The sequence below is a fragment of the Pseudopodoces humilis genome, chromosome 11 (genome assembly GCF_049639895.1).
Source record: "Pseudopodoces humilis isolate 2021_Gansu_Grassland_sample_001 chromosome 11, ASM4963989v1, whole genome shotgun sequence".
NCBI lineage: Eukaryota > Metazoa > Chordata > Aves > Passeriformes > Paridae > Pseudopodoces > Pseudopodoces humilis.
The window spans coordinates 14,272,931-14,412,842 of record NC_142210.1 but is presented as its reverse complement, the minus strand read 5'-3'; the positions used below and the strand labels follow the sequence as shown (position 1 = coordinate 14,412,842).

Sequence of the window (139,912 nt, the reverse complement as noted above, 5' to 3'; positions counted from 1 at the left end):
TACAGTATCCCTAAGAGCACCTAGTCTCCTCTTCTGTACTTCCTTCCTCTCTTTGAGACATGATATATCTCATTTCTTTTCTTGGATGATTTTCTGCTCTGCTTCAATGGGCAAAATAAAACCTCTTTTTACTGCATAATCACTGTCTTTCTTCCTCTGCCTGAAGTTCTTTTGGTTTTCCTTTTTTTTTTCCTATTGGAAGTACCAAAGAGTTTTCACTCTATTTTCACCTAGTTTTTATACCTGACTTTGGGAAATACCATTCCTTCAGATCATCCATCTCAGCTGAAAGACCTGGGTTTATCCAAGATGTTGCAATCTCCTCTGTATTCTTGAGGCTAAAGGTACTCCCAAGTGACAGTCCTTAGCGACTGGCCTGCTCTTAGGTAAACATGAGAGTTGAATTTTTTTGTCCTTTACAATAGCATGACCAAGCGAGAAGAGGCGTGTGTACAGACAGTCCCTGAAATCAAACTGGCATGTTTCTGTCTGCAGAGGTAGAGATACTCCTCTAATTGTTCACAGGGATTGCCCTTGTGTGCCACAGCCCTGGCTGCACAGGCCAAATGCTCAACACCTTGGTCGCTCCCCTGGGGGATGTGAGTCAGAGAGCAGCCTCAGCACTGTACTCAGCAGAGATCCCAGCTCTGTGGGTAGTAAATGATACCTGTTTCCTTTTCTGGCAAAAACAAGCTTTAACACTTGCCAGGACTTGCAGCTGAGCAGCCTGGTTTCCTCTCTCAGACATTTCTTGGGGAAGGTCTCACCATGCATGCCTGTGTTTGGGAAGCTCACTCTGTCCTTGTGTACACTAAAGCTTGCCCCCAGACTCCCCTGAATTCATCCTTGAGCTAAAACTCATGTATCAGGGTCAGCATCTGATTATAAGTTATTATAAGTTTGGGCAGGTGCGCAGAGCAGCAGGTGCGCAGAGCAGGCAGAGCTGCATTGTTCCGGTTTCAGAGTGAAGGCACAAGCTTCACAACTGGGCCAGAAAATGGGAATGGCTGGACAACAGCACTCCAGCCCATGTTTCTGGTGGCAGCTGGTTGTGGAGCCAGGAAATATTGCAAGAACAGCGACCCTTCTCCACAAAGTGTTACAGCCCGCCCTGATCCATGTCTGAATATATCTTGAGCCCATGCCAGTACTTTTAACTTTAATTTTGCTCACTCGATTTTCCCTCCATAAATTCAGTTGTTTGTTTTTTTAAACTTCTTAAACTTCTGGCACTTGCAGCATTATGCAGGAAGGAGTTCTGCAGATTTACTCTGTGCTTCACAGTAAAGTGCAACAACTTGTTTCTTTTGAACCCTGTGACTTGGTGTTTCATTTGAAGTCCCCAAGGTTCTGGAGGAAAAGGGCAGACTGGTAGGACCATGTGTGTTTAGCTCAGGTTTACATTGTCTAGAAAAACCTTAAAAAGACTTTGTTGTTTATCTGCAGGCTGCTTTTTCTTCTCCCTGTCTCCCACTTCTCCATCTGTCCAGGAGAAACGCCCCTGCTGAACCCTAGCTGCAAGCACTGTTTTGCAGGCAGCGCCCACATGTCTTTGCCCAGATGTCAGGAGGATCTAAGACCTCCACAAATCTTCCCTGGGATTAGTCAGGATTGTGTCCAGCCTGGTCTGCAGTGAGGGCAGACCGTGTTTGACCATGTTAGCAGCTGAAGCAGCCAAAGATCACAGCTTGCAGTGCTGGAGAGGACAGCAGCACAAGGAAAGCTTAACCCTTCATCTGCTGTTCACTCCTGCAGGGCTGTCATTCACTACAAAGTTTTACAGAAAAGTTGTTGGAGAAGACTTCCTTCAAATGACTCCCATTGCCCATAAACCACAGGGCAGTGAGCAGCACCAAAACCAGAGCTTTTACCTACACAGATGAATTGAAACCATCATTTCCAGGAGCAAAGCTCAGATTTCCTCTTTGGTATTGAAATTTGGGGTTGATGGAGGCAGCATCTGTTGGAGGGACTGATGTGACTTATTTGATATTGATTACACACAGAGAATATATTCTGAAAATACAATTTTATTATATTGGCTATATAATTATTGGCTGTAATAATTATTCATACTCAAATATTGGGGACAGAAACATCATAAACCTATCTATGTTTTGTCAGCAGACATGACCTGGAATTCCTTATCAGCTGGAGATAAACCAAGTTAATAATCAACACTCTTCTTACAGTCATTAAACATTCATATTTTCCCACCAGTTGTAATAAGGTTACAGTTTTGGGAGTAGTTTAATTCTACCCTTCACATGATGGATTTCACCTGGCTGTAGCTAAAATTTGCTTATATGCAACACACTGAAGTTGTGTGAGGCTGGCTGAACTCCTGACTTCTTCTCCAAACCTCTCTAACGAGAGCTCTGAAAGGAATCGTGTCTACTCCCCAGCTTCTCAGTTTTCACCTGTTACCTTTGTTTTTTGTTTTCTTCTGAATCAGCCAACAGCAAATGACTAAAGGGCCTGAGACTGTGCCTCAGAATGCCCCAAAAACACTGGAATCTTTCTCGTCCGTAAGTAAGTGGTTTTGGCATGTGTAAAGCTGTACTTTGTGTGTCATTACCCACAGCTCTCAGACCTCAGGGCTTGCCCCTGCAAGGCAGTGAGCTGATGAGGAATAAAGGTGGTCCTGCACTTGGCTGCTCATGTGTTGTTTCTCAAAGCTATACTGGAAGCTCTGATAGAGATTCCATGGCATGCAACCCAGCCCTTGGAGGCCAAGAGATTTGACCTGTATGCTAGGATTTATTTTGTTTTCAGTTTTTCTATTTTAGTATTGTTCTTTCACTGGACATTCTGTACCAGAGGCCAGATAGAAAACAAAAGTCAGACACAATCAAATTCCTGGAAACAATGAGTTTCATAGTACTAGAGAGGTAATGGTGGGAAAAGCAGGGAGTTAAATGTTGTAGATAGAGGGTAGCTTTATGTCATATCAACAACAAATTTCATTTTCAAAATGTATGAAACTAATTGTGGTGTCATGATGCCACAGGTGTGATGAGGCATCTGGGGCAGAGGTTCAGCAGTGACGTGGCAGATGGAAAGTGTGCCCTGTCAGAAGGATCAGCCACAAAGTGTGGCCACTTTCCCCACCATGTGCCACTAGGAGCACGTGGAGCACAGCAGTTCCTGGTGTCACAGTCCCAGGGCAGGAGAGGGGAAGCAAGGAGAATAACTGAGACCTGGGCTGGGCTGAGAGGGAGGCAGATGTGTGTGTGTGTGTGTGTGTGTGTGTCATGCCCAGTGCACGAGCCATGAGAGATGTGCACCAAGGTCCTGACAAGATAAAAATCATCCCTGGTACCATCCATGGAAGTTTTCTAAGTGCATTTCCAGCAGATGGGCTCTGTAAAGACCTAGTCCTTGCCATCCACCCATCCTGCGTGCTCTCATCATGTTCCTGATGCCTCCAAGGTCTTGGTCATGATCCTCCAAGACCAGTTATAGCAAGAATCACTTTTCTACCCAAATCTCACCAAGTGTCCACCAGGAACTCAGTGATGGATGGTGCCCATGCTAATTTATGAACTTGATGCCCTAGTTATGAAATGAACTTCTGAGACTGGCAGGAATCTGATCGCCTTCAGAATCACCAAGGAAAAAATTTCCTCTTTGGAATAACCTCAGGTTGTTCTTCCTGAAATCAGATGAAGGGAGGAAGGGGGCATTGGAATGGTATTACAAAGAGATAGGGAGGAGAGAAGATGCCTAATGACTGTATCTGAAGTCCTTCACAGGAACTGCTGTTCAGACAGTCCTGAAGACAGAGTTATCACCATTTACATTGCCCAACCACTGACCAAGTGAGCCATCAAGACCAAGTACCTGTGAGTCTGGTTTTGGGGGCAACCTTCATGCCAAGGAAAAGCCCAAGCTGTAATCAGCACTTTAGAAATTACTCAGAGATTCTCATCTCAGGGTATGGCTATGTCTCACCTTTTTGTGCCTGGACCACAACATCTGCCTTTTTCCTAAATCCTTATGACATGTCAGATAATCGGTGCTGGGAAGATAAAGTGATCCAGTGTCCTTCCTAGAAAGGCTCTGCTGTAAATTCTTGCCAGATTTCTAGATCAAACTGTTAGGGGCAATGCAAAGATTAGGAAATGAAGTCTCACATCTTTTTCAGGTTGCTGAAGTTAGCCCCTATCACACATATCTAGGAATTCTTCTGGGGATCAATAAGACCAAACCTATTTGTGCTGCCCTCAGACAGTGGAAAAATTAAAGATACACAGATTACTGTGCTGTAGGAGATAATGCCAGAAAAAGTTAACACCTGCTCAGCATCCTCAGAGGTATGCTGGCCCTGTACAACCATCTTCCAAAAAGCAGCTCTCTCTGAAACTGAGAGGAGCAGAAGGACGAGATTTTTAAGTATTGACATTCAATGTGATGAGTCCTCTTTAAGACACTCAAATCAGAGCTGGGTGTTTCTGAAGCACTCAGTGGCCACACGTGGCTGGATTTTTCAATGGGCAGCAGGGTTAAACACTTAAAGAGTGTTTAAATGTGGCCAGTTATTCTAATGCCTGCAAGGAAATGGAGCTCTTGAAAAGCCTTGGCTAAGTGCAAGACACATCTGCACTGAAAGCAGATCTGTGTGTTGGCAGAGGAGGAGGGAAGGAGTTTCTTCCCTGGACTTTCCAACACACCCTTTATCGCTAGGACTGGGAGAGCACATTGGAAACCCAAGGTCGTATTTCAGTGCCTGGAGGGAGTTTAAAACCCCAGTTATTTGGCTGGAGGTCAGAGGCCGGGGGTGTTTCTCTCACAGCTGTGTCTCTGCCCGTGAAACTCTCCCTTAAGCCCGATGTACACAGAGGCTTTGCCGACGGGTGTTTCGGGAGAGCTCCGTGAGCCCACGCCCTGTGCTGTTGACAAAGAAGGTGCAAATGAAGCTTTAAGCCTGAAAAAGGGGGAGGGATGATCTCCTTTGGGAGAGCGTGGGTGAGGAACAACAACACATCTTCGTAAAGAACAGAAACGGGGCGCTACATGAACCAGGACCACCAGGGCAGAATAGGGGCAGGGTAAAAGAAAGAGGGAAGGCACATGTTGTGCTTTCTTTTCTTAGTGCACAGAGAGACTCCGACGTGGAGGAGAGGACAGGACAGTGTGTCAGTAGGGACACATGCCAGGCAGGTGGGCACACACTGATTTTACGGGAGTCACAGCCCCAGATCCCTGCAGGAAAACTCCTTCCAGATCCTGTACCCAAACCTGGCCCCTGCTCATCTATCCAGATCTCAAAACCCTCCTGTGTTCACAGTCTGTGAATCACAACAGCAACTGTTCTCTCCGAGCCTCAGCTCTTGTCCTGCCGGGCTTTTTATAGCAGACCAACCATCCTGTTACCAAACTGTGCATTTCTAACCCCGCAGTTACTTTCATCCCTTTCTCGATGAGTCTCCCAGAGGGTCTTTCGTCACTCTGATAAGCAGGTTGGTGAGTATCAGCGAGAGGCACAGAGGTCAGAGCGGATGTTTCTTGCGAAGTGAGTCACAGGAGGGGCTGGATTCCAGCCAGGAGAGCCCTGCAGGGGGAAGCGCACCCACGGCCCCTCGCACAATGTGTCCCTGAGCCACCCGAGCTCAAACACCGCACAAACCCCTTCCACCGCGGCACCTTTCTCCCTGTGCTTTTCTCTGGTACTCTGGAGAGTGCTAAATGCTCTCTCTGCTCTCCCTTCCCTTCCGGCACGATTGCTAGTAGTGGCACAGAGCTTGCGCTTCAGTTGCATTTAATCGCCCCGGTACCAGCGCACGGCAGAGTTCAGGCTGATGCTGGGAAAGGCACGCTTGGATGAGGATGACGCCGCAGGGACGTGGCAGGGCACCAACAGCCCCCGAGGTGCCTGGGGACGAGGGCAGTGGGCTGGAACTTGTGACTTGCCGAGAAAAGGTGTGTCTGATCCACTAGGCAGCTCCTCTGGCAGCGCACGCCTGCGGAGCGGGGCTGGTATGCGGAGACGGCAGCGCGCTCTCCCCGGCGGCTTTCAGGAAAGCTCACACACGTTTTCACCGATACGGATCTCACCACGCCCAGGCACAGAGTCCTGCCCCGGTGCTAAAGAGGAGCGGGGCTGGGACTCCTGGCTCTCCACCTAAAGGCACTTAGTCAGGGCCTCGTTTTCCCCAGCTCTAAAATGGGGTTAGTAATACATCATTGAGATTATGCGTTTTTTAGGTGTGGGATTTCATAGGCAGCCATAAAACTAAATTTACTGTACTGAGGAGAACGTGGTACTTTGAGAACCTGAAAAGACTGTAATGAAATGGTTGTTTTAGCATTTATTGTTTTGGAGCGACTAAAAAGGCTGTTTTAAAGGAGTGTGTGCAAACATCACACCTGTGTGTATAATATACACGGACACACACGCACACATGTACAAAGACAGTTTTTACTTACCAATCCTTTAAGCTCTCATCTACCAGAACATGCCTTTGCTTTCCTGTTTTCCTTTAATCTTATGTATTGCCTGCTAGAAAAATCATAGGCTGCTCAGAAGTCTTACTATTTTCCTTGGGGTTACTGAGCTAAAGCCAAGCTAAATCCCGAGGTTTTGTGACCAAATGAGCATGGCTGAAGGGTTACACTTCTCTGTACGCTGCTCTGTAATTTATTTGTGCACACATCTCACATCCAAGGATGTGCTCTTGTGGTGAACACCTTTAGAGGCCATGGACGGTGGTGTGTGAAGCAGGAAAACGGAGGGGGTACAACCAGGAGGGAGGAATGGGAAGGGTTGGGCAGACAAGCCCAAGGAGCAGAAGAGCTCTTAGGGAAACCCCTCCCAAAGCTCTCCATCACCTCTGACTCCCGAGCCCTTCCTGCTGAACAAGCCCATGGCCCTGAACACCTCATGCTTGCCTGTTTGCAGAGAGGTCTGTATTTCATGCATGAAGGCACAGCATCAGCACTTCCTTCTTGCTCCAGGCCCTGTGTTACACTGTATGTCAGACACTGAGGAAATAAAGGCAGGACACCACCCTTCTGTGCTCATGGGACTGCAGCCTCAGTGGGGTGCTGCTGCAAAAATGGTTTTGTCACTAGACTGGTGACCACTTCCCAAAACTGGCAGTAGTTTCTCTCTCTCTGACATAAATAGCTTGGCTTTAACAGAGAGCACAGACCCACCTTGTGTTAATGAGTAATAAAAGCAATCGACCCATGGTGCATGTGTCCCTGAGCTGGGACTGCGTGTTGTCAAGGTGGTAAAACTCTAACATTAGCAAAGTTCTGCTGCATTGATACCTCACAGAGTAAGAGCCCGACAAGGCCAAGCTCTGGCAATCAAATATTAGGATACCCTAATGCTTTTGTTAGTGTCAAAGCACAGTTAGCATATGTAGTACAGCCTACAAATTCACTGGAAAGCTACTCTGAGTCGAGTCAGCCAGGTTTTGGGTTATACAAAGACATCTTGGGAGGCTATTTTGGGAGAGCTGTTTTCTGAAGCTGAGGGGACATCTGTCATGTAAGTTAGGAAAGCAGACCATGATGAGAAACTGCTACAGACTTTGCTTCAAGAAGATGCTGACTTGTTTTAAATAAAGAGTATTAAACATGTATCTTGTCATTTTTCTACTAAAGAAAGAATACTGTATTTTTTCCAGTAACTACAGCAGATTCCATGGGAATGTTTGGAGACACAGACCTAAAGAGGGACTGGATACTGGATTGGTCTCTCTTTTCACCAGGTGAAAAGTCACAAACCATCTTCATTGTGCTGCACACTCTGGAACAGTCTTACACTAAGGAAAGCTGGAGGATCCTGACCTACTCTGCTGTCCTGGCCAGGATGCTCCAGAGCCCCGAGCTAGATGCAAATGGCTGGAGCCACTTCCTGTGCCCAGTGACTCATGGCCAGGGAAGCACTGGCATCCTGCTCTAGGAAGGGTCAGTCACCTGCCCTGCCCTGCAGGGAAGGTGAACACTGGGAGGTGGAAGGAGTTGGGATAGCAACACATTGCTGGGCATGCGGAAAATAAACAGACATCAATAACAGCTGTGGAGAGATGGAGTGAAGCACAGGCAGCACTGGTGCCTCACATGCTGCCTCCACCCCTTAGTGGAGTTTGCCTCTTGGTCTGATATCCATGGATATTTGGTGGCTTGGGCTGGAAGAACAGAGTATGTTGTGCCCATCACAAAAGCTTAGAAACACCTCTCTGGCTACTACCATGGGAGATTTCCACCTTCCACCTCTGTCATGCTTGTATTGAGACACTTTCACCGTGCACCAAAGAAGAGAAAATGTCCTCTTTCTTTCCACTGTGCTCATCCTCTCTGAAAGCAGCTTGAATTGGGTACAGGACAGAAGGAGAAGGCAAGGACATTCATATGGCTGTAATACATTTCCTGCTTAATCCAGGCTCTGTTGCTGTTAAACCCTGGTCTTGACACTGCTAAGGACTTCATCCTGACTGTGGGAAGGCTGTCTCAGATTTTTTCAGGCCCTTTCTAGCTCACCACACCACATTTTCTGAGTTGCCACTAATAGCAACTGACTAGGATGCTCTTTAAAAATGGATGCAGACAGAGGTTAATGAACACAGTACAAGACAAGTACAGGAAGATGATGTGTATTTTCAGTACCTGTCTCACACAAATGCAATCTATATATATATTTATGTGCTAATGGAAGTCATTATCCTTTTTGGGCCTTGTGTGGCCACTGCCATGTCCCCATGGGTCAGAACTGCTGAAAACACAAAGCTACCCTTGTCACAGAAAGCCATGAAGTGAAAATCATGAAGGTTTCTTTGATATATTCAGCCATTTAGGTACCAGAAAACTCAGCAGAAAGCATCATGTCCACATAACCACATCAAGACCTGTATGTGGGAAAGACGAAAATAACTTATCAGGTTCTACAAATGGAATTAGGAAACAGAAAGCAGAAAGCTGAAGCAGCAGAGCCTCCTGCATACCCTGGCTTTATGACCTGGGACTATTGCTCTCCACTTAAGGCTCCCAAAGCATGTGCTGAGGATCTATTCCAGAGAGCGCCCTCTGAGGAGTGGAGTGAGCCTGGCAGGGAGGGTAAAAGTTGTGATCTCTGTCAGCAAAGCCGCCTCACGAGGTTATGACTTGAATTATAGGGGTTATCCATTGTACGAACAAGCTCCTCTTTGCTGCGGTGTTCGAGGGGAATCCCGGAACAGGGAGCTTTGAGCGGCGCGGTAAAGGCGCCGCCTGGCTCCATCTGGAGGTGACAGCTGAGATGACAGACACCGCCAGCTTGGACAAGCCGCTGGAAGCAAAGCTGAACGCAGGGCAAGAGTCTGCTCCTCTGCTCTGTGCTGAATATTTGCCTGTTCAAGGCAGGTCTTCAGCCTGTTCCTGCTTCTTTGTATATTCAAAAATAAAGATCATTGAGAATGCGATGGTTTCTGTACATCTGTACCTTTGGGGTGGGAGGAATTTCTAGTTCCACTCCCCTTTGGTTTTCCTGAAAGGTGCTCTGGAGCCCTGATGTCTTTCTCAGCACTGCAGGAGAGAAGACATTGAGAAGCCTCTTACAGAGGCTCCAGCCTTCTGCCCCTGGCAGCCTGTGTAACCCCTGGTCACCTGCAGAGTCCTGCAGGAAAACAGAAGTTTGCAATCAGAGTAAGCAAACAGGGAAATTCCAACCAACTGAAATCCTCCAGACTGACACTAGTCCAAAAACTTCAAGATTTCCACGTGGGAGTTGTACTCATGCCATGAACAAAATGAGGCCCAGGGCATGAGAGGTATTGAGGTTTGACTTAAAGTCAGAATATAAAGTTCGGTATCTGGGATGGGGTGGATATTGGCTCTGAAGGCCCGTGACTGCTACCATTTCCTTTTCCTTTTCCTTTTCCTTTTCCTTTTCCTTTTCCTTTTCCTTTTCCTTTTCCTTTTCCTTTTCCTTTTCCTTTTCCTTTTCCTTTTCCTTTTCCTTTTCCTTTTCCTTTTCCTTTTCCTTTTCCTTTTCCTTTTCCTTTCCCTTTCCCTTTCCCTTTCCCTTTCCCTTTCCCTTTCCCTTTCCCTTTCCCTTTCCCTTTCCCTTTCCCTTTCCCTTTCCCTTTCCCTTTTCCTTTTCCTTTCCCTTTCCCTTTCCCTTTTCCTTTTCCTTTTCCTTTTCCTTTTCCTTTTCCTCCCTGGTGACATTTCTGCATTGAACTAGATCATCACTGCATCAGAGACCAAGAGGGCAACAACCAAGGAGCGTGGGATCTATACCAAAACATTTCATATTTGCTCCCTGCTAAGGCATAAACCATTGAACAGGAATAAATGTGTGTGTGCACATGAGAGCTCCTCTCTGTGCTCCTCAGCAGTGCTCAAAACTTCTGCCCCAGAGAACAAGTTTTGAGCCTTTTTTCTAATCCCAATTTTGGCACAACCTGCCACGATCCCTGCCTCCCCTGGCAGTCCAGGGCTCCAGTTACCTGCGTGTCACTGCTGCACAGCCCCGTTTCTCTTCAGTCAGGCATGACAAGAGCTGTAGCGGTGCGGGGCGGATTGGCTGCAGCAGCTCCCGTGGGCGCTCTCACCCTCCTCCTGACCCCTGGCAGGTGAGCACTGCTCCTGCAGCCATCACTACCTGATGGCATCTGCACAAGTGAGGAGGTCCTGCTCTTCGTGGTCACTGCAGGAAGGTGCTGGTCATCTGGGACACTGAGACTCCGTCTCTACCCCGGCTTTAGCAACAAGGCTGGGCACTGCTCTTCACACTCCCCTGCATGTGCTGAGCATGAAGTTTTTCTTCCAATATGTGGGCTGCTTTTTTGCTTTTTTCTCCGTTGGGCTTTTGATAATATCTACCTGGACAGACTGCTGGATGGTGAATGCTGATGACTCCCTGGAGGTAAGGGATAGCCTGATCACCAAAATCAATGTGTCTTAGAGAGAGTTTGCTCCTGGTATCATTGCTCCACTCCACTCTCATGTTCTTTCTCCCTGTTGTGCTGGATGACAGTGGATGAGTATGAAAATAATTACTGTGGCAAGAGTAGGAGAAAAGTGGTACTTTGTGTAATTCTCTTTGCCAGACTTTTTTATCCAGGCCGTGCTCTTACTTAGTAAGTTGAGGAAAGATCTACAGGCTCTAGATTTAGATGTGCAGGAACTTGAGAGGAATGATTCTGACCTCCAGCCTGCATGGATATTTTGGAGACGTTTCTAGCTCTGTGGTTCTGACTTCTTGGTGGAGACATCCAGCGTGTACAACTGTGCTCTTCAAGTCTTTTTCTGAACAGCCATTGAGCTACAGGGCTACCAGAAATTTAAGGGGAGCATGGGGACTCAATATCTCCTGGAACTCATGTGGACAGTAGCACTCTCATATCAGAGAAAGGTATTGGTAAAAGTTAATTGCAAACAAGGAAGCAGATTGCTGCTTACAGGCAAGGTGTGCCCCAAAGACTCCAGGCCCCAGATCATCACTGTTTCTTCAGCACTCAATACAGTAAATTTGTGATTTTCTTCCCAACACGGCCATTCATTTCTGTACATTTAAGCTGCAAGTCCACAGTGTAGGAGCTGGTCTCTGGCAAATTGGGTTGTTTAGGCAGTGAAGGTGAAACACCTTCCAGGACAGAAAGTTTGGCTGAATGTATCAGGAGGACAAGTTCTATCTGCTATCCAGCATATGAAACCTCGAGCTCCTCTGCCCTCAGTGACTGCAATGCAGAATTTAGCTGCAGCACATGAAGGGGTGAATTATCCAAAGGAAGAAGGACAAAACTAATTACAAGAAAAACTATTTTTTTCCTCTGTGCTACAAGAAATCCTGACAATCTGACTGTCAGAAACCCTGGGAGGTGGATGTAAGTGCTGAGGTGATGGTCCAATACAGTGCAGTTCCTGAAGGTCAGTGTGTCTGCCCAGTGAGCCTCTTTACAAATAGAGTGCACCCGGTGATGCTGGATGGGTTCTTTCATTTTAAGAAGTACTCAGATGAAGTTATCAATGTACTCAGAAGAGCCAAGGCAATCCAGCTGGGAGGAAAATCAGATGAGAGAAGCCCAGCTCTTGAGCAAAGTGAGTCCAGTAAAGGTCCATTGCCCTGAGGCTGTGTAACCTTGTCTTCCTGGCACAAAGGCACCTGGATGGGCTGTCCGAAGTGCTCCATTAACACCCAGTTTGGTTACTAGCAACCACTATTCTCACATTCCGGATCTGAGTGTGAATACTAAATAATGAAGCAAAACGCCCCCAGCCTTAATACCTGACCACTGATCTCCTTAATGACCCTAATGACTCACTGCCTCTCTAAACAGGGGAATGTCCACTGCCAGAAAGGCATAGAGTCCTCAGTGACTCCTGTTTTCAGCTGGAAAAAGGGTAAATTAGGCAACTTTGACTCCAGGAGAAGGGACCTCCATCCTTCAGCAGCTGCTGGCTCTTGGCTGGTTGCTTGCCTTTGACCCTGGCCCCCAGCAGCTGGGGAGGATGAAGCCCTCTCTGTGGTCCCACTGGAGAGGAACATCCCAAGAAGAAGAGGCCAGGGAGTGCCAGGAGGAGCCACCTCCAGCGAGGCTGCGGGGGCCCTGATTCAGCTTCCACAGCCCTCACCTCCCTTCAGAAACAACACGTTACAGCTATCCAGAAAGTTGTTTAAGTTGGTGACTCCCTGCGAAGCATCAAGACAGGGCCGGGTCAATTTTTGCGGTAGTTTGTAGTGGAAAAAGCCCATAATATGCTTTTCAACGAGTGCTGTATTGTGTAGACAGTCCCTCCCTGTTGCGGGTGGATTATAAATACCACCACTACTGTTAAACGCTGCCTGTTTTACTCTCAAGCTGGGCTTGTAATCATTGTCTGCTGGCACCTTCTCAGAGTGTGGTGAAACACTGTGACTAACATCTCTTACGTGTTTGTCTTCTCCGCTTTCCCCAGAAGTGTGTGTGCTTGTTCTGTAATTTTCCTTTTTTTTCTGTATGAGAATTATTTTAATATTAATTATACATTATGGATAGGATATAATTATATGTATTACAGTCATTATGCAGTTCATGTTTTACATGCATACTTGTGTTAGGGAAAGCAGGTCGTGGCAACGTGTTTTGTAATCGGAGCAGGGGATGAGGAGCTGTGATGTTTGGCTGCTCAGGGAGTCCTCGTTTGGGGCCAGGGAAGCTGGAGCAGATCTGCTATAGGGGGAGAGAGGTGATGGGGAATTTGTGCTACCAACATGGTGCAGGGGTCCAGCCATGGGATGGGGAAATCCATGTCCCCGCAGGATGCCCCATGCCCCGACCCCTGTGCCCTTTACAGCAGCGAGTTCCTGTGTGCCTGAAGGTCTGTGCTGTCAGCACAAGGGAAGGTGCCCAAGGGTGGATGGGGAGCAGATTAACTCTGGGGAGCAGATTAAGAAAGCCAGAAGGATCAGCAGTGCACAAAGCAGAGGGGAGCAAGTGCTGGCCCGCAGCAGCAGAAAGCAGAATAGCTCAGCAGCGGCTCAGGGCAGCCACAGGTCCCCACACCTGCACCAGGCAATAGGACATTTGTCCCTGGCTGCACACAGGCTGTGTGGAGATGGGCTGGCTCCTGCTTTGCCCCTGCTGGCTCTAGCAGGAGTACAGACAACTGAAACATCTAAAGAAACAAAAAAACTTAACCAAATTTTTGTTAGTCTGGGAAGGGGGTTATTTCACAAGCTAGACCATAACTGTTGTGCTTAAGACCTCTGTTTTGCTTGGAGGGTGACAAACCCTGGAATCCTGTTAGTCTCTTTACAAATAATGTAGATGTAGGTGCTGCTTGTAGGGTTTAAAAAACTAATAATATCAGCAAGTGAGGAAGTAAGTGACATTAGCTGAATATAGAGTAGTATATAAGAATAAGAGCTGAATAAGAGTAGTATAAATAAGCCTATGGTGGTTTGGGAAGAAAGAAAAATTATATAAATGCAAGTGGAACAAAATGTAATTTAATAAAAGTATGCTAATTTCAATTTCATTGTTCAGCCTGAACAATGGTGAGTTAAGACAGGAAAGGATTGGCAACTGCATTAAGAGGGCCATGGTAAAAATACATTGAATGAAAACATGGCAAATTGTTTTCCAAGACTATGCTCTCTTGAAAAGTAGAGAATCAATGAAATTATTTTTTTCCATCGCTGCTTCTCATTTTTCATCATATTTTTCATTAAATATGCCCTGAAATTCTCAGAAATGTTAAGCACTTTTCATCTTCATGAAACAAAACATGTAGATTATTTTTGTTCAAATGTAAATAGTATCTCTTCCGCCAGTTTGAAGCAGAGAGTCATTTATCCTCACCTTTGATCCAGAGAGCAGTATCACAGAGGAGGTGCACAGCTTGGCTCAGACATTGTGATGTGGAGAAAATATTGAGGTTGGCTACAGACTTCAGTACATCCTGAATAAGACTTTATTATGTGTCTGAGATATATTATTATCTGCTTTGTGATTTACACAGTGCAAGAAAAATGAATTTATTGCATCATCCAAGCAAGCCTGGTCCCCTTCCCCTGCGTGAAACTCATTTGCTGGAAGAGTTTCTCTTTCCATTAACTGCAGCGGCTGTCGCTGGCAGCAGTGGGCGGGCTGGAGTCCAAAGCTGCACCGACATTAACTCTGCTTCTTGTATGAGCAATTCCAGGAATATTTTAGAGGTGCTTGTTGCCATATTTGCATTGGTAATGAAAACGCCTCCCATATGAAAGTGATTTATGGAAGGCTGGGCTGGAAATGGTATCTACGGCTTGAGGAGAGCGGAGACCATTAACCACGATGCTACTGCATCGTCTGCCCCAGTCTGGATGTCTCAGTGATGACTGTGGCTTGGCCACACGTGGTCCCATGGCTGGCAGCACACCGGGAGCCCCAGGGCCAGGATCAGCACCGGCTGCCTCTCATTTTCCAGCCAGTGTTTACAGCTGAGTCATTTGGGGGCTGCCCTCCCCAGGTGTCTGCACAGGGGCTCACATCCAGACTCCTCTGCACTCCTCTCCCACTCTCTGAGCTGCTGCTCCTCCGTCACGAGGATGGTGTAAGGAAGGGGAGCACATGCAGCAAAGTCTCAGGTTGTCTGGTCCATGGCCCTGCCCAGCTCAGCCTGAACAAGTGTTTGGCAATGAGTGAGCAAACCTACTCTTATATCCTTCTGGTCAGCTACTCCCCAGCTCCTTCCAGAAATTTCCTTCAAAATTTTTATCCTCACAAGTAGGCAAGGTTTTTTTTTCCTAATGCTTAGTCCAAATTCTTTTGCTGTAATGTAAAAACATTAGTAGGGATGCAGAAAATATTGTCCTTTTCATCCATCCTTCTGCTTTTTCTCTTCAAGCTAAACATTCTGGTTTACCATCATTGTAACTGGACCAGGATTTCTGTTGAAGAGCTAAGATGACCACCTTCTGTGTTGGTGGATATTTTAACCTACTGTCTTTTTTTGTCTTCTCAATCCACAGGTGAGTACAAAATGCCGTGGCCTGTGGTGGGAATGTGTCACAAACGTTTTTGATGGCATCCAAACTTGTGATGAGTACGACTCTATCTACGCCGAGCATTCTGGTATGTAAAAGTCAGAGAGGTTTCTACGAGTGGTGGGGACACTTGAGTGTAGACAAAGAGTATCTCTTCTACTCAGATAATTAGAGGCATGTTTCTTTTCTCAGTCAGGTGTTACTCCCAGGGGAAGCTGAAAAAAGTGAACACTAAAAAAAAAATGTTCTTATGGGATCTGACCCCATTACCTGCCCACATTGCCATTCCTTGTGCACTAGAATGATTTACTTTTGTCCTGCAGTGAAGCTGGTGCTGACCCGAGCCATGATGATAACAGCAGACATCCTGTCAGGATTTGGATTTCTCTTCCTGGTCCTGGGACTGGACTGTGTGAAATTCCTTCCCGATGAGCCACTCATCAAGCTGCGCATCTGCCTGGCGTCTGGGGTTATGTTGCTCCTTGCAGGTATTTCCCCACTGCGTCCCCATTCTGTAGGACACCCTTTGGCAAAGTGGGGAAGCTTTAAAAGCTTTATTTTCTTTTGGTTGGTGATTTTCTGCAGGAGGAAGGATCTTTATTTGATTTATTTGTGTAATGCAGCTTCTTCTGTTCACCAACTGCCTCGAACAGCACTCAGTTAAGTTTATCTGCTTTCAGCTCAGCTTGACCAGGTGACTTGGCTTTGAGTTGACTGCCATTTATTGCTGTTTCACTGTGGAGCAGTCAAGGCTGTGGGTATGGCAGACACCTTGCTGCAGTTCTCTAGACCAATTGCTGAAGGCCTAGAAAGTCCTGGCATCCTGGTTTGGATCCTGGCTCTGCCACAGATTGTGTGACCTTGGGCAAGTTACTTAGCCCAAAATCTCTGCAGTGGATCTCTAATAAAAGGATAACACGTCTGTCCCTTCTAGGTGATAAATATCCAAGTAGCTGAGGTGCTTTGCTGTTACAGCCAGTGGGAGAATTTTAAATACAAAAATAAATAGCCAACTAGGTATCAAATAATATCATTTGACTTAATGCAAATATCAAAGAGCTATCTCTTCTTCAGTCTAAACAGATTTAATAGCTCACCCCAGCCACTGGGAGCATGTGTAAAACATGTGAAGAGGCTCTTTTAAACATCTTCCATTCACTTCTCAAAGTTTGTCTGAAAAACATCATCAAAGTTCTGAAAATCAAAACAGATCAGAATATTAAATTCTGGAGACAGCTTCACAAGCAGCTGAGAGGGGAGGAGCTTTCTGCCTTTTGCTGCAGAAACCTGAGTGCTGCCAGTGTGCTGGAGGTGTGTGTGAGTGCCAAGCCGTGAGGTGCAGCCTCTGCCTGGCAGCACAGGATACCAGCAGGGGCCAGGGTGAATCCACCAAAGGCTGAGCATGGATGTACAGGGGTCAAAACCTGCCATCCCAGGAAGGGCTTCCCACACTGAAGTCAGACAGCAGCTATAGCTTTAGATTTGATCCCTCATGGTTGTGTGTGTGGGACCTCTCTCCTGCCCTGCAGGTCTCCCTGGCATCACGGGCTCCGTGTGGTACGCCGTGGATGTCTACGTGGAGCGCTCCTCTCTGCTTCTCCACAACGTGTTCCTGGGCATCCAGTACAAGTTTGGTTGGTCCTGCTGGCTCGGCATGGCAGGGTCACTTGGCTGCTTCTTGTCTGGGTCCCTGCTGACCTGCTGCATGTATCTCTTCAGAGGTGAGGAGGCACGGCTGAAGCACAGCTCAGGGATAGAGCCACTGCTCAGGGTGTGCTACAGGTGCACAGGGTGGGGAAAGGCCTTTGGCATGGTTGCTCATCTCCAGTGGTGATATTTTCACCTGTAAAATGGGAATAGTCTTAGGCAGCTCTAGAAAGCACATCAAGGTCTTCATGAAGGAGCTGAGGTGTAAGTATGACATAAAGTGTGTTGTTACTACGTCGCATCTTGGAGTGACGCTTTCCCTGAATAACGAAACTTTGCAGCTGAAAGTCACCAAACACTCATTAGCAGTTCCTATTTCTCTCCCTGTGCCTCACAGAGACCAGTTCTGGAAGACTCCATTCTGCCTACTCCTTGAGGAAAGGCTATTCCTCAGCTGCCACCGTCGTAACAAACGCGCATTTGCCATCCTCGCCAACAGCCACCTCCAAAATGTACGCGGTGGACACAAGGGTGTGAGGAGGAGGTAGGTGCTCCAGAAACAGCTCTGCTTTTATTTGTAGTGGATTGCACAGAGACTCAAGCTCTTGTGGTTGTGATACAGATGCAGTTGAATTTGAAGGATCTGCTGTATGCTACATTTGCATTATGAGAGCTTCAAAATACCTTTAATTCAAGAAAGTAAACTCAGAAGATCCTGCTTTCTGGAATCCTCTTGTCTTGAGTGATGATGGGCCACTTGCATAAGCACAGACTGAAATAACCAACATAAACTCTTTTCAGCATTTGTCTCAACACTATTGTAGAAGTGAGATAAATCAGCCATTTGTGAATCAGACTGCAGTGTTCTGCATGAAGATCCCCAAACTGCAAGATGGATCTGTTCCATGTCTGGCAATGTGTCAACCGTGTACAGAGGAGAAAATCCTGGCAAAGGGGGAGACTGACTGTCTGACCAACATCTGGACCCCATGCACTCAGTATGGGGGTCTGCCCCACTTGGAAGCACCTGGGGAGCTTTTCAGGAGATAAGAGCTGTGTTAAATGTCTGACCCTCTCTTTGGTCCATGACCCTCCGCACTGAGAAAAGATTGTAAATACAGGTGCATTCTTCCCTGAAAAATACAGTCCTTCTCAGTCAGTGTTAAAAGGCACACTACAAATGCTCTAAACTCGCTGAAATCTGGAAATTGCCAGCTTCATTCTGCTTTAATAAAAACATTGCTTGGACAAAGTGAGTGAAGATCCAAAATCTGAACTTGTGCATTACAATATGCCTACATCAGCTAGAAACTAGGATAAGTGATACTAAAATCTATTGTCCCTTTCCATCGAAAAGTATTTAAACCTAGTTCAGGACTGCTGCCCCTGCTGCAATCCAGGCTGGATGCAGTTGGAGCATCAGCCAGGTCTTCACTAGGGTAAGGGAGGAAAAACCTGTTTAGCTTAGTATGTTCCCTAAGGATGGCTGTGAACATTCTTTCATGCCTTTAATAGAGGGAGAAACTGGGACAGAGTTTTCTTAGGGTTGGTAGGAACTGTCCAAATTCAGTCCTTTCTGACCATGGGCATCACACCATATCATGGACACTGAGGGTTGAGAAAAGTCTCCCAGCACAGAGATTTATCTGCTTAGGGGCAGTGGAGAAACAAAGGTGGAGCCTCAGCTGGGTGTGCCCAGCTGTGGGTGCTGAAGCACTACCAGAGGTAGGCTTTCTCCACGGGCTCCATGGGGAGGCTGGATTTCCTTCTCCCAGACAGTGTGAAGTGAAACCTTATGTTATGTGGGCCAGAGGCAGATGGGCTGGCTGAGGATGGAGCGAGCTGTATCCCAAGCAGCACTTCTGATAACTGCCGTGATGGAAAATGAAGGGCTGAGTCCTCTGATGGGTTATCCTGGAAGCAGCACCTTGTACTGCAGCACAGAACTGACCAGCAAGGCCAAAACATAACCCAGCCCTGACCTGGCTCCAAGTCAAGAAGCACCCAGGGCCAGGAACAAACAGAAAACAGCAGGCCTGTATGGCTCTGCTGCAGGCCCAGGCACCTCCACAGGGCTCAGAGCACAGCACAACCATCTCAGCAAGAGCCCTGGTGGCAGCTCTGCTCTCCCCAAGCAAGGGAGGCTTGTGCCTGCAGAGTTCGTGCTGCTTGGGCTGGCAGACGTTTATGTCAGCCAAACTGAGAGCAGGTTACTGCCAACAGATGAGCTATATCAAACAGATGTAAACACAGTAGGAGAGGTGATGGAGGCTTTTTTACAAGGTCCTGAGAGACAACGAGTACAAGAGTTATGAGCGATGTGATGAATTCATGGATTATACCAGGAATGCACAAAGAGATCTGGAGGTGACAAGAATTTTTGTCTGGTGTTGCAGGAACTGCATTCAGAGAGAGTTTGGTGGTTGTTTTTATTTTTTTAAACTTTTTTACAACCACATCAGAAATGTATTTTCTGTGGGTCTTTGAGGGAGGGGAGCTGACACTGCTGATACTCTCTGCCAGGGGAGGGAAACTCCGGGAACATTTTTGGATCTGCTTCCTGGGCTGTGTCCCTGCTCCCCTGCTCCTTCAGAGACACACAGGGAAGGAGATGGAGGGTGAACACAGCCCAGAGGCAGAGCTGTGTTCAGTGACTGCTCCACTGCCCACATCCCCACTCTGCCCAGAAAGGCAAATGCTGCCTGAGTGTCCCCGAGGGAGGAGAGATGCTGCAGGCAGCCTCAGCCTGGCTCACCCAGCTCAGAGATGCTCCTGGGGAGGAGGTTCCCAGCAAAGACATCATCAACTCTGAATCAAAAACTCCCCAGCCTGTGCAGCCAGCACATTATGCCACCCCACAAACACCCAGGGATGCCTGCCAGCCTCTTGATCCTGTTTTCTATAACTTTATCTGAGCACAAAGGTTATTTCTTGCCAGGAAGATTTATTTCTTGTTTAGCAGAGAAGAAATGCAGGTGTAATTACAAATCTCAGACCACTGATTTCTCCTGTTCAGTGCTTGACACTGGGCCTTTGTTGTAATGGTCTTCAGTTCGTTTTAAGGTGGTGGGAGCTGTTTTGTGATTTGCAACACGTGGGTCACACCAAGCAGTAGCTCAGTGGGCACTGAATGTCTATGCCCTGATCAGAGGTGAATATTAAGGATTAGTTTCTTTATTCCCTCCAGTCCTGTGCTCCTCCTTGGGGTACACAAATAGAGCACACACATACCCCAAATACCACCTTAACTCATCCTCCTCAAATACACTTCACATGCAAAGAATTTATGTACAGATATTCTTTGCATATCAGAAAGAATATTCCATCAACACTTGTGAGCCTCTCTTCTTCAGTATCTGTATAGAATAAGAGTTAATTTCTTAATCATACTTCTATTCTAGCCAAACTCTATGGTAGGTTTTGAACATCTATCTCCTGCACAAGAGGATCAGGAAAAGATCACAGCAACTCTTAGTTTTGCTAGGCTAATGTTTTGTAACCAGTGCATTGTTTCATTATTCAAATTCTGCTGACAGTCTATCTGATGTTTTGATCAACTGTTAATATTTAATTGTTAATCCCTGTTAGATTTAATACTGACACTGGTTTCGTGACTGCAGGATGCACTCCTCATTAGCTCATTATCAGGTAACAATGGAGATCTATTCTAGTTTAATTGTATATTTGTTAGCAAGAAACCTCCCAGAAAGTAAACAGGATTTATTTTTTTCTTTCAAAATCACAACCAGTCCCTAAGGCTAAAGATATATCAGGTGAGCTCAGTTATTAAAGTATTTCCTTAATACATACCTGCATTCCATTCAGCAGCAGCTCACTAGGAATGACAATAGACTGATTTTTCCCTCCTGATGGCTATTGATGGTCTACCAAGGCTTTTTGCTCAACTGCAATTACCAGCTGAGCTGAGGCCCAACATTTAATCCATCAATTCCAACAGCTTTTTAGGTTTCTCCATATTTTTACTAGCTTACAAGGGGTATTTTTCTATGTTTGGCCACCTCAGCCTTCGTTTCCTGGGGCATAGGGAGAGTCAGGGATTTAGCTGAGAGCTGGGAGTAGCACCTTTCCTCCCTGTGTGCCTGCCCCAGGGTGCTTCCTTGAACTGGGGCTCCCCATTGTCCTCTCCCCTGACAGCTCTGTGCACTCTGCCAGGGATCCAGCTGTGTGCAGGTTATGGAAAGCAGTAAAGTGTTCAGGTAAGATCTTTGCTAAGTTGATTCCACACCTTACAGATAGCTATTGATTTCCCATTTTGATACAGGCAAGTGAGAGAGAAAAAAATGACATCTGCAATGGCTGTCCTTTTCTGCCTGCAGCATCTCTCCCTGCCTCCATCAGCCTCACTCATGAGGGTTTTTAACATCTCCAGCTGTAATTAGTGTTAACTCTTACTGTGACCTTGTGAACTAGGCTATCTCCTACTGCAGCCGCACCAATGTTTCCCAAGATACGGATTTCCTGCCTTTTCACTGACATTGCCATGTGATTTTGGTGCAAATTCAGTAGAACTGGACAATTATTTCCAGTAGACAGGAGCAGCAGTGCAGAACTGTGTTTTTCTTACACAGTGTAACATCAGTGGGATATAATAAACACAATTGCCTTTGAGTGCTGCAGCTCTCTAACCCACAGCCAGGTTTTGTTCAGAAGGTGTTTTGCCAAGTGACCTGCTTTGACTCCTGTGAGGGGAACCACTGCTGTCCTGCAAGGACACACAAAAGGCAGCAGCACAAATAGGACCAGCCCTTGGGCATGGGGGAGTGATTTTGGAGGCTGCCTAGACCTTTTCTGGTAGCTACAAAGCTCAGACCCCAGTGTACACCTGCAGCAATGCATCTTCAGCAGCTGAAGACTTTGTCCCAGCTTAGACACATCTACTTAGAGTAATTTCATAAACTTTCCAAGAGAAAAAAGTAAAATTCCACCAAGAATGCAAGGTTTTCTCTCTCAGCTGGGGCTGGACTCCCACAGCTTGCTCTTCTGCATCTGTTAAATATTGTGGGCAAGTGATTAATGACTGAAATACTCTGTCCAACCGCCGTTACGGCAGCGAGAACTATTTTCTCCCTGTAGCTCCTGGGTTCCTGCTGTAAAATGCCTTTGAGCGAGGAAAAGAGCCAGAATTGTGCCATCTAGTGACCCAAAGAGAGCGGGCATCTGTCCCCAGCCCCGTCTGCACAGAAGTCTTCAGCCCATAGTGCAGAATTTTGGATGACAATTTAAGACAAATAATTAATGAGCATATAAATTATTTTCCCATCTTTCTTGTCCAAGCCTCCTGGCATTCCAAACTGATGCCCTATTGTGGCTCAGCTACCTCTGGTTTTGTTCTATTTTGCTGGGGAGCCACTTTATGACTTTATTATTCAGCTCTTAATCTGCAGAGGTGAAAGTCCAGCCACGTTCCCTTTGTCTTTGGTTCCAGATGGTCATCAAGCAATTGGCTCCTCTGCACTGCTCCCATTTCCCCCCACAGGTCTTGCTGATGACAAGTTTCCACAAACACATCTGCCTTCTAGTGTTTTCTGCCTTTCTCTAGAGCTGTTTGCCATTTCTTCTCAAAGTCAGCAGGAAGTGTAAGTCAGAGGACAAGTGGCAGTCAGAGAGTCATAGCAGGACAAGTGCTTTTCCAAGGTGAATCCTATTCCTAAGGTGAAGAATTATAAGGAAATGGTTCTTCTTTCCTTGCAATTCTGGAAACATCAGCCAAACTGCATTAACTGCGCTCATTAAGAGCTGAGTTCTTATAAAAATATCAATTATCCAGCAAAATATCTGCTTGTGTAAGAATGGGAACACAGACCTGGAGAAACCTTGTTCATTCTGCTGGAGAACACAGGAGTGAAGTGGCAAACTGGGAGAAGCAGCTTCCACAGGGAATACTAGGTTGGTGGGGTCACCCAAAATGCTTTTGTAGAAGGAAGAAATCCACTCTCTTCTCCATCCCAGTGATCAGGAACGGGCCCTGAGCCCCTTCTCAGGGTACTTCCCTTCCCTACCCCAAGCCAGCAGCAATATTAGTTTATGTCCTCCCTGCAGCAGCCCTACACAAGCTCTTTTTTGCAGATACCTCCTGACTTTCAGCAGTTTTTGGAAGCTCCTGTGGCTCCTGTCATGTTGCACAGGTACGGCAGCACACAGGTTCTCACAGATGGAGCCTGGTTTTGTGACAGCCACTAGCTTACTTTACTCTGAGCCACTAATCTCAGTTCTGATGGAATAATTTGATTCCTTTTGTGCATAATTAAAGCACCTCAAACATGGAACTGAACGCACTTGAATGCACACAAGTAGCAGGGGAACAGACCCTTCCCTCGCGTGTTTCTGTGTGCTGAAAGTCTTGCTTGCCCTCTGTTGGGTGGCTGGGGAAGGATTTACCACCTCGGGAACCCTTGAGAGAGAGGGCAGAGGGATTGGAGGCATCGGAACCTGAGCAATCTTTGCTTGTTAGCCTCTCCAGCCATCTGATTAGAAGGTGACATTCAGTGAAATTAAAGGCAGCGATTTATTTAGAGCCGAGCCATTAATAAGCAGGAGGCAGTAATGTTTTATGCAGCACATAATGCAGACAACCTGTGGAGTTCTGTGCCATGAAGGGGTCACTGAAGCAAACAGTGTGTAGGTGGGAATCAAGTGACAGCTGATTTAATGCCCACTAACAGGCTATGCAAGCTGCAGTGACAAACATAATCAAATCTCATGCTTCAGGGCATAAATTGAAGGGGTTGAGTGGTGGAAGCAGTTATGTACATGAAAGATCTGATCCTGAGAGGTGCTGATTACCTGCAATTCTTACTAAGTTCAGCCAGCAAAAGGACACTCAGAAGTTGCTTGATTTCTCCCCTGGCTGAGTCTGTACTTGCAAATTTTTCCTATTAATCAATCCAGTAATATTTTAGCCTGCTGGCACAAGCATTCATTTGGCTACAAGTAACATTTATTTCCTTTCACACAAGAGTCAAACATTAAAGCTGCTTCTAAAATAAGATTTTAGGGAGATAATTTGCAGTGGTGCTGGCAAATAATTTTTTCTCAAAATATGCTTCAATTCTTCTACATCTAGAAAATGTACTTACATAGAATCATTATGAGAATATGATAAACTTTAGTGCATCTATCTTCCCAGTTTCCTTCCTGAGCATGGGAACTGGTGCTAACCTCACTCTACAGGTGGGGAGGTACTCCATGAGGCAGGCTCTGGGCTTCCATTAATCTTAGGGATTCTAACCCAAAATTCCAAAATTCTGCCCAAATTGAGCTCATGGCTCCATGGGAGTACAGAGCATGGGACCAGGGGTGACATTTCTGCAGCAAGAGAGGTCTGACTGCACCCCCAGCCCTTGCCACTGAGAGAGCAGAGACAGAGAGGTCAGGCAGGCTGAAATCAGCCTTCAGGGACCTGCCCACCACAAACAAAGGGGAATATTTTCTTTCGTCTGGATCCAGCTACAGGGGAAATTCAGCATCTTTCTTCAGTAATTTGAGAACTAGTTAGGCTAATACCTCCTCCAAGGAATTAATTTGGTTGAGCTGATCCCGCTTGGAAGCAAGGCAGTCTGGATGGCTTCTTAAAGTATTTCTCCATACTGTCTGCAGTGATCACCTCAAAGAAAATGTCATTCTTTATCCTAATAGATTTCTGTAGCTTAGTACTAAGTACCTAAGTCCCTAATTCATGTCTGTGGGGAACTTCCATGTAGGTCCTGGGCCATTCAAAGCCTTCTGGTCTGCAATGCTAGGGCTAGAGTACTGAGGACAGTCACCATGAAATTAAGAACAACTCAAATGAGCAAACTCACTTTTTTTTAGTGCTCTGCAACCAGCTCCTGCCACTGCTACTCCTCCATAATCCCTGTCTCTTGCTTTCTCTTCCCTGGCCATAAATTTGCTGCCTTTTGCACTAGACAAATCTGATATGCTGTGCTAAATATTTTAAATGTGGCAAACGATCCTCCATCACAGAGTGGCATGATTGCATTGCAATGTATTAGAACAACATGACTTTGCCAGAGGGTGTTTCTTGGCACAGTGCCGAGTGAAGGAGGCAGCCCAAGCTTGAGAAGCAGCTATCAAGTCATTTATCAACATTTGGTCCTAAAATACATGGGGTTGCACCAGCTCAAGCAGCCTTAGAGAGATAAATCTAGAGGCTGAGCCAGAAACCCCAAATACAGACAGGTCTTTGAGGAAGCTTCCTGAAATCCAGAGATATTAAAATGTCAAGCTGAACTCCTGTGACAGATTCAACACATACTTTTGGCATTTATTCTGTTGCATTTAGTCCTGTCTTTCAGGTTCAGATGAAATATGTGCTGCTTTTCAGTCTCTCGGCCAACCTGTGGAAAAGGCTGATTTGATCTCACACTCCTTCAGCATGATGGAAGATCTCTGATAGACCAAGCAGGATCAATGAAAACCAACATGTGGTGTCTAGAGCTTGTTTTCCTTCATAACATCCTCATAGGATGGAGGCAATTCAGTTCCCGCAAGGCTGAAGCATGGGGCAGGAGAAGAGGAAATCTCTGCAGTCATGCAGGGGCTCAGGGATCCGGAGAATGGGCATGGAGCTGCTTCAGTAGCTGGGGAAAAAGCAAAGTCACAACTGTACAGCAGACAGGTGTGAAGGGCAAGTGTGGGAGTGAGAGGGGTGAGCCCAGGAGGAGCTGCCAAACCACTTGGAAACAAGAAGGGCATGGATGTAATTTTTGAAGTATGGCATCACAAAGTCTTTCACCACGAACTCCAGATACAAGAAGTTGGGACAGAGGAATTTGGGTGGGTTTGGGGTGGGTCCTCCCTGTGGAGACACTGTCTATGACCACACAGAAAGCAGGTAATATGTCCTCTGGGAAGGGCTTAGCCTAATGACAGGATTGGCTTTATTTTTCTTGGAGGGATGTTGTTTGGCTCAGCCTGCTGATGCTGCTGGCCATACTCCAGGTCAGTTCTGGATGCTACACAGTCATCACAGCCCAGTCCCCAAATCCTGGGTGCTCCTGGGGGAATATTGAGCGTGGCTGCCACGATGAACAGCACCCACCAGCACAATCTTTTGACAGACCCCAGGGTGTGTTAGCCAGTCAGGCTGTCTACTGAGGTGGCTTGAGTTAGACCAGTACAGTTTTGCCTGAGTGAGAAATGAAGGACATGTACTGGAAAGGGCTGCCTGACCCCAAAGCCTGTGGCTGCATGTATTGGGCTGCTGAGCGGCCTGACACTGAGGAGAAAATCCCACACACCTCCAGTGTTTGCCCGGCCAAGCCTCACTAGGCACCTTTAGGACACATGGACAACAGGGACAGCACCAAGACATGGCTCAGGGAAAAGCAGATGTGGCTTCAGCTCCCCAGTCCATGGTCTGGACATGTCCCCAAGAGGCCAGAGCTGGACACCCCACTGCTCACCAGCAGTGCAGCCCCTGCCTGCACCCCAGCACCCACTCAAGCCTGGCTGCTTTTTCCTGGGTTATGGATGGACCACAGTAAGGCCACCAGGGTCAGCAGGACCTTGCAGCAGGGGCAGGACTAACCACAAAAGGCATCCGAGCTGCTGAGGGCAAAGACAGCCACGGCGCGTCGGGGGAGGCAGCTCCGCCGCTTCAGCCAGCACTGCAGGCAGCAGCAGATCCCGCAGGACAGGAGCACGGCCAGGAAAAACAACAGCAGGAACCTAAGGCAGAGGCAGCAGGGGAGGAACAGAGCCGTCACCATCTGCGGGCAGCACCGACAGATGGCTGCACGTCCGCAAATTAACATATCCATTAACATCTTTTGCGAACAGCCCTTAAATGCTGCGGTTTCCCCACCAGCACACTGGACATGATCAAAGTCCCCAGAAACCAATGTCTCACTCCTGAGTGCTCAGCAGCCAGTGCTGGCTGGAAATTCAAACATTTCTCCCTGAAATCATCCACCGTTTTTTCCCAGCTCAGTTGTCAGCGTACAGTGAGGAGGATATGGATAAATGATTTCCATTAGTTTGTAAAGACAGAACACAGGGACAGCCCAGGAGCAATGCTCTCTAGCTATCAGTCTCTCTTAATGCCTTTCTCTCCATATATCCATCAAAGAATATTATTTGCCAGTTTTTTCCCTTCAAGCAGATCTGAAACTTACCACACATACCAGCTGCTAAAGTTTTCATCGCTCTGTCCAATGCACCTAAAAAGGGAAGAATTAAAAGGACTTTCAGTCCAGTGTGAGGAGGCTGTTGTACCCACCCCAGCACATCTACCAACACAAAGACAAGCACCACCAGTAAGCAGAAGATTGAGAAGTCTACTTCCATGAAGGGACGCCATTAAAAATTAAATTAAAAGTTTCTCTGTGTGGATGGGAGCAATGCAGATGATGCCAGAAGCAGAGTGCCACTTGTTTGCCTTTCAACACTGGCACTTGCCACCAGCATTTTTGCTGAAAACCCAAAGGGTTGCCAGCCTCCATTTCCTCTTTTGAAAAAAAACCCCAACCCTAAATGGCCTTTTCCTGGAAAAGGAAAATTCCTCTCTCATTCCTCTGCTGTGCTGGTGTGCCAGGAGCACAGCACCCCTGAAAGAGCCTGGGGAGGGGCAGCCGCGGTGGGAGAATGAAGCCACACTCACCTCTCGTCAAGCTCACAGTCCGACCCAGAGTCTGCTGACTGAAAACACACATGTAAATCACAGAGGGCAGGTATGTTTGTTTTTTACAATTTACCAATATAATTACTGCTCTTAGAGTGGGGAGTTGGAGAGGAAGAGCCATATGAGTGCTGGTCCTGCAGGGTTGAACCCAGATGTCTCCTTAGGGATCTGCCTCTCTGGGTCTCTGCTTTGAATCCAGCCAAGAGAACCTCACCAAGAGCTCAAAATATTCAATAGCTTGCAGATGAAAGCTAGGCCAAGGAGAAAGCATTCCTTTTGATGTGAAAAAGGGAAAGACAAGAGCAGGGAAATGCCAGTTGGAGTCTGAGACCTGCTCACTGCACTGGGCTTTGCTATTCAGAAATACCTGCTGAAAATGCCCCATTATCAAATTCTTGTTCTGTGGCTCATTTTTGGGGGGAGCTAATTGTGAAGACAGCAGAAAATTGGAACTGTTTTGACCAGAAGTGTGCTCTACCCAGCATTGTCCTGTTTTCAGTAGTGGTGCATCATTCCCAGAGTCAGGTTTCAGGTATTGCAAATATGTGAACCTGAAACTTGTTTTTCAGGTATATTTTCTACTCTCAGCTCAAGCCAGTTTATTTTTGTAAGCCTTGTAGATATTAGCCTCAGTTTCATACTATCTGTGCAAAAAGTAACCAGAGCAGTTCATCAGTATAATTGAATCCAATTCAATAGATTTTTTGGCTGACTCGTGTAAGGTGTGTTATTACACTTGCCCAATGTTGCTACAAGAAATTCAGATCAGGTACAGAATTGTGATAACACTGGAAAGCAGAATGAACAAGATAGAGGAATTTAGATTTATTTCTTGGAAAAAACTATTAGAATGTAATTTGTAAGTAATTACTTTGGATTTCCCTCTGCATATATCCAAAACACTTAGAGATTTTTGACTTTGAGTCAAAGCGGAAGGCTCTGTTCTGAATTAGAAATTTGAATCAAATATGCATAACTGAAAGATCACACTTTAAATATCTAATTAACAAGTTCTTTTTGTTATGCTAAGCTCAAGCCACTGTAAACAGAAAGAAATGCCCCCCCGAAATCTCTATAATGTGTCTGATCCTGTGCACACACTGCCTTTCAATCTCTAGCTTCGTCAGAGGTCCTTGGGTATAGTAAGTCTTTCATATAAAGCATTATCTGAAATTTCACAAGTGGCTGAAACCCAAATGAGGAATAGAGAAAAAGACAGAAGCTTCAACTCTTCCAGACATATCCTTTTAAAACTGAGCTAATTTGCCATGTCACACATGCACCCTGGTGCAGGATATTTTAATTATTTTGGGGTTTTTTGCACTTCAACTGATTAATAAATAACAGGTCAAAAGCAGATAGCTGATTGCTGTGATTACATGTATCCTGAGTATTCTTCATGGCTGAATGACAGTCTCTGGACTCTCTTTTATCATCCTTCAAACCAGCCCAGCAGAGCCACCTCAGTGTAGTTAAACTGCAGCAAAGTGCATCTGCTCTGAGGCAGGAATCTGTCAGAGCAGCCAAACACCCACCCACGCTGCTGAAGCCCCAAACTCTTACATTTCAATAGCCACAGACAGAATAAAGGACAAAAGTTTTCTCTTCATTAATTGGAATTTTTGTGAGCATTAAATCTCCCCCAAATTCATTAGGTCCTGAAAAAAGTCCTTCACAAAATAATAATAATAATAATAATAATAATAATAAAAAAAAGAGCTGATGACTAAATTCTATAAAAGTTGGAATCTTCCCCCCACAAAATCCCTAAAATCAGCCTGGTCCCAGTGAAGGGTTTGGTTACCTGGAAGAAGGTTAAAGACAGAACTCCAGTTCCTGCTGTGATCCATGATGTTAAACACAAAGCTCCAGGTCTCCACATTATTAATGTGAGAAACATTGGAAGAGCTTTGTTTGCAGCAGTGTTTTACCCTCTGTAATTTGGTGCTTTTAAAACTCCTCTGCACATTGTGCCTGCAGCCAAAGAACACGTTACCCAATGGCTTCCTGCGCCTCAGAAATTACCGCTAGCCAGGGAGCACATTTGGGTTTGCAGGGACACAAACAGGTGACAGAAGTTAAAGGAACACTGGTTTAAGGTCAGCACCTTGCAGTTGTTTCGGTATTTTCATAGCTGCTCACAAATTCCTGCTGCTGAGGCTTAGTTCCATATTAACCCACGGCTGCATTTAACAGGACCTGCTACAAATAAAGAGTCACTGGTGTCTGTGCAGTGGGCCACACTTCCATGGCATGCTGCCTTCAGATGGAATACTGGCCTTACAGAAAAAGCAGAGGTAGCTCTAACCATGTCCTGTGCACTGTGCCTACCACCTTAAACCTGCACCAAGGATGAAAGAAACCCTTCCCAGCCCGAGACAACCACCACCAGCACCAGTGCTGCTGTAATGCAGCTGTCAGGGTTTGCCAGGAAAATGCACCTGAAAAAAACCCCAATGCTTTTTACAAGGGACACATTTTACTGCACATTCAATTCCTATAGAGCCAGCCAGGAGATGTGGTTAAACAGGGGTAGAAGATGGTTTGCACCGTAGCTCTGATCCCCTCGGAAGGGACAATCCCAGTTTGTTCAGCAGTCAGTAATAGGTTGTCACTGGAGTTTACAGCCTGTGGCTGAAATGCACCATTAACTGTGGTTCTTCCAGATTTTAACACAGAGGGTGTTGCCATGAATATGTTTAGAGTTAAGCATTATGCTGGGATGCCATTACTTCTGTAATGATTGACAAAGCCGAGCTGCTCTTGAGATGTACCTCTGTGGCTTTGCTTCAGCTGAAAGGTCAAGAAGTCTAACCAGCTGTGATATACATGCACAACACAGGTTTGTTATTTAATGTTCAAGTTTTGCATAAACCCAGGCCAAGCCCTGGTGTTCTCTCATATTTACTTTCAGCTCAGCACTAATGAAAGACGAGCCCCTGAAATGATGCCCACTGAGAAACATCTCTCATGATGGTGCTAAGTGCATGTGCTACACAATATAAATGGTTTGAACATGCTGTCCTGCTTCAGACCAATTCTTTCCATTGTTGCTCAACAGTAAATTGCTAAACCAATTTCTTAGCTGTTTTCTTAAAGAAAAGGCTCCTGCAGTATAAAAATGTGCACAGCCTTGCTGGGAACTGTGTGACTCTTACAATTTCAGGCTTCAATGAGGTCATCCATCATTGAATTAATTTCAGTTTTCTTCCTCTCACAATTACTTCCCTCATGTCAGCACCCAGGGTACTTTCAATTTAGAGCCACCGAATGGATCAGCCCCGGTATTTCAGGGGGCAGGTACCTCAATGAGCTCCTGGTACTGAAAAATAACATGTGGCATGTGTTCTGGATCTATTTCCAGAAGAAAGGATTGAATTCTATCACTGCTCAGCTCCCGGCCTTGAGGCAAACTTTGATGTTTTCTGCTGGTTGGACCCGTACAGGGTTTGCAAGGGATGATGGCAATTTGTGAAGCCTGTCCTGCACTTCCTGTAATGATGTCAAGAGGAGAGAGAGCTGGCTTAAAGGGGATCCATGAATAGCCCTGTCTTTTGCTTCAGGAGTGATTCCAATACTGAAAAGAACTACTGCTTCATCAGGAAAACTCTCCCTGTCTATGATCAGCTGAGCAGCTTGAATACATGAATGTCATAAAGAACCTCAGCACTTGTTCTAAGACAGTCAGGACTGGACACCAAAAACCCAGAGGAGTTTTGCACTGAAATTCACGGTGGGCTGGGACCCTCCTGCTGCCCCCTGCCTGCTGTGGTACTGCTGCCTTCAGGTTTTGATAAAATGAGACCCATCTTCTGGACAGCTCTGTGTCTGAGCTCCAGCCTGAGGGATTCCTCCAGGCTTTTTGTCATCCCCTCCATGAGGAGGCATATGCACACAGACTTGCACACACACATGAAGATAACCTCTGCTCACTCCTCCCATACTTACTGCATGAAAAGTTTGGTATCTCTTTCCTCCTCAATTATATTCACCTCATTGTTGGGCTTGGGAGGCTGCTCCCTGATAGATGTTAACTCATGGCCATTAGATTAACATGCTGTTGTTTCCTCATCACCTTATGTCGTTGCTAGGTGACAAATGCATCTCTCTGGCAGCAACGGCAACTACCAAAACATACAGCGATTTATGACTGCCCATTATCGCTTTCCTTGAAGTGCCTGGTCCTTTCAGTGGGAAGAGCTGCAGTTCTAGGATCACCCAAAGGGTGACTTTTAGAGTTGCCACAGAAACCACTTCCACTGGGGGCTGGCTCTTGCTGGGTTTCATGAAAGGCATGAAAGGGAATGCAAGATGGGGAGACAGGAGGAATTTGAGAGGAGCTGATTTGATCTCAAGTCTGAGAGGACCAGGGGCATCAGGGGTCTAAATTTCAGGAAATGGGCTCTAAATTGTATTTGTGTGCTCTGGAAGTGATGGCCTATGCTTCATACAATTAATTTCAGACATGCTTTTAGATTGGGCCAAGATTTCACGGAACTTCCTTGGACTTCTGGGTTTTGGTAAGAATGGGAGGCAATTCACTGGCAAACAGATGCTCACATAAAACACCTGTAAGCACAGCTAGCAGCTTAAATTTATTTCAGGCTCTTCCTGGGCTGCCTTCAGAGCATTTAGTGGTTGCCGGGGATGACTTTTGTGAAAGCAATCACCTTGCTAGGTTCTGACCAGCCTCCCAGAACAGTCCAGAATAAGACTGTCAAAGACTCAGAAAGAGCAGAAGGAGAGTGGCAGCAGGAGAGGTGGGACATGGGACAGAATGGAGAACACACTGAGAGATGGAAGGGAGACAAGGAACATCAGGGCAGTCCCACTCTCTGCATTAAGGTCAGCTGACAAGAGTTAAGCATGTGCTCACTTTTTCTGCTGCAGTGTTTTCACGTCACCACCACAATCAATTCTTGCTCCAGTTCAAGGCCCCTGGGACCTCTCCTCGCCCTACTTGACCACACCACCATGACCATCTCAGTCTTTGCTTTTGCAGCTACACCCTTGGCATCAAGGCTCAGTCAGGGTGCCACCACCCCTCTTGGCCTGGGCTGGGATGACTCAGCAGGAGAATTCAGTTTAGCCCAAGAGATGAGCAGAGCACTGGGGAGGACTGAGCATTTCCTCTCTGCAGTGGGAGAACTAAAGCAGCTTCGGTCTCATCCTCTGCAAATGAAAGCCAAAAGGAGCTGCTCTTGTTCCTTATTCACACACTGAAATGGCTAAATCCAGCACTGGGGAGAGCTTTTTAAGCTAATGGCCAGTGCTGGCACAGGAACAAATGAGAGCAAACCAACCATGAATAAATTGAGGTTGGAAATGCAAAGAAGGTTCACCCCATCCAGAGCACCAAGGCTGAGCAGCAGCTTGTCCGTGGGAGGAGTGTGGGCATGAAACCAAACAGCTCCTGGGACACAAGTCAGCGAGCTCCCACACGACATGTAAGCACTTCAACAGGACTTGCTGACCCTGGGAGCCCTTTCCCCACCCCATGCAACCACCCCGGTGGGTCCCTAGACCCTCAAACACCTCCACGTGCACAGGAGTCAGCTGAGGTAGCCTTGGGCTTGAGGAAGCGAGGAAGGATGAACATTTTAAACCAAGCCTTGGTAGTGCTGGCACGGCCTGTTGTCTTTCAAAGGGATTATAACCAGTTGCTGGTCTCTGATGAATGCAGCCCTTTGTGAGCCTGTGTGGGGGATGTGCTGCTCAGGAGGAAGGAGAGACTTTAAATGAATGCAACAAGGATGACATTGTTCTGCTGCATCCTCCCCAGGAACGAGGCTTCGGAGGTCACCCCTCACATCTGAGGCAACTGCAGCTACCTCGTCGTGTTGGATGGCTCAGCCAGACTTTTGGCTTGCCTTGGTGTATCAGCAGGGAAAATCCAGCAGGGAAAATTCAGCAGGGGTTCAGTGAAGGCTTCTGCCCTGAAGGAGGATAAAGGAATCTCCTCTAGGTTATGCACAGGAGATTTCTCCTGTATGTGCCCGCATATCCCATGCTGAGAGCTACAGAAAACTGAATTCAATACACAGGTGTTCATATATTCATGGAAGTCAAAACTTTAAAACTACCCAAAGTCCCAACATTGAAGTTATGTGAGAAATTGCTGTGATTTGTTCAAACACTGCTGTTCCAACCTTATAATGAACACCTGAAACAAATACTGTAACAACTGAAATATTAACCTTATCTGAAAGGACTGAGGTAGCAGCTTTCTTGCTCTGGAATTCTTGCACTTTGAGAATGTATATTTCCAGCAAACATTTTGTGTGTGCTGCTGACTTTGGTGCTGACACTGCTCTCACCATTAAATACAGAAATCCATGTGCAGTGATTTACTGAGACCTGTTTTGTGGTAGGACAGGGTGAAGCTGAAAGAGTTTAGAGAAGTGGCTATTTCCTTTCCTCTTCCAAGCTGAGTTTTGTCTTTAAAACTTAAGCTGGATCCTAAGGAAAAAAAAAAAAAGGTGGAAAAGTAACAGGATTTGGGTAAGCCTAGAAGTCTTTTTGTTGTATGAGAATTCAGAGCTCAGAATTACATTTTAAGATCTACTGCACCTGAGCTGGGCTTCTCTGATTTCTGGATTGGACATTAGGACATGAGATAATTCTGAGCTTTATCACTGATTTCCCAAATACCCATGAACTTCTGTTACAGCCCCCCTGGAAAAAGAGTTTAAGAGATCTTTCGGTCTCTCCAGATGCCACTGTACCTCACACAGAACATGTCAGAAATCAGTTTAAAGGGCTGGATAACCCTCAAGAGTTAAGAACCAGAAAAGCAGAATTAAGGTTAAAGCTGATAAAATTAAAAACAGCTTGAAAAAAGAGAAAGATGAAATACACCAGAAATACAAAGTTATTGCCAGCAGAAATTTTTCTCTTTTCATTTTCTAATGTGAAATTGAAGCTGATTACAGCTACTTGAATCTGAAGCCTTTCTTTGTACTCCAACAGGTCCTCTTACTTTTAATCAGTAAAATCTGTATGTGGATTTAATAATTAAAAATTATAGTTAGGCATTAGTACTTTTTCATAATATCTCTTTTTTTGTTGTTGTTACTCGGTTCCCAGGGGCTAAGAAATTACAGTGAAAAAATTAAAAGCTTTCAGTATTTCCATCCCTGTAATTTACTTTGCTGCTGGATGTAAAAAGACAAAAGGAGAATAAATTGCTTGAAAGCAAATAGAGGCTTCATTTTCCCCTGCCTTTGAGTTACTGATATCACATTGGACACCACATGGGAGGTTTTGGCTGAGAAATTAGCATGAGACTATCTGGCACATCCTGAAACACATTTTCAAGGCAATTTTCCAGGCAGAACCGTTTAGCAGTGAATGCTGAAGTGAATCGTGATGCTGGTCATTATCAGCTGGCACGTGTGCTTCTTCAGCAGGAAACCCCACGGCCCAGGGGTTCTCTCTGCAAGAGGGGTCACACAGGGACAGGAACATCTCTCCTGTGCCCCCTGCAACACCCAGGCTCCAGGCACCACAGGAGCACCCTGTGCTGTGTCCTTGAGTGTAGGCCTAGGACTTCCTCAGATGATCCAAGTACCTACTTTTGCCACACTTGATTGCTTACCAGCTTCCCATGCATCTTGAATTCCTTCCAGGTGCCGTTTCTGGGTTTATTTTGAATTGTTGGGGGCCTCAGGTGCAGCCTGTCCCCTGCCAAGCATGCCCAGCCCACCTGGGCTGCGTGCAGGGAAGGGCAGTGATTTCAGACCCTCATTCCTCAGTTCAGAACAGGCTATAGCCACGCTCCTGTGTGCCCAGAGTTAGTGAGGGCTGATGCCAGCACTTATGGATTCAAGAAACGTGGCATCAGCAGGCTGCTCTCCAGCCTTCCTCTTGTGATGGATAAAATGCCGAATGCTCTGCCTGGGAGCACGGTGAGCTGATACTTGGGGTGAGACACTGTGTACATACCCACCTTGTGCTCCCCAAGGCTGTTGCAGCAACATGTCTGAGATCAGGGATGAAACAATGAGGTTCCTCTGGGTTTGCTTCCCCTCCCCATGAGCCTCCAAAGCCCTGTACCATGGCCAGGCTACCCTCTGGCCACCCAATTCAGAGCTCACCTCCTCTCCAGGCTGGTGCCAGGATGAGAAACAACGTCTGGAAGACCAGATGGAGAGCTTGCATCTTCCTCCCCGCTCTGCAGGAGTTTTCTGCATGTATAAACAGAGAGAGATATGGGGGATGCTTCCAGGGCAGACAGGGATTGCAAATAAGACCACGCAATAGGAAGGCTTAGCTTAGCCCTTTCTCCCCCTCAACAGCTTTACTGTTTTACTTAATCTCCCACTTTTACATCTTCCCCAAGAATATATCTGAAAAACACACTCCTGTTTATAATTTCAACACAAACAACCAGGCTCTTCACACTCCTTTATTTTAACTCACCCTTTGATTTCCCCACCGACTCCTGCTTCTGCTGTCTCGATTTCCCTCTGGCTGAGCAAAACTGTCCTAGCAACATGAATTTTCCCAAACTCATTTCCCCTTCTTAGAGACCCGCTCAAATACATCAAAACCCCTTATCTTACTCTAAAGCAGATTTTTATAGCCTCTCCATCTTCGACAGGTCTTTGCAGCTCTGAAAGCAGAAGGTGCCAACAGTCAGAGCTGCCCCTGGAACAGGTGAGGTTACTCCTGCAGGACCTGTTCAATGGGATTGGAAAATGAATTCTCCCTCCTCACTTGCTGTAATGATAATCTCCATCTTCTAGAGCAAACAAACTCCAACTGGCCAAAACTCCTTCCTTGTATTTGTGGGGGTCCTGTTTGTGCTGCAACAGCACTAAGATGTGCAGGTGCCATGGGCTGTATAAATGAAGGGCTCCTGGTATATATGAGAATCCAGATGTCAGAGAAGGGACACTTTCCATTTCCACCTGGATGTCAATCAGAATTAGATGCAGACCGATTTTTTAAATCTCCCTATTCCTACAAGGTGTTACTCCTGCATCACCTCTCTACTGTGCTACAGATATCAATGAGCTTTAATCTTATGAGAAAGGAAGAAAATATCTTCATTCCCAGCTGTGGTCTATGGACACATGATTTGAGTGACAGAACAGTCTTCCAGGGTCTCACTGGAATTGCTGGGGCTGGAACCCAGCAGTGCTGAGGTTCAACTGTGTTGTGTGAAGCTTCTACTTGTAAAAGGTATCCCTGAGGAATATCCCTCAGGAAAACCTGAGGAAGGTTTTCTAGAGGAACTTCCTTACAGCAATGCCGGTACAAACACTGAAAATCACAGCTCAGACACTCACCTCATCTCCTGTGCACAGACCTCTTCCTTGATGTTCCCATGTTCTCCTTATTCTTGCAAGCCCTGATACCAGGGGCAGAGAGAATGAGCCTAATCCCATGAGATGCAGAGTTCCCAGAGCCTGGAGGCAGGGTGGATGGTGCTGGGTCATCCTTGGGGTGATACCTGGGCAGTCTGGTCCTGCCAGGCAGAATGTTGCACCAAGGGCCTGACACTGGTGCACAGTGGGCCCTGAGTGGAGCATGACCATCTGTGAATTTACTATTCCTTCTCAAATGCTAATTAGTTATTTACATAAAACTTTGGAACATTTTAATTAGTTGTGTTAATTTAGAATTCACAGAAGAGAGCTATAAAAGTCTATTATATGGGACGCTTATTCAAATGAAGCTTGAAATGGCACATGGTGATGTACTCACAAATCTCCTGCCAACACAGTGAGAAAAACGAGAGGGTGGCCAGGCTTTGAGTGAGACAGCAGGAGATTGGCATTTCTGATGCACTGGGTAAAGCTGAGAAGCTGGTCCTGGTTAGGGAGATTGTCCTTTCCCACTTGAGGTTTCAGTCTGACAGTTCCAGATTCATATTGTCCCAATGTTGTTGCATTTGATGCGTCCTCCTCCTCAGGGGAGGATTAACAGTTCTCTCTTTTCTATCTTTTCTATCTGTCAACTATTTTCTTCTTTAACTTGTAGGAAGTCATGACTAGGTTTGATTTGGTTTGAGATGATTCAAACCATCTAAAATGGCTGACAGTTTATGGAGCCAGAGGAGCCAGAGAGATTGGCATCAGTTCATCAGTTGTGTGTCCAAAACACCCTGCTCCTCTAGGAGATTAGGTGATGCAAACAAATACGCTTCAAACACAGAGCTGACAGGTCTAGAAGCACCCCTTGCTGTGTTTCAAACTCTAGAACAGGCACCACAAGGCAGCAAACCTCTGTCCTGCTCTGCACAGGCTGTGGCAGCACCCCCAGACAGCATCGCTCTGCCATCCCACCTGTGGGCACAGCACTGGCAAGGAAGGCACTGTGCTGGTCCTGCCTCAGCTGGGCCTTTATTCTCAAGTCAGGTAGAAAAGGCTTCCTTTCATCAAGTTCATCTTTTTCACAGCACTAAACTCAATTAAAGCAAAGATGCCTGTAAGTGGCTGGACTGATAACCCTGTAAATCCAGCTATCTCTGGTTGCTACAGAATCTAAATTACCCCATCACCATTAATCCCAAGATAGAGAAATGTCCAAGCAGCTATATAAAATGAGACACTCTGCCCTAAGATTTCATCTGGCAGGGAAAACCATTTTCTGTATAAAATACGGCCCACTTTACCTCTTGAGGTTTAAGTCTTGATTCAATAAATCTATCTGGAATTACGCTATGGAAAATCATCTTCCTTGATGCAAGGCAAGTGCTAGCATCACATCCAATTGTGACAGACCTGCTGTCTGCCTGAAGAGCTTGAGGACAGCATGGAGCAAGGGAAACACAGTGGTCTATCAAAAAACTTTATAAACAGAATTCATGGGTGGTGAGATTAAAAGTGAGAGGAAACAACAAGTTCTTATGTGGTTCATGACAAAACACCTGTTTTCTTGGTGCTCACAAGATGTCTAGGAATATTTTTATGTCATTGTCTGAAAAACAACAGAACAGTAGAATCAGTGCACTAAAACAGATCCACTCCACTAAAATCAGTGGGTTAGCTGGGCTTCCTGTACTCCACTGAGGGCCCATAGTCTTGTGTTTTGCAGACTGTTGGGCACATAATGCTAGAAAGGCCATGTTTTCAGAACAGAAAGAAGGTTTGGGCTCCATAGATTCCATGGATATCTAATATCTGCTCAAACATTGCAAAATGTGATTGTACATAGCAGGGAGAGATCACAGAGGGTGGCCGGGAGAGGCAAGAGGAGACTGCCAGGAGCAAGTGACCTCTTTGTTGGTCTGCAGGTTATGCTGATAGAATAAGAAGCAGAGATAAATCCTGCTGTAAGAGCTACTCAGAAGGGGAATGGGGAATATATTGTGAAGTTCAGCTTTATGTTGTCTGGAAAAGCAGATGGACCAACCTAAGGATGGAGTACTCCGCCTGGGGATGAAATAACTAACCTGGAGGTGTCTGCTTCCATCTCTGACAGCTTCAGGGGAATGGATCAGGACACACCTCAAGAATGTGTAATCCCATGAGAATAATTTCTTGATTTGATGGAGGCCAGCCTGAGATTGTTCAGTCTTTATCAAGGAACACACTTTGAGAATCATTGCTATCATCAAGGCAAATCAGAAATATTCTCTGGGCAAGAATTTGCTTGATAACAGCAACAGAAGGGAGTGAAGCTGGAAGGCACTGTCAGCCAACTGGCAGGTAGTTCATGGGTGTCAAATCCTTTAATCCAACCTTTTAAAGCTCATCAGAAGATTTTACAGCAAGTGTATAAATGCCCTGTTAAATCCAAGGCTGCTGGAAATTATTTAGGACAAGAGCCAAACATAATCCAGAAAAAAAATTTGATATCACTTTGGAAAATTTGCAGAACCATATTTTTTGGAAAGCTTTTCTGTTATGATGCATAAACTAGATTCACACTAACAGAGGTGCAGAAGAAACATAACTCATAATTACAGTCTTACTTTCCTCTGGCTGTAGTGGGAGCCAGGGCACCAGAATTGTGCTCAGCAAAGCAATCCCTCTTTCCAGTTTTGAGCTCTTACTGTTTATTCAGAGCTTGCCCATTGACCCATCTTCCTGTCATAAACTGATTAAGTGCACATGTCAGAAGGATTGCCAGCAATCAACAGCAATCACTGGAAAAGAAAAAGGAGCTGGAGGGTATAAAACAAGCAACTTTTCACTAGTGACTTCACTGTGAAGGAGCTAGAAGTCATGGCAGGCCAGTGGCACATGTCAGGACAGTCCAGAGGAAAGATGGAAATGGCTGAGGAGCTCAGCCCAGAAGAAGTGCCCACAGCCCTGCCTCAACCTGAGTGTCAGTCCTTTTCTCCAGGTTCCTAAAGGCAGGCTCCCAGCGCGGGCTTGGGATCGTAGCACAGCATCCCCTCGCTGTGCATGAAATGCACCCCAAACCTCACTCCTACTGCCTCCTCCCCTCAGAAGTCTATCTCACACTGCCCAGGGTGAAGCCTGCATGGAGGAGCAGCTTGCAGGAGGCAGGACATGCTGCCTCTCCCTCTGAGTGGATGGAGCAGGCTCTGTCTCATCACCAAGAAATGAATTGGCTTAGTCTCAGAGTCTTCCATTGCTGGATTAAAACTTGGTTTTAATTAAACAAGGAGGAAAAGACAGAGGAGGAAGGGTAAGTCAGAGCTTGGGGTGTGGAGGCTGTGCTTCTCTTTTGTTTGTAAGTTCAGTACTTTGTGCATGAGAAGTGGTCCAGCATGGTAGAAACAGGTTCTGGAGTGAGATTATCCATAGAATCAGGGCTGGGACATCATCTCATGATGGCCAGGACTTCTTGGGACTGCAGGCAGGGTGAAAAAAGCCCAAAAACTTTCACAAAGGGGTAGATCTTTGCTCATCACCTGGGAGGGGTGAGTGGATCTACTCCATACTTCATCAGAAAACAGTTTTGCAAAGCTTGTGTACCCAGCTGATGAAGAACTGCACTTGGCAGATAGAAAATGCACAGCACATCCTGTAAACCTTTCCTGAAAGGGCATCACAAATTTATCACTCTGATTAAGTTATTTTTTTTTTTTTAGAGCATCATTTATCAGTTTAATTTAACGTTACTTCAGTTGCTAAGGAGCCATGATTGCAAACCTCCACCAAACAGGAATTTTGAACACTAATGTCTGGTCATCTAATTGGAAAATATTACAAAACTCAAGCTGAGGCCTACCCTCTTCAGCCACACTGCACAGTGAGACATGGAAATGTTCTGTATTATATATAATAACACTGTTTATTAGTCAAGACTTGTAACTGTTGGAGAGAACAGCAAAATCACAAAAGGCTCAGTAGAAGAGACTTGCAAATTAGTCTCATTACTCTTGAAATTGAACTGCTTTCCATGCTCCTGGCAGAGATACCTCAAGGATACCGAGATTGCCTGTGTATTGCATTTCAGATCATGATCATTCTGCTTTACACAGTAATGTACTAAGTCTCCATCAGGCCAGTGATGGGAAGGGGGATGTTTACTTAGTGATGTGTGAAATGATGAATAAATCTTCAGGAATTATTTTGAGGGAGAGGGTAGTGAGGGAAGAGTTTTATTACATTCCTGGATCATCACCAGAAATCTGCAGAAAACTGCAGAAATCCAGAAATTTTGCACATCTTTCAAATAATGAGCATCAAATGGGAAAAAAAAAAAAAAAAAAGAAGGTTCAATGCTGGTTCAAATTTCTGCACTACCAAAAATGTTCCTTCATTTCAATTAAATCTTGACCTATTTTTAATCAAAAGAGCCTGCTGTGTTTTTCTGCCTCAGAAGACTGACACTGCCAGCAGGATGCTGCAGTCTCAGGTCCCAGCTCCCTGGGGAGTGGTGGAGGCTTTCCTCAGGGCCACAGGGTGTGTGGGGACCACTCCACGGGGCCATGGACTGCATCCCACCTTGTCCAGAGGCTCTGTCCCCACTGCCACCCCTGCAGGACACTTACCTGGTGTCACACAGGAGGTCTCAGATGAACCAGCACTGGAACCCTAAGAATGAATCAGGCCCTTCAGCTCCCAGCCCAGGCTGGGTCACTGCACTGGACCCACTGTGGGATCACAAAAAGGGACCTGAGCTGGCACTGAGAGGGACAAGGCAGAGAGACAGGTCAGTAATTTTTCTAGATGAATATTTTTCAAAGAAAAAAAGATAGAGCAATGTTTTGAATAAGCTCCTGTGACATAAATAATAAATAAGCAATATAAGCTGTATATACAGACATATACACATACATGCATGCATTATGGAGAGCTCTTCTTTACTCATTAATTCCCTCAGGAGTTAGAAAATCACAGCTAAAAACAATCATTTGTATGCAGAGATAGACTGCACAGAGAGACAGAATTTTCTGTTCTTACCAAGACAATGCTTTTTGGAAAAACCCCAACAAATTAATGTGAGCCATACTCAATAATTTTGTTTAAACAAACAGCAGAAGAGATATTTTCAAAAAGTAAGGAAATAAAAAAACTGATTGATTTTTGTATTTGTAATTTCATAAGCTTTGATTTTATAACACTGTTCTCAACACCTAAGCAATTCAACCCTTGTATACTTCTAAAAAACTGAGAGTTTATTGCACTAGCATGAAACGGGCTGGTAGTCACCAGAAAAAAAAGGTAGAACTCCACATATTTAATTTTAAGAGTATTTAGAACAATCTTTCCACTTTTTTGATTCATTACCAAAGCCAAAGGGTTCCCAGCTCTCCCAGGTAAACTCGTGTGTCTGACAAGTGGGCAGGTGAGCCCTGAGCCAGCAGCTCTCCTTGTCCCTGCCACTCCCTGCTCTCCCCACCAGCCATGGTGGGCACAGGCAGCCCCACTGCTGTCCCAGCACTTCCACTTCAGGTCACAGCTTTAAACCACAAGGCACGAATCCTTGAGCAATAATGTTCCATCTGTTATTGCATAATTTGCTGAGCATATAAAAATTGTGAAGATTAGGATAGTGTTGACCACCAGAATGAGTTTGATGATACTGACTGATTTAAAAAAAAATAAATGTTTTCTCTGGACATTGGGAGGATGAGATGCTCCCTTAACACGTGATGGGACTTTCAATCAGTATTTCCATCCATGATTTTTCCTAGGTTTTTGCAGCATCCCCCTGACTTTATTTCTGATCTTGAACACTGAAGGTTTAATCAATCATTGTTCCTCCTGCTTCTGGAATCTAAGTGGTTCAAAGCACTTGTATTTACTGAATGTCATTAGGCCATGGTGATGAAGTAGCTCTGCATGGATCTTTAATCCACTCCTTGTTATAAAAAAACCCCATAAGATAGAGCTGTCTCTACCTGGAAGCATTTTATCAGTTGAAACCCTGGACACTGCTTGGAGGGGAAAAGGACTGATCTTCCACATTTTTCTTGGCTAATCTTAAGGTTAATAGGAAGAGGACAACAGATGCTTTGTGAATTATTGCTTTGCAAATAAACTTTCTTTTTTTGTTGAAGGCAGGGCTGGAATGTTCCTTGTTTTGTTACATAAACCAGCAGTAGTTGATTTGATCCATAGTACCACCAAATTTTATCTACTGCACGCCTGGAGAGTTGTTTCAGGGGGAGATGACAGATGCTACCAGCAATAACAAAAGCACAAGCCCTTTGGATATGTAACTGAAATGCAAAAGACTTGCTTAGCTACTTCCAGAGGTACAGGCACACCTGGCTGCAGCAGGAGAGGGAAATTGGAGAGCTGCTCCCTGGGGACTTGAACAGCTCCCTCTCCTGCAGGCAGCAGTGCAGGGAGCCTGTGGGATTCACAAGCTCTGCTGCTGGGTGTCCATGCTCTGCTTTAGGCAAGTCTCTAGCAATCCCCTCAGCTTGGTTTTTCACTGTATTGAACAAACCCCAGCGAGGACTTGTGCCATGGGTTTTCAGAATCCCAGATCCACAGAGCCACAAAATTTCACGGTGCCAAACACTCCCATGATAGGGCTCATCAGAAGTTAACTAATGATAATATCTGTCATAAATACTTTTGGGAATGGCAAAACATCAGCCTGCATTGCAGTTGTGTCTCATTCTTTGCAAATACATGCTGAATATTTTTAACAAATAATTATTACTCTTCAGACTCTCCCCTTCAAGATATTCCCCAGTGACAATTTTTGCTTCACATCGAAAGAAATTGGTTCTTCATTCAACAGATTAAATGTTTGCCAGAATGGCATATTAAGAATCATAGAATGGTTTGGGTTGGAAAAGACCTTAAAGATGATCCAGTTCCAACACTTCTGCTGTGGGCAGGGACACCCTTCACTACACCAGGTTGCTCAGAGCCCTGTCCAACCTGGCCTTGAGCACTTCCAGGTATGGGGCATCCAAAACTTCTCTGGGCAGCCTGTGCCAGCTTCTCACCACCTTCATGGTAAAGAATTTCTTCCTAACATTTAATGTAAAAGAAACTGAACTCTCTGCCTCTCTACTGCCAGGCAGGGTGTGGCTTTAGCTGGGGGAAGGGACCCAAGAGTTCATCAGGCAGGAACTGCCCTGAGCCTTCCCTGAATCCCCAACAAATAATCCCACAGTGGTTTTGCCCTGAACATCTGGAACACTTACGTTGTTTGGGCAAATCATCAGTAAGCACTACCTTCCCTATATGTAAAAAAGCACTTAAACTTTTCCTTAATTTGCAGATTCCTATTTAAGGTTAAATTCATGTTTAGACAACAAGCAACTCTTCTTCTTTTAATTAAGATTTATACAGGTTCCCATGTGTAGATGAAGCAATGGAGTCCTAATGAGCAGAGAGTCTAATTATGATCATTCTGTAATTGTGGTGTGCCTCAGAATAAAACAGTTATGTTGCCAGATAATGGACTAAGGAGCACCAAAGAAGTAGTAAAAAATGTCTGTAAAAAACTCCTGCAGTTCTTATGAGGACAGGCCTGCACGTGAACACCTCCATGTAGTATTCAAACATGTATAATGGAATATAGAATGCAATATGTCCAAAGATTTATATCAAGGTGTTGGAAGCGGCTGAAGGTCAAGGGCATACCAAAAGCAATGGAATTAATTATTAATGTGAAACAGAAGAAAATAAGCCAGAGACAGCTGCATGAAGTGATTTAGGAGACAGATTAAAAATATAAAAAGGGAAGTCAGTGGGAGGCAACATTGGGAAAATGATCAACATCCACCACAATATAGGTCCCATCGGCTGAAACCAGCTCCCTCCACGTTCTGATTGATGAAATACACCAGAGTCCGATATTTTTTCTTGCCTAAATGACCAGCTCTAATCATGAGCTCTACACATTGCTGCTTTCTTCATCATTCAGCTGGTCAGGAAAGAAAAGATAATTACAGAATGTTTGTTTAGTAATTGTCTGCTTCTATTTTGGAGTTTGTTTCTGGTGCTAACGAATGCGACTCCATTATGTCATTTATCATGTGAACAGTCAGGTTGAGGAACATTTTAAATCAGGAACTATTTTGGTTTGCATGAGAAATAACCCCACAGAACAACTGACAGCATGTGTGAGCAGAAAAATTCCATGCCTGAAAAGGATAGGTTAGGTGATTTCACCAGATAAAAAGCTTAAGGAAATATCTTTTCACCAGCAGAATGTTCATGGAAAAGGGGAGAGTTGTAGCCCCATATTTTTCCTCACAAGGAAGTCCAGATTTGAAGTTATTTACCTGGCTTGCTAGATAACATTTGTTTTTCTATTACCTTTTCTGCTATCATCCTTTGAAAAGGAGAACTTCCATTTCATTGGATGTGATAAAAATTGTACTTTAAACCTGACTTATGTACAGGTAGCACAGGTTGTAAATACATCTCAGGTGTGGCAAGAGCAGAAAAGTCGAGCTAAATGAAAGAATCAACCAGATGTTACCCACAGATATATCTGGAAAGTGATTGGGAGTCTCAGCTTATTTATAAACAGCTCCCTCCCCATGAGCCTGTGTTGATACCCAAAACACTAAATTTCCTGTGTTATACTGTAGCAGCAGGTATATGATGTTTTCCTGACTTAATTCAGCCCAATCCAATGCACTTGTCCATTAGGGTGGGCCCTCACGTATTCCCCATCCTATGGACAGGTGTAATTCTTGGTGAGCCTGAACAAGGTGGCTGGGGCTCAGTCAAAAGGCTACTGGGAGCACACAGCCATGTGAGAACAAGCTGGAAATTTCCTCCAAGGGTATTTTTCAACCTCAGTTTGCTAGCTGATTTCACAACTGTGGTTGAGAAACCTGTCTGTTTGTGACTGGCCAAAGAAAAAACCCCATCCATTTAATAGGGTGTCCTCCCAGTAATAGTGGAACAGAAGCTGTTTGACAATACTTTGGGTAATGTCTTGAGGACTGTAGATGACTAATAATAGCAGCGCCTTTTTTCCAGAAATATGAAAGTCATAAAAAATGATGGTTTAGAGGGACCAAAACTATTTATAAACTGAAGAAGAATTCAGTGAAGAGTTTTGACTAAAAAGGAGTGGAGGGGAGAATTTTAATGTGCTTGAAATAGAAGTCAAAATCTTAAAGAAAAAAATGCAAATCTGAAGTATTTTAAGTGGTTTTAAAAAAAGTTAAGTGGCTCAAACATGAAAGGACACCTTTTGTTTCAGATCAGATGAAGATTTTATGTTTACCAGGATGAAAAACCTTGATTTGAAATGTCCTCTAAGTTCAGCCTTCTCAGGATGGGTAGAGGACTCCAGTTCACCCAGGATCTTTCATCCATGCTACATACAGAGAAACAGTAATACAGGGAATGTTAACTGAAAAAATTTAAAAGTTCTCAGGAGCATTGACTTCCATCATAGGGTTTATTGTTCATTTCCTTTTGGCCAATTACTCTCTTCAGAAATGTCTCCGGCATATTATGAAGATGAAGTGTTAAACCTGGGAGGTCGTTTCACTTGCAGCCTGTCGAGAACATCTTTCCATTGCTGGTTAACGACTTGTGAACTTCATTGTCAGATGCTGCTCTGAGACTTTGCATCTCCCAGCTGATGGCTCTGTGCCATGAGCCGAGCAACTGCCGGGCTTTGAGGGTGCCTCTCGCCCTTGTGAAATTCGAGTTCATTCTTTTTCTGCTCCCCGCGCTTTCTCCCTGCAAATTTATGACTTGCTAACAAATGCGTTGCTCTTGATTCCCTCCTCTTCAGTGATCTTTAAGATCTCTCATTTCATAAGGAAGAGGCAGGTGGGAGATCTGATCCAAAAAAGAGAAGTTTCCATAAGCATGACTTGTGGAGTAAGGCTGCCTGTATATCCATCCAATTTCCATTGACTTAATTCAGTCTTTTTTTGTCAAGTTGCACAGCAGTAGTTAACTGCCCTAACCGAAGTGTTTTCCTCAAGATGCCCACATTCCTGTGAGAGATGGAGGTTTTATCCACACATGCAGGCAGCAGCCTTTCATCATTCTCCATATAAATGGAATACTTCCTCTGCTTGCCTTTACAGCTGTTCTCTGAACACCATCCAAAAAACTAATGAAATGTTCCTGTGGCTCACCCATTCCTCCAAAAACCTTTGTCCAGACTTGTTTTATCCTGGGAGGCCAACAATATTTTTTACACCTTTGCTTGGCACAGGGCTACTTTGTGCTGATCTGGCACCTGGGAATCAATAGCAGTCAGGGTGGGGGGAATTACAGCACGTTCATAGCAATTGTGTAAATGCAAATTTATTACTCCAAAATCCTCTCTAATGTAAATCCAGTGAGGTCAATAGAGGTAGAGCAAAACTGGCCATTCTGCTTCATCTATTATCCTCATTTTTATAAGGATGGATAGCAGCTATTAAGAGAAAGGAACTTTCAAATGCCTGGAAATACACTGACCTGGGAAAAGAGCTGCAAGGATGCCAGAAATCACTCTCTGTGCAGATGGGTATTCTGCCTAACCAGAGCAATCAGCATTGCCAAAAACCTCCACTAGCATGAACTGCTACATCTCCATTAGCAGTGCTGATTAACAGGAGCAGAGGGTCCCGCCCTTTGGTTAGAACATGCCACCCTGTTCCAGAGGAATTCCTGATTTTGGCAAGCAACAGCATCTCCCTACATCACTGCCCTTTCCAGTGATTGTGTAAGGTTTTCTGCAGTTTCTCGAGTTTGCTCCTAAAATCTTCTGTTGCTTGGGTAATTTTTTTATGAGCTACACAAAAGAATTGTTTTCCTTAAGAAATCCTTAACATATGCACAGATAAACTCAGAGTCTAAAGGTTAATGTGCTTCATCACTGCTGAAGTGAAATCATAGATTTTAAAAGTCATTCTGCAGAACGATCTTGCATTTTTAGGGGAAAATAAACTGTTATTTACTATAATAATAAGATTTTGGAATATGCTAATGGAATTTTTTTCATTTACCACACTTGATGCTCTCTTTTTTTTCCATAACCATTGCAGTTTACTATCAGACAGTTCTCCAGAGAAGCTGGGTTTTGTTCAGAAAAAGTCTGTTGAAAAACTATTAAAGCATCGAAACACCTGTACAAACCTATGTCAAGACAGGAGGAACTCTTACAAATAGGTAGGATAAAAACACTGTATTAAGACACTGTATTAAGCCTTTCCTTGCTTTTACAAGAACTTTTAATTGGCTCCATTTACCCAGGAAAGACAGTGTGTTAATTCAGTGCCTTTTCCTTCCTGCAATGGTGTCAGCAAACCATCAGCCAGAGAAGCCAGGAGTTTGAAATCATTTCTAGAGACCACTCCCTGTTGAAATACCCATCAGTAGGGAATTGCCTCGATGCCAAGGCTGTGTTCAGCCTATCTAGCTTTATTAATCTGCTGACAGCCTGCCACTTCTCACTGGCACCACTGAGCAAGCGAGGTAAACTGCAGCCTAATTAATGGCCAGGCTAGAGGCTTTCTTCAAAGTCTGACTGAGACAGGTGCTGGTCTTGCCCAACAGAAATGCCAACCCAGTTTAAGTGTTCCTGCAACCTCCACAGAATTATACAAATTCGGTGTGTTTGAATACACTGTGCAAAAGAATGTTCAGGCATCCTAAACACAAACGGTGTCCAATGCGTGTGCACCTGTGGGTCAGATACCTGCCAAAAGCCAAAGCCTTTAGCAGGATGAGAAGATATTCCTCTTCATCACTGCTTTGAAACAGCTTCAGTTTGTATGAAACACAGACTCATAGGACTGGAAATATCTCCAGCCTTAGGCTGTATCAAAACATGTGTGACAGAGATTTAAATGGACTTGGATGCAAGTCATGTAAGGTCAAGTTTCCATTTAAGAGCCATTTGTATTAGCAGTCCTACCACTGTGGTAACACAGGGGAAGAGACACTAATGATATTTAGCACATTAACATGGACAAAAGCTATTTGCTACATCCTCAGGAATAAACATAGATGAACTCATAACGAAGCTGTGCTCCCAATCCCTCCTCACTGTGCAGGGCTCTTACAGAGAGGTTCACACAAAATGCCTCACTGGGCAGTGAGATCCAAGATCTGGTTTGAACATAGTCAATACAGCAGAGGATACACAATCTCTGTCAGTCAGGCTCACCTGACACATACAATTGTGGCTCCTTGTGCATTCTGGTGAACAAGCAGCTCATACCTGTCTGAAAGCCATGCCTGCCTGCTCAGCCAGGCACAAGTTCCTTGCTGCAAAATGGTCTCAGCAGAAAATGTTCAGCTCCATGTGTGGGTAACATCAGCTCCCTTGACAGAAGCAGATGGGAGGTTCATGTGCTGCTATGTCAGAAATATCTGTCATTCTCCTGTTTTCCCTCTGTCCTGTGTCTTAGGTTATCAGGCGTGCTCCTCTCAATGCCAGTTAAAAGGTAGGTGTCAAACACAGAAGGCACGTTCATTTATAACTACACAGACTATAATTATATGTAGTCTAGGGCTTATTTCCTGAACTAGGAAGGAGGAAAAATGGGTTAGGTGGGTGTGAGTAACAAGCAAGAGCATGTCTTTTAGAGGTTATGAAACTACCTTGATCTCCCAGTATCATAAATGCTGGCTAAGAACAAACAGAAAACTCTGTGCAGGCTGAGAGCTGGGACAAAAACAAGGGAATTGGGAACTGACAAGGGAATAGTAACAAGTTTCTGATTGAGCCTGGGAACTCAGTATTGCAAGCCAAAATGGAGGAGAAATATGAGGTCACCACTACATCTTATTTGCAGAAAGATAAGTGCAATCTTGGGATTACCAGGTGAGATATTACAGAGAGAAATGGGGACTTTAATGTCAGTGTATGAAGCATCAGCGAGACCTTCTCCCATTTCATACTCGAACTACTTTTGGTAATCCATATGAACTTTGAGATTAATTGAAACCACAGCTGGTGGAGGGAAGAGGTCTGAGGTGAACTGAGAGTCATTTAGGAAAGAAGATTGAAAAGCCAGTCTGGTGTAGCTCAGCGAGAAAGGGAGACAAGAACCATCTCCATAAAAATACCTGAGTAAGGAGAAATGAGCACAACAGCTACTGAAATGAGAGCCAGTGCTGGTGCCAGAACATCTGGGGAAGGGTTCCTGACCAACAAGGACATGGACAGCCTGGGACAATCTCACAGAGGGGTTACAAAAAAACCCACAAAATTGTCATGACCATAAACAACACTACTCCTGGCACAGCAGAGAACTCGGCTCTGTGATCCACGATCCTCCTGTGCTTGTAACTTTAAATTGCCTAATGGGACTGGAACAGCAGCAAAACAAAGCCTTTGGCCACTTGTTACTGGAGGACTGTGGAATATTTTCACAGCAGTTGCAATGCCAGAAGCTCCAGTGTCCTGGCTCAACACCAACACATTCCTCTGCTATTTAAGTCCCCCCCGTGGTTTCACTTAGTAATGCTACTCTTTGCTCCCTGTCCAAAAATTGTGGAACAATGCTGCCTTTTTTGAGGTTAAAAATGTTTTCTATTTACTGAATTGCTCTTCAAAACGTAGTATAATTCACTCTAGGGTGTAACTGTGTTGCATTTTAACCTGCACAGAAATAGCATGTGCAAGTGTGGAGAGAGGATAGGAGAAAAAATAGCAATATAAAAATATCCTTATGACAACATTGAGCCAAAGTGAGAAATATTACCCTTATTTTACAGTAGGAAATTTTTGATTCTTTTATTCCATAAACAAAAGAGTTTGAAACCTTTCCTGTGAAAATACAGTAAGCAGGTGTGGTTTGGGGCTTTGCTTTCAGCTGTAGCTTTTAACATCTCTCTGGAAATTTGGTCTTGAATCTTATTTTATGAGCCTTTCAATGAAGTCTAAAGTTGAATTCTGGCTTTTCATCAAGATCAGAGAAAATTAATGACCCTGGCCTAAAGACCCTAATTTGCACTGGCAGGCTTGGAGTTCGGAACAGTATGAATTTCCCAGGGTGGGTGTGTCAATGGCTGTTAACCTGCATTACCAGTATTGCAACAGATCCTGGATCCTCCCAAATAAGAATAATGGCATGTCCTATCCCAGATCTGTATCTATGGATGGCAGATATTATGTAAAACAAGGAATCATTATTATTATTCTTATTTAATTATTGTAACAATCACCAGACAGCTGAGCTACTCCCACAGCTGCATTAAGTATCATGACTAAAATATGCAACCCTTTTTCATTTCATCTTCTATGAGAAAAGTGGACTGTCATATTTCAACAGATGATTTTAAGCACATATTTCTCAGTAAGTATGTTGGAAAATACAGCTCATAAAATGTGCCTTGCTATTCCAGTTTTGTCTATATTCAGTATTGCAGCCAAGTTACACAGACACGTAAAGTAGCTCCAGACAAGATTGGGTCCTGGAGCAGCGCAGGTCGCATGGAGCAAAATATGCACTAATCTGCCCTTAGAGTGGGGTAAATCAGTCTTCCCAGAGCTCTGCCTTAACAAGTTGCTTTAATATTTGGATGGAATTGGGTTAGAGATGGCTTGAGTAGAGCTGATTCTAAGCACGAGCCAAGTAGGCAGATTTTCAAGGGCATTCACCACCAGGACACAAAAGCTGCTGAGATAAGAAACTTTCTGCCTAATTTTGCTGTGCCAGAACCCTGGGAAGGGAAGGAGAGAGAGGTACAGGAGGAAGTTTTCCTGCTGGAGCTGCAGGAATAGCACTGGCTTCCCACCACAGCTCCTTCCCAGCCAGTGGCAGAGCTGGGCTGCAGCTGCTCTTCCTCAGGGTGGGGGAAGCTTTAGGTGTGCCCACCTTGGAGAGCTGGTGGGGCTGCTGAGGGCAGGGACCCCTCTCACAGCAGCAGTGCCTCATGCTGCCTTGCAGAGGGATGGGGACATGGGGGCTAGCAATGGCTATGATGCCTTGGCCAGACCCTGCTCCCCAGGACAGGTTTGTTGCAGAGGAGCTTCAAGGGATGGGGTGAAATTTGGTCTCCTAGATATCCTGGAATCACCTTCTGAGGATAACAACTGAGGTGTTGAACTCAGTCCAGGTGTTGTAGCCAACAGTGCTAAGAAGCGCTGCAGCACTTTGAGCAGACAGGAGTTTCCTTAGCACTACAGGCTTTGTGTCCAGCCATTTCACTCTGCTGTCAGCCTGCCAAGATGTGATAAAAGTACCAATAAGGGCAGGCTACTCACTGCCAGGATGGAAGAGACTCCAGGCCAACCTGAGAGGACGATGAGTTTTCCTGGGCAAGGGCACTCCCACACTAGGGGCTGCACATAAAATCGCTGGCCACATTCCCCAGGAGCAGGTGCTGGTCCAAATCTCTGCAGATTTTTATTCCACTCCTTGGACTCCCCGACACCGCCCCTGCAGACTGTTTCAGGAGCCCACTCCTCATCCATCAGCAATTTCAGCCTAATCAAGGCTGTATCTGTGCCAGCGATAGAGCAAAAACGGTGCCACTTCTCTGGGACAAGGTGGAATCGGAATGTCCAGGGAGCCCTGGAAGGAAATTACTGCGAAGGAATCCCAGCACACCGGAGAGAATGGGAAACTTTACTTTCCCATGGGGAGGGTGGCCCGCAGAGCGCTCAGGGGCTGCGGCAGGGCTGTGTCCTCCAGCCCGCTCCCCCCAGAAAGTGTCCAGGAGGTCTCTAAGGGCTGCGGGCCGGCTCCAGGGGCCCCGGGCGCCTCCCGGCCCCCGGCAGCTGCCGCAGGCGGGACGGCTCCGGCCAGGAGAGGGAGCCGTGGCCCCGCGCACCCCGCCTCGCACCCCGCCTCCCCCGGCCCGGCCCGCCAGCTGCGGAGGGACGGAGCGGTGCCCGTGCCCGTACCCGATCCCGTATCCGTGCCCGCCCCGGCCCCGCTGCCCCGGCCCCGCAGTGACCGCCGCGGGCGGCGGGACCGCCCCGAGCGCGAACGGAGCCCGGGGAAAGGGGCGGGCGGGGCGGAGCGGAGCCCGGGGGCGCGGATCGGGGACGACGGCGAGGAGGCAGAAGAGGAGGCAGAAGAGGAGGCAGAAGAGGAGAGCGCGGCGCGCCGGGCACGGCTGTGCGCTCCCCGCGTTCTCAGGTGAGGCGCGCTGCGCGGGGGTGCGCGGGGGATGCCCGTGCTCCTGTAGGCGTGGGCGGGGGCAGCGACAGGCGACAGGGAGCCTGTCCCGCCCCGCTCCGCCCGTGAACTTCCCCGCACGCGAAGGGAAAGTTTGTGTCGGAGGAGGCGGATTCCAGCCCCGGCGAAGGGGGTGCGGGCGGCGGTGCGCAGCTGGCAGCGGCCCCCGCTCCTCGGCTGGCACGGGGGGAGATCGGGAAGAAGGAAGAGGAACCGCGCGGGAGAACCCGAGGAGCGGCGCCCGGCGGCCACGGGCGAGGGAGGACAGGTGGGCACGGTGAGAGGGATGGGGGAGCGGAGCGGGGGCGGGCGCGATGGTGCCGGCGACCCCCGCGGACCTCGGTGATCCCTCGGTGATCCCTCGGTGATCTCTCGGAGATCCCTTGGTGATCTCTCGGAGATCCCTCGGTGTGCGGGGACCGATCCGAGCTGCGGGATCGCGGGTTTGTCTCCGCTGGCCCTGCGGCCGGGCTGGCCGTGCCCCCGGTCCCCGACATGCGGAGGGATTCGCGTTCATTCGCTCCCCTGGGCCGTGGAGATCTGGGTATTCCTGGCTGGAGCGCTGCACGCACTGAGAAATGCAACTTTAATTTTCATCCGGATTGCAAATTCCTGAGCCTCTGATATCTGCTCTCTGCTGTCAAACGGGTCTCTGAAATGGAAGCGGGGAGAGGAAGGGGTCAGGCTTAAGCCGTAGCATGGAAATAAAGTGGAAGAGGCATGCCCAAGAAAACAGACTGGAAGCGATGAGATGCTGGCAGCAAGATGGCCTTTGCTGTGTTTGGTGGGGGCAGCTGCCCCCTTATGATAAGCAGTTTTTGGTGGGGGGGTGTATCTGGAGGGAAACTGGATGGTGTCCTGAAAAAGAAGGGGGAAAAAGAAACCATCAGGGCTGCACTGCTTCAAGTGTCGCTTTTCTGTGCCAGTGTCGCTTTCCCCTGTTACAGTGGCACTGCTTGTTCCTCGCTCTGGGCTGGTTTCTTGGAGTGTGCCTGTACAGTGCTTGGCACAACCGAATCCTGATCTTGGGGCCTTAGGATGTAAACTGGATTGTAAATGCCCTCTCACATGCACACTCTTTTAATCCTGACCACCGCTATGTGAATAGCTGGTTATAGTGCTTGGATAAAATTCTGGTTGACTTTACAGATCTTTTCTCTCTTAAAAAATGATGGATTTTGTTCCATGCATTCAGATTTTTGTCCTAGGAAAGGCTTTTCACTTCTGGATTTGGGAGATTGCAGCAAGTTCCTTGTATTTAAAAAAACAAAACAACCCTATCTCCTTTGTAATTAAAAAGTATAATTTTCTTGACACTCCATTTTTAACCGTGCCCCTCTCAGGCAAGCAGAACAGTCACCCAACATACGCTTCCATACCTAGAAGGATTGTGAGGTGTTATTTATTAACTGTACTGTGGAGAGTCCGTATCTCATAACTTAGAGGGTCATTTATAACAGGTTGCTTTTGGCAGCTCTGGAAGATTTACTTGCTGTCTTGTATTCCTTGCAGGAAAGGCATCCCTTTTTTTCATGGAGAGCATCACTCCAGCCCACAGGCTCTCGGGTGGGCAGGCTTGGTGCTGGGAAGGGTCCTGCTTTCTGTCTCCATTGCTTTCCTGTGGCGAGCAGGAGAGGGCAAGCAGACTGGATTAAACTCTAATATTCAGATATTCTTCTTCCCTGGAAGTAAGCAAGGTGTTGTTGCTGGGAACACTTTGTCTGGAGGAGTAGCAAAGGATGTAGGATAATGAGGGACATGGAGAGTAAGCCTGTGAGGACTTGAGGTGGTGGAAGCCTGCAGGGCACTGCAGTGACTAGGAAATGTTAAGCTGGGAAGGTGGGAGCTGCCGCATGGAGCTGAAGGAAGGGGCTGTGGGGTGAGAGGTTGTGTTTTTAACTCCATGCCTCTGTGCAAGGCAGAGGGCAGGGCTGCATCCACACAGTGCTGGGATTGTTTTCTCTGAGTTTCTGCTTCTAGCTTGAGTTCAAAGTGTCTGCATTTGGTATGATGCTTGCTGATGTCTGTCCATGCCTCCCCAGAGTCCGGAAGGTCCTCTGATCCCTCCAGGGTGTGGAAGGAAAGCTGGTGTATGAACACTTCTGGGCTCTCCCCTTCCAAGCTCTGTTGGTCTGTGCAGGTATTCTGCATTTGAGCATGAACACATGCAGTGGGGATGAGTACTGCCCTGTTCTGGGCTCCAGCAGCCTCATCCCCAGGGTCAGCTAGTGCTACCCAAAACCAACTGGCACCCCAAAGCACACACAGGTAAGAGAGACTTGAGAGGGTAGGGAGAGTGGTGTGGCAGCAGGTTGGATGGTGCCTGGATACTTAGAGGTGTGGAAAATGCCTCCCTGCCGCCTCAGAGCTGTAATTTTAAGCTCTAAAATAAGCATTCAGGAAGAATGAGGCAGAAAGATTTTGTCCCAGCTTTATTCCTTCAAGACCTGCATGAACCAGATGCCAGCTCTAGGGAGGAAGCATTATACTCCTTCAGAATAAGAGGCCAAAATTTTAGATTTTATTCCTTCTTCTCGCTTACGTTTGGGTTTCTCTGTTGGTTATTTTGGCAGGCTCATGATTCATATTTCTTTCCCCATCTGTCCTGGGTCTCCTCTCTTGTCAAGTGTCCTCCCATTTCAGCAAGACTCTGACTTGCAAAAACTTGCCACAAAGCCCTTGTGACTGGTGGTGTGGGAGAGGAGGTGCCCCAGCCTGGCTCTCACAGCACAGGTTGCATTAGCCAGGGGACAGTTAGGAAGATTATATCAGCATGTGAATGCATTCATGTCTTTTTTTAAAATTTTTTTTATTTTATCATACAGTAACGGGGACTGCTTTGGGAATAAAAATAGAAATAGGGAAAAGCCTATATAAGCTGAAATCTGTGAACAGCGCCACGTTATCTGGGAACTAAAACACATTCTACAGTGGAGCTCTGCTCTCCTCCTTCCTCCCCTCTCTCTCTTGACACAGCTCACGGATTTCAGTGCCCCCATGAGCAGAGCCTGTCTCCTCCGTGCTGCCAGGCCGGTGGCAGCTCTGTACGTGGCGGGTGGGAGCTGGAGCATCTCTGGCTGCGCAAAGTGGACCAGATGCGAAGGCAGAAGGAGGCAGAGCTGGCTGTCAGGTGTGCCATGCTTGAGCTGACCCTTCTCCACACCCTGCATGAGGCTCGGGGGCCGTGTGCAGGTGGGGCTCTGCCATCCACGGTTTGTAGCTGCTTTGTTCCGCTCCACCACCAGCCAAACGTGTGGCTGAGATTCGCTGCTAAACTGGAACAAAGCAGCTTCTTCTTTTGGGAGGTATTTTAGGATTTCTCCCCCCCACACCAGTGCTTTTGCCAGGCAGAGGGCTAATCTGACGTTTCTCAGGCACAAGGCTGGTCCGTGTAGGGCTTTTGCACACGCCTGAGCCAGATGAGCTCAGGGAGAGTGCAGGGAGGGAACTGATCTGGGGAAGTCACTGGAAACGGTGCCTACGCTGCAGGGAATTGTGATCTTGGCCAGTGTGCTTACTGTGTTCAGCCTCAGAGGTCCAAATAAGACACATGCACAGAACATGATATTCATAAATTCAGAGTCTGATTTTGCAGAAAGCAAGACACAGGAAAATGAGTGTACAAGTGTATGTGTTTTGTTATAGGGTTCTCTAAAAATAGTTGCTTGTAAAACAATATCCTCACTACAAGTCAAGAATCGTGTCTTTAGTCAGTCCTTTGTTAATTTAACAGCTCTCAGTTTCATCAAATGGGAATATATCCCTAGGAATTCCTCTGACACAGGTTTCCCCTGAGTCTGGATGATTATCCAATTACACTTTAAAGAAAATTACAGCAAGGATAATTGGCTAAAGATAGAAGCATCTGAGAGTGTTAGGGAAAGAGAAGGAGAAAGTGTGAGAGAGTGAGAGCTTCACTTTCTCATATGAGTAAATGAGAATTATTTCAGTCCTTAACTTTTGCAGTAAGCGGATTCAAGGCCCTTGGTGTTTGGATCTCCCTCCTTCTCTCCCTCCATCTACTCTGTCTTGTTATGTGTCAACTTGATATTTAGATGAAAAAGTTATATTGATTCTCGTGGAATCTTTTTACATTTACATGTGTTAACAAAAAGAGACTGTTAACTTAAATGCTCTATTTGCAGCAGAGAATAAGCGATTTCCATGGATCCTGGGCTCTATCAGGGAAGTGGTAGGTGGCTCCTTCTCCTGGGATCACTAGGAAGATGCCAGAGAGCTGTTAGCTTGGAGATGCCACTCAGAGCAGGGCCATCAGGAGCTACCAGCTCTTCCCAGCTCTCCCTAGGTGCCCTCAGACCCAGTTCTGCCTGGCAGGAGCCCGGATGGCCCCGCACTCCCATCCCACGCCCATGGCGGGCATTGGGATCCCTGAGCCGCCATGGCAGAGTTTCCAGTTGGTTGGGAAGCATTTGGGGCTGCCTTCAGGCCCACTCACTCTTTCATTCCTAGCAGCAGGGCTGGGCGAGCTCTGCTGTTTAACCCTTGCAGTGCTGCCTTGGCCGTGGCTCGGGGGCTCTGTGGGTGCCGGTGGGAGCTCCGTGGTGCAGCCTGGCCGTGGATGGAGCTGGGCTCCCCACGCAGCTCCCTGGACAGCTTGGCTCTGCTGCAGCTGAAGCACGAAGATACGACATGAATCATTCACTTACACAAATACTTAAGAAGCCTCTTCAGCTTTACTGAGCCAAGGTGTTATCAGAATTAGAAGAGGGCTTTAAAAAAAGAGAAAAAAAAAAAACAACGTAAGTTTTAATACCTCTCTCTTTATCTGGGAAAGCTGCTGGGATTGCTTTTTTTGTTTGTTTGTTTGTTTGTTTTCCTCACAGTTTTGTTTAATCCCTTGAGTTACTGAAATAAAACTGTAGTGGAGTATCTTACCTCTCTTAGGCCTGATGCTGTTTATTTAGAGGAATGTGAGATGTTTCCAGTGTTTGGAGGAAGATTCTTAGATATTTGATCAATTTGTGTGTAAAAGCTTGCAAAACTGTGACTTAAATGTTTATCTTTAGTGCTGACAGGATGTTGTGGAGTTGTTTAACTGTATATTTGTAACAATTATACTGCTTGGCAAGAAATACATGTTTTCTTCTCGGAGGCAATTTTTGTTGGTTTTTTTTTTGGCCTTTTTCTGCCTGTGAGTTGTGGTTATAGTTGCCTTTCTTTTCTCATTTTACTTTTTGTTTTAGATGTAAATAAAGAGCTAATTACAGTTAATCTCAGTGTAAAGGAATGAAATTTTAAAGAGTGAAAAATAACTCCCATCTGTTGGATTTGCAGTAACGTTTTGGGGTTTGCCTTCTACTTGGAAGGATGCCAAAACTTATCTTGCTCAATTTAAAGTTTTCTTTGCACTATTTAAGCTGGATTTTTAATAATTTATAAAAACAAACAGAAATGGAAATAGCTTTTCAAATTATGTTTGGTCATGTTCTTTAGGTGGTTGCTAAAATGTGAACAACCTCTATCTGAAATGAGTTCAAATCCCACTGCCAAATTCTATAGGAACAGGTTGAAGACCTTCTGGAAGAGCATCTATTTTTCATAGTAGTGTATTGCATTTCTCTGTTTCCTGCCTGCTGAGGCTCCATGTGCCCAACTAACCAGCCCCAAAACTACTTGTTCCAAGGGAACTGTTTCTTAAATACTTACTATTTCAGACAGGCTCAGAACACCATTTTTTTGTGATGGGTATGTGCTACTTTTTGCCCCATCATCTCCACTGACTGTTGAGCTCAGGGAATTGATCCATACTTTGTACTCATATGTTATCTTTCATCTCAGCATCTCTACGCACTTTAGAGATACTAAGATGCACTGCTGTGGTGTGAGATGGAGAGAGGTTGTTCTAAATGTGGCTGGGGAAACAGAGGCACAGATTTCAGAAGCCTCTACTAATGCACTCAGTTCAGGGGACAGCCATTTGTAAATTCTCTAATGCCTGATTATCAGGGAGGCACTACAGTTTTTCATGCACTGCATTTGGTGATTGGTGCGTGCATACAGATTACATGTACATTAGCCAGAAACTCATATTTCTACCCTAAACTAGAGACTTTTGAAACCTTCAGCCTTGGAGACTTACAGGAGCCTAGTAAATGGCAGTGTAAGGAGTACAAATTCCTAGTTATTTTTTCTCAGGTTGGTCCTGTTGCAAAAAGTAAAACCTCACTTCCCTCCCACTACAGTAACGTCCAGGCCCCCACCTACATGAATTTATTAGCAATCTGTTAAGTCAAAGCTCTGAGATGTGTAAAAAAATACTTAATTTGTCAGTAAGAGCCATGCAAATTCACTGTAATACAAATAATTGAATTTGTTCTGTTGAGAAATAGCCCCTCTTCCTTCAAGCACAGCTAGCTCCCAGCCCTTGTTTTTAAGAATGGATCTGGGTAGTGGGAGGATGTTGCTGCCCAGCTGGCAGGCTCTGGAGGTCTTGAGGGCACCTAGCCTTTCTGAATGAACACAGATGTGCTGCTGGATCCCAAAATGTGTTGCTCTAGCAAATTGTGCTGGTTGCATTTGAGCTGATGTGTTGGGGTGCCTGAAGGACAGAACTCAGAACTCCACTGGAATAACATCCCTGTGGACTGGGATGGGATTCCCCCATATCCGTTCTCTTGAAAAAAAATAGCCACAGTCTCAGTGCATTTATCTTTCTCCTCCTTCCTTGTCCTCTCTCATGTTGCCATGTGGAATTTCGGGAGCCTGTTTAACTGTCTCCTTGGGAGGTTTCACACACACAGAGTTCCTGACCACAGGCCATAGAGAGAGAAAAACACTTTTCTCCAGGTTTGCTGTGTCTTCCTTTTCTCCCACTTCACAGGGGAACTGTACCTTGCATTTCAGCCCTGTTGAATACTCCAGGAGGGTAGTGTTTCCCCCTTAAAAAATTTTTTTGCCCCCTTATCTGACAGGTGCAATGACTCTAGTTGCTGAGATGAGGTTTCAAAGAGCAGGAGGGAAACTCAACCCAGCTGTGTTGGTTTTGCACAGCCTGGTTTTTGGTGGTGATGGGTGGGGGAACAGAGGTGGCTTCTGTGGGAAGGTGCTGGAGACTTCCACCATGTCCAGCAGAGCCGGTCCCTGGTGGCTCTGAAGATGGGCAGGCTGCTGGTCAAGGCCGGGCCAGTTGGAGAGGTTGGTGGTGCCTCTGTGATAACGTTTTTGGGAAGAGGATCAAGATAAAGTGGGGCAGGCACAGTTTTCCTTCCAGTCAGAGAAGAGGAGGTGAGAACATGTGAGGGAAAACAACATGGAGACACCAAGATCTGTGGAGAAAGAGGGGCAGGAGGTGCTCCAGGTGTCAGAGCCGAGGTTCCTCTGCAGGCCATGGTAAGACCATGGTGAAGCAGCTGTGCCCTGCAGCCCATGGGGATCCACATGGGGGATGCAGAGATCCACCCACAGCCTGTAGGGATCCACAGGGGAAGCTGTGCTCCAGTGGGAGATCCAGTGGAGAGCGAGGGCCCTGCTTCCAGGCTGGAGCAGCCTGTCCTTGGTGTGCTGCACCCCGTGGAAAAGTGACCCATGCTGCAGCAATTTCGGAAGGACTGCTGCTCGTGAGATTGGACCCACGCTGGAGAAGTTCCTGGAGAGCTGTCTCCCATGGGAGGGACCCCACAGTCTCACAGGGGATGGACTCCTCTCCCTGAGCAGTGGAAGAAAATCTTTGTGATGAACTGACGCAAAAACCTCCATGCCCGGTCTCCCTGTGCTGTTGGTGGGAAGGAAGGAGAGGTTGGGGGAAAAAAGGTGTTTTAAGGGCTTACTTTTACTTCTCATTATCCTCTTCTGACTCTGATAGTAATAAATTCACTTTGTTCCTCTAAGCTGAGCCTGTTTGGCCCTTGGAGTGTTTTTTCCTGGTCCTTATCTAAACTCATGAACCCTTCATTAATTTTTTCTCTCCTCTGCCCAGCTGTGGCAGGGGAAGGTGAGTGAGTGGCTTTTGTGGGTGCCTGGCACTGGGCCAGTGTCAAACCATGACACCAAATTCCCAAAGACACTCAGTGATTACCTCCTCTCGATGCAAAGATATGAGCCAGCCCAGGGCTGGGGTCAGCACAGATTTGAGGATATGAAGGCATCTGCTTCCTGGCATTGAAGGTGCTCAGAAATGAAAATTTCAGAGGCTTTTCAGATTTTTGGCCCTTTGCAGCAGGGCTTTAGTTCATAGCAGTATTTCCTTGTGTCTCTGCACCTCATAGCCTTTGGAAATGTCAGCAGCTCATGTATTGCCTTTTGTTTGTCATTCAGCTGGAGGAATGAATTCATTGCCCTTGTGAGATCAATCATATTCTCCCCAAATAATTAATATTGATGACAGTCACAGCATACTGCTGCCTGCAGCTCCATCTCAGCCTTCCCACTGTGTGGGTGCTGTGGGTCAGAGAGCAGACTTTCTCAAAGGAGGCTCCTGGGCTTCAAATTTCAGGGTGCTGTTCTTTGAAGGTTGAATTTCAAGCTGCACTGATGGGGCCAGTGCAGGCAGAGCCTGAGCAAGTTCCTTGTGATGGTGCAACTGAATATTTGCAGAAGGAAACGTTAGAGACATGGGGAGCAAAGGAAATACACATCACAGTGGGGGAAGGATTGTCTCACTCATCTCACTTTTCCTCCTTTTTTCTGTGTGTACACAGCTTTTTCTAGTCCCCTTTGCAGAATGAAACTATACTATGCTGACCAGAAGGGGACAGGTGCTCTCACAGCCACCAGGAGGGCCAGGTGGGTGTGTTGGGAATGTGGAGGGCTGGAAGGACCCCTAGAAAACTGTTTTTGAGGTGCTGTCTTGGGGGAGGCTGCTAGCTCCTGGGCTTTCTATTTTTATATTCCTTTAAATTGATTGATGTGTAAAGCACACTTGGAGCAGCCTGTCTGAGCTGCAGGACAGGGATTGAAGCATCTTGATGTCTTATTCTTGTTTGCTTTTACTTATAAGGTTAAATGGGATTAAATTAACGTGATTAATATAAGTACTAGGTGTGAAAATGCTGTGTGGCCCAAACTTGAAAAAGAAAAATTAATCTGACTTGCTTTTACCCTTGAATATGTTGCTCTTCCCAGGATACCCAGAGTCACTTGAGGAAATCGTTCTCTTACGCCTCAGGAAGAGCTGGGGCTTCCCCACTGGCAGCAGCATGGGTAAACCTGATAGTGATGCTGGAGACATTGCAGTTGTTTGAGGAATTTGTGGCACCACAAGAAGGCAGATTCTTGGGAAGTGAGAGACAGTGATGATGTGCTCTGGAGTATGGTGGTGGTTGGAGGATTTTTGCCTGTTGTGTTCCTCTCTGGAGGAACAAGAAGGGAAAGATATTGTCTGAATATAGAGCAGCCATCCTGAGAATCTGGTCCTCAAGCACTTAGTGCTGTGAGGGGAGGAGATGAAGGAACAGGTATGCAGCTGCCAGCAAGGGCTTGAACTTAAGAAACTCTTGGAGTGTTTTTGACACTGAGAGCCTACTGCAGGTGATGCTGAGCAGGGCTGGGTGCAGCCCCTGGTGTGGCAGGGGAGATGTGCAGTGGGGCTGCAGGGCACTGGTTGGACCAGGCTGGGCTTGCAAGGAGATGCCTCCTGGGAAAGCTGCTCTGGAGTTTGAGAGTCCTGAGCCTGTCCTGAAAAAGGCATTAAGCCCATCTGAAAACCTGCTCAAGTCTGCGTTGTATCCTCTGGATTTAGAGACTTGTGCTGAGCTAGCTTGGGGCTGCTGCTGTGCAATCTGTTGCACAGTGTGGATGTGTTGCTATGTCCACTGGGGCAGTGGAACAACCTCCTAGGGAGGGTACTGGAGCTGCTTACATTGTAAAACCATTAAAAAGGTCAGCAGATTGAATGTATAAATTAAATGCTTGTTGTCAGATGTCTCCAAGTGTTCCATGACACTTAATTGGAACTTTTCCAGTGAAGGGGGGAATCTCACTTCGGATTTCTTGAATCTTCTCAGGTCTTTGAGCCACACTGATTACAGGTTTCTATTTTTCTGTGCAAAGATTAGTTTCTCCGTTTATTTTGCGGTAGCACAATACGTGCATGTTTCTCAGAACTCTCCCTTCACTGTAACATAGCTGTCCAAAATAGAAGCATTGTGTCGGGCTTCATGGACGATCTCAGCTCTCTTTGAAGCACGGCTGGAAACTTTTCATTCCCTGGCTATTCACACATAAAAAATAGACTGTCTTAGCTGGATACCTTTTGCTTGAGCACAGAAGGGCTCTTGTAGCTTATGGTTGAACTGCTCAGTGGCCAGCGTGGATCCATTTGTAATCCGTGCTGTTTGATTTTATAGCTGTGGCTCTACTTGCCCCTCTCCAGCCCACTCCACAGATCTCTAGGCAATAGTCCCAGCTGCTTGTTTGACTTGGCCAGGTGTGCATATTTTGTAGAGGTGACAGAGAGCTCGTTTATTTTGGATGTATGAAATGTAGTGTGTTCTGCCTGCTAAATTGGTGGCAGAGTATTATCAGTGGCACCCTGGACTCCAGCAGAGCAGTGTGCAAGATCTGTAGCATTTCTGCTTTTCCAGCTCCTGAGAGGACCCCAGGAGAACTGCAAAGGGAAGCAAGGGATTCCAAATTTCTTCAGGTACATTTTCAAGCCCGCTGCTCCACTTCTCTCCCCATGTTTAGATTGTACTTTTTCTTTTGAGAGGAAGAAAAAAAGCGTCTTCCTCTGAATTCTCATTGTTAGCATTAAATCTGCTAAGCCAAAAGAGTGCCAGGAGATGGGTATCTAAATGCCAATATCAAATCACAAATTCCCTGCCTGGAAATCTCTCCTTCATTTCCCAAACATTGGCACTGGCACAGGTAAATTTTGCACTACCAAGGAAGCTCCCAGGAATGACTCACTGTGAATGAAAGTCTCCACACTTTTTCCCGAGCCTCTGAGCTTGAGGGGAGGCTGCTCCCAGCTCTGCCCTCGGGAGCTCTTGGAAGGGCAGCGTTGCTTCTGCAGTTTGTGCTGCTCCGTTGAAGGAGAAATAGCTTGGGATCACCTCCCATAGTGACTCTGGAGCATCACACTGCTGTGCTTGTTCATCCCCTTGTTGGGGATTTTGTAAAATGTCATTATTAAAAAGCCATCAGGCCGCAGTCCTTGGCCTGGATGTGCAGGCAGGAAGCCAGGGAGGGGCCGTGGTGGGGGACAGGCAAATGGAGCACCTTGGATGCCTGGTGTCATGTCCTTGGCTGGCAGTGAGCTGGCTGAGCCGCTGGTTAAGAATACTATTTACAGATTTTCTTGTATGTTTGGTTTTGGTTTGGTATTCTTTCCCTTCAGTGTACTCAGTAGCCCTGGGTGTAAAGCTGTGTGCCAATGGCCACGTCTGGCCAGGCAAGGCAGAAAATCCTTTGTGCTGGTGATAGGAGATGCCTCTCACCAGGGCAACTTTCCATCTGACTCCCACTAGTTTATTTTTTTCCCCTCTGCAAAAGCAGGTGTGTAATGTCTGCTGTGATTCTAGCTAGTGAAAAGCTTTCAGGCTGCTCAAATTTCAGCATTTCCTTTGGTTCTGATGACATAAATGACTTTTGTAATAGAAACATTTCAGAACAAATTTCTTTCAGCCCGCTCTGCTGTCAGGCATGCTATGGCCTGGTGAGTGCAGCTACCCTGGCACAGGTAGGACTCCAGCATCGATTCTGCAGGTCCCTGCCTTAGATGTGTCACCAGTGGATGCAGTGACTGGGTCACACCTATGTCTTCTGTCATATCCCTGATTGCAGGGCAGGCTTCAGCTCTGCTTGATTCCTGCTGAAATGTGCCTGGCTGTTTGGGAGCTGCTGCCAAGACAAATCGGGCTCCCTGCCCTCAGGAGAGATGTGAATGTTTTTTCTGAGGACAGCATTGGGGGCCCTCTGGTCAATGTGCCTGTGTTTGAAGTGATGAGTGTGGCGTAGCATGCACGAGAGCAGGCAAAGTGCTGCGAGCTGCTTTTGGTGCTCATCATCAAACTGCTGCTGGATTCCTCCTCCCTGCTCTGCTCCTGGGGGCCATCTGGGGATGAAAATTGTAATGAGTGTGGTTATTCCTCCTGCAGGGTAAAAGCTGGACTTCCAAAACCCGTGGCCTGTCTTTCTGCCCAGGTGTCACATTCAGTTTCTCTGGAGGGCTGTCCCTGGGACTGACCAGTTCTCTGCAGAAGGGGCTCCCCTGTGGGCAGGACAGAGGGGGGACCTTGGGCACCACAGCAAAGGGCAGTGCCAGGCAGTGCCCACGTGGCCTCTGGAGGAGACGTGGGGTCAGAGACACTGCACAAACCCTGGCTAAATGGCACCAAGATGGTTTATGCTACAGTAATTCCACCTTTTGTCTGACTTCTGCACATACTGAAAAGCAAAAGTGTTTCCTGGAGGGCTGAAGGGCCTTTTCCCATTTTCCATTAGTGTTTTTGCTGTTACTTTTCTGCAGCTGCTTTTTCAGGCTGCCCTTTGTCTGCCTTTTGGATTCTTTGAATTTACTTGAAGTATGCATTTATTTTTTTCCATAAGAAAACGCAGCAAACTCATCGAGCAGCCTTCTCCGGTGCTGCTGGGTGATGATGCAGGGAGCCAGGGCTTGTGGGCACGCTGTGACTGGGAGCAGAGAGCCATGCCCCTTTCTTGAGCACCAGCTCTGCTCTGCAGCCCATCAATCAACCTTCGTTTCCGAGTCCATGTGGCACAGAACCAAGGCATTTCCTAAGCTAGCCCACTCCGGATTTTGACAGCCTTCCTGCTGTCTGTTTGGGGGCTCTCAAATGCTCTTGAGTTGGGACAGAATTACAGATAGAAAACAGTATGAAAAACCTACTTTGGCTGAAATTATTTAATAACTTTTTTCAGAAACTGCTTTATTTTATATTCCCTTTCAGTCGGAGCACTTAGTGGCAAGGTTCTGAAGGGTGCTTTTGTTCTGCAGGCCGAAGTGTGACTTCTCAGTGAAAAGCAGAAAACCTATCAGCTCTCCCTAGAGGCCTGTGGTTAGGAGGGACAAAGGCATTTGTCTTGGAAAATGCAGCATTGTTCTGTAGAATTGGTAGAGTGTCTTTGAGAATAGGTGTGCAGTAGTTACTTTGAGTGCAGTTCTCTTCGTTAGTTACTTGACTTCTGTCTTTGGTTTCATAATTGTTTGGAGAGTGCATGGGCTTTGCAGGGTCCATGCTGCTAAAGGCAGGAGGGAATGATGCCTTGCTGAAGTCTGTTTGACAAGAATGTTTTATTAGAAGATGTTTTATATAAAAATATTCATGTTATTTTCTGACATAAAGGCCACTTGTGACCAGTATGAAATGAAAAAATCAAACCTTTCCACCCTCTTTGATATTAAAAGCATGAGACACTTCCATGACTGTGCTTCCCCCCACCCCACTTTTCTTTGCTCCTCAGTAGACAGAAGGTGAAAGTTTGAAGAAAAAAGTGCTCAGGAAGGAAAAGGGAACAATTTCTGATTAAAAACAAAGTGAACATTTCAAGATAAGTTCCTTAAAAAAAATTCTAGCAAGGGCTGTGATGGATCATTTTCCCTAACCGCTCTATGAATTATTATTAAAATGTTAATTTATGGAGACATTAAGAACACCTCAGAGTATATTGGTCTCGTGAGAAGTTCCTGGAGTGCTGAGGATGTATCAGAGCTCTCCAGCTACCTTCTGGCTGCTTTCTAGCTGCAGTATGATTTCTGAGCTGGTAAGCTCTCCTGCTCACTGATTTTATTCCTGGCTCCCTTTAGCATTTCCTTTTATTTTTATTTGCACTGGGTGGATGCAGCTGGGTGAAGCCCTGTGCTGCAGCCTGGGTTTGCACTCCCTGGCCTCTGGCTCCTTTGGCTGCAGCCACATAAACTGGTGTTTTGGTGCAGTTCTACAGAATTGTGCAAGTTCATCCGATGCCACTGGAGTTGCATCACAGCCAGGAAAAATGGTGACATGCTCTGTCCTGTCACGAAACACAGAATCACATTGCTGGGAAAGGTTGAGAAAACTTCTGTTTCCCGGCATGACCAGGGTGGGTTGTAGTCCTGTGGTGTCCAGTTCTTAAGGACATTGCAAAACCCACCCCTCTCTGCAATGGGATGCAGTTCTCTTCTGTGTCACCACAGGGCTGCTGTGGGAAGACCTTTCTCTTTGGGGGATATCACAGGTTTGGGGCTACTTGGTTTTGGGGTTTTTTTTTTAGTAATTGTGTGCCATAGGAATGGAGCTGGGCTGGCAAATGCTGGCGTGGTCAGGGCATCCAGGAAGTTGTGATGCTTCCCCTTGACCAGCCCTTGGCTCTGTGCGTGTCCCTTCCATGGCCCCTTGCATTTTGTGTAGAGTGGGAGCAGCCAGGGCTGTGGTCAACTGCGTCCCTGTGTCTCTGTAATGGAGAAATTGCTGTAATCTGACAGGCTCTGTGTCTGTCTGTCTCCACTGATAAGATCTCTGGAAAGCCTGGAATGAACCAGAAGTAAATCACTCTATGTGTAAGGCTTCTGATTTTATAGCTAGGTAGAGCAAGGAAAAAAGGATTTTCCTACTAGTAGGCAGAGCATGGAAATCTTGGATACCTTGCTCATGGGAGCAGAGACCTGGTGGCTCTGTGAGGCAGTTGAAAGGAGCATGTTCCTGTGAGCATAGCTAATGGATGTAAATATTAGCTCGCTGCAGAGTTCATGTATCACCGAGTGAAATGTTGTAGTTTATTTTGGCCTCAGGCCACACAAATGGCCTTGCTCAATACAAGGAAAACTCATCCAAAGTCCGTAGTTGTTCCTGCTTGCTTCAGGGCTGAATTCAGTCTGATTTGTGCGAAATGCAGGAGAGAGTCACTGGAAAATAAGGGTGAGTTAGGACACGCTGTGCATTTAGCTAATGACAAATGGAGAGGGAACCATGAGGGATCTTTATTATGGGAATGATTCCCCGCCACTATTTACGCCCCCTCTCTTCAAGCATCTCAATTACCAAAAGTTCCTAAATTCCTACCAGAAGTGTGGCATGTTGAATCTCTCTGTTCAGTCTAATGGCATAAAGATGTTTTATCTTTCTTCAGCATTTCCAAGGGGTAGGAGTACTTAATGTTGTTTCTTCCCTATGGAATCTTAAGTAACATTGGGAGCTGGTTGTAGGTGGCAATAGAGAGGGGTTTGATAAGCAGCTGGCATTTCAATTTGGAGGAAGGTGATAGGGGATGATCAGTCCTCTCAGCTGGGCCCTGTGGGAAAAAAACCCTTACTTTCTTCCTTGCTTCTTGACCATTTTTGAAAGCCTGATGGCTTCAGAGGCAGTGTGCAGCCCTTTCCATGGACTGTGCTGGGAAGAACAGGCATGCTTCAGATTTTCTTTGTCTCTTTGAGATGTGCCCAGCAGAGGGAAGGCATCGCACAAAGGCTTTTCAGATGTAAGCTCTGAAAAGGAAGGATTCAATATCCGCTGCTGGGTTTTGAGTAGTGCAGTTCACGTGTTGCATTCTTGTTAATCTCTGCAATCTGTATAATCTTAGGTGTTCTCTGCTAATGCACAATGCCCTTCTGTGTACTGCATATATTCTGGACAGGTTTTTTAGGGACATGTTTAAGGGAGCTCTGTGGCTTCTCCCCCCACACTTTCAGTGCACCCTGATGGAGCAGGTTTCTCTGTCTTCTCATGAGCACATTCCTGACAGTATCACCGTGCTCATTACTGCATCTGCCTGGCAGAGCTGAGATGCTTTGATGGAGTTCAGCCTTTTAACCATCTCTTCTCCCTTTGTGATCTGACAGCACCCAGGAATATCAAATGTGACCTTAACCCCTTTAATGAAAGCATCTAGTAGATGTCAGTTTTCATGACTACCAGCTTATAAATTGCGTCCTGAAAAAACTAGAAACAGAGGGAAATTTAATTCCAGTGAGTGAGCAGCTCTGAGAGCCGAATGCCAGATACTGGAGCGGGCAGCCAGTGAAACTCTGGCAGTGTACATTTATCTCAAATTGCAGGAAATTGTGTTCTGTAGCAGGAATGGAAAAGTTTGGGATTGTTTTTTGCTTATCACTGCTGCTTAGAAAGTCTAAGCCTTTGTTTAGATCATTTCTAAAAAGTGTACAAACCTGGCGCTTGTTTACCTCCTGCGAGTTCCAAGGCGGGTTTGACTGGGAAGAGCTGGTGAGGCCGTGTCTTGCCCCCAGTGCCTTCAGGAGCAGGCTGAAGCAGGCAGCTGGCCCCTTTGCAGGTCACTGGCAGCAGACCTTGCCAATTCGGATTGCTCTGGTGTGGCTGTCCCGTCAAAGTGTCGAACACGTGTTCGATGTGCCGCAGCCGCCGCGAGTGCTCTCTGCACTTGTTAGAGATGAGCAGAAGGAGGTCTTGGCAAAGGACCTTCTTTTGGGAATAAAAACTCATGATTTGTAGCCTCCATTTGACTCCTTGTGCTCCCTGATACGCTCTATTTCGGTGAGTCGAGTCAATGAGCTGGGCTGTCCTCTTCAGAGCCATCACCTCCAGGCTTGGCAAGCTGCCTGCAGGAGGAGCGATGCTGACATGAGGGTGCTGTTCTTAAGGAATCTTAATGAAATAAAACAAGCATGTCCCAGAATTAAAGGGTCACTAGGTTGATGGAGGTATAAGCACATTTACTCAGAGTTTAAAAATGGCCTGCAGTGATAAAGCAGTGTTAAATAACCAGGTCTGTGTGCTTTGTCTACCAGGATGAAGATGGTCAGTGTCCTGCTGGTTTCACTCTGGCTGTCCATGGTCACCCTCAGCAGAGGCTCAGGTAAGGATGTGGCATGTGATGGACTCACTCACTTACTGTGCATAGAAGCAAACTGTCTCCAGCGAGTTTTGAGCATTCACAGTATTTCTGGACTAAATGGTTGTGTGTAAAATACTTTAGTAAAATGCATGAGCACAGTGTTAGTTCTAGGGGGGCTGTTGTACAATGCCCTGTGTAGAGACAACCAGTGTGGTGTGAGCAGGTGCATGAGCAAATAGCAAGAGCACCTCGACCTAAAAGTGCTTTGCAAACTCAAAGTGTCCCCTTTGTCAGTATCATTATTGCCCTTCTGTGAGGGGTGAATCCAGGGCTTGGCCCATGGAGCTGCCTTATCACTGAATTGCAGGAAGGACCCAGGCTTGAACCTGACCTCTGCTATCCCTGGTTGGATCTGGAGGGGACTGAGATTCAGCTCTCCAATTCTGACTCATGCCTCAGCAATGCAAGGGGAGAGGGGAACTTCTAGAGTAAGAGGAGCTCAGATACCCATCTCACTGAGTCACTTTCCTGACAGGAAATATGTTGTCATGCTCGCAGCTCCTCTGGCACTCGTTCAGCCCAGCTCTTGTGAAGAGGCAGATTGTGCATGTCTCGGCTCCGGACTTCCTATTTGGGGGTGGAAGGAGACAGCATGATTTGCAGGAGGCAAGTGGAAGGGGGGAGGGAGGAAAGAACAGGAGCTGGTTTTATGGGGGGGAAATGTTCAGAAATAAGGCCTGTGCAGGGATTTGATGAGTCTGCCCGTGAACTTTTGTCCCTCTGCAATGCTGGCAAGCAAGCAGTTACAATATACCCGGAGCAGATGAACAGCTCTTCTGTCATTCTCTCTTGGACCACACTGAATTATTGTGGGCCAGATCCACAACGTGCACTTCAGCAAGGTTCATCTCAGTGCAGTGTTCATGCAGAGGCTGAAGCCTGGGAGGTTTTTCTCCCTGGGCTGCCCAAGGGCTGCAGGCACTCACAGTAGGCTGTGATCTTTAGTGGGGGATGTCCCGTCCTGGCTAACAGGGGCTGGGTGGAAGTGGTGAGCAAAGGAGAAAGAATACATGGCCTAGGTCTCCTCCACTAAGCCCTAGGTAGTAGGAGTGCGTTGGGAAGGAGGGACCCAGCAACATGGATCTCAGCTGCTTGCTGGGAAAATCCCTGCTTTGCTTGTGCTTCTGGACGAGCTGTTCTGCTCTCCACCAACGCAACATCCTCCTTCTGCTGAGACAGCATTACAACACCCCACGTGCAGTCATCTTGGGTTTTTGCAGAAATGGGAGGTAGGTGCAATTGAATCAGGATTGCCCAGGAAGTGTTAGAGCAGCTCTAAGAGCTGACGCAGTCGGCTGGGAAGAAGCTGATTTCAGTCAGGTGAAATGAGCACCCTGGCATTTGGGTCACACAGGCTTGTGCCAATTGATCTGACAGAACCAGAACCCTCTATGCATTTCTGCAGGGCATTTAGTACTTCTTAAATATTTCTCTAGCAGAGTTTTGCTGTTCAGGGTGGCCAGAACCCTTGTAGAGTCCAGCAAGACTTTAAGTCAGGGGGTGATACATGAGACACGTGATCAGTTAAAATACACTTCTGCAAATCCACTGCAGTGTATGCATTTAATTTCCTGACCGTCTGCGGGTGTCAGACACACTTTTCAGTCCAAAGCTTCCTTTTTGTGCCATGGACTTCATAAACCAGTTTGGGCTGTCAGAATGTCCTTTGTGATTCATGATGGGCTTGGATGGCTGTTTGTACTTGAATGGAGGGGCAGCCTTCTGTGCAGCCCTCTGTTGCACTGCAGGGTTTCCTGGGACTGGCACCAAAAGGAGACTGGAGCTCAAGTTTCACCCTTGCAAAGTCACAAATACAGAACAGTATGGGAGACTGGCCTTGTTCTGGAAATGTTAAAGCATTTTGGTTCACTTTTCCTTCTTGACGCAGGGCATGTAGGTGGGGGGAGCAGAGCTGAGCTTATCTGGAGTGAATGCAGAAGGGCTGTGCACAGTCTACTGCTGCCCTGGTGGTCACCTAATATCAGGCAGCACCATGGGGATGGGTAGCTCTCACTGGGGAAACTGTCTCCTGGTATATTTAACATGTGTGATTTGGTAGGGATTTGTCATTCCAGCTGAGTCCTTTTCTGTGCTTTGACTGTTAAGTCATGTAATGCTGTGTTGTTTGGACCAGCTCTCTCTCCAACCCAGGCTGGACTGAGGAAGGCTGGAGGCAGGGACAGGAGTCTTGTTGTGGTTTGCTGCCGCTTTTCCTGCCTCTGCCATCCTTCCCAGTGGAGCAGTCTTGTCAGCAATAGTTATAATACTGACCAGGGACTGCCCAAGCCAGGGGTACCAGCTCTGCTGAGTCCCAAGCTCTGTGAGCTTTCAGAGGAGAGGTGAGGAATCAACACTTGCTAAATTTCAGCTCTAAAATACCAGCACTGCTCTGGCTGCAAGTGGCCTTTCCATCCAGTTAAGCCACTATGGCTGTCAGTCTCTCTGGCAGTGCATCAGAAAGCTTTAGCATTATGCTTCACCCTACTTCCTACTGGAGAGACAAACCCACAAACTTTATTTCCCCTCCAGATTTTGCCTACAGCACTCTGGCACTAAACATCTGTTCTCTGGGCTCTGCTGTTTCTGCTGCGTATGGAGGCTGGTGCTGAAACAAAATCAGTTGCTGAAAGGGAGGTGCAAGCTGTACAAGGGAAGAAATGTGATCTGAGTAGTGTAGAGTAAAAGATGTAGAGCCTGAGACTGAATTGGTGCCTGAATCTTCTATTCGCTCATGCTGAATGCGTGGGCAAATCCTTCCCTAGTGTTGAGAATATACACGATCTGCAGTGCCTGGGTTTAAATTCCTCACTTGTGACCTTTGGGTCAGTGTTTGCAGTGGTATTCAAGGTCTTCTGCTTTCCTTGCCTAGCTAAGCCATCCTTAAGATGGAACTCATGTTGTAGGGTGCTTAATGAACCCAGATGTTCAGCCAGGGAAGGATAACAAAAACCAATGGACCCGGGTCTGGTCATACAATAGTTTCTTTGGCACTACTGTAGTCATATAAATATACTCTGGCTTAAAAGAGATGAAAAACCAGGTGGACAAAGAACATAACAGCTAGTATGAATACAGAATAATGTTATCTTCTTATTTCTGAACAGAGCTGGTCAGTGTTAGATATCAACTTATTTATAAGATGTAGCTGAAATTGTGCTTCTTATTCCATTTTTTTTTTCTCTCTGATAACTAGGCTTCTCTCCCACCCTCCAAGAGTTCTGAGCTTTTGCAGGGTGAGTTCTGAGCTTTTGCAGGGTGAGTTCTGAGCTTTTGCCATGGTGATGACCATGGTTGGGAGTACTGTTTTAGGGAATTGCAAAAGCAGAAGAATATTGCTGCCAGGAGAGGAGGAGCAGCCTCATGCTGATTATCTAACAGACCCATGTAGTGTGAGCAGGTACCTGCTGTGCATAAGTAGCCTTTTGGTGGGGGGAATCATCATGTTTGCATAGGAAATGCCTCTGTAGCTCCCTTGGGGGCTATCAGACAGGCTGTGTGGTAGGATGAGCCCAGGACTGGGCCAGAATGATACCCCAGCGTGGCAGGTAGTGGCTGGAAGGCAGCCAGGAGCTTCTCTCCTGGGAGCTTTATTTCAGGCTTTGCTGTTACTTGCTGGATTGTGAACATGTCTATTTACACTCGCCCATATCAGAGGCTTTCAGCTACTTTGGTTTTGTCTGCTTTGAAGTTGTCTCCGAAGTGCCAGATGCACCAATGCTTCAGGTGGTGGCTGGAGCAGTGGAGTTCTGGCTGCAGTGAGAAAGAAACAGAGGTCTGGCTCCAGAGGTCAGAGCCACTGCCTGCACTGTTTCTCCCGAGTGCTGAACTGCAGTGTGTGTCTCACGCTTAGCAGAGAGGCAGAACAGTTGCTTTTGGCCAGGGGAAATTTGCAGATTAATAAATTACTGTCTCTAAAACACTTTGAAGATGGAAAGCCCTGTACAGCTCCTCAGGATTATTACTATATGGCTCTTATGCTACTGATGGGGTTCCAGTGGCCTTATTTTCCTTATGATTTTTGACAGCCCCAGAAGCTGAGAAGCTTATTTTAGTGTGTAAAGTCAAAAGAAAAATAGATTAAACTGCATTATTGTTTTCTAAAGAGACCAAATCCCTCCCCCACCATCATCTCCTGGGATTTCCTGACTTCCTCCTACTCTTCCAATCTCAGCTTCTTGCTGTCCTAATTTAGGATGTGATTTTATAACCATCCATACCCATCTGTGAGCTACTGTGGTTGTAGAAGTTTATGGCACTTGAGGGCATGAAGTCATTTGACACTGAGGGTGTTGAAAGGTGCACAGCCCCGGAGTGGATGGAGATAAAACCTGCGGAGCAGGGCTGACCTGGGTGCAGACGTGTCCCCACAGCCGCCAGCCTCCCTCCACACCAGCCCGCTGAGGAGATAAAACCTCACGTCTGCTTCTTGTCAGCTGAGGAAATGGGTTGTGAGGGGGGCAGGCTCTGTGCAGGCATCTTCATGGTGTGACCTATCTTCATTGAAGAGCAGGAATGTGTGGAGGAAAGCAGCCCTTTTTGGGTGTGTTGCTGATACGGTATTCCGCAGTCACTTTTGCTCCTCTGTGTGTATCAAATGGGGCATCAGGGAGCTGTCACGTCCCCCTCCTGCAGCCCAGAGCTGTGCTCTCACCGTCAGATGTTTTGTGGGACCCGGGTGACTCTGCTGAACTCTCGGACCTTACAGTGCATTTTACTGCCTGCTGCGTTTGATCAGCTCCCATCCTTACCCGAGGACAACTGCTGCAGCATCTTCGTGATGCAGACATCCCTGTGGGATGGACAGGGAAGAATTGCTGACTGTATATTAAAGCAGGCAACACCTGGCTAAGTGCAGTAACTGGGCTGCAAGGGTTTAGCTAAGCAAGCCTGTTGGCAGAGCCAGGAGTTTAGGCTGGACCTTGTCAAGTCCCAGTGTGGTGTCCCAGGCACACGAGAGCCCCTGCCAGCTTAAGCACAGCTCAGCAGTGATGCTGATCAGATAAACCCCCTTTTCATGCTGCCTCTCCTACAGATGACTTTGCAATGAGAGCAGTGGGGGTGTTCCATTTCCTGTACTTCTCTTCCTATGCTGCTCTGCTTTGCTTCATGCAAAAATTTTCTCAATGAAGTGGGATGGAAAGTAGCTGTTTGCTCTTCTTATCCTTCAGGGAAGCAGTTCATGCCCCTACCTTTATCGTTTTGATCTCAAATTTAAAGAAAGCTTCCAGAAAATTATGTCAAGCTTGCTAGAGAAATCTGAATATAAATTCTTTTTTGTTTTTTTTTTTTTTTGGCCCAGTTGCTGGAGGTAACCAAAATACTCTGCCACATGCAGTAAACAGCATTATGCACAGATAGAGAGTGAAGTCACAGAGCTCACTGTGGAGGAGTTCTAAGAGACACAAATAACGACTACCCCATGTTGCAGGCTGTGCTTGATGAGATAAGGAGATTCAGAGTCAGAAGAGCTGGGCTCCATTACAGAATCATCGTTTTTTGGATGTCTTGCTTTGGCTGTTTCCCCTGAAGTCAACAGAAGTTTATTCAGTCAGCTTGTCTTTCATGACTTTCACAGAGGCAGGTTTTCACACCTGTTTAAATTAGACATCCAGGGTCTAAAGTTAATCAACCACAACATACAAGGGCTTTTCAAAACTGAGCCATTCTGCAACAGAAAGTCCTTTTCCTTCTTCTTTTCTCAGCTGTCCTACCTGTCCAAATGATAAAAGCACCTGGGGGGACAGAGAGTCTCTGTCCTAGTGTGCAGCATCCAGATGAGAGGCTTCTGTGGGGCAAGACAGGATGAATATGATGGAACTTGGGAGAAGTGTAAAACCGTATCACCAATGCCATCAGAGCAGAGCTACATGGATGGGGTTGGGCTGTGTAGGAAGTTTGTGCCAGGACCACTTCCACCTCCCTGCTCTGCTGGAAAGGCTGTGGGAGGAAGGCAGTGAGGTTACGAGAGGCCTCTTTGGATGTGTTTCCACTGGAAGTGAGATTATAAATTTCTGTGGAATTGGCACAGCTTCTAGGCTGATCCTCCAAGGCAGCATTCAGCTACAACCAGTTTTAGGTGTTCTGTGGCCACCTTCACTGCTGCAGAAGCAGTGAGAGCAAATGGTGAGAGCCAGCTGATCTTGGCTGGGCCTTATCCAACTTCTACGTCATTCTCACCCATCTCAGCATGTTTTGCTTTGTGCCTCTTCTGCCATTTACGGGCAGAGCTTCTCATTTTTTTGCTCCATGCTTCTCTCCCTCTGCCCTGTTGCATGATCAGATGGGATACTACAGAGCAGAGAACAGCCAGGGAGCAGGAGGTGGTCTCGTGCAGGGTGGAAAAGGAAGAATGCAGACACAGTGGGTAGAGTGGGTGCTCCTGGCACTGGCATAAATGGGAGATGAACCCACACATGGTGCTGGCCACAGCTGGTGCCTCCTGTGCTCACAGCACGGCTCCTCCATACAGCCTGGGTTCCTCTGCTTCCTTCTCACTGACTGAGCTAGAAAGGTGGTGGTGAGGAAAATTTTTTAAGGTTGTAAAATGGTTAAACTGGTTAAAATTGTTAAAATTATTAATTCTTGCATAATTGCTTTGTGTGATCAGTTCTTTTGCCTTATTGGTGCTGATTTGTGCATCAGGATAAGGGGCTGGCCTTGCTGCACCCCCCAGGCAGAGGCTGATTCATACCAGCTTTGCTTTAAGGTACTGCAGCAGGGCCAGATGAAGAAAGTAGGAAGCTGTTGAGATCTGGCTTGGCAGCCCCAAAAAGGCAACTTTGTCCTGGGTCACAGCAGGAGAAGTGTGGCCAGGAGGTCAAGGGAGGTGATTCTGCCCCTCTGCTCTGCTCTGGTGAGACCCCAGCTGCAGTGGTGTGTTCAGCTCTGGTCCCAGCACACAAAGGACATGAACCAGTTGGAGTGAGTCCAGAGGAGGGCAATGAAGTTGATCAGAGAGCTGGAGCACCTCTCCTATGAGGACAGGCTGAGAGAGTTGGGGCTGCTCAGCCTGGAAAAGAAGAGGCTCTGAGGAGACCTTAGAGCCCTTCCAGTACAGAAAACTGCAGGACTTCTCACAAGGGCGTGTAGTGCTGGGACAAGGGAGGATGACCTTAAGCTTAGGAAGGGTAGGTTTAAATTTGATATTAGGAAGAAATTCTTTGCTATAAGGGTGGTGAGGCACTGGAACAGGATACCCAGGAAAGCTGTGGATGATGTGTGCCTGGAAGTGTTCAAGGCCAGGTAAAATGGGTCTTTTAGTAATGTGATCTAGAGGGACATGTTCCTGCACCCACATCAAGGGTGTTGGAACTGGGTGATTTTTAAGGTTTCTTCCAATCCAAATCATCCTATGATAGTACAGCCCCATCTGATGCTGCAGCTGAAATGGTGTGAGGAACAGGGATCATTCAGCTGGCAGCACTGATGGCTTCGTGTCCTGCTGCCACAGCACAGTCCCAGTCTGCATGCATGGCAGGCCCCCTGAAGGCACATGGAATCAAGGTGGGCATCCTTATCCTCACCCTTCTTCCCTGCCTGCACTTTGTCTTACAGTTCTGGAGATGAGTGTTTCATTCCACCATGCAGCCTCCCTCTAGCCTGTGTGATCCTCACTCCTTTTCCTAAGCAGGGCTGTGCAAACAGGACCATTTCTTGCCTTTTTCCTGCCTTGTCTGTCCCAGGTAGGTATTACAGGTCAGAGGCTGCCTCGCTGTGTAATTGCAGAGCGTTCAGCGGTAAGAGGGGTCAAGGTATCTGCAGTGCTCTTGATTGGTACTGAGAACAAAGTGGCTTCTTTCAAAATGGTTTTGCAGAGACATTTCTAGGAAGGTGCATTTGTGGGATGGTGTATTCTCTAAAAGAGAATTTTTCTGTGTCCCTCAGGTGTGTGTGTAGTGCTCCATTTGCTGTGGAGTTGGATATAGCTCCATTCCTCACCAGTTTCCATTTGTTAGGGAACCTCTGGAATCACAGGATGAATGCTGATCCCACTTGATTTAATCAGGAGCTGCTCCAGCAGCTGTTTTGTGCAGGAAACCTTTCAAGAGAGAAGCTAACTTCTGAGGCTTAGCCAGTGAAAACAAGTGTGAGTTGCTACAAATGGGCACAGCACCACAGAAGTTAGTGCTGTTTCTCACAATTAGAATTGGATCCTTGCATCTTCTTTCTGCAGTGCACCCTCAAATATTGTTGCTGGAATCAGGATATATCAATGTGTGTATATATATATATACACAGTCATAGTGGGACTGCTCTATGCCAATGAGCAGTCATGCCATTTTTTTCAGGCTATCTCCAGTTTAGACTGACACACAGGTAGTTGCATGCTGATGTTAATAGCAAGTAGGCTCTGAATAGCCAGTAGAACTTAAAGCAGTAGAAGGAGCACAGAATGTTGTGGGGAACTGTTGGATGCAAATAAAATTATAGCAACAATAATGTGGGTGTTCCCCTCTAGTTAATGGATGTGTGTGGACACGTTGCCCCATCTGCTGGGCTCTGCTGCAGAAGTGCCACTGCAGCAAAGGTTGCTGTTGTCACAGGGAGAAGAGCATGGTCACAGCTGAGGGAGAGGAGGCTCACAAAGGTGTGTGTGTGAAGGGTGCCCTGCACATTATACCCAGCAGAGCCTGGCTACCTTGGGAGTAAAACACCCCAAAATATAGAAATAGCAGCATGGCACAGGGAGGGAAGCTGTGGAAAGCACAGTTTCTGTCCTTGGTGTTTTACGTACTAAGGACACTTTGCTGCATTCTGTGGTGTTCCTGCCACCTCTGTTCTGAGTGATGGGTCACGGCAGTACTTCTGAGCCCTCGGAGTCGTGCTGGGTGGCTTTGCCCTGGCAGCCAGGAGGAGTCCTTGCCTTGGGAGGGAGGCACAGCCTGGTATCTCACCTTGCACAGCCGCTCCTGTGCTCTGGGTGTAGCTGTTCATTACCAGCAGGTATGTGCTGTGTCTGGAGTTCAGAGCTTGCAGCACCCCAGGGTACAGCACTGGGAGCCATAGCAGCACCTGTTTGCTGTGACAGTGTCCCTGAAGCCAGGCCAACTCTGAGACAAAATCTCCAGGTACAGCTCTTACAGTAAAACAATAACAATCTGCTCTTCCCAAGCCAAGAAGGCAAGGCCTGGGCATTGTTTTAGAGAAATGTAGGAAGAAAAAAAAAAGAAAACAGTTGTATTTATTTTCAATAACTCATTCAGGTTGAACGGGTAAGTAGTTTTACAGTGCTGATTTAAGGGCTGTTGGAAAATGCAAGAGCTGCTCATGATTGCAAATTTCATTGATCTTGACTCCAAGAATTTCAGTACAGTAATGTTTTATATAGTTTCTTCTCTCCCCAGTCCTGCCATTTGAAGTAATAAGGATGATTTGCCTTTATGCAGCCCAAGAGGAGACTCAAGTTCAGGTGCTGGGAAGAGACCCTGGGCGTCCTGATTTACAGACCCAGGTCTGCTCCTTTCAGAGGGGAAGCCTTTCTTTACAGAAAAAAATGTCCTATCTCCATGAGTAACAGTCCGTGCTTTATCATGCAGTTAGCAGGCTCATTTGTCTCATTACCACTCTAAGGACACTTGACTATGCCTATTCATGGCCCCACCAGCATAGTGCTGGTTCCAGTTCACCCTGATCATGGTGGTGATGGGTCATTATGCTCCTTCCCATGGTGTGAGGCTTCCAACAGTGGTTTGGTCTTTGAAAATGAGTCTCAGCACTGCTGTGGTAGCAGCCATAGTGTGTGATGCTGTGCACTTTTGAAAGATCTGTATGTTTTTAGATAATGAGCACTCTCTAGGTGTTTGGGTTTGGGACTCCTATGAACAAATGCTTGTGTTCTGGGTAGCTTCACTGCCTTTTCCTAGCCCAATTAGTTCTCTTCCTCCAGAAGTAGCACTCTGTCATATGGGTGTTTGGCATACTGCAGGAGGAGCAGTGCAGCTTGCATTTACATTTATGTGTAAACCCGCCAGAAAACATTTCTATTCTTACTGGCCCAGATTCCTCCTGCCCATGACTAACCATTGCTGAGCCATAGGAGTTAGCATCACTGCCTTTAAGTGCTGCAGGCCTGTCTTCTCAAAGGATTATATCTGACTTTTTTAATTAAGTAAGAATTTGGGGGCAAGCTACATTTCACTGTCTATTTAGGGAAGAATAAATGCCAGAAATCCCGCTTTGGGCCTGTGAAGTCAGTTCAGAAGAATTCTGAAGAATTGGGCTCAAAGAGCATATTGTGTTCTGCTTCTCCTCTCAGTCTGAGTTCTAATATCTGAAAATGGGAGAGGCTTTGCAGTGTCGACTCTGTGAGCCTGTGTGTGATGTGCTGAGACACTGCTCCCAAGGACTGCTGCAGGCAGCACACCCCTCTCCTGTTTGACTCATTTTGGGTTCTCAGACGTCAGGCTGCCCTAGCAAATGCCTCCCAGCAGCTCCAAGAGAGGCACTGGGAAATGTGCCATGCTCTGCTCTGCCTTGTCAGCGTGGGGAGACAGGAGTTGCAGTGACAGCAGCTTCTCCATGTGTGGCTCTGACAGTGCAGGTTGCTCTCAGGTTTGCTGACACCCTGGTACTGTGCTTTGCTTGCACCGAGTCCCTGCCTGCCTGGACATCCTGATGGGTAGGAGGAATGGAGTGGAGAAAAGTCCTCAGAAGAGAAAGGGGTTTGGACTGCACTTTTTGTCATGAAACTGTTTGCTAATGACAAGAATATATTTTTTAAAAAAGTAATTAAAGGAAAAGAGCTTTATGCAGTGCTTTCTCATGCTGGCTGGTTTCTGTGCCAGTCCATGTCTTCTGTGAGCCACACTGAGCCACTGCCTGTTGTTGAACTGTGCCTGGGGTTTGCACCTGGGCACTGCTTGGGAATACTAAAGAACCTGCTGCTACCTCCTCTATACTGTCCCTTCTTCACCCCAACCTCCAGTTCTAAACTTCCACTATTCCATTTATTCCTGCTTGTACTCATTGTGTTATCCTGGTGTGCTCAGGTGTCACATGAATCCATCACAGGAAAGACAGTCCTCACTTCTGGAACCCAAAATCCAGCTTGTTCTGGCAGGGAAAGTAACCCACAGCTATAAGGGAGGGTTGATGTTTGAATTGTTATTTTTTTTTTTTCCTATTTCAGCACATCTGTTTCCATCTTCCTCACCACTGTGTATGGACACACACCTCTGGCATTGCTGTCATCCAGATTTTATCTTCCCACATAAGACTTTTGTGGTAGATTTTCTTGGAGCTCCCTAGGAAGCCTAGTTTTATGTAGGAATATCCTATTCTATTGTCCTGATGAGAGATAAATAGCTTGGCAGAAACGTAGGAGGTGTATAAATGAAAACAGAAGTTTCCGAGTTCTCTAGAAATGAACACAATGTTCTTGCTCTGTTTTATAAAAGCCCAGTTTGCTTTCATTAAAAACACTACAGTTTTGCCTCTGATTTTAATGGGGGCAGGACCAAGGGCTGTGGGGAGCATGGGCAGAACTGTTTTCTTCCTGCAGACTTGCAAGCCTAAGGCACCTTGTTCTTCCTGGCTGCAGAACGCTGTGATGACTGGGGAGTGGACACCATGAAGCAGATCCAGATTTATGATGGGGAACCTGCCAAGATTAAATGCCCACTTTTTGAGACCTTCTTGAAGTACAACTATAGCACAGCCCATTCTGCTGGCTTAACCCTGATCTGGTACAGGATCGCGCAGGACCGGGATCTGGAGGAGCCCATTAATTACCGTCTCCCGGATAATCACATCAGTAAGGATAAAGACACCCTTTGGTTCTGGCCTGCCCTTCTCAATGACACTGGGAATTACACCTGCATGCTTAGGTAGGTTGTGTGGTGCAGTTTCTGTACATCTTCAGTGCAATCAAAGGACTTTAGTGGAGGTGGGAAAACGATGCTGTTAGCACCAGATCTTTGTGCGGAGACGACCATTTACATAAGCATTAGTGGGAAAAGAATGTTACAATTATAAGACTCCTCAGTGCTGAGCCAATTTACATGGCAATAATGCTTGGAGCCTTGCAGACACTAACGAGCGTGCCTCTCCTTGCCGCAAGTGTCCGTGAAAATATTATTGCTGAGCCCATGGCAAAATCCACAGGCACTCACCATTAAGAAGTGATCTGCATGTCTAGAGTAAAAATAGCTTCAGATGCAGGGGTAATGTTTTGACTGCACGCTAATTTGGCAAAGATTCATGAGATTCAGACTTCTAGGAAATTAAAAGTGTCTCTAACTGTGGTGCAAAATGAACATAGCATCTGCTGTGCACAAGAGCTCTTTTTGATCTTCCTCACATTGTCTTTTGTCTGTGTCTTTGACCTTATGATCTGCTTTAGCAGCAGGGGAGTGGATGTTGCTTGTTAGTAATCTTTATAGGCTTTTGTGAGCTTGTGTGGCCACCTCTGGTGGGGTTTTCTTTCCCATTTATAAATGAGTCAACTAAGGCTGTACATACCTCATCAGTGCTATGATGCTCATTATTGCAGATGTAATTTTTATTTCATTCCACTCCACTGCTATAGGAGTAAACAAGTTTCAACTAATCAGCCCTGTTCTCATCCACCCTTAGGAACACAACCTACTGCAGCAAAGTTGCTTTTCCCTTGGAGGTTGTTCCGAAGGACCAGCACTCTTGTGTGAGCCATTCCATAAAACCCACTGAGGAGATGTTCTACTTGGAGCATGCCAATCAGAAGATCACATGTCCAGATATTGATGGGTTTTACCCTGCCAGTGTGACACCAACTGTCAAGTGGTACCTGGTAAGAAGGGCTTACTTGGGCAGCAGGGGGATGCAGTGGTGCGTGTGAAAAAGCAATGGGTGGCATGACAGTCATGGAACTGCATTTCAGAGTCTCCCCAGTGACAATGTTGTTAATGAAGCTTTACTAATTTTAAGAGCTCTGCTCCAATTGAGTTCAAGGGTAAAACTGCTCTTGGAAAGGAATTGAGAGCTAACACTGAAGCTTTTTTTGACCAGCATGCACAAGCACAAAATACTCCTAGGAGGGATTTAGGTGGCTCAGTTCAGTTACGGGTGGTGTGCCTGACGTGCTGTGTGTGAGCCTCTCACTTCCCTGTAAAGGAAACTGCCATTCATGTTCCCTCTTCTTAAAAAAAAACCCCACCTGTAAATGAAATATGCATCCTTTCCAAAATCCTCTGAGGTCAGGAAATGGAGTTTGCAGGCTCTGCAAGGACAATGGGTGTCCTGTTCAACACAATTCATCAAACCTCTTTTCTGAAGACTGAGGCATCTCTACCCCACCCTCCATACATTTTTAATTATTAGACTGTCTCCAGCCATCCTCAGGCTCTTGCCTACAGAATTACTGCTCAATTTTATTAAATTTGATTTTACTCTTTCTCTCTAGGTGGATGCCTTTAGTCAGTAGAGAATAAGAAGTCTCAGGGGATGTAAAGTCTAAGAGTTATGGGAATAAATTCCTTAATAACATCCTGTAAAGTGCTTTTATATTTCTAGATACAAGATTTTGTATAAATGAATTTAATAACAAGGGAAGTTGTCAACAAATGTACCTGCTGATTAAAAAAAAAAAAAAAAAGACCTAAAAGGAAAACTCCACCTCTAAAACTCTTAAATCCTTCAGGAAAAAGTTCCTCTTGTGTCAAGAGGAGCTGTTTCACTCCAGTAGTTTAAATGCTTTACTTGTATCGTTCATTGAAATTCACATCTCGGCAATCAATTAGCAGAATGAAACAAAAAGCCCCTTGGAAGTAATTTTTCAAGCAGCAAGTCATCCCATGCCTAATAAAAATCATTAAAAATGGTATATGACCCCTGTCTTAAACTATCCCATTAGGATGTATCTGATTTGGAAATGTACCATTCAAAAATAATCTCTTAGAAAATGTGCACATCTTTGGGTTTTATGACAATCAAGATGTTATCTGCATAACCTTTTTCTGAAAAGGGATCTCCAGCTTGGTATTTTGGCAGTTTTCCTGCCTCGCCTGACAGAAAGAGAGGAGTTATTAAGGTTTATGTACTACAGATTCTCGTTTGCTATTTGCAAATTTTGGGGCCTTATCCTCAGCTGAAGTCAGCCAGGAGAGCTTGATTAGTCCCGAAAGATGGACATCAATGGGGTACATGTCCTTTAGTCTTAGTATCCATTTGTGAATACGTCATCATTTTTTTCTTGTCACTTTTACTTTTTTTCTTCACTCTGCTGAGATGCTCACTTTGATTGCCAAGGTACTTCTGGATGAGAGAGCTCTCCTTTATAAAATTGTCTGTGTAAAAAGTGGGATAAAGCTATTAGGGTGATCTGCTTCATCACTTTATTTTCAAGGTGAACATAGAAGTCTATTCTCCAACATGCTCAAAGTTCATGGTATTTAGGTCTGACCTACATCATGATCCCAAGTGTCATATCAATAGTTTAAAACCGGATCTTTGTAGTAGGATTTAAACCAATATCTCTACTTTTGAATCCCAAACTCAAGTATTTTTCTGCCTGACTCCAGAACTGCAACTCGGTGGATGGCTTCTATGAGCGATATCCCCAAGGGCCCAGGCTTGTCATTGGCATTGTCCGCAGTGCGTATAAAGGGAATTACACTTGCATTGTGACATTCAAGGACCACGGAAGAACCTATAATCTCACCAGAACCATAAAGATGAAGGTGGTGGGTAAGAATGACTTGAAAATGTGCAAAATGCATGTGGGTAACTGCAGGAGTGGTAAAAACAGCTGGAAGAGTTTGTTGCAGGATCCATTTATGATTGTATTAAATCTGTGTTATCCAACTGACCTGGTGTATTTTTTCACGCTGGGGTCAGACTTGTGTGACTGCCCAGAACATACTGCAGAAGAGGTCTCTCCCACCACCATGTCAAATGCCCCAAACACAAAAAGAGAGTGGCCAGGCTGAGGCTGGTGAGGTTCAGCCCATGAGGTGGCCAGGGGTACCCTCTGCTGGCATGTGAATGCATAACCTTGGCACTCCTGCTCCTGGTCTCCTGTGCCCTTTGCTTGTCACTATTTGTGGGATTGTCACTTCATAAGCAACTTGTCTTCATCTTCTTGGAATCTCAAAGCCGTTTGTGCTGGGGTTGAGACTGCTAATCAGCCATGCAGAGCTCCAGGTACCCACTGCTTGGACATGTCCATCCCAGGCTCAGCCTACCTGCCAGGGAATTGTAGAGTTTAAAAATGTAGTGAGCTGTAGGATGCATTCTAAGTTCCACAGAAAGAGCTGTTTTAAGGACTGAAATGAATATTTGTGACACTAAATGATGTTTGTATTTTGTTTTTTAGAAGCGGTAGTAAAAAGAAACTGGTGCAGGTTATACCCTGTGGGAGATGAGAAGGTTATGCAGCTCTTCTGATGTGAGAGCCCCAAACTATCTTACCTAAACTTTGGGAGAGCCACAAAATCTGGATGTGGCCCTGAGTTTGGGGACTAGGATTACATTTATGTGTGCATGGAACTATGCAGCAGGAATGCATCATGAGTTAGATTGGGGAATGTGCAGTGAGGCACGAGGGCATTGGGAGTGAGGCTGCAAGAATTCCAGGTTTTCATGAAATGTGGGTCCCCATGGGGGCTCTCTGTTGTCTCCTGCAGGATCTCCAAACAAGGCCTTGCCACCACAGTTCACCTCTCCAAATGAGAAAGTTCTGTATGAGCTGGAAGCAGGTAAAGTCCAACACTTGCAGCCTGCAGTGGGACAGGGAGACCTAGCCAGGCACAAAGCTCTCCCCTTCCACAGCATCCCCGGTGCTTTCCCTTGCAGAGCACACGAGCTGCCACGGCTTGCCTGGTAGACAGTGTGGGATGCCAGTTCTTGATGCCAGAATAGGAGAGCACAGCTTTAAAAGTTGATTTTTTTGCAAGCACAACTAAAGACAGGTATGGAGATACAAAACTGCAGCTGTAGAAGCAGATCAAATGGGGACACTCAACTGCATAGGAGAATTCCTGCAGGACCTGGTCTCAGCCCTGGCCCTGCTGTGGTTTGCTCCCATCCTCCCTCATTCACCCCTACAGTGGCTTCAGCCTTCTAGCCAATTCTTGCTCATCTCCCTTTTTTTTTGGCTGATGACTTCCTAATTAATGACAGCTCTCCTTCTGCTGACCTCGCAGCGCTGGCTAATGGGGTACCACACCCTTTCCCTCACCCCTTCCCCCACACAATCAGTTTTGCCTAATAGCTTTTTGGAGCAATTCCCTATATCAAATGGATTGTGTCCGATTACACTGCTGTAATAAATGTGGTGGCAATGATGATGATTCGCACCAGAGTCTTCACTTTAAAGAACAGCTCTTTCAGCTCAGAAGGTCAGATTTCATCCACAGTCTCCTGTAAGTTAAAATCAGATTACAGGCTGATCACCAAAATATTCACACTCCCAAGTCTGATCTTGAACAGAAGTCAAATTCCTGAAGAAGTGTTTCCAAACCAAAATGGTTTTGTGGAGCTTGATCCTTCACTTTATGGTATCTGTCCCCTGTGCACTGGGATTGATTAGCACTGCCCCACTTTCCAAGGAAGTGGTTGGCAAGGAGCATGTCCCTTTCCGTGGGGCCACTTGGTGCAATCAAGGAATTTGTAACACATTTGTGAAAGCAGGACATTTTTTTTTTTATTTACCTGTCTGTCACAAATCATCATGTCAGGGATGTTAAGCTGTTATTACAGTTTATGTCAGAAAGTGGATGTTGGCTTCATTACTTCCTGAAGGGAGGCAGAGCTCAGGCTGGTAGGATTTTGGAAAGCACTAAAGTAAAGGTGGTGCTGTTCCTGCACTGCAATACCTTTTCTCCTAGGAGATGGTTCTTTCTTTGCAGGTGATGACCTTATCCTGCCCTGTGAGGTTTTCTTCACATTCCTGAAGGACTCCCGAACTGAGGTGTGGTGGACCATAGACGGGAGAAACACAGATGACATCTCAGACCCCAAGATAAAAGTGACACAGAGGTAACATGTAATGTGAACCTTCATTTTTATCTAATCCCCTGGGACCTGTGTGGGTACAGGCATGTGACAGTCCTAATGGAATGTAAAGTCTCCCTGTTAATCAGAAGCCCCTGTGCTTGCACCATGCTATGATGAGCACCAGGACCTCCAAGGAGGAGGCCTCCAGACCTAGTCATATCTTACAGATGGATTTGAGGGAACTTTGTTAACCAGTTCACATCATCATTTGTTTGGGTCCTGGTAGTGATGCCAACAGCTGCTGTGTTGTGAGACTTATAAAACAGGGGCAGACAATTCTATTTAGAGAAGTGTTCCCAAATAGCATAAGGGATAAAAGTGTTTCAGAAAAGCAGAGGCTGAAAACAAAAATGTAATATTAGACATAGTATTGATTAGGAAAAGTAGAGATTCAATCACATAAAGAACACAACTGAGGATCAAAGTCCCATTTGCTGGATGCTGAATTTCACACGGAAGGCAGTCACTGCCCTAGCTGATTTGCAAACCAATGTAGAAAAAGGAAAGGCAAAAGGAAATAGTGTATCCTCATTTTGCAGACGGTCAATTCAGGCAGAGAGAGACAAAGTGACTCATCCAGGACTGCATAGGGAATGTGACGTGAGCTCTGAATCTTGAGTTTGTGAGATCTTCTTGTTCATAGGCAAGAGCTTCCATTTCCTCTAAAAGGCAATATGGCCCAGCTGCAATGAGAAAATTATGAGTGGTAAAATAAATATTAAGGAAAATCAGATAAAGGAATAGCTGCAGCTGTATTACAATCTGAAGTGTATATTGATTTATAAATCTCAAGTTATGTGTTTTGGCCACTTTAAAAGAAGAGGGTTTATCAGGGAAAGGAATATCTGTCACTAAAAACTTGCTGCACTTTCACAGGTGTAATGCTCTAGTTTTTCTCTTACAGTGAAATTACTAGAGATTTTGAAGACAAGACTCTGATAAGGACTCTAACAGTTGCAAAAGCCACGGCAGAGGAGCTGAAGCGGAATTACACTTGCTATGCCAGGAACGCCAAAGGCGAGGAGCACAGCCAGGCCATGGTGCGCATGAAAGGTACGAGACCTGCCGGGCAGGGCTGTATGGGTGCTAAATGTGAGCAAAAGCAGGCAGCACAGTGCCTGTGGAAAAGCAGGCAGCATAACTTTCTCAGACTCACCTGAGAAAGTGGCCTGGGAAGTCATAAGGAGGGATCAAAACAATCCTCAGAGATAGAAGATAGCCTTGCAGGTGCCGTTTGTCAGTCTCTTGTTTTCTTGCAAGAGAAGGTCGAGGGGTGGTGTACCCCACAGACCAGTGATGGTGATGTGTTAGTTCACTGACCAGTAAGAGTTTTACCTTTCTGTACTTTCATGTATCAGTCTATAAAAGAAGATCTGAGGTAATAAACCTTGCTCTCCTGTTAAACTCACAAGAGTTGTGTCTTACTGCCTTGCTCTTCCCAATATAGTGTGACAGGGCTGTGCTGGGAGCGTGCTTGTGGGGGCTCTTGCTGTTGCCTTGAGCCTTGCCCTGCAATTCAGTAAGGGAGCAAAGAATTCCATCAGGCCTTTCTGCCTAACACAGCCTGTTCTGTAGGCATTGCTGTCATACTGCACCACTTCTTGGAGCCAGGGATCAAAGGGCAATTCCATGGGCAAGTACCTCAGAAGAGAAAGGACAGATCTGTTGTCCTTATCCCATACATGTACCACAACTGAAGCAGAGCTGGGGGGACAGGCTGCTTGAAATTGTTTCAGGTTATTTGGTTGTGTGAGGGTTTTGCATGACACAATGGCTACCAGTTGGAATCCTCCAGAAGACAGTCTGCACTAGCTGGCTTTGCTCAGGGAGTGAGACAGTCACACTACAACACACTCTGGTTTTACTCCTTGCTGTCATGATGCTGCAGTCTAGATACAGCCACCTCACCATGGATGGTATAGACTGATTCAGCTCTGTTCTGTGTGGGCTTTTCTTACATCTTTTTTTCTTCAAATATTTGGTTCTTGTTTCCCAGACCCACCTCTCAGTAATAAAAGCTATGTGAGGCTTCCTGATTAAGGTGGATTTTTCTGCCTCCTTATCAGCCTCATCTAGAGCTTCAACACGTGGTTGTACTGCCAGACCTCCCCTCTCCCACGGGGAATGCTGCCATGCCTTGTGAAGCTTACACCAGACACCTTCTTCCCTCTAATCTGCATTATAAGTGTGGGAAGGCTCATGGAGGTCTTTACTGGAAGATCTTTTTCTTCTTGGTACTTGTCCTCCTTTTTTAGTTTCATTCCATTGAGACAAACCTTTTCTGGATTGTTAGGGAGGAACAATAGACCACACACATAACTAAGAAAGGCTGAAACCATCTGTCAGTGTGTTCATACTCCATATATAATTCTTCTGGGGTGATAATATTTGTACATGTAGTAGAAGTGAATCTGAAGTACTCAGATTCTTTCTCTATATATCAGTGCCTGAATACTGTTTTCTAATGGACTGATCTGTACTACCCTCCCTTTTCCTCCCCACATCTGTTCTTGGTTAGTTGACTGGGTTTGCTCTAAGCAGACGTGGTTACCCACCACTCCTTCATCCTGCTCTGTTCCACAGCAAACTCCAAGAACCATCCCTAGCTGCTGCTGGCAGAGCAACCTTATGCTAAGCTCAGTGCAGCCCATCCCACTGCACATCCTGCAGGAGCATTAGGCATGCCAGAACATAACCCCTCAGCACCAGGCTTACATTTTTAGCAAGCGGCTCTATATGTTGGCTCCCACTCTTTCATTACATTAGGTCATATACTTATCTTGCTTTTTCTGGATGATTTCCCTCTCCTTCTCATGTACCTCTGCTGCTCATCACCTAATGAATATTGATAAATGCCTTCCATTTTCAATTTTGTAATTCAGTTTTATTAGAAACTTACGAAATATTAGAATTTGGTGGTGTTTCCACTCCCTGTTGTTCTTTTATTGTGCAGTTTGCCAATTTGCACATCAACTGTTACCAAAAGAGTTGCCCAAGGATGCAGTTAGAAATTTTCTATCCTAAGTACAAAGAAACAGCAGTGGTGTGACAGACAGTGTATGAGTTGGAGGGGACCTGTGATGTTCTGGCTTGATGCCCACAGGTTGTCCTGTTTGTTTGCAAGCATTTCAGCTTTTCTGTAAGGAACTCTGATTCTTCTTTCATGGTAGAAAAGAGTCAGGCCATGGCTAGTTACATCCTGGGTGTCAGTCTGGGACAAGCCACGAGACCCATGTCTGATAGGGAGGGAGAACTGTAGCCATTGCTTTTATTTTGCTGCAGATGCTTTATCTGGATCTCTTAGAAGTCAGAGCAATTGTGTTGCCCCAATAGTTTGTTGATACTGCTGAGAAGGTCATGTTCATGTTTTGGCTTTGGACTGTGCAGGTTTTTTCCACCAACAGGTAATGACCTATAACCTGGCTACTTCCAGGCTCTCAGTCAGAGACAGAAGTCCAGCTATGGACTTGCTCTGCCAGCATAAGCAGACCTAATAACCCAGAATGGGGCTCCAGGGTGGCCAGCCATCACATGTTCTGTCAGAAAAGCCTTGGCTTGGCCACCTTACTCTGAAGGGTCAGCTTGACTCCTTGCTGTTCCTCTGTGGTATTTGGCTGCATGTGACACAAGCTTGCTCCTGTCCAGCTGAAGGTCCAAGCTGTTCTTTAAACCTGACCCCCTGTTTATTTTTGTACTCAGTTGTAGCACCCAAGTACACTGTGGAGCTGGCCTGTGGCCTGGGGGCCACCATCCTGCTCGTTGTGGTGCTCATAGTCGTCTATCACGTCTATTGGCTTGAAATGGTCCTCTTCTATCGGGCTCATTTTGGAACAGATGAAACCATTCTAGGTAAGGAGTTAAAAAGTTTTCATTTATTTATTCTGCTGCAGGCCAGGCCCTTTGTTTTCAAATAGGAATTTTCCTATAAGCTATTTTTAAACCTCTTCACAGCATAATAACATTTTGACCTTCCATTTCTCTATCTACATGCAGTTGTGTGGGTCATTGCTCATTAGAGCAAGAGGAGTCAGGCTTTTGGCTCAGGGAAAAGGAGAAAGAAGTCCTCTGTATTCTCTGCAGAGGTGGAAAATGGACATGCCAGGCTTCCTGGGGCCCTGCCCTGCTGATCTAGCTGCACCATCCAATCTAGATTGTTGAGATATGTCATCAGGTTTCAGTAAGTCCTTGGTTTCCCTGGTGACTCTATGTAAAGGATTCATTATCTGATCCAGAGTGATCTGCTTTAAAATGTGGTAAGGCATCCAGAAGGTTGGATGTGGAAATCACCATTCTGTCCTCAGTTCTTCCACAGCTTCCCTGTGTTACTGGGAGTTCATTGCTAGGGACTCTGAGGTGAGATTTCCTCCTCTGGAGGAGGAGGAGGGTGTTTGAGCCCTTGCAGCTTGTGGTGTGAACCTGCCACGGGGGTGCGGCAGCTCCCGGAGGGTGTAGGCAGGGTGCAAGTCTCTGTCTGGTGGGACTGCTTGTGCGGATAGACAGCAGCGAGAGGGAGCAGAATCAAAAATGTCAAAAGACAAAAGAAGCCTGGACAGAATGGGCTGGACTGGTGGAAATTGAGGTGCCTTAACCTGCAGTGCCTGGGCTCCAGGTGAGCCTTTCTACCTGCTTTTATTGCAAGTGAAAGGCCCAGCATGGGCAGTATCACGGGTGTCCCTTGTCCTGTTTGTGTCTCCCTGTGCTCCGCTGCCCAGACGGGAAGGAGTACGATGTGTACGTGTCCTACGCGCGCAACGCGGAGGAGGAGGAATTTGTGCTGCTGACGCTGCGGGGAGTCCTGGAGAACGAGTTCGGGTACAAGCTGTGTATCTTCGACAGAGACAGCCTCCCTGGGGGAAGTGAGTATCTCACAGGGGGCTGTGCTCCATGCACATCCTCTCTTTATTGTTCTTTGAGGTATTGATCACTGACTGCAACAAGCCTATCCAGATTATCTTTTGGGTTTTTTTGTTAATGAACTCTTTATGGTGTCTTCTAATGTTTTTGCTTCACATGTCAGTGTTGCAGATGCTCCAGGCCACCAAAAGGGCTGCTGTGGGGATGGTGGTTGGTTGTTTCAGTTGCTCTTTCCAGGAGTGATGTGCAGGAATGTCAGCAGGGGGAACCGGAAAACTGACCTTCGTGCACACCCTGTGAGCTGCCCAGAGCTCATCATCTTAAAAGATGGGATAAAGTCAAGACTAGAAGAGGCAGGGAAAGTGTTACACTGGATCAGCTCACAGAGGGTAACAGTGATCCTTGTAAAAACCAGGAGTGTCTACTTCAGGAAGGAGTGAATGGTGCTTGTTAGAAAAATAAACTAAATCAGTGAGAAGATAATGTGTCATTCATCCATGTTAATTAGTGAGCTTGTGTCTAATATGGCATACAATTAAGCTACAATTATTAAAAATACTTTGTTGAAGGTAGTGAGACTCATCTCTTCAGTAAGATGTAGTATCTTTTTACTGTTTTGAGATAAATCATAGAAGGTTCTGGACAAAGTGTCTGCTGCAGGGAGGCAGGGAATCATCAAGAGTGGAAGTTTGTGAAGCTATCTAGATACAGATACTTTCACAAAAGTTCCACAGCAAGGGCACAAATTTAGACAACACTCTTGATTTTCAGTTTCTTGGAGGCTGAGTTGGTTATGTGATATTAGAAGTTCAAAGTCTGAATTTCTGCCAGTGCAGACCACCCCACTTTGAATTAATGGGCTTTGGGTCAGGACCCCACTGGTGACAAAACCTGTGCTGGGAAAATCCACTGGGGGGTCCCTTTTGAGTAGGAGCAGGAGGGACTTCTGAATTCTCAGCCCACCTGCCTGACAAAGGGAGCAGAATCTCCTTGGGTTCCGTTACCTTTCTCTCCTAGATGGTTGCCAGAATCTAGGAGCACCTTGAAGTTTGAGAGTAAATATGTGTCTCAGTGGGATAGCTGCCAGCCTGGTGCTGTTCCTTCTTGAAGAGAGCCTGAATGACATGGCAGGGCACCCTCCAGGCTCAATTTGCTTGATGCCAATGTCAGGCTCAGAGCAGGTTTGTTATGAGCCATTTTCACCAGATGTCCATCTCCCTCCTGTTACCTCTGCTCCTTCTTGCCCTGTTCACTTTGGAGAGTGTAATTTTCCTCCCAGAACAACTCTTCTGGGCTCTCTGTCCTTCATCCTTAACCCCAAATGTTCCCATCTCTGTGCCCCTCAGTTCCTGCCAGCCTTAAGCCAGCTCCAGCCCTGCGAGCACTGCCGGAGTGGTTTGTCACTGCACTGCCGTCTGCAATGCTGCTGGGGCTTCCCTGGCGCTTCTTAGCGAGGATTTGACTAATCTCCTTCTCAAGAAAGCACGGCAGGCCAGGAAATAGCTTTTGGCAGCTGGTGTCATGCCTCCAGAGTGTGCATCTGTGTCATGGGTAGAGAGTTATGTTGTCCTTGATGAAGAAACAGTGGGAGATGGATTATCCCATGAGTTAGCTGACAGGAACTAATCAAGCATGCTTGACAGCTAAATGAAGTTGTCTGTCAGCATTATTTTGCTCTCCATTGTAATTTCTGACCAGTAAAGAGTGTGCCCTTATCAAGGAAGTGTGGGAGATCCTGCAGCAGAGAGTACAAGCTCCGGGATTCACAATTACAAGAGATTTTCACATTAATTACAAGAAGGTGGCCAAGGACAGTCTACCTGCAGATGTTAGAAAATTAAAGAGGATCCTCGGTTACCATGACATTTCTCCAGCTCAAAAGATGTCATTTTTTGGACACTTTACTAAAAGTCCTCAGAGTCAGTGCTAAAAATGCTCTAATCTGCTTTCATAGATGATGGCAGCAGGAATAGATGGATGAGTAACCAGAGTTAGGATGGTAGCATTACTAAAGCAAATTATCCCATGAGGACATTTGGGGAGGGTGTAAATACTTATTCTGTGTGAGGGAACTGGCAAGAGGAGTGAAGGGAGTATCCAGAGTCATTCTGGACATCTGCCTGTGGAGGATGTAAGCATAGATATTCAGGCTTCCTGAAACCTCTTCAGGATGAGTCTTTCTGCTGAGTTCATTCAGCCAGCAGTTTCCCTGCCCTGCTCCAGAGAGCCTCTTTTCCCCCTCTAACTGGAAGGAAGCTATATCTCAGCTGGAGATCAGCAGCCCTCTTGGTCACAAGGCATCCTCACAGCACTGGGTGGTGTCACTGATGTGTAGTACAGTGACTTTTAGGTGTAGCTCTCTTGGTTATCTCTGTGTAGCATGGGGAGGAGGAAATGCATCTATAGTTAGTCTGGAGCTGATGGAGAAGATGTCACTGTATGGGTAGGGGGAACCAGGAGGTCCCACCTGGAGTGACTTACAGAGTTGGGAAGCACTAGTGTAGTCTAGAGAGGGCCTCCAAGGGATTTATTGTCCCCTTCAAGAGGCACCTGGTGTCACAGCAGCAGGTCAGCAGCGTGTTCTTGGGCATCACTAACCACCTCAATGTTTCTTTCTCCCAGTTGTCACAGACGAAACCCTGAGCTTCATCCAGAAAAGCCGACGTCTGCTTGTTGTCCTGAGCCCCAACTACGTCTTGCAGGGGACACAGGCCCTGCTGGAGCTCAAGGCTGGCCTAGAGAATATGGCCTCCAAGGGCAACATCAAAGTCATTCTAGTGCAGTACAAAGCCATCAAGAAGAGCAAAGTGAAGGAGCTGAAGCAGGCCAAGGCGGCCTTGAATGTCATTAAATGGAAAGGCGAGAAATCCAAGTTCCCAAAGGGCAGGTTCTGGAAGCAGCTGCAAGTGGAAATGCCAGTGAAAAAAATTAGCAGGAGTTTAAGCCTTGATGGGTTAATGCATATCCCTGAAAAATGTTTGACACAATCAGAAAACAAACCAAAACACACTGCAAAAATCCACAAGTTAGGCCAGGGAGTGGGGAGGAACTCAAGGTTTTTTCCATGAAGGACCATGTCCCGAGCATTTCAGAGGATAGTCATGTTTTCCCTGCAGCTTTGATATTGCTCTGTCAGTAGAGAGACCAAAGATGCAAACACCTGCTCTCTGCAAATGTATGTCCTTGTTATCAACCACACAAGTCCTGGGCTTAAGATCTAAATTTGCTATCCAGGTGGGATGCATCCAGCACCTTGTGATAGCATGGCCAGTACTCCTAGATCCAGTTCCTCTGGGACCTTCATTAGCATCCAGGACAGAGCTTCTTTTCACTCCTAAGTGACTTCACTCCTTTCTGGTCCTCAGTCCCTGTTGCAGAGGCTGAGGAGCAATTTGCAGGGTGGCTCCAGTGTGGAGCCTTTCCTGCATGTCCCAGGTCTGTAGTCCCAATCACTTGCGGGATCACAGACTTCTGCAGCACTGTGAAGAGCGTAGGCTCTTAAAGCTCCTCATCTTTGCTCCCCAAATTTCCTTTGAAGCAAATGCATCCAGGTAGTTTGGTAATAGGAAATCGCTGTAACAGAAGCATTAAAAAAACCCCCCATAACTCTACTGGGTGCTATCTGTATTGTAGCACATCTAGTAACAAGTGGTCAGTCTCTGGGACTCTGCAGTCTCACAAGTACCCCAGATCCTTCAGAGCTGCTTGTAATCCAGGGAAATCTCTCATAAGTACAGGCCATGGAGCATATGAGAGATGTTTCTTTTTAGAGTAAACTCAGGGGCTTCACAAGCACTACAAGAAACCCCAGTGTACTACTGAACCTGCCTACTGTCTGCCACTGGCTGGGAGAAAGCACCATGCAGGTGCTTCCAAGGTCTTTGGGATGACACTGCATAGAAGTCCAACTCAGAAGGACACCCGATAAACTTACTTGAACTTCCTGAAAACTACTAGTTCTGTCCATGTAGGTAGGATTATGAGGGCAGGCTGAGAAAGCTGGGGGGGATGTTCTCCCTGGAGAAGGCTCCTGGGAGACCTTTTTGTGGCCTTTCAGCGCTGAAAGAGGGCTTATAAAAAAAGTGGGGACTGGATTTTTAGTAGGGCCTTTTGAAATTACCCCTTTAGGGACAAGGGCTAATGGTTTTAAACTAAAAGAGGGTAGATCCAGACTATATTTAAGGAGGACATATTTTACAGTGAAGGTGGTAGAACACTGGCACGAGTTGCCCAGGGAGGTGGTGGATGCTCCGTCCCTGGAAGCATTCAAGGCCAGGTTGGACAAGGCTCTGAGAAATCTGATCCATTGCATATGTCCCTGCTTATTGCAGGGAGGGTGGTCTTTGAAGGTTCTTCCCAACCCAAATTATTCTATGATTTTATGAAGACTCTGTCTTCAATACCTGGTTATGAACAACATTGCCATTTTTAATTCAGGGCTTAGGTTTAAACTAGCTTTGGCTTTACAAAGTAAGTCTCTCCCCATCTTGATTCCAGCCCAGAGCTGCAAAACAGAGGGTGTATCTCAGCTTCTGCAACACTTGTGCAAATCGGAAGCACAAAAACCTGCTGTGTAGGTGTCCTTGCTTCTGCAGGAGAGGGCCTGGTGAGTTAACCCCCATCACACAGCTGGTGCTGAGGAGGGGAGTTTCCTGTCTTATAGGACAGACCAAAGCACAGTGAGGCCCTGACATTGACTGGTGCTATGGTTCACAATGTTTTCAAATAAAACTTCAGGCTCTGGGGGTGTCTCCATACTCCTGCAGCTCCTAGTGCAAGGATCTGCCCACTTAATTATGGAGTTAAGTATTACATGCACCAAGTGCATGCTACTTTTTATTGGTGATGGTTTTGCTCCTGAGTCACCTTTGGCTCATGCATTTGTTCTGTTGGTGTCCAGTGGGTGAAGCATAAGCATTCATAATGGCACTGTAAAAGCACTACAGTTAGGAGTCTATGCACTATTCACCCAGCAGAATTGGGAGCTTTGAGAGCATTCCAGTAAAAAGCCCAGCCTTAAAGGGGACTGAATCCTGGTGTCAGAGAAACCTTGTCCTTAGCATTTTATGATTAATAATGTTATTCCAGGGCTGCAGGGAGCTACAGCCCCCCATGCCCTTAGTCATGTACTGTATGTTGTGTTTAGGAATGGTACGCCACAATTCAGTGCTCCCCCTGAAGCAATGTGCCCTCTTCTTTTTTCTCCTCTTCCTCCCCTGCAGAGGACGGGAGAGGGAATTGAAAGCACAGAAGGTAAAGATCCCTCCATGAGATAAGAAAAAATTATTTGCTGCAAACAGGAATGAAATAAAAAAATTAACAACAATACTGGTGATAGAGGGTAAAAGAAATGAATGATTCCCATGGAAAAAAACCCTGACAATTGACCATATCCTTCTTCTGCACTGCACTGGCCCAGCTGTGCTGTGCTGGGATCCTTTCTCTCCAAAAGAGACCCCCTTCCCCCAACCTTTGCAAATGCAAGGTGGTTTAGAATAATGTCAGTGATTCTATAGGACATGCCTCCTCCTGACTACTGCAAAAACTAACCCTGTCCTGGCTGGAACCAGGACACTGTACAAATGTGTAACAAATAGGGCTTCTTTCTTACTGCCTTCTTCATCTTCCCCCCCCCAAGTAAGCTTTGATTTAAGCATGTAAAATTGCAGTCAGCTTCACTGGAGGCAGTGGAGCTTGTCATCTGCTCAGAGGTGCTTAAAAGTTTTGTTATGAGCTTTTCTACTGTGGTTGTCTGTGGAGGGATAGAGCTGCTTCCCACACTCCAGAAAACCTAATTTATAAGAGATAGCACCCAAACCCCTGCTTGGCTTTGTGAACTCATTGCAACCCTGTCATTGTGCCCAGCTTCACCTTTTTGTTTGTGTTTTAAGCATCTCTCTAATCAGCTGCCAGATCTGCAAGCAGACGGAAGGCCCTGAGGCCAAAGCAGAGCTGTGTTAGATTCCTACATGATTTTTAAAAGATTGACTCCCAAATACTCATAAATAGAATTGACATCCCAGACCTCACTACATCACATCTCACTTTTGACTGAGTTACCAAGAGAATTTATGCGGATTGTTATCTTGAAAACTAAGCCTCCTGATCTTGTTTTCATAATTTTAGTTACTTCACCAGGAAAGTAACTATAAACATAAATTGTTTATACATTCCTTCTAAGAAACATCCTTTGATGGACATTTCGCATGACCAGTGTGATTAGGAAGGTGGTAACTTAATTATCCAATCCCTGGTCATAGTCGAGAATCTATAAATACTGGAGTCAGAAAATAAAGTTCTGGATCAGGTTCCTCTCACCCAGGAGCTTTACCACTGGCCTTGCTGGGGTTTTTCAGGCCAGGGGTAAAGCCCAGTCCCAACTCTAAAGCAAATCTGCAAGCACCTTAGATACGCCTGCCATTTCATTCTATGCCACATGCGGTTTCCACTGTGTGATTCTGTCACAGCATCCATCTGAATCAGTTAATTCATTTGAATTTCTGTGCACTAACCTAACATTTATCAATATGCAGCTCATGCAAAGTTCCTCATTGTTTTTTCATCAGGAAACAGCGTGGCACAAATTGGAAAAAATATCTTCCCTTCCCGTTCTGTTGGATGTTGTACAGCTGTTTCAGAGTTCTCCTTTTTCTGTATGTTTTTGCCTTTGTGTGATTTGGTCTGTGAAGTGTCAGTATTATTTTATTTTGCTTTTCAATAAAACATTTTCATTTTTACATTTCAGTCCTTGTGCATTTCTCATAAGTACCATCTTCCCATTACGTCTGCGAAATGTTGTTAAAGAAAGACGATTGTGTGTATCCCAAGCATCAAGATCATTTGGGACTGCTTCTTGGAACGGGACATTTTCCTGGTTGTTTCATGCTGTGCCTGCAGAGGCACCTGAGTTCCAAGGGCCATCCAAGCAGAAACACAGTGACACACAGCAGTCAGATATCTCACATCAGTGGACCCACACACATACAGAAAGTCTCTGATCTGAAGGGTGCTCACTTGGCAATCACAAGACAGAAAGATGGGAAGACAACATCATCTCTTTGCTTTAAAGATCAAATCAGAATCTTAGAAATCTGCCCAAACCACAGAAATCAAACTCACTCTTAGGCTACTTTGCCTATCGGCTTCTAGGTTCAGTCAGCTTCATATTTTCTCATCCAAGTCACTTTCTTGCCCATTTCCCATGTTTGCCTGCCTGCAGGTAAGTTGAGAGACAGCCCAGCACTTCCAGACCACTAGCAAAATGAGTTCCTGTGACTATCTATGGATTTGAGGTCTATGGGTGTGGGATCTGTGACCATAATCCTTATAATCTGTTACATCTTTGGGGTGCATTGGGGAGACACAAGTAAACCAATAAAAATATGCAGCGTCTTTTGCAAACATTTAGTAAGGATGGGAGGTTTTTTAGTAAAAAGCAGATAACCAAGAGTATTGAATCCCCAAGCCCCTTCAGTGTTATTGCTGCCTGTCCTATCCAGTGCTGTTTCACTGGAAGATCCTACCGGCACATAATTCCTGAGCTGGGTAAACATTGCAAACTGAACATCCCAAGGTATCCTGGTCAGCCAAGCCTAAATGCATCACTTTCTCGAAATCAAATGTATCTTTGGAAATTTGAACACCTTCCCTGACAAAAAAAAGTGTCAAAAAAAGGAGTCTCAAAAAAAATGAGTCTCAAAAAAAAAGTCTCAAAAAGTGTTGCAAATTCAAAATTGATAAAAGAAAACCAGCACTGTCACCTCAATCAAAACATTTCACTTCTGCAGCATCAGAGTCATTCATGTTAATTGAACCTGGGCTTTTTGAGCAGGCAGGTAGAATAGGTGACCTCCCAGGGGCTGCTCCTGCTTACATTTTGCTGTGGTTCTGTGATTCCAGTTTCAAAAAGAAAGACCTTTCAAACCAGCAAAAGAGATTTTCTTTCACAAACTGTTGAAGCCTGACTGTTTTCAAAATAGATTTCAATCAGTTGTAGAAAAGTTTGAATGAGGTCTGGACTTAGTAAATTGGCGATTGCTGCCAATTCTCTATGCCTTTGAAATAGGGTGGCAAAAACATGTCATGGTGCTCAGTGACAATTCTGACAGAACTGACTATCATCTACTTTTGGTTTCAATGAAGCAGTGATTTCCTGTGTGTGTTGGGGGTAAAAATCTCCCCATACTTTTTATACAAGAAAAAAGCCCCTAAAAATAATTTGATTTTAATTCCAGTATTTTGTTAACCAAATAGTGCCCTACTTTCTCCATTAGGATATTACTGGATGATAATTTTTCCTATCTTGGTCTCCAAATAATCTAGTGACAATGAGTTTTACAACTAGTCATACTTCTTTGAAAAGTATTGCTCTGTACAATATTGAAATAAGGTGCATCCAGGTGCAACACAGTACACCTTCTGCTGTGAGATAAGAGACAGCCAAGTGCTGGGAGAATTAAGAGGCATTGCCATTGCAGAGAAGGAACAGTATTTTTATTCATATGAAAGACCAGTGTTCCACTGTTAGGGAGAGAGTCTCCAGCCTGAGGAAGAAATGGCAGAAGGGAAGCAGGAGGTATGTCTTCTTCCCAGAACAGCTCTTTGAAAGACATTCCTACAGGCAGATTTTTCTGTCTGAATTTGCAAGAGCTCTTACTCTAATGATCCTTTTCCTGCTTGAACACCAGTTTGTCCTTGGAGTCCCTCTCATCTCAGGCACCAGCACTTAGTAAGTGTATGGGTTTTTAAAATTTTTTACAGTTTTCTAACTCAGCTTTTGTTAAATTGCTGAGTGCCACGCTGTACAGTTCCCATCCTTTCCACTGCTCACCCTTTAGCCGCTACACCTTCAAAAGGCATCCCAAGCCACAGGTAGAAGTCCAAGGACATCCTTCAGGTTTGCTGCTTTTCAAAATTCGTAATAAATGAGATGTTGCTCTTGCCTGGTATCATTCCAGCTAAGCTTCTTGCTAAGCTTTACAACTTGCAATTAATCCCAAGAAATGCTTTGAAGGACAGTATTTCCACCCCCCATGATGCCTAGGGGAACCAGTGGAGGGGTTTAAGGCTGACATTTTTGCTTTCTAAATTTGGAGGTTTCTACTTAAAGATGAGTGTGATGGGGGGAGATGGGTCAGCCCCTGCAGTTCAGGCTGGGGCAGGATGACACCATTGCTTTGATCCCCTGATGCAAAGAGTTGCTCAAGCTGTGGGCAGGTGGTTCCAAACAAGACCCACCCTTTATCAAATGCCTGCACTTCCCTGGGCACGACTGATGCTGTGCAGGGCAGAAGTCAGAATACAGTCACGGCATATCGTGGCCTCTCATTTACTGCCTCAGCCTTCTCAGAAGCCCACTTCACAGCAAAAATGCTGCCAGCAGGAGTGTGGGCAGGTCAAAAGTCACAGCGCTTGTGCCAGGTTCCTCTGTGGGAAGAGGGATCTGTGCAGGTATGCCACCAAACACCTTCTTTGGCTTTTCTCTCCCCACTCCCTTCTCCTTGTGCACCCCAATTCCTCTGCCCTTGTGCTCTTAGATACCACTGAAGCCGTGTTCGACTTCATCCAGAGGAGCCGCAGGATGATCGTTGTTCTGAGTCCCGATTACTTGACAGAGAAGAGCATCAGCCTCCTGGAGTTCAAGCTGGGCATCATGTGCCAGAACGCCATAGCCACCAAGCTCATCGTGGTGGAGTACAGGCCGCTGCAGTGCACCCACCCCAGCATTCTCCAGCTGAAGGAATCCGTCTCCTTCGTCACCTGGAAGGGGGAGAAGTCCAAGCGCTCCGGCTCCCAGTTCTGGAAGGCGTTGCGGCTGGCCCTGCCGCTGCGCAGCCTGAGCGCCAGCGCTGGCTGGAACGAGAGCTGCTCCTCACAGTCGGACATCAGCCTGGACCCCGTCCAGAGGAGAAGGAGCCGGTTGAAAGGGCAGCCCGACCCACGGGGAGCCACTCCCGTGACTCTCGCTCACGGAGGGACGGCCTCGGCCTCCGAGTCAAAGGCCAAACACCGAGCCAAGCACTTCCTGACGTGCCGGTGTTGTGGGACCTACTGCAATGGCAGCAGCAGACACAAGCGGCAGGCGGTGGCTGAGCCCAGGTGGGACAGTCACCTCTGCAGCCCGGACTCGGGCAGGCCCCCGGCACAGGGCCTTCAGGGCAGGCCTCGAGCCGAGCCCCCGGCGGCGCAGGCCCCTGCTCTCGCCCTGTGCCATTACAGTGACCTGTCAAACAACAATGACTTCTATGTGCTTTAGCCCAAGGGCTGAAGCGCTGCTGCTGCTGCTGGGCCAGTGAAAGAAACTCACTGCGGCCTCAGGATATTTTTACCGTGTCACAGGCTGGCACGGTGCCATTAAGTGTCAGTCCCATGCCTGCATGGGGGACTGCGGCAATGTCACTGCTGGTGACCTGAGCCAGGGACCTGCAGCCGTGCACAGAGCAGCATGTACTGCAGGAGCCCCACAGGCTGGGGGATTCCTGCCCGGCTGCTTCTCCCGAATTTAAATTGCAGAGTGGAGCTGAAAATGTGTTTCTCTGGCGTTGCTTTTCCCACTCCGTGGCTGTGTTTGCAGCAGGACTGCTGCTGGGGTCGGGTGCAGGAGGGCAGGTCCCCAGCTGGGGCCTGGGAGGGAGGGAGCAGTGAGAAGCCATCCTGCTGGCAGTAACCTCTGGAGACAGGAGCCTGCATTTTGCAAAGGCTTAAACTTTGCTAATGAGGGTGATGGGAGCCCCTGCCACTGCAGTTATCCACTGTGGTCTAAAAGAACTTGCTCAACAGTTTTAAGACAAGCCCCTTCCCTCTAAATAAAATTGATTTCTTTAATCTGCTGTTGTAAAAAGTTCCATAGGAGCTGGTAAGTGCTGTAGCATTGTTCACCAGGTTCCTGGAGATTTGGTTTGCCCGAGCTGGCTGAGGTCCCCTCCTGTTCCCAGAGCTTGCAGTGGGCTCCTGGGCTTGGTTGCTATCCCCGCTTCACTGTGTGATGAATTTGTTCTGTCACTTGAATGGCCTTCCATGCAGCAGGAAAGAAAACCATTACAGGGAATATGATTAAAAAAATTCTCTGAGTAGTCAGTGAGCTCAGGGGTAGGAGCAAGACCTCAAACACTCACAGAAAACCTCTGGCGCTGAATCTGAGGGGTCAAAACTCAACCACACTTCATTAAATAACCAAAAGAGCCTTTGAACAGTCTCCCTGGGGCTGCTGTTTCATCAGTCTGTTGAGCTGGTTGTCAGCAGTGTTTCCCACTCTTCTCCTGCTCTGAAAACTTCATTTGTCTCATTCCACATTGTGTAAGGACTTCCCTCCCCAGCAAGGAAAGGTGCTAATCCTGGGAGCCAGTTGCTCACCTTCAGCTGATGCTCTGGCATGACAGACCTGCTAATACACTGCATTTGTTTTCTTTCCCTGACACCAAAAACTGTCTCCTTCACCACTCTAGTCAGTCTAGTAATTGTGTATCAGGTTGACAAGTAATTATTATTCTTCAGCCTTGAAAATATGATCTGAGCCCTTGGGGTACAGGTGGCCGCAGGATCCCTATCTGATGGCCTCAGGTGAACTTGCTGGAGCTGTAAGGAAGGAGGGGGCCATGTCTCACCCTTTTTAATAGTGCTGAAGTCCAGTTATAATTCATATATCACTTTCCTTCCCTCAGCAGACCCTCTTCCTCAGTATTGCCATGACTTTTTTGATCCTTTCCTTCTGAGATCAAGCACCACTGACAGCTCTCCTGTTAAAAGCTTCTGTGAGCTGAATACTAACAGCCTCCTGCAACAGACTGAGAAACAGAAACACAAAAATGTGGTGCTAAGTCAATCTAAATAAAACAAGGGCAACAAACCCCTAGCAACTCATAGGAGTTAAAAATTCACACTCTGGAGAAGCTTCCAGGTGTGGATTTCTCTCTAATTTCCATGAGAAACGTAGTAAATTGCTCAGAAAAGGTTTGTCCATAAATGGCTATTCTCAGTGATCAGAGGAGAAACAGGAATGAGATATTTGGAAAGCAAGTTGATAAATTGCAAGATGCGTTGTAAGATGTAATCAAAATACCATGAAATGACTCCAGTGGATTACAATTATTTGTGGGATGGTACTGTCAGTGAGTCTGCTAGAGAGAAACATGCAGCAACAAAATATAAATAATTTGTAATCAATCAGCCTCCAGAGTCAACATATTTGTTTTTTGTTGGCAGTTAAAGAGCTTTTCTTTACAGACTAACCCTAACCTGCTAACCCAAACCCTAACCCTAACACTAAAACCTACCCCTAACCCCAATCCTAAACCAAAACCTAACCCTAACCCTTACCCTAACCCTAACACTAACTCTAACCCTCTACCCTAGAACACGGCTAACAAAGCAGTTAGGGGACACAGACAAGTCCATCTAAACCTGTCTTCACTTTGGTGACTGCAAAGGCCTGGTACCTAAGAAGTTTGTCCCTAGCAAGTGCTACTGGACATGCCAATAATGAGGTGCTCACTACATCTGAAATGCCAGATGAATCACTAACCTGCAAGAACTAAAAGAAACTCTCTTTCAAACATCAAACAGATTTTTATTCTCATCTGTTACACTAGATGCTGATCTCAGAGTGTCTGATCTAAATGTATTTATAGCAGACATTTTCCCAAACAATGACAAAATTGTGAAGGAACCGACAGATGCCAGTAATAGAGAAAAAAATGCTTCAAACCTTTAATCCTTTCTCCACATTTCCATTTTGTCTTCCATGATTGATTCACCACCAATACCTATGAAGGGCAGCACCACCTCTAGCATGGTGTTTGCCCTGAGTGATACTCCCAGCCTAGGAGTAAAACCCAGAGCCATGTCACACAGGAGGGCAGAGTATAGGAGGGTGCATAGGGGGATGTAGGTGCTCCCTGCTCACAACCCAGACCTTTGGCCTCACCTGGCATCCAGAAAAATGTGATGCTGTTCTGGAAATGCACAACTTAAAACACTATGGACCAAGCAGGGAGCAACACGAATGATCCTGCAGCTGCCTGCCCAAATCCATGTGAAAGAGGTGCAGGGGTTTGACTGTTGTCCACATGGAAGTTCACACTGGATACCATCACTGGTCATGCTGGGGAAAGGCTGTGGCTCTAAAATGACATCATAAATGCACCACACAGGCTCCTTTCGCAAAGATGTTAATGACAAATAGAGATGCTGCAGAATGGTTTACAGAAGAATATTACTTGAATTCTTCATAGCACCACTAATGGCCAGACATCAGGGGACACAACATTTACACTGAAATGCCTGTAATCAGACTAATGATTTGTGCTTCACTAAAATGTATCTGCCACAAAGTCATTTGGCTTGAAAACTCCAAAGAGTTTTCCAACTCATCAGTATTTGTTCAAGTGAATAATCAGCCTCAGCCTTAATATTGTGCCTGATTGCTGTGTAACCTGGGTTTTGCTTCCAGATGGGGCGGTGGTTCTACTCCTCTGCTGCAGCAAAGAAACTTTTCAGGTATTTTTCTGTCTGTGGGAGTACTTGTACACTATTGCCAAATCATCTGACAATCCATTGCCCACAAAAGGATTGATTTTCAAAAGGTTTTCTTTCTTTTCTTTGCTATTAATAATTTTCAGACCTTAGGTGGCAGAGGCTGGGCTGCACAAGGAAGTGAAGTCCCTGACCTCCCGTTATTCACTGCTTCCCACTGACCCTCTTCTTCATCCCACTGCATCTCAATGGGAAACTGGACTTGATTGCTTTTTGCTTCCAGCACTTTTCCCAAGGAAGTGCTATGGCTGAGGTGTCTCCCAGCACTCCACTGGAATGATCTTAGATAAATTTTTTGTTACAGTGCACTGTGACTGCTTGGGGCCAGTTCATCAGGGAAGGCAGATCACGTTGCATGCTTGGTGAAGCGGGAAATAGCAATGACAGGCAATCCTTGTTCCATCTGCCGTGGTTATTAGAAAATGATGTTTTATTTATCTCCAGATCAGCCATGAAGACACTGAGACACTGACTCCCATCAGAAACATGTTCAGTAACTAGTTTTTACCTTCTGAGATCTATAGGTTAATGGATGAAGAACCAAAACCCTGCTATTAATGTGTGCAGGGTGATGTTTGCAAAACATTACCACATCTATGTACCCACAGTTACCAGCCAAGCTGGAAGTACTATTGATGGAAAAAGGTCATTTGGGAATATCTGCTCCCACTGAGCCATTTTCACTGGCTGCTGCTGATGACAATGACACCTTGAAATTCCACATGTGGACAGTTCCATATTGACCAGTCTGGGAATGAGCCTGCAGTGAGCTAAACAGATTCACAAAGAACTCCCATCTTCCATTCACAGCAAATCTCATTTCTTTGATTTTTTTTTTTTCCTCTGCCTCTCCTGTCCTCAAGCAAAAATCAGTACAAGATGACATCAAAATTTTCCATGAAAATGGAAAACGTGTGATTGCCATTTAAAATTATATTTGATTTAACATAAACATGTTTTGAAAAGTTTTAAAACAAAGCTCAAAATGTGCTATACTGAGAGTGTCAAAATCAGTCTGGTGTTTCACTTCTGTTTTGCTTACAGCATACTTTGTTAAGACTAGTGCCTTTTAAAACATTTCAACTTAAATGGAAACAGCATTTTCCTTTGGAAAGCAGATTTCATTATAAACACATCAGATCTGCCTTGGTTATCAAAATTACCCTTTTCTGCATATTGGCCCAACACTCAGTTTTCAGTATTTGCAGTTTCCCAGTCTGCTAAGATTTATTAAAGATTTAGGTCAGTGATGCCACAAGCTCCCTAACCAGCCCTCTGGCAATTGAAAAGCCTCAAACCATATTCTTACAGCTTACTGGAAGAAAAATCAACATGTTTGCATATCAGATTGTATCAGCTCCTCAAATCACACTCATGTTTGTGTATCAGGTCCAAGAACTTGGCTGAGGATAATACCTCACTAGCTCTCTCCTCTGTACACTGCCAACACAAATGGGGATGTCTCTGCAGACAGCAATCCATGCCTTCTGCTTTGCTCTCACTCTTTCCATGCACACAGTTGCCAGTGAAAGAAAACTCTGCTCCATTCATGCTTACATTTTAATTGCATGCTCCTTTCTGGAGGCAAGCAAGAGTAACATCTATCATTTTGTTTCACATCTCTGCCTCGAAAGCATCTGCTCCGTTTGGGGATGCAGGAGAGAGCAGCTGCTGGCTTCCATTCAGTGTCAGCCTCCCTGGCACATGTTCTTTTACCTGCATTTAATATCAAACAGCGTTTCAAACTCACTCACTATCCGTTTCAGATCTGCATACATGAAGAAAACCCACCCCAAATCAGCAAACAACTATCTGGCATTTCCCCCAATACCCACATCTGTTTTGGCTGGTTTCATCCACTCCAGCAGCACAATACTCTCGGAGTCCTGTCTGACCCAAACAATAGTTTTAGCTCATTTGGCACCAAGCTGGACCTGAATGAAGAAAAGTGAGGGTATCTGGGCTATGTCAACACGTAGCTACTACTCAGCTCCTCAAACAACCATCAGAGCCCCTGCTAGGCTGCTCTGTTAGTGCTGAATCCTAGTTTTCTGCTGGCTTGGCTTTGTGCTTCTTTTTCCTTTGAGGACTTCAAGGCTACAGTTTAATAAATGCCCACAGTGTCATCAGAGTCCATTCACATCACTAATTTTAAGCATTGTTATTGTTTTTTTGGGTGGTTAGATAAGAAGACCAAAATAACTGGGCTGAGTTACCCTTTTCCCTGGGGACACCTTGCACTTCTGTTTCTTTTTGTTGTAATCAGTGAACCAGACCTCTCCCACAAGCTGCCTCTCACTCCTGCCAAGCTCCTACACACAGACATAATTGGGAAGATGCCCAGAGCTCTCTCCAAACTTAATGCTCTGCTCAGTCCAGCTCAACTGCTCTCAATTCCTCTCACATGAATTTTATGCCAAGGGGGGACCCAAGGTCACCACTTTGTAAAACTAGATCAAGATGATTTAGCTTCCCATCTTCTTTTCTAATTTAGCTACCCCTCTGTCTTGCCTGTCTTAATATGAAGCTTCCTGATAACCATTGCCATGCACACAAGCAGCATCCAAATATTTCCAGCTGCTCTGCACACAGGCCTGACTATTAGAGAGAGACAGACTTAGCAGGTGGCAGGGACTCACCATCTGGCTGTACTCCATCTCAACCTGCTTGCTTGCATTCTCTTGATTATTCTTCTCTAAAGTACAGCAGCTTATCTCCTGCACTTACTCCCCTCTGCTCCATCAGTAGCCAGATTATTCAGTCTCCAGCATATTCTTCCTCTCCATGCTCCATGGCTAAGGAAGTGTGTGCCAGGTGCTACACTGATGTCAGTGGATCCTCCTCTAAAGGGGCTCTACTCTTATTTTGTGCAGTCTCAGCTGTCTGACAGCAAACTTCCTCAAGGTACACTAAATTTGTTCAGTTTGGCCCTGCTTCCAGTGCAGAGGTCAACACAACAGATGCTTTGGAGCACTGACTCCATCAGCAAGCCTGGCCCAAGTCTGTGTGCAGATATTTGTCTGCCAGTTACCAGCAAAATGCTGCAGCAGCCAGATCGGAGCAGCCTGCAGGGTGTCACCTCCTGTCACCGGCTGTTTCAGCTGGGTGAGTGGCCTATATTTAGTTCCTAGTAGTTGATCTTATGAAAGGATATGGGACAAGGAAAGATGTTGCAAAGAAAGTAGAACACATCATTCCAATTAAAAAACTGTATTCATCCTGGCATTTCCAGTTGTACTTTTATACTGTTATTTATGATAGGGTTATTTCCTTCTTTCTTTCTTTTTCCTTTTTTAATTTTTTTTTTTTTTTTTGGAAATACAGTACTTGGCAGGCAAATAGCAGCTCTCCATTATACCACTACAAAGTTAAACTGTCACCACTCATTTCACAGACTAAAGGCAGCTTTTATTATCCTCTGTTTAGTCAATGTTTTTACAGAATAAGGAATAAGGAGAGAATTGCCCAAAAGCAGGCTCTAGGGCTATTGTTGAGCATTCCTGGCTGCCTGGCTGAGACCTTAGTAGCATTCCTCATTGTCACCTTGATCACTGAATTGGACTTACTACTTCATTATTTGATTTTTATTGCTTTCGTCTCAGGTTGGCATTTGGCCTTTCTTTCAAAATACCTTGTGCTGCAACCTCCCTCCTATTATAACTAGGGAAAGTTTGAAGTACTTGCTGCCTCTCAGTCCTGTCTGCCAAAGCAGAGCAAACTGGATTAATATTACATTAGTTACATTAATATTTCCCTTCATTTTTGAAAGATAGAAGGCACCAAATAATTAAGGAACATTGCTAGCAGGTGTCAGGGAAAATATTTGCAACAAGTCGCACCTGCAACAACTTCTTTACTGCCTCAAGCAACTCTCTTCAGGTCATCCCATTAAATTGTTGGTCAACATTTATTAATCACATTGGCTGTGTCTGATGAATACAGCAAGACAAGCAAACTCTTCCAGAAATGTCTGAGAACTGGGGCTGGATTGAGATATATTACCAGAAGGTCATCAGAGATCACTCCTCTTATGGATCACTGTGGTAAAGTATGACTTATTGCCTCCCTTGATAAAAGGCTCTGAAAGGTGCATATCTGAGTGCTTCCAGATACCTTAGTCTAGGTAATTGCCCCTGGTTACGTGCAGACTTCATAGCGGAGAGAGAAATTTTTTCAGCCATTAAGCTCAGTTTGTTCAGCTGAAATACGACTTCTATGTTGTCTCTGTGGAAAAACTGAAGAAAAATGTGCTAGTGCTTCCCTGCCAATTTCAGAGCAAGTTCCTTTGAGTTTTGGGGATCCAGATTCCCAGGGGCTGCACTAGACAAGATTGCTCACTCAGGCATCCTCATGTCCTGTTGCATGCCAAGTGTATGTTTTAACTAGTGAGCTTAACATCCTTCAGTGTTCTTGCTCCCTCTCCATGTTTTTGTGAAGTTAACCCTATTTATGAAGCTTCCCTTCACTAGCAGTTGCAATGCAAAGGCTATGCTGGACAATCCCAGTCTGGATCAATGCAGACCATTTTTTTCCCTCTCTCAATCCCTTCTTCCCAGCTTTTTACTCCTCCTTCTCTCCTGACCTGTTTGGTGTTGAAGAGACATACACAGAATCTTGCCTAGCATTGTGTTCCTGACTTGCTCTGCACAGAAGTAGTCAGAAAATCAGTAATTCTAAATACATGGAATCCATACCAGTGAGCACCTTCCCCACTGTGCCATCGGCCATTGCCAGTAGGGGCTGTTTGACACATTGCCAGTATATCTCACTTTCCTGAGGTGCCTCTGGGGTGGGGGGAAAATGTGAATAGATTACTTTGTCCTGTTCTGCATTTTCAGGGATGTTTGGGCTCCTAGAGTAAGGATTAATGTATGAGAGTGAAGGGTTCAATTTGTCTTTCCCTTGTAGCTGGAGTCTTCTAGCAACTGTGCTTCCCTGTTAACCCTTGCTATGTTTGCACTCATCAACAAACATTAGTGTTTTTTTTTACAGCTGGAGTCAGACAGGGCCCTTCAGGTGCATAACAAAAGGCAGGTTATGCCCACAGGGAATACAACCAGCAGTTCCCTCTGCGCTAAGCACATCAGGAAGGTCGGGAGGTGCCTTGGAGGGGGCCCTTCAGATAGGCTGGCAGCTCAGGGATCGTCCTGCTCAAAGCACTCTTGCTGGCATCTACCTCTTGTGTGCACTGGGCTCACTGATATTCCTGCCACAGCACAGCATGCCTTGCCACTCTGATAAGGCAGCTCTCTGGAGACATCTTGCTTGCTCTGGACACTCCTGGATGGAGGCATCAGCTCCAGCCGCGCTACCGTGCCTATCAGCAGCACAATGACATTTGCTCTGTGCTCCCAACGGGAGCTCTGCTAGCTCCCCCCACCTCCTTCACACACAGATACACACACTTCAAGCTGTCCAGTGTATTTCAAGAGAGCAGAAAGTATTTGCTAAAAATATTTATGCAGAAGTTATTTATGGCCTGGCCCACATCAACCCCGTGGCAGCTGTTACACAACGCGCACAAAGGAGCCCTTATCTGGAGGAGCACACAGCCAGTTTTGCAGTCCACAAGTCACCAAGAAGCAATTCCAGTGGCTTTTCAATCAAATCAGGAACTTGAGGCCTGGATGTTCAATTTAGATGTCAAGTCTTGTCAAGCAGGCTCTGCCAAGCTTCTTTCTCATGCTTCCCAGTTTGAAGGGGACTCTGGTAGAGGGAACCAGAAAATGCTGCACCATTTCAAGGAATGACAGCTTTTTCTCAAAAAGCTGGAGGTAGGCAAAGCAGATCTCTTTAGATGGAATTTGGTTCAAGATTAGAATTATTTTCTCTCTCTGCTTACTGTAGAAAACATCTCAATGGCCTATAGAAGGGAAAGGAGACTTACTGCTTGGCTGACACTGGGCACATACCCACAAGGCTGGGCACAGAATTTAGTTCACAAATGCACTCTACTGCTACAGCAAGAATTTAGTCAGGGTAGCTTTTGGTTAGAACCCTAAGAAAGGTATGGGGAATTTATAAAACCCTTAATTTTTTAAAAAAAAATAACTCAAAATTCAATGTAAGTGAGATCCAACTTTTTGTCCTGGACTATCTCCACCTTCATATAGTTTGTCGTTGTTTTTTGTTGGGTTTTTCTTTTTTTTTAAACAACTACATTTATGATCTGCAATGGCCTCATGGGTGCTGATCTTTAAAGGTCTCTACTAAAACTCCCAGCTTCATCTGTTGTTGTGGGGACATGAGATATGAGCTTGTGCAGGTAAGAAAGCAGGAGATGCTCTTGATATAATGAAACTGGTGGGATGCAAATGTACCAGAGGAATGACAGGAATATCAGCACTTCCCTGCGCAGCTGCTCAGTGCCATGAGTTCAAAGTGACTACAGTCCAATTCCTCAGTTAACTTATGAGAGGAAAAATAATTGAAAGCCAGGATCTCAAATTAGGATCACACACATTGGTTCCCTCTTCTCCATCAGGTCATGAACCTCAAGGAATTCAGGCTGATTTGACGTGCTTGTTTTCATCAAACCCCTGGTGCCAGGTCCTTATGGCTTCATTATCCACTGAGTACTAATGATGGGATGCTCTGTAACCACTTTCATGCCCTGGATCTTGGAAAGGATAATCCCAGAGCCTCTCTTTGCCCTCTTCTTAAGTTAAGTATTTTGCTTGTCCTTTTCCATTCCTTTGAGACCTCTGATGCTGTCTTTGCTTCCTCAAATGCAATCACTAATTGTTCAGAGGTTTAATTAAGCTAATTCTTCCTACAAGCACTCCAGGGGGAATTTCAGCAGAGGTTGCCAGTTTGAATACATGGAGTTTTTTAAAGTCTGGATATTTCTTGAAATCATTCTTTCACTATGCTCCTTCACAGTAACCTATTCCATTACACAATTTGCCCTGCTGGAATTTACTTGTTTGTGAAAAATAGAACAGGATTAATTTTGAGTCCTTCAGTTTTAACATGTTTTTTTTTTTTTCTCAGATGTTTGCTCTTTTCCCCCATAAAGCAGTAAGTCAGTAGCATCTTTTGTCACAGCCTATTCCTTTTTCCCTTGCACCTCCAGCTCCCTCCTATTGGATGACCAGGCCAAAGTTTTGCCTTCTCAGGACTCCCATAAAAAAAAAAAAAAAGAAAAAGGAAAAAAAAAAAAGAGGGACACAAAGAAATCTTCAGAGTCAGAGAATCAGGTGGGATGTACATGCTGATAACACCTGTCTACTCTTGGAAAACCTTCACAGGACTGCAAGACTTTCTCAGCAGAACTTGGGTACAGGTGGACAGCTCTGAAAAGAATTTGTGCCCTCTTATGCATCTACTAATTTAGTGTAGTCAGATCTGCCTTGAGTAGATTTCAGCAGTGTGACTAAACTTGTCTCTGTGTGTTACCTGGGTTTCCCAGGCTGAGGGGAGTGGCATCCTTGGAGCTCCCTGAGGAACCTCAGTGCTGCCTCAGATGTGTCCAAGTCTATCCTGTGGTTCTGCAGAGCTGGAGCTGCCTGGCAATATCCATGCTTTTCCCACAAAGGACACATCTCTGCATGAAATGGGCATGAAACTGGCTCACTCAGGTATACAAATATGGGAACTCAGAATAAATACTTCTGATTAACCCATTCTATTTCTTCCGGGCACTCCTGAGCTGGTCTGTAGGATGGCCGTCAGTTGCCACTGTTCTGAAAAGAACTACACATTCTTTTCCTGATACTTTTTCTACCTCTTGGAGATGTGAAGAAGGGCTAAAAATCAATCACTTGAAAATCAAGTGATTTCATTCTAGTTTTTTTCATGTCTAAATAGGTTATGACCTACTAAGATCAGTAGCAAATTAACATGCAATAACAAACTCTGTGCCAGAGACTATCAAACATCTGCTGCTGTGGTTTTCCTTCCTTGAAGCGCTTGGTTATTATCAGAAGCAAGATCTTAAACACTTGGTTATGGAGTAGTCACACCTATGTCTCTAAAGGGTCAAACCCCAGGAAGGAGTTTTTAAAAGCCTCAAAATCACTGTTTTAGCCTATCAGCATTTTCCAGGTGATCTGATTTTGGAAGAACTGTCTGCATTCGTCCTCTGGGATGGTAAATCCAAGCCTGGATAGACAACTGCATGTGCTCTAGATGACTGTGAATGCAGGTAAACAATTTGCCCACACGAGAGCAGCCCAAGTGTTACAGATATCTTTTGGCTGCACTGGTTTCTAACTAACCTGTAAGAGCTGGATGCTGCTCGGAGTTACAGCACCTCTCTGCAGGCCACTGAGAAAGAGCTCTCAGACAGGAACACTGAATTCATACAACAGCCTGTCTTTTGGGATATGGGCAATGCAAGTAATGGTTATTCTTGGAGTAATAAAGTTAAAAATCAGGTAATTAATTATTAATAATATATTAATTAATTTATAAATTAATTATAGATTATTTAAGTAATTATTATTTATAAAATTATCTATTATTATTTATAATTAATTTATTAATTATAAATTACAGATTAATTAATTATCTTAATAATCTACTAATTAATTATCTTAATTAATTATCTTAATCATCTTAATCATCTACTGGCATGAATCAAGGCACCAAATCCATGTTAGACCTCGGCACAGACATAGGTCTCAGCAGAGTTTGGGCAACTGTAGCCTAGAAAAGCCTATCAGAAAACCATTTGTGAAAGTGATTTTGGTGTAGTTAAACAAAGGAAAGGAGCATCCTTAAAAAACTACAGATTCTAATGTGAAGCTCTGGGTATCCAGTATGGACATGGAGCTGACAAACCAACATGTGGCTTCAAACATGAAACCACAGACTTTGTGTGAGTCTTTCCCAGTTTCTTCTAACTCCTGCAATATGTCCAAGTGATTTAACAATCCAAGATAAATATCTTTCCTCTGCCAACAGTATGCCAGCTGATGACACAGCTCTGCAAAAAATCCTATTTAGGATTGAATTCTGAGGCATAACTGTAGGTATTGTAATAGTCTAATGAATATGTCTAGAAATCAGTGACTGAGCAAGTCATCAAATGCAGCCTCTTCTCTTTCATTCACAAAATTAGCTGGGATGGACTTTGCCCTTTTTTTGTTCTTGTTCTGTTTTGTGTATTGGTTTTTTTCCTCACTCTAGTCAGTGGTGTGAGAGAATGGCTCCAGCCTGCCTGAAATATTCCTGTTAATCAACCTTTGCATAAAAGCTCAGGGCTATTTCTGAGCTTCAGTTTTCTGTTGAAATTAATTTCTGTTCCCCAGGCTTTTTTTGTTGAGTGAGCATTAGAACACAAAACATCTCTCTTGTCTTAGTATTTATGAAAATAATAATATCAAATATTATTATCAAAGCATCTAGACTGAATTTGAGTTTCTGTAAAATAGTTTATATATAAATACATGTTTTTTTTCTATTATTCTATTATTTTTCTATTTGAAAAAAAGTATTTTTCAGTCACATTATAATAACCCTATTTGTGGTCACAATAACTGTCTAAATGAGAGTCTCCAAATGGAAGTTTGATTTCCTTTAATTTCTGTGATACTAAGGAATTTAGCTCCATTTGCATTCTTGGATTATCTTAGGTTGTAGCAAAAGTCTCTCTAATTTAGTAAAGACAGACTAGCATCTTCAAAATTGAAAATATAAGAATTTATTGTTAAGTTTAAAGGAAAAGTTGTCTCTACAGTGTTTTCCAAGAGTTTGCTTTCCATATAGCACAGCAATTGCAAAAATCTAGATATCTATTCTAATCCCTCTTTTCCCTTGCTACTCTTTAAAGATCAGTGTTGTTATTTTTCTAAAAAGGAGCTCTTTTAATAGGCCCACAGACCATATCTCACACAGTCTATGGCCCCATAGATCACAAAATATGAGTTCATGTTCTGTTGAATTGTCAATTGTTTGCAAAAAGTTTGTAGGCAACATGGCTTTGGAAAGGAATTTGGAGCAACTATTTTTGCTTCCATTATTCATCCATTCCTTTTCCCCCCAAATAGTCTCTTTTCAGTTCTGAGGCATGTGCAGACTAGAAATAGCATCAGCCCTGGGGGATTTTCCTTTACCAATCCCTTGGACATTCATTTCCCAATTTAGGGTGTCTGTTCTCAACTTTTCAGAATAACATCTCCTTCCCTTGCTCCACCCTGCATGGACAGCAGGGACAGGCTGCCTCGGGAGAGAAATATTCTCAGTTGGGCTGAACAAAGCCAGAACAACCCCACTGCTTGTCTTCCAGCCAGCAGATGTAGCTGGACATGAATTTTATTGATGGAGTAGATGGTACAAGATTTCCTGGTTTATCCTTAATAGTCACTAGAGGGCAAAGCAGGTCTCCATAAAGCAAACCTGCAAGCCACGAGGGAGGCTCCCTGGCTCTTGCCTTTGTCTTGTGAGACTGGTGTAGTTCTGTCTGCAGGGACAGAGCTGGACAGTCCCAGCCTGACTGTTGGCTTACCTGGTTTGGGACATACTCAAGTTTGCCCATTCTCATACGTTTCTGGTTTTGGACAGTGTTGGCTTCAATGATAATGTTTTGTTCATATAAAAGCATCTTTCAAGGTCCTTGGGGTGCAGCATCCATCCAGTCTTGCATCTTGTTACTAGGAGATGCCAACATTGAGCTGTTTTCCCTAGAATGTCCTCCCAGCCAACTGTGGCTTAGATAATTCAGGATACAGAGCTCAGACCTTTTTAGGTAACATGTAGTTCTTTCTTTAACTTCTGATTACTTTTTGCATCCCAGGAGTCCTTAGGTATTTACAGTGCTCTTGCACTGAAGTTGTGAAGTTTACTTGACATTGTGTGAAAAAAACACCTCCTTTGGTCTCTCTTGAGCATTGATTGCTTCACACCATATTCCACCAAGATGATACCAGAAGCAGAAAGCTGCAGCCACTTTTCATCCTCAGCAAGCCCATTGTGAATTAAAGTAGCTGTGCCTTGTTCTCACCTATTATTTTTATCTTCTGTGGTGAAAGTTCCTAATGTATGCAGTGGTTTGGACACTGATTAAGTCATTCATCTTGCATGGCAGATGAGAAACCACCCCTGGAAGTCAGTGTGAAGCTATCCAGGGAAAATTTGACTGGGAGAGCACTGGAAGACCTTGGGAGAGCAAAACATAGAAATGACAACTTCAGGGCAACAAAATAGTTTTCTTGGCATGGCTGCAGCCTCAACATGTGAAAACCCACCTAAGCCAGGATAACAAGAGATGCCAATGAAGCCTGAAGTATCTCATGTGTAGGAGTAAAATCTGTTGACGTTATTCCAAAAGTAAGCTGTTTTCATGTTGGTGTGCACTAAAAGGCCTTTGGAGAGGGTTTATGCAGCAAGAAGCCCTGACTCTTTAAACATGAGATTTGTGCTGCTGAACTTCATGATTCTCAGCATTATGGTGAATACTAAGCCTTTCTGAATTAAAATCAGATATTTTTTGGAGTTTGAAAAATAAATGTTTGGCTTCAAGACCTGCTACCTAGAACATACTTCAATCCAAAGTGTTCCAAATTTGAGTGAAACACTTAAAAATACCTTCCACTGTTCTCATGGACCTGAATCCCCATTTTTCAACCAATTTAGCTGGGAGGTTTTGAGTACTAAATTTGAAATCCATGTCTGCAGTCACAGTCTCCTTCACACTATGCTCTGCCAATTACTAAGTCCTGCTCATGTGGAGAGGGGAGGTTGCTGTGGGCCAGCCTACGTGGCAGGGAGAGTTGGGCTGATAGCACCTGGTGCCACACAGGTGGATTGAGCCTCATGTGGCAAAAGCTGGCCCTGAGCTGACAAGGGACTCCATGTGAGCAGCAGGGTTTCCCTTTCCAGAGTGCCAGCCTTTTTGCTTGCAGGAAAGGCTTTTCAGTCCATAGATGTGATGGCAAGCTCATAGACAGCACCTCAGGCAAGTCAGTGTTCCCAATTCTGAGTCAAAATCAAGAAAGCATGTGCTCAGGCCTGGCTGTTGGGAAATTATAATTGCTTTTTGAGTTGTGGACATGTCTTACACTGAGCCATTTAGTGGAGATCTTCTATTACCCTGACATGAGCAGAGAGGATGTAATGATCAGGGAGGTCTATGACAATCTAAAGGAGATTGGAAAAGCCAGGACTTTCCAGTCAACAGGAGCTCAGGTTTGCTCCAGTGGGCACCCAGCTCCAAGTGGTGCTCTCAGCAGAGGCTGGTGAACTAGTGGTGAGCAGCACATGTGGTGCAGAGTGGGTCCAGAGCATGCAGAAGCTGCTGAGCCACTGGCTGGAGCTACTGTACTTTTGGGAAAGACCAGTTCTCCCAGGTCACGCTGAGAGCCCCATGAAAGTCAGTGGGAGGATGTCTTTTATTTTGATGTATTGACTTTTGATGTTACTGCAGGAAGGACAAGGATCGAAGACTCGAGGTTTCTATACGTTTACCCATTTAAAGTGGGGTAGCTAAATGCCTACTCTGGACTTTTTGTTTGCAAAGCAGCCACAGCTCACACTGAGCACAGGGATAATTGTAAGTTCTCATCACTTCTGAAAATGGGCCATTAAATAGGTCATTAAGTATAGCATTAGCTGTCTCATTTCAGCCACCCAGGCTGAAGAAATTTGGCTGTTGCAAGGCAAACAGAGGCTCAGGTTAGTGCTGGGTGCAGGCTGGATAGCCATGCTGTTGTCTCCTGCTGCACCAATAGAGCACAGGCAACCTGGGAGCCTTCAAACAGCTGCCACGAAATCCACATTGGCATTTAATAAACTCCTTTCTCAGGAGAAATTCCTGAAACCGTGTTTCCAGAACACAGAGGAGATCTACAGCCCCACAGGACCTCTGAAAGTGGTAATCAGAGTTTTACACTTTTAGATCATTGATTTGTGACTAGTTCAGGTTGGAAGGTCATGCAAACAGTGGCTCTTGGTATCCTGCTCTCGAATGAGCTGACTTTTGTCCCTTTAGGAATCTGCTTGTCCACAGGAGAATGCCCCTATGAGGTACCCCATGTAAGTGGTCTCCTGTGAGCACAGAGGTGGCTGTACCACCTCAGTCCAAAGATCCAGCTCTTCCAACTTGCTGTATCTATTTGTGGATCCATGGAAAAACATAGGAGCTTAGCAAGGACACATGAATCTCCCAAATGCAACTATTTGCTGTTTAGGAAGGGACAGAGACAGAAGGAATTTCTCTGTCTTGAGCAACTCCATAGATTTCTATTTCAGGAAGTTTCTCTGTCCTCCTCCTTCTCACACAGACCTATTGCATCCACACATCTTCAGACAGGAACAAATCAATCTGAGAATTGAATTGCAGAGAATAGACACAGAAGAACAGTTGGAAGCAGTGGGAGAAAGCAAGCCAGCTTTCCTCTGGCTCAATTCCTCCTTGATGCAGCTGTAAGGAGGCCTTTTCCCACCATGCTGAGTCTTTGCCACAGCTTTGGATTTGCTAAACCAAATTTGTGAAGAATCGGGAACCTACAGAAAAAATCATTAGTGAGGTATTTAGCGTGAATGTGAGCAAAATAAGCCAACTGTGGGGCTGTGGGATGACCCCACCCAAACCCACACGTGTTCCGTAGGTCCCGGAAACAAACGTGAAGGCTCAAATAGCATCATTGTGCTACAGTGAGCTCTCTTTTTTGAAACATTTAATGATAAATGTTTAAACAGCTGCCCTCATAGGATTCAGGGAAAGAGAGCAGTAAGGCATTGTCTTCTATTAAAGCCACAACTGGACTTTGGCCAGAACTTAGGAATTTGTAGGTGACATGAGTACATTTTTCATGCATTTTGCTGAATCCCCTGCATGGCGTAACTTTCTCTGTGGGAGATTTAGCCAAACAGTCTGAAGAAAAGAAAGAAATGTGGACAAACCAGCTTCTGTGATTTATTGCCTCAAAGCCATTCAGTAGAGTTTGTCCCAGCTGGTCGTAAGCTACTTATTTCCTACTTCAGTGGAGGGGAAGAAGGGTACTGGATGCACATTTTGCCCAGATAGGGATCTCCATTCTTTGATTTATCTCACACACTTAGGGCAAATGAATAGTCATCTTGATCTTATCTCATGCCTAATTTCTTGTTTATTTATTTTTTTATTCTCAGTCCTCTTTCCACCCTCCCCTACAAGATGGGAAGTTTTTACCTTTAGCTTTATATGTCACTGGGGAGTTGATAAAACACATAAATTAATGACTTTAATAACAACAATGCCTCATCTGGTGTGATCCCAGAGAATATAAATACTTTAGGACTACTAATTGTGTTTTCCTTCCCAAATATCAACTGAGATTACAGATCCATTGATTAAGACTGCTGCGAAGCCTTGAGTATGTGTCTGCATTAGTATTTCAGTTCAGATCAGGAGCTCCCTGTAAAAGTAGTTTGGTTTGCATTGTGGTGCCATCTTAAGGATGCTTGAATTACTGTCCCTCTGAAAGAAACTTGTCTGAACATGTGGTCTCCTAATCCATTCCAGGCACTACTGGAAACCAGGCTGTGGATGGCAAGAATTAAAAAAGAGGAAGAAAACCAAACAGCAAAGCCCCCAAAAATAAAACCATGAAATACATTTACTTTGGATGTCAAGTTCTCAGCAAAAATTTTCCTGGTCTTTGGCTCTGCTCCTCTTAGTTCATCCTGTTTGCTAATGCAAATGTAGTTACAGATGATCTTCAGTTAATTTGAAGGCTTCATGGCTAAGCACTTTCAGCATAACCATAAAGTAAATGTATAAAATTAAATGAGTCCAGCTGTGTTGTGTGTTACCTGTCTGCCTGCAGGCTCTGTGAAATGCAACTTTTTCTGTTGTCACAGATAGGATTTGTTCAAAATATCAGTGTTTTGTTTTTTTTACTTCCATATCAATAAAATTGTTATTTCTACAATGTAGTAAATTGTTGGGGGTGGAAAACCCTCATTGGAAAGGGAGCAAATCTGTGATTCTTCTGATGGACCTGTATGAGCTATGGGACTTTGAGAGCAGCTATGAATTGTACAAAATTCCATTCCAGAACATTTTTCACATGTCTAGAAACCCATTTATCATCAAGGTATCCATCCTTTGGGGTGTGATCCTGCCCACCCACGGCACCAGCACCGCAGCACTGATGATGCTTTGTTCTTCAGCCTTGGAGACAAAAACCCACTGATCATCACAGAGGTGCAAATCCCCACATCCCATCACCTCCCACAACCTTCCCCTCTGCTGCCCCTTCAGATGGCTTTAATTAAATCCCTTATTCAGTCACAGCCTCCGAAGGTGCAGTGTCATAGGGACAGAGGCTGCACTGGTGGGAGTGGGATTAAGTGTTCCTCTCTTGGATATCTGTGCAGCCCACTCACTCACCTGACTGCACACTTTGGGTTTTTTTCTGGTGACAAAGCAATGAAATCAACTCAACTGAGACTGATTCTTTTTAGAGGGAAAAAGTGAGATAGTCTGACACACACATGCCTGATCCCCACGAAACTGCTGTGCAGGCAGGTGGATGGGGAGTGACTGGCAAGAGAGGTGTCCTGCTCCAAGCTGAGTCAGAGGATGTGGAAGGCAAAAAGCAGAGGCAACCCCTGCCACTTCACTGTTCCCAAGGATTAAACACCCTCCAGAAGTGAGCTGCTGGATAATATTGTTCAAGTATTGACAAGATCTCTGAGCTTGCAGTGGCAGATTGTGAAAGGTTTATTTGTTTGTTCCATGGGGCTTTCCAAAGAACTACTGAAAACAAGTTTCTTTATCTTTCTCTCTCTCACAGACACTTGCACACAGGTGCCAACACCCCACCTGCTGCTACCCACATTCAAGTAATAAGAGACAATCACTTTACCTGCAATTTTCTTACCTATAAGCAATGCAGTTACCATGAATATTTAGGAGGTTCATGATGGTGCTGTAAATCAGGACCAGATTTGATGTCTACATCTGCAATATATTTTTTATTGTAAATATTTTGCAATTGGATAAAAAGAAAAAGGGGTTGATGTAAAATATCAAGAGTCCTGCTTTTTTGCCAAACACCCTTTTGGCTGAAAGTTTGCTCTCTATTAAAATGTGTTACTTATTCAATAATCCAAGAGTTTATAAATTCTTTTTGCAGGACTTTTAAGAAAATTGTGAACAATTAAAATGTAAAGGATTAACATCTCTGAAAAAATGACAACCTATTGAATTTACTTTGTTCTATTTAATTTTTACCTCTGTGAGGCCTCATACACTGAAATGCTGTGTCATCAGCACCTGAGACACTCATTTATGATTTTTTTTTAATATGTTACACTCTCTCTGGTGTAATCTGCAAAGGTCAATGCATGTAACTGCAGTTGCCCTTTGGTAGATGTCTGAATTTGGGGATCTGTCCTTTTCTAGACCATTTCGGTAGAAGCCTTGTCCTCTTCTTGGCCACTGTTTTACCAGGCCTTTGTGGACACAGTTTTCATGGAAAGAAAACTGATATGGAGAGAATTAATCAGCCAGCTGTCCTTACAGACATGAGATCTGCATGTGGAAAACTCTTAAAAACACAGACTTTGAAACTCAATGCAGGGCTTTGGGATTTAAGGGCATATTTGAACTTAGCAAAAATAAGCGACTCAGTGAATATGAATAGTCACGGCCTCTGTGTTTGCAGCTTATGTATCACCTCTGCAAACACAGTGGTTTATAATTGACTGAAAGGAGAAATACATCTTGCAACACCCACCAGCTTCTGCAGCCTGGGTGATTTCCCACCTGAGCACCTTGCTGGTCTGTTTTTATCCTGTGAGGAGGTTGCAGCACCTTTCTGGCCATGATTTCCTTTACCTAACAGGTGCTGGTCATGCTTTATTTTGCAAATGAGACATTTCGTGAACTGTCATGAGAGTAAAGAATTACTAGAGCTGAGGGGGCGGGGATGAAATGGAAAGAAAGGGAAGGAGGGCAAAGAATGACTTTGCAGACAAATCCTCCGCACTATTGAATCTTTGCTGGCACAGAAAAAAACCCCAAACATCAGAAAAGTCATGCTTCAGTTCTCTGCTGTTACATTATCTTTTTTCTTTTCTTTTGCTACTTCAAAATACCTACAAGTATGTTGCCCTCCTTGAAGCCAGCTCCTTGAAAATGAAGTGTACATTTCAAAGACTGTGTACAGTATAACTCTTTGTGTTTGGCTTGAAGAAATATTTGTTGGGTGGAAAGGAAAAAAAGGAATTTAAGTAGTTGGTAGTAGGCAAATGTTCCTCCAATACCTGCTCAAAACACATTGAATCTAAGGACGTGTCTTGGCCATGCTAGACAGAAGTTGTATCTTGTGACGTTAGAAGAGAGTTGGAGCTCTTGGCAGGGAGTTGCAAAATTAAACACCCCCAAAACCTGTGAGGCACACATCCAGAGAGGGGTAGTTCACACTTGTTAGGGTGGTGATGCCCATGTGGAGATAACAGTGAGGGCTGGCTGCCTCAGCATCTGTCTCCAGTCCAGGGCAGGGTCAGAGCTCCTGTGATACATCTGTGCTGCTGGCAGGGCTGCCATGAGCTGCTTTAAAGAGTGCTGCATCCACAGTGGAGCAGCAGTGAAAATATCTCATCTTGTCTGGCATTAAGCCACTAGAGCTGCAATAATGGAGATGTCTGGGACACTGTTAACTTCCCAATTGTTTTGCTCTCAGATAAAAGCAAAACATTCTCAGTCATTTCCCTGAAGAGGGGCCATAAAGAACACATCTTCGACATCAATGATGGATAAAATTGGATGAGGTCCTGTGTTGTGGTAATCAATTCAGCCATGTTAGGTACTGCTGCTGTCAAAGGCGCTGTATTGGCATTTAATTTCCTGTAATCCACAATTAACTGCCATTTCCCATTCAACTTTTTACTGGCCATACAGGAGAGTTATATGAGGAATGAGAGGGAACAACGATTCCATCATCCCTTAAGTCCAATATCACAGGGGAAATCCCTTCTCTGGCCCCCAAAGGGGGATTTTACATAAGTTACCTTTCAAGGAGATAGAGTGGGACTGGCAGCTTGCAGCAGGTGAAGTGATGAAAAATCCAAAGCAAAAGTGCACTGCCTGCCCTCATCGTCAGTCCAAGACCTGCCTTTTAAGATGTGTAAGCCAAGCCTCTTTATTGTCTCCAAACTTCTTTGAGCCAGAAAAATGTTAGGAAAATGTGTACAGATGGGGACCCAAGGCCCAGAGGGAAAATTGAAGACTGCTCAAATACTCAAATACAGTTTGTGTTACAAGTTGCTCTGTAACATCCACTGAAGTTATCACTGGTGAAAGAATGAGAGGGGGTTTTTAATTCCAAATTTGACAATTTGATAGTAAATCTCCCCCTTTTTTTTTCTTTTTTTCTCTTGGATGCACTCATGAGACCAAGGCTTCTAAAACAGAACTTCTGGTGAGCTGGCAGGAGAAACAATGAATTCACCCCCCAGGTGACGTGGTCTACCTGCTCTACGTTCCCCAGGCAAACCAGGGAGGACAACTGATTTGGATCACTTTTTGTTTGTTGAGCATGTACAGATGAGATGATTAGCTCAAATAAGTGGGTAGGACTGAACTTTCTTAGCATATATTTGTTCTGTCCTTATTTCTTCTCCTTTGGACTCAGGTGCCAAAGCACGTTGCCACGATGAATATGTGAAGGCCTTGGAAAATTAGAATTAAATATGTGTATTTTTTGTAAGTTGAGACATCATAGAAAAGGGAACTCTAAATCTAGTGTAAATAGCTATCAGCATATTTCTGTTTGTTTTTCAGTCCAGTTGTCTAAGTGTGCTGTACCTCATGTTTTAAAACAGTGCTTGAGCTGAGCTGATGCCAGGCTGCATCTCTTTTCTCTCAGGATTCCCAAGCAGCATGTACTCAGCCAAAAACAGGATGGGCACTTGGGTCTGGTGTCCAAAGCTTACATTCACCACTCACCCAGCACTTCATGGCTGGGCCAGGGGTGAACCACATCAGGATTCTGTGTCTTGCTTGGGCACTGAACAGAGCAACAGAAAAGCTTTGCCATGCTTTTGTTTTGTTTCTTTTTTTTTTTGTTATTTTTTAATTTCCAAAGTGTCATCATTCTGTGTGAGTTAGAAATTCCCTAGGCATATTTTGGAGTTAGCTTAATAAATTTGCGGTTGCTTGAGCCAGGACACAAATTCTTCCATCTACAGTCAGAGAAGCTGGAAGACTTTTCCTAAGTCTCTTTGAAGTCTCAGGTTCATGCAACCTAAAAGAAGCTCAGTTTTATGCATGCAGAAGAGGTACCTTGATGCTTGAAATAATTTCCAGGGAATGATAATTTCTCACAGATTATTTGACTTTCATCAGCAAACAGTCAAAAAGTTACTCAGTTTTTTGGCCTGAAGCTGTCCCAAGGCAGAACTGAATATTCCAGGACAAGTCATGATTTCAGCGTATTTTGAATTTCACACTAAAAACAAATGTGCCTTCCCTTGAAAGAAGTAAAAAACCGATTACTATTTAATTTTTGGAAATAAAAAATTAAAATGTTGAATGTAAAAGTTCTTCAATGGTTTAGAAAAACATCATTCTATTTTTGGCTTTTCTACACTGCTTTTCCATTTAGATGAAAATGATATTTTGGTTGACAAGTAGCTCAGTTAAAACCTCTCCTCTGGCTGTCTGGCTTTGTGCTCCTCTCCTGTAGAAAACAAGCTCAGTAGAAGGCACAAGAGCAACATCAAAAGCATCATCTTGATCTGTCCAGGTAGAGCCTGTGTCCTGGGTCCCTGGTCTGAAAGATGCAGCTCCTGGAATCACAGTGCTCCTTTCTTCGACACCCATTACAAAAGATTTCCAGTTAACACGAGAGCAGCACCTTTCCTGCCCAGGGACCTCTGAAGTGAAGTATTCCTTGCTTGCTCCCATGGGGAATAGAGGAAGATATGGCCAAGGAAATAGAAGAAGCCAAGGTCAAATCTAATTAAAACTACATTTTCCATTGCAGGAACAATCAGGCTGGGAAATCAGTGTTATTTGACATCATTGTGGTCAAGAATACCACAGGATACATGAAAAGTCTTGGACTTGAGATGAACGTGCATGTGTTTCTGCCTGGACATACACACATATCTCCAGAGGTATCCTAAGTCATTTTAAGGTATTTGCACATGATATAATGCCTTTTGCCACCCTGTTTGTGCCACAAAGAAATGTAACCCTAATCTGTACCAAAGATCTAAGTTCCTATTGAAGTCTAGGAGGCCAGACAGGCTGAAGGACCCTCCTGTTGTCCTGCTATGGAGTGTGCAATATTCCAGCTCAGTTACTGTGGCTGGAGTGCTGCAGCTCTGAGCAGAGGTCTGCTGAGCCAGCCTTGATGCTCTTGGAGATGAAAATGTGCAAGAAAAAACCTGCCCCTCCAGAGGCTCGTTTTTGGATGGAGGGTGGCCAGGCTGCTTACACAGCCATCATGTCCATAAGGCAGCAGGTTCCAGTGGAGTTAGGATACCTGGGACCTGCCAAGGATTGTAGGAACATGTCCAATTTGCAAGTTTCAAAGCCACTGAGAAGCAGTGAGTCAGTGGAGAGATCTGATAAATCCTTTGTTAGAGGCTTGTTCCAGTTCTAATTAATCACATTCAATAACAATTCAATTAGTGCCATGAGTTAAAAATTACCAAGTTAGCTGCACATACTGAGATGGACACATTCAGGGCTGAGGCAAAAATAGTCTGGCAGAAATGAGAGGCATTGAATAAAGCAATGATCTCCTGAGACATTTCTGGAAATTGTTCATGGCTATTTTCCATGTCCTCATTCTCCAAATGCTTCTTGTATTGCTTTCCTTCTCTGACCTGGGCCCTCCACGGCAGATCTCACACACATTTTCTCTTGCTAATGGACAAGAGTGCAGACTACTGATGTGAGTGGATGCTCACATGCAGACTGGAACCTCCCTTAGAAACTCAGTCCCACTCTGCTAAGAGCTCTCTGTACATACAACAAAACAAAGAAGTCCTGAGAATATTAATACAGACAAAACAACAAGCAAAAGGAATACAATTGAATAGGATCCATCTTCCTGAGAGCCAATGCTCCCAGCAGTTCAACTGCCAGCCCTCAGGCTGCTGGACACCACACTCATGTCTATGAAGAAAAATACACTGAAAATCACCATCCCTTTGAATTCTCCTGTCAGCCATTTCTTCATGTATTAATTTCTTTTAGTTTCATGTATTTAATCTTTTATAGTTTTTACAGCTCTTGGATTATGTTCACTGCTTATATTACATCAAGTACAACAGGGTTCTGATTTGGACATTTTGGCTGGTAAAAAAGGAGGTGAAGTGAAAGTCATCATTCCAAACTTTATGGCATTAAAAAGTTAGTGGTTAGTATGCTGGAAGAATAGATAAACTTCTATCAAGAGGAAACAAGAAATAAGAGAATAAAAATACATACTGATTCTTTTAATAAAATAAAAACTAAACAATAGATATCATCGGCAATCTAGGTCCATAATTTGCCCTGCATTTTTGAGGTGAAATGACGTTTGGTTGCTTTGTTAGACATGTCTTCCTCCATTTTCCACTTTCTAAGTTCTTTGGGGGTGTTTCACCAGAGGAAAAGGGAGTACAATCAGAATATAATGGAAATCTGAATTGTTGTGTACACACATACACACACATGCACTGATATCTGTGCCAGCCCAGCAGCAAGGTGTCATTGCTTTCTCTATCTCCATCAAGCTGGTACAGGTCCTGTAACACTTGCAAGCAGAGCAGATCCTCAAAAGCTGAGAGTGTTGCTGAATATTCCTGTCTTGTTGAGTCAGTTTTCCTTTATTCTGGCCTGGCAGTGCTGTTATGAAGATTCTTCCCTCAGGTTGCAACATTTCATTTCAAGAATCAAGAGCACTTTTTGTTTCCAAACCAAACTGAACTCAGAGTTTACCACTCAAAAATATCTTACTGGTGTGTGTAGACAGACCTTTGTACCCAGTATATCTCCATTTGGCACTTCCTCAGCAAGTCAGAATATTTACCTCTAATCTCATTTTGCACAGAAAAGTACAAACAAATTCCAGTTGCAGTCAATCAGAATTATATATATATATATATATATATATATAATTTTGGGTAAATGAATTGGAAAAAAAAATACTGAGAGCTGTTTTCCCATAAGTCATCAACTGAGACACAGCTGGGGCAGTGCTGGTGATGGGGCTAATGCACAGCATGGGTGTTACTAACGAAATGGGAACTCTGAAGAGGGAGCAGTGGCAAAAATAAACCTCTGATTCAGCAGCCAGATGAGTAGTGGGAATGATTTCTTCAGCACACAGTGTCTCTGTGGCTCCCAGCAGAATAGGTGCTGATGTGCTGTTCCATGATGATTCAAAGTCCACTCCAATAACAGGAAAAGAGTTTTCTATTAATTTCTTTGAGCTTTCCACTTGTCTTAAAGAAGCAACTGTTTCTGGTTCAAGCCACAGTTGCAGAAGGCTCTTTCCAGGACAGATTAAAATGGATGAGCACCAAGCAAGCAGGAGGCTGCAGAACCCCCCAGGATCCCAGAGTAATTCCATCATTGTCTTCTAGTGGCCAGTGGCACTGGTGACAAAAGTGCCAGCACAGCTCATAAGCTGCTACTTCTACACAGGAGTTGGTGCCCTGATTGCACCAATGGCTCTTCATTGTCCTGATCAGCCTCACCTCCACCCACAGCCCTTGCTCATCTACCCAGGGATCCTATTTAGTCTCAGACTGGGCCACTGAGCTCTGCTTTGAGCTATGCTGCAGGACTGGGGTGGTCTGCAGTTTGGCCATGTGCTTTCCTAGCCATGAATCCCACTGATCCAGACTCCAATGCTCAGAGTCACTTCTGCCCTGGCTCTGGATGTGTCTTGCTGCTGTGGATCCACCTAAATCGGGCCTGTGGTTTGACTTCAAACCTGCCTCATCACCGTGGATTCTCCAGCAATCTGAATTCTCAGCTGAGCCTAGCTGCTTTCTGGGGCCTGCCGTGTTTGGGTGTTGTGGATGGGCTCCTGGTTGGTGAGGCTGCCAGTGAGTCCTTGGAAAAGTGCTGGGCACCTTGAATGTAGAAGATTTCAATGCAGTAGCTGAGTTTCCTAAATCAATTGATTTAGCCATGGAATTGTCTAGGCAGTTTTCAATGTGGGTAAGTGCATCAGAGATATGCCTTTTCTTTGAGGGTTTCCTCTCTATTCTGACAAAAGGGGATTAAAGAATATACTGCTCCTGCACCCCTGCAGGGCCTTGCTTTGGAGAAGGAGAAGTTGCAGCAGCCTGTTTTCAGGCAGCGCCTCCTCTGCACACTCCTTAGCTGGGTGCAGTGCAGGAATTCGGCCCTTGACAGGACCCTGCACTCACTGAAGCAGCCTTGGCACAGGGAGTGTCAGATCTGTGACCCTTGCAGATGTCAGTAGTAGATGAATAGGCACGACCAAGACCCCACAGTATGCCAAGTTTGTAAACCCTTTTTGTCAAGGGCTATCTTTTCAGTGCATACAGAGCACCTACCTTTGTGTGGTTTTGGTCATGATTCCAGGTGCTGCTGAAATGTAAATACTTACTAGAGTAATATCCAAGCTCCGGCTGCTTTTGTTTTGCTTTTCATAAGCTCACATACCAGAGAGGGCTGGAATTCAGGATTTACCAATAACAGACCCTGCTCTAAAGGGGATGCTGTTGCCACTGGCAGCATGTAAAGGTGGGTGAGGTATGTTAGCAGATAGACATGGTTACTCTTGGGAATAAATAACTAGGATTGCTTCTGTGAATGCCTTGGGAAATGTTTAACTGTCCTGCTTGTTGAAAATACTTGAATTTACATAATCCAGTAGGTTGAAATGATCTCTGAGATCATCGAGTCCAACCTTTGATCAAACACCATTATGTCAACTGGACCATGACACCGAGTGCCACATCCAGTCTTTCCTTAAACACCTCCAGGGATGGTGACCCCACCACCTTGCTGGGCAGCCCATCCCAACGTTTAATCACCATTTTTGTGAAAAAATTTCTTCTAATGTCCAACCTGACCTTCCCCGGTACAGCCTGAGATTATGTCCCCTTGTCCTGTCATTGGTTGCCTGTTAGAAGAGCCCAACCCTTACCTGGCTTCCCCCTCCTTTCAGGGAGTTGTAGAGTGATAAGTTCCCCCTGAGCCTCCTTTTCTCCAGGCTAAACACCCCACAGCTCCCTCAGCTGCTCCTCACAGGATTTGTGCTCCAGACCCTTCCCCAGCTCCACCACCCTTCTCTGGGCTCACTGCAGCACCTCAATGTCCTCTCTGAACAGAAAGGCCCAGAACTGGACACCAGCCTCAAGCTGTGGCCTCACCAGTGCCGAGTACAGAGGACACATTGTCCAAGTTCCTAGTTCTTGAAAGAGCTGTGGGGTTTGAAAAACTAGTTTTGTTTCAAAATCTATTTTGTCATGTGATTTAAATGAGTTATTTCAAGGAGGAAAATTCCTTCAAATCAACCTATTGTGTCCTGAAACAAAACCAGAGCCCTTGCTGTGCAAACAATAGAGGCTGCATTGCCAGCATCTCCCTTGCCTCAGCTGCAACAGACCATGCACTTTATGCTGCTCGACTGGAATCCAAACTGTCATGTCTGAGTGTTCAGGACAAGCTGGTTAAAGTGGTCTGAGATCAGAGAACAAGGCTGAGGGCTGCAGTCCTCCAGGGAGAGGGATGGATCCTGCGTTTCAGGGTGTCCTGCTGGCTTTGGTCATGTGTGGGGGTCATAGCATTCTTCAGTGTGCTCCTTCAGGCAGGGCTTGCTCGCCCATCCCAGATGATGCCAGTCTCTAATTCAGCATCCAAGAGACTAATATCTCGATCTGTCATATTTGACAGAGTTGCTTTGTGAAGGAGCTCATTTTTCACAAGCTGTTGCTTTATCTCTCTCTTTCTTTCCCCATTTTCTTCTGTTTCATCTTCCTCTGACTTCTGTTTTATTTTTCCCTCTGGCCAGACTTCTTAATCCTTATTTTTTGCTTGAAAGTCTTTTACTGTCTGAAAGCTGAAATTGTGGAGCATATGGGCACTTAATGCAGGCCACCTGCATGCATCCAGGGACTGACTCTACACAGTCCATCAATTGTCTGCTTGACAACCTCAGTGTAAAATGTTCTGCAGCCACAAACGGCAGATACGAGTCAGGCTGCTGCCAAGACATGGTGGAAACCCTAAATTGTTGTGATTCCTTTCTGTCCTGTAAATTTATTTATTTGCATTTATTATTGTATTATTTATTATTGTATTTATTTATTTATTTGCATAAATTCAGAGAAGCCTCCTGGATTGCCTCAAAGCTGCGGCTGTTTCACTGATTTAACCTCAACCACCTCAACTGTTTTGTGCTGCAATTTTGCCAGCACACACTGCAAGCACAGCTGTAGGGCACAGCAATTTGTTTCCATATGTTCTTCACACAGCACATGTAGTAGCACCCAGAGCTGCAAAATGCTACTAGTGGGACAGATGCAAACATTTTAGATCTATTTATTAGGTGCTTGGAGCCTGTTCCTACAGCAATTTTGTACAGAATTTATGCAGTGGAGCTTAAACTGCCAAATACAATGCAAGCAGCAGATAGTCATAATTATGGTGTTAATAAGTGGTGTTTCGTAAGTGGTCTCCTGGCAAGATGTCCCATGCAGTCTGCTATGCAAGCCATTTCTCCTTCATTAATTGTTGCTAATGTTTTCACTGTGAATGATCCATTAACTAGCTTAGCATGGCAGAGTTGAACAAAGAAGAAAAAAGTATTACATTTGCTTAGAGAATAAATAGAAAAAAACATAATTCTTCACTGGGTCTCTCACTGCTGCTTGCTCCCCTCAGATGTATTCTTTATCACTGCTTACTGCCTTTCAGGCCTAATGGGCTGTACAGCTTGTAAAAGGAGCATTCAGGTGATAGCATCTGCTCCCTTTCTCTAGTGCAAGTGATTCAAGGTCTAAATTTTTTATTCAAAGCTTTTGCTATATGTAAAAGCATATTATAAAGATGGCCAAGATGTGATTTGAATGCTTTAAGGAGTAACAATGGTACCTATAATCCACTTAGAAGGTGGAGTTGCCTTCAAACAAATCTGGATACAAACTTTCCTGGAGGTACTCATGAAGGAACTGCTGCAGGTTTCTCTTACAACACCACTTATTTTATGGAGCTTGGATACAATTACTTATCCAGAAAAGCAGTGGCACTAGTGGGTAAAAAAAACTTTGATTGAAGACTGATGTCTGTATAAACACATACAAGAGACAGGCCTAATCTGATTTGGTTTCAACATCCTAATAATATTCTAAAATAGTTACTGAGTAAAATATTCTCTATAAGCAAATATGATTAGATAATCCCCATCTTTGTCTACTGAACAGTTTAAATAATAAGTGGGAACCCAAAGGGAATATGGATTTACGAAGATGCTTTTTTGTAAAGCAAGAATATACAACATATTTTTCTCAAATCAAGGCTCAGACAACAAATGGGTCTTTGAAAACATGTCATGTTAAAAGACAATGAGGAAAAGATCAGGGTGTTAAGCAAGCCATTACAAACAAGTGGTGAAAAGAAACTGTCTGCAGTTCAGTTTAGCAACACAACTGGGAAAAGTGCAGGCAGGCTGAGACTATTGAAGATTGTCAGCACTGTCACAGTAGCACATGATGAACAACACAGGATTTGGAAAATCTGCATAAGCTGCATGAGCAGCCCCTTCACAGCCAGCATGTGCTGATACTCCACAGGAAGGACTCTTGAAACATCTACAGAGAGCACAAGGAAAATGGGCAGTGTGAAGAATGTCTGGGAAAGCATGAGCAGAATTCCAGTGCTGTGCTGCTCTGGGGAATAATTACAGACCCTCCCAGTGCACCTGGAGCAGCTCTGGCACTGTAACACTCCTTGGCTCAGGTGTATTTCTGCAAGAGGAGTAGGGAACTTTGTTATTGCAAATACCTACTGTCATGATGCTTGTAGTTTTATTCCTTTATCCTGCTGTATTTTATTCCCTTTGACTAAACTTATTTACATAACTTGCTCTTTTCTTGTTATTCTATTTTAAATTCCTGGTTAAACCCTCCACCTTGTTTAACTAAAGGCTAAAGAAAGCAGAGGTTAGGAATTGGTAAAAAATTGTCAAAATTCTAATATATTCAAGTGGTGTGTCCTGTGTAAATATACAACTGCTTCTCCATTGGGGTGTCATTCATGGCCACAGGGCAGGTGCTCCCCTACAAGGGTGAAGGCAAGCAGAGGGCATCCAGATTTCTCCTTTGTCCTCAACTCTGCAGGGAGAACTGGAAAAAAACTCTGTGGGCTGACTCCTCATCTGGAAATCTGAAGGAATCATGTGTATTTTAAATGGCCTTTAGGTGAAGTGGCTTGGGATGATATATTGAAGATGAGAAAATACTGGTCAAGGTGATTATGAGCAATGCTCTTTCACAATGATGCAGAGAAAACAGCTAAGACTAAGAATCTTTCACTTGTGAAGGTGATTCCAAAGCTGGAAGACCTAAGGACATGGAGAGTCACTTCCCATCCAGCTGTGAGCTCAGTTTGATAGTGACCAATCTCCTCCACATCATCTCCTATCTGTGTCTATTTGGTGTATGAACATAAACTTCCAGGCTGACTGGGACAGTAACTGTGAATAGTGGGGCAATAGGTGTGCAATCAGACCACTGCAAGATGTGTGGTGCATTTGTACCAAGCCTAATTTGGCCTCTGAATCAGAAATAAACTGTCTGTTATTGCAAGTATTGTTCATTGAATATAGATCTACTAGCCTAGCCCCAAAGATTACAGTTTGCTGGAGAACACTGTTTTGGAAGAGATTAGATTAACTAAAGAGTGATTTTTAAAGGGTATTTTTCCTTTAAGCACGATGAGGATGTTGAAATAATTGGTAACCATTTTAATATAACTACAGTCTGAGATCTTGGTGGGTAAATGCCATTTAGGATAAAGGTTTCAGTGAGATTTGCTTTCAGATTCTTTCAAATGTATAATTTTTCACAGAATCACTCTTTGAGCAGCTGTTTCAGCTGGATGGTGAATCCCAGATAGCTGCTTTCATACCCTGCTTGCACAATAGCACATACTGCAACCAAACCAGGGTTGCATTTGTGCAACTTGTGCACTGCATCTTGCCTGTCTGTGCCCTACACAGCAGCTTGTTTTAGCAAGAGAATACACTACACTGCTCTGGCCAGAAGATGGCAATGAGAAATGAGGTTTTACACTTCATTTTTTTAATCAAGTATTGTACTGTGGTGTATTGAGCTGATTGCAGTTTATATGTCAAATCCTTCCAGGCAGATTTTTTTTTTAATAATTAAAAAGTCCCAGCTTCACCCCTACACAGATTAAGCCACCAGTGGGCTGTGTCTGAGCACATCCAGCAGGAGGGAACGTAGGTGGCAGTTTAAAATCAATTTTCCCTTAATTGATCTTTCATATCTGGACTGCACAGTGGTTGTAAAGCCCAAAAACATTTAGCAGCTGTGTTCTAAGGACTTTGGGAAGACCAGATGGCTGAAGATTCACTTCAGCACTGGGGTGCAGGGTAGCTGCTCCCCTGGAGCTTCAGCTGACGGGTTTTAACAGTGTAGGGGAGACTTGTTAGAATGTGTGGATTTTTAAAGTAGGAATGTACTCGAGGTTCATTGCCAGAGACTCCTCAGCACCAGTGAAAATGAAGCTGTGTAGTTGCCCTTCAGGAGCTGGAGGCACAGGAGCACTGTTACTCACCTGTTCCAGGGACATGAGGGTGTTGTTCCTGGTGTGGCAGCTCTGGCTCCATCACAAGATGTATCCCCCAGGGCACTTGGTGCTGCATTTCTTCTGGTTTTACTCTCACCTCTAGAAAGACCTTGGTTCTTCATACAAGACAAGAACATTGTGGGAATCTTCAAAATATGATATTTCCCATTAAAATCTTGCTGCTGTTTTTATCATGCTGACTCCTAATACCCATCAGAAGTTGGCAGAGGCAAACTCACAGTGGCAGAAGAGGAAAATCATAGTATTTCCATGATTGACTGCAAAGCTGAGTAGCCAAAAGGAGATGGGTTTTACTTCTGGGGAATAACTTAGAACTGAGCAGCTCTTCTGACCTGAGTGAATGATCAGTTATTTCCAACTTCCCCCTCAAACAGAAACAAAGATAGTAAAGTGTTTACAAACATTGCACAATTTGCTGATCCCCAGAAAGTGAGATGTGTTTCCAGGAGGAATATGGACAACAAGAGAATACTAAAGAGATCAGACTAGAAGAGAAGTAAAACCACCAAGGGGACAAGGTCAGAAGTTAGTGTAAAAAGCCAGGCTGACAGCTTGCCTTACTGCCTGATCCATGTTGGTTCCCTCAGGAGATCTCTTGAGACAGGAGCTAATACCCCACCATTTCACAGTCCTCCTGAGGTTGTTTTAGCTACACAAACTGACTTTAGCTCCTGGACCTGCTATTGTGCACCTCCTTTTTGAAGCAGGACAGCATCTGAGTCTCTCCCTGTAGGGAAAGGAAGTTTATCTGTGGTGTTGTGATGTGTTGTGCACTATGATGGCAATTTAAGTGCGAGTGATTAATTTTAGCTTCCTTGTTTGCTCTCAATTCAGCAGTTACAGCGAAGACTCTCGAGTGTCCTCTGCTGTTCTTTAACAATTCGACCAGACCTAGTGTCAACAAGGAAGCAGCTAATCAAAGGCTGCTGGCGTAAATTATCAGACCCAGGTCAGCACAGTTAGTGCACACACCTCCACAGGTGCCCCATGCTCACTCTGTTTGCCTTTCCTTGGTTTTGCATTAACCTGGCACAGCCATCCTCCTCCCGTGTGGGCTGCTGATCACAACCCTATCATTTTATGGGACTGCAAGTATCTGAGCACACCATTTTCTCTGCTTGTTATTGTTTGCCAGAGCTGAGAATCACATTTCTTTGGGGACAGTCTGCAGAGGTTATGTCCCCAGTGGGAAAACTTTGGTTAAATAATCCAAATTGGTTTATTTCATGGGACACTTTCTAACACCCTAATTCATGTTTGGGGAGGGCTGACTGCAGTAGTATATGGCAGGATGCAACATGAATGGGTTCATTCTCCTGTGTCACTTCATGTTCAATTGTGATTTTCTGGAATTACTCTGTCCCTCGGTGATTGCTCAGTGCTGGGATTACAGGAGCAGATCTGTGCAGCCAGCACAGTCATTGTTTGTGGTGAAGGCTCAGCCAGCAGGGTGATGGATGTGAGGCAGAGGCTGAATATTTGCTGTCTGTCAGAGGCAGCCTGTTCCCAGGCACCATGGACTCGGTGGGAACAACAGCTGGATATGAAGGTACAAGCAGGAGCTGTGTGTCTCAGGATGTGTGTTCAAGTTTGCCCTTCTGCACAGACGAGGCATGTCCCTGATCTTTGACCCTGCCACATTTTAGCTGTGGGTTGTGTGGTGCTGGGCTCTTACTCTCCTGCCTTATGTAAGACTAGAGTGAAAAGACAAATCTGACCAGGAATGTCTCTGTTAATGAAAAGTGAGCAAAACTAGAGACAAGTGCAAAATGCTGCAAATATAGGTTCATTGATAGAAAAATACCACAGAAAGGTAAAATACTATCATATCTGTCCTTGCATTTTCCCATTTTTTTCCACTGTTTTTATCTGGTTTTCTCTAGTTTCTGCTTCTTTACTGTTTATATGCCTATTCTAGCCTTTCACATGCAAATGTATTTTGGTAGGAGGAGTAGAGACTCCACTGGACTGACATGAGTCCCATACCAGCAGGGTACTTGCTGAGCAGTCTGCTTGAAGCTGAGTCTGCAAAACTGAGTCTCAGCTTGTCCTGGGATGACTTTATGATGCTTGTATCCCCAATCACCTGTTCTGTTCTGTTTATGCTGGACACAGCTATACAGGACTTGCACAGAAAACCACCATGGGTGGATGCTTTCTTCAATTTTCTTTTTTTTTTTTTTTTTTGACAGAAGAGAGGTGCCAAACAATCAAAACCTGTTGACACCGTGGCAAGTAATAAATCAAGGCTCTGATATTTTAAGCAGTGGGTTGTGTAACATTCATAAAGGAAGAATAGGAGTTCTGCCAGCCATGCTGGTTATTCATCATCTTCTCCATCAGTTTAGCCAGTCTCTTATTCAGGTTGTTCCTTCCTTCTTTTTATTTCTTAGTAAGCATTACTTTATTTTCTAGGGAGCACAGAAATAAGAATAGAGAATGAACATAATGATGACAAATGGTTGCTTTGGCCTTCTCTGGGAAGACTGTGATAACCTTGGTCTGGTCTTTGTGTGCTCCTTCTGCCTTGCCATATGAGTTCACTGAGGTGGCCCTAGACTGGCAGACCTCCAAACCGGCGTGTGTCTGACATTGTTCAGTGGGAACACTCTGTGCAGACCCAGGCACGCTCCTCTCCTTGGCATCAGAGGAAAGAAAACAAAAGGCCTTGGTTCCGAGTTTGCTGGCTTTATCAGCACATATGGTTGCCTCCTCCGTCTTCCAAAAGCTGTTTCAACACCAACACCAGACCACTGGTATTATCTGGCAAATCCCTCTTCACTTGCCAGCCATAGACAGTTGGCTTCCTTAGAGCTGATGAGTAATGCTTCCCTGCTGCAGGCTGGTTATGAGCACAGACAAACAGTTGAACATCCATAAATTACTAATTATTGTCTCTTTGTCCACCTCCTTGCTCTGCTTAAGCAGATTTTTTTCTGCAAAACTGATTCTTCCAGGGCCTTTGTGGGCAGCTTGATCTTCCAGATGAGAGAGGATGGATACTACTGGAACTGCGAAGAGTTCCAGTTCAGGCATAAAATGGATTGCAAATATGTTCTATTTCAAAGCCTTTGACACAAAAATTCCTAATTTTCCTTGTCCAGGTTTTAGTTTTTGCGTACATTTTAATTTTGTTCTGTTCTTTCAAAAGGAAACAAAGGGTATAATGTCAGTGCCCAGCATGACAGAATCACTTGTTTTCAGCTTAGCTTTAGGGAGAATCAGTCAATCTGTAATAGTAAAAATTGTTACCAGATTTCTCAGGTTACTATGAGGGATGAATTACAGTGGAATTGCAGAATAATGCAGTCTGAGGAGGGGCTCTCATCCATGATTAGCCAGTGCCTGTTAGAAACTGTCAGAGGAGAGGCTTCCAACTGTACAGTCTATTTCCCATGTTGAACCTATTGGTTGGGTGACCAACAGGGAAGTATTAAGCTGAATGTAAGCATCTGGTGCCTCTGATCTGTGTTAATGGGGGATAGCAAGAGACAAACTATTATTCCCCTCACATTAAACATTAAACATGAAAGAGGTGCATTAAAATGCTCTAGGAGAAAGGAATTACTTGTGTCTTTTTGATCAGTGGGTGGTTCTTCTAGATTTGACACTGGCATGTGTCTGACTTGGTGCACCCAACTGTATTTTTGAACAGCAGTAGGAGTTAAATTATCCTTTCAAAAGGGAATGAACACCCAGCTGGGGTTAATGCAGAAACATCAACAGACTATGCTTTTACATGCCTGGGGAATAGCTGCATTTTCTGGATTCTGCTCCCAAATGCATTTGGACAAAGGCAGAAAGTGTGAGGATAAAAGTGAGAATCCACAGTCCTGTTTTATAGGGGGAAAAAGGAAAGTGGTGGATCAAGCTCCAGCTAATGTTGGCTAGTCTAAGGCAGGTGAGTGCTGATTGATTTTTACTTGCACGTAGATAGTACATGAAGAGATGGCTGATCAAATGTGGATTTAGAATCACTGAAATATTGAAAATCTGAAGGTAGAGACATACAGAGGTTTTCTGCTCCACATTTCAGCTCAAAGGGGTAATTTTAAAGTTGAATTGGGTTGCTCAGGGCCTTGTGCAGTCACCTGCTGACTGTATGCAAGGATGCACAACAACTACTTAAATCCTTGCTTTTATTGTGAGGAATTTTGTCTTTATGTAGAAATGTATGTAACCTTAGTTGTCCCTACATCACATAAAGAGAATGGGGAGACAAAGGCTAACATAAATATCTCTGAGGGCTTCCTAAAAGGGACTTGAAACCCTTCAGGAAACAAAAGAACAATAAGCGAATGTTGATGCTCCTAACATGAGTTTCAGCTTCAGAGCAAATAAGAATCAAAGGGAAAGATGTCCTTTCCTTGTATCTAAATAAAAAAAGAGCTTAGGAAACCAAGAAAATGAAATTAAAATAATCAAATGCATCTCACAATTCAGTGCTGTTTTTCCTCCATGAGCATTACTTAGCTCCTTGCTTCCCCGTCTCTTGGTTTGCTGTTGCCTTAGAGTCAGAGAAGAGGGGTCTTAGGGAAGCACTTGAATTCCATTCTCCACTTCAGGGCCTGCCAGGGAAGGCAATGGGCTTCCAGCAGCCCTGGACAAGGCTGGTTTGCTGACCCCATGGGCTAGTGGCCAGTACATTTCCTTTGTTCATTGTAGCCTCCGTTGGGATGCAAAGAGAGTGCCAGCCATGGATTTCATTAATTCCACCATCAGTAGGTCTGAATTCATTGCCACTAATACAATGCCTTTTTTCTGAGTGCTGTGCCAGGGGTAGTTTTTTTTACACCATGTGTGACCTCCTGTTATTTCTCAACAAATGTTGGCAGGCACAGCACAGCTGGCAGAGCAAAGCAGCACAGTGTGTCACAAACTGCTGAGTGCATCCATGCTGAAATGAACAGCCAATTCCAGAGTGAAAATTAAATCAATAAGAAAGAAAAACATGCCACTATTGCTCTCCTTTACTCCAGCTTTGACTGCTGCTTCCCATTGCATGTTAACTCTTCTGACTTGGACTCGGGAAATAGCCAGAAAAAGGTTTTCAAGAGTTTCAGAATAATATTTTTATATCTCTTCTATCCTTCTAAAACTTCCCCAGACTTCTGTAAAACAGCTGTTTCTAAATTGTTCAAAAGCAACTTAGCAATTAATTTCTTTCTCTGAGCTGATATTCAGACTCTGTTTTTTTTACTTTACAGGAGGCCTTGACGTGTTCCAATAATATATTGCAAATAATAATTGTAGTGAATGTTCATAGTCTCCAACAGTGGATAACCCACTTTTCTCTCCTTCCTTTTTTCTTTGGGGTTCTGTTGCTATGGAAGAGGAGAGCAGGATGAAGTGCTGCAGTTGGTCGCAGGCAGCCTGAGCTTTGCTGACGACACAAGTAGCTGCCATGGCTTAAACTGCTCAAGTGCAGGACAGAGGACTGGGTAGTGTTGCAGAACGTAACTCTTGGGGATACTGGGTCTGCTTCTTTATTAATAAATTACTTTCATGTGCTAAGGAGAAGCTGTGCCATCCTAGGAACTTGCCCTGTTCCATCCTGCAGCCAGCCCCAGCGTCTCTGCCTCTCTGCTCAGTTCCCCTCTCTGCTCACAAGAGGGCTCAGACCCTGCTGTCAGCCCAGGGCTCAGGCTGCTGGGGGTCACCCAGCCCCAAAGCTCTTGGCTCAGGGTGGTTCATGGGTTCAGCCCTGTCCCTCAGGGTGGGTAACACACAAACACATCTGGGCTCCTGTCTTATGACAGGGTTTTATTGGGCAGTTTTATTTTATTATGGTGCATTTAATTTGACCTGTTTTAGGATGACCATGGTAGGACGCAAGTGTTCATGAAGCAGGTTTTGCTGGGACACCCTCTGCCC

General features: G+C 45.2%; 3 protein-coding genes across 5 annotated transcripts; 2 read left to right on the top strand and 1 right to left on the bottom strand.

Annotated features, from left to right (window-relative positions):
- The first annotated feature begins 10,606 nt into the window (after nucleotides 1-10,606).
- CLDN16 (claudin 16) lies at nucleotides 10,607-17,965 on the top strand. The gene is made up of 6 exons (XM_005524982.2): nucleotides 10,607-10,858; nucleotides 15,428-15,530; nucleotides 15,766-15,930; nucleotides 16,972-17,163; nucleotides 17,487-17,633; nucleotides 17,712-17,965. The coding sequence occupies exons 1-5, from the start codon at nucleotides 10,745-10,747 to the stop codon at nucleotides 17,624-17,626; spliced, it is 714 nt and encodes a 237-aa protein (XP_005525039.1). The 5' UTR covers nucleotides 10,607-10,744; the 3' UTR covers nucleotides 17,627-17,633; nucleotides 17,712-17,965.
- Nucleotides 17,966-25,347: 7,382 nt separating this feature from the next.
- TMEM207 (transmembrane protein 207) lies at nucleotides 25,348-29,710 on the bottom strand. 2 transcript variants are annotated; one of them, XM_005524981.2, is made up of 5 exons: nucleotides 29,536-29,710; nucleotides 27,711-27,748; nucleotides 27,226-27,270; nucleotides 26,640-26,779; nucleotides 25,348-25,689 (listed from the first exon to the last, which is right to left on the bottom strand). In XM_005524981.2, the coding sequence occupies exons 1-5, from the start codon at nucleotides 29,629-29,631 to the stop codon at nucleotides 25,541-25,543; spliced, it is 468 nt and encodes a 155-aa protein (XP_005525038.2). In that variant the 5' UTR covers nucleotides 29,632-29,710; the 3' UTR covers nucleotides 25,348-25,540. The 2 variants fall into 2 exon arrangements, with proteins under 2 accessions (XP_005525038.2, XP_087917288.1); XM_088061162.1 differs by having other exon boundaries at nucleotides 27,235-27,270.
- Nucleotides 29,711-53,033: 23,323 nt separating this feature from the next.
- IL1RAP (interleukin 1 receptor accessory protein) lies at nucleotides 53,034-102,019 on the top strand. Of its 2 annotated transcripts, none has more exons than XM_088061087.1 (11): nucleotides 53,034-53,133; nucleotides 69,833-69,900; nucleotides 81,479-81,764; nucleotides 82,513-82,705; nucleotides 84,435-84,600; nucleotides 85,539-85,610; nucleotides 86,763-86,892; nucleotides 87,815-87,963; nucleotides 90,610-90,759; nucleotides 91,623-91,766; nucleotides 101,301-102,019. In XM_088061087.1, exons 2-11 carry the CDS (start codon nucleotides 69,834-69,836, stop codon nucleotides 102,017-102,019), a joined length of 2,076 nt encoding a protein of 691 aa, XP_087917213.1. In that variant the 5' UTR covers nucleotides 53,034-53,133; nucleotide 69,833. The 2 variants fall into 2 exon arrangements, with proteins under 2 accessions (XP_087917213.1, XP_014109923.1); XM_014254448.2 differs by lacking the exons at nucleotides 53,034-53,133; nucleotides 101,301-102,019 and adding exons at nucleotides 61,833-61,914; nucleotides 94,387-98,501.
- The last annotated feature ends 37,893 nt before the right edge of the window (nucleotides 102,020-139,912 follow it).

Excerpts from the sequence above, each read along its gene's own strand:
- IL1RAP (XM_088061087.1), top strand. The coding sequence starts at position 69,834 with ATGAAGATGGTCAGTGTCCTGCTGGTTTCACTCTGGCTGTCCATGGTC. Across the intron at positions 84,601-85,538 it reads CATAAAGATGAAGGTGGTGG|GATCTCCAAACAAGGCCTTG; the intron begins GTAAGAATGACT and ends TGTCTCCTGCAG. Across the intron at positions 86,893-87,814 it reads AAGATAAAAGTGACACAGAG|TGAAATTACTAGAGATTTTG; the intron begins GTAACATGTAAT and ends TTTCTCTTACAG.
- CLDN16 (XM_005524982.2), top strand. The coding sequence starts at position 10,745 with ATGAAGTTTTTCTTCCAATATGTGGGCTGCTTTTTTGCTTTTTTCTCC. Across the intron at positions 15,531-15,765 it reads TATCTACGCCGAGCATTCTG|TGAAGCTGGTGCTGACCCGA; the intron begins GTATGTAAAAGT and ends TTTGTCCTGCAG. Across the intron at positions 15,931-16,971 it reads GGTTATGTTGCTCCTTGCAG|GTCTCCCTGGCATCACGGGC; the intron begins GTATTTCCCCAC and ends CCTGCCCTGCAG.
- TMEM207 (XM_005524981.2), bottom strand. The coding sequence starts at position 29,631 with ATGTTTCTCACATTAATAATGTGGAGACCTGGAGCTTTGTGTTTAACA. Across the intron at positions 27,271-27,710 it reads GACTGTGAGCTTGACGAGAG|GTGCATTGGACAGAGCGATG; the intron begins GTGAGTGTGGCT and ends TTCCCTTTTTAG. Across the intron at positions 25,690-26,639 it reads CAGCTCGGATGCCTTTTGTG|CTACTGAAGCAGCTCCATGC; the intron begins GTTAGTCCTGCC and ends CTTTTTCCCCAG.